The 119,321-nt window shown below is 32.2% G+C and overlaps 13 protein-coding genes, 1 long non-coding RNA gene and 1 other non-coding gene across 33 annotated transcripts; 5 read left to right on the top strand and 10 right to left on the bottom strand.

Moving 5' to 3' along the window:
- Positions 1–1,415: 1,415 nt before the first annotated feature.
- Positions 1,416–5,972, bottom strand: LOC106670939 (60S ribosomal protein L3). Its single transcript, XM_014401623.2, has 8 exons — positions 5,579–5,972; positions 3,877–4,069; positions 3,622–3,790; positions 3,067–3,202; positions 2,809–2,995; positions 2,534–2,736; positions 1,732–1,887; positions 1,416–1,656 (listed from the first exon to the last, which is right to left on the bottom strand). The coding sequence occupies exons 1-8, from the start codon at positions 5,579–5,581 to the stop codon at positions 1,489–1,491; spliced, it is 1,215 nt and encodes a 404-aa protein (XP_014257109.1). The 5' UTR covers positions 5,582–5,972; the 3' UTR covers positions 1,416–1,488.
- A 100-nt stretch (positions 5,973–6,072) lies between these two features.
- On the top strand, positions 6,073–8,915 carry LOC106670938 (5-aminolevulinate synthase, erythroid-specific, mitochondrial). Of its 2 annotated transcripts, XM_014401622.2 has the most exons (2): positions 6,073–6,235; positions 6,321–8,915. In XM_014401622.2, exon 2 carries the CDS (start codon positions 6,409–6,411, stop codon positions 7,768–7,770), a length of 1,362 nt encoding a protein of 453 aa, XP_014257108.1. In that variant the 5' UTR covers positions 6,073–6,235; positions 6,321–6,408; the 3' UTR covers positions 7,771–8,915. The 2 variants fall into 2 exon arrangements, with proteins under 2 accessions (XP_014257108.1, XP_014257107.1); XM_014401621.2 differs by having other exon boundaries at positions 6,073–8,915.
- Positions 8,916–16,661: 7,746 nt separating this feature from the next.
- LOC106670940 lies at positions 16,662–20,019 on the bottom strand. Of its 2 annotated transcripts, none has more exons than XM_014401624.1 (7): positions 19,882–20,019; positions 19,625–19,730; positions 19,289–19,415; positions 19,015–19,233; positions 18,820–18,955; positions 16,912–17,003; positions 16,662–16,821 (listed from the first exon to the last, which is right to left on the bottom strand). In XM_014401624.1, the coding sequence occupies exons 1-7, from the start codon at positions 19,899–19,901 to the stop codon at positions 16,721–16,723; spliced, it is 801 nt and encodes a 266-aa protein (XP_014257110.1). In that variant the 5' UTR covers positions 19,902–20,019; the 3' UTR covers positions 16,662–16,720. The 2 variants fall into 2 exon arrangements, with proteins under 2 accessions (XP_014257110.1, XP_014257111.1); XM_014401625.1 differs by having other exon boundaries at positions 19,289–19,379; positions 19,882–20,009.
- A 959-nt stretch (positions 20,020–20,978) lies between these two features.
- LOC106670945 lies at positions 20,979–30,598 on the bottom strand. Of its 7 annotated transcripts, none has more exons than XM_014401632.2 (31): positions 30,409–30,598; positions 30,235–30,335; positions 28,754–28,829; positions 28,622–28,692; positions 28,458–28,550; positions 28,308–28,397; positions 28,156–28,233; positions 27,604–27,672; positions 27,482–27,529; positions 27,260–27,401; positions 27,136–27,200; positions 26,864–27,042; positions 26,707–26,799; positions 26,555–26,648; positions 26,415–26,490; positions 24,220–24,331; positions 24,004–24,164; positions 23,823–23,941; positions 23,419–23,676; positions 23,186–23,340; positions 22,985–23,128; positions 22,843–22,919; positions 22,708–22,780; positions 22,528–22,648; positions 22,290–22,484; positions 21,961–22,118; positions 21,839–21,905; positions 21,663–21,767; positions 21,538–21,597; positions 21,165–21,230; positions 20,979–21,102 (listed from the first exon to the last, which is right to left on the bottom strand). In XM_014401632.2, the coding sequence occupies exons 2-31, from the start codon at positions 30,328–30,330 to the stop codon at positions 21,049–21,051; spliced, it is 3,195 nt and encodes a 1,064-aa protein (XP_014257118.1). In that variant the 5' UTR covers positions 30,331–30,335; positions 30,409–30,598; the 3' UTR covers positions 20,979–21,048. The 7 variants fall into 7 exon arrangements, 6 of the variants coding, with proteins under 6 accessions (XP_014257118.1, XP_014257121.1, XP_014257119.1 ...); XM_014401635.2 differs by having other exon boundaries at positions 26,555–26,639; XM_014401633.2 differs by having other exon boundaries at positions 28,622–28,689.
- Positions 30,599–30,634: 36 nt separating this feature from the next.
- Positions 30,635–39,380, top strand: LOC106670948. The gene is made up of 3 exons (XR_001341148.2): positions 30,635–30,702; positions 37,120–37,260; positions 39,056–39,380. It is a non-coding gene; the product is annotated as an uncharacterized LOC106670948 (long non-coding RNA).
- On the bottom strand, positions 32,640–34,757 carry LOC106670946 (xaa-Pro aminopeptidase ApepP-like). The gene has a single exon (XM_024227882.1). The coding sequence runs from the start codon at positions 34,655–34,657 to the stop codon at positions 32,714–32,716; it is 1,944 nt and encodes a 647-aa protein (XP_024083650.1). The 5' UTR covers positions 34,658–34,757; the 3' UTR covers positions 32,640–32,713.
- On the bottom strand, positions 34,799–36,306 carry LOC106670947. The gene is made up of 3 exons (XR_002910485.1): positions 36,289–36,306; positions 35,060–35,244; positions 34,799–34,999 (listed from the first exon to the last, which is right to left on the bottom strand). It is a non-coding gene; the product is annotated as an uncharacterized LOC106670947 (transcript).
- A 221-nt stretch (positions 39,381–39,601) lies between the features above and the next one.
- Positions 39,602–41,380, bottom strand: LOC106670914 (vacuolar ATPase assembly integral membrane protein VMA21 homolog). Of its 3 annotated transcripts, none has more exons than XM_014401587.2 (3): positions 41,177–41,380; positions 39,863–39,980; positions 39,602–39,799 (listed from the first exon to the last, which is right to left on the bottom strand). In XM_014401587.2, exons 1-3 carry the CDS (start codon positions 41,180–41,182, stop codon positions 39,672–39,674), a joined length of 252 nt encoding a protein of 83 aa, XP_014257073.1. In that variant the 5' UTR covers positions 41,183–41,380; the 3' UTR covers positions 39,602–39,671. The 3 variants fall into 3 exon arrangements, with proteins under 3 accessions (XP_014257073.1, XP_014257072.1, XP_024083661.1); XM_014401586.2 differs by having other exon boundaries at positions 39,602–39,802; positions 41,177–41,376; XM_024227893.1 differs by lacking the exon at positions 41,177–41,380 and adding an exon at positions 40,634–41,072 and having other exon boundaries at positions 39,602–39,802.
- A 7,070-nt stretch (positions 41,381–48,450) lies between these two features.
- Positions 48,451–54,586, top strand: LOC106670973 (synaptogyrin). The gene is made up of 5 exons (XM_014401690.2): positions 48,451–48,827; positions 52,041–52,278; positions 52,349–52,497; positions 52,564–52,723; positions 53,139–54,586. Exons 1-5 carry the CDS (start codon positions 48,723–48,725, stop codon positions 53,171–53,173), a joined length of 687 nt encoding a protein of 228 aa, XP_014257176.1. The 5' UTR covers positions 48,451–48,722; the 3' UTR covers positions 53,174–54,586.
- Positions 54,587–58,746: 4,160 nt separating this feature from the next.
- Positions 58,747–66,213, bottom strand: LOC106670959 (U4/U6.U5 small nuclear ribonucleoprotein 27 kDa protein). Its single transcript, XM_014401667.1, has 4 exons — positions 65,939–66,213; positions 65,720–65,871; positions 59,110–59,201; positions 58,747–59,035 (listed from the first exon to the last, which is right to left on the bottom strand). The coding sequence occupies exons 2-4, from the start codon at positions 65,848–65,850 to the stop codon at positions 58,839–58,841; spliced, it is 420 nt and encodes a 139-aa protein (XP_014257153.1). The 5' UTR covers positions 65,851–65,871; positions 65,939–66,213; the 3' UTR covers positions 58,747–58,838.
- Positions 66,214–68,990: 2,777 nt separating this feature from the next.
- Positions 68,991–78,579, bottom strand: LOC106670958 (alkyldihydroxyacetonephosphate synthase). 2 transcript variants are annotated; one of them, XM_014401664.2, is made up of 17 exons: positions 78,104–78,579; positions 74,557–74,643; positions 74,350–74,486; positions 74,132–74,293; positions 73,688–73,839; positions 73,405–73,541; positions 73,163–73,341; positions 72,615–72,742; positions 72,367–72,547; positions 72,175–72,305; positions 71,960–72,074; positions 71,671–71,881; positions 70,815–71,598; positions 69,849–69,959; positions 69,617–69,783; positions 69,420–69,497; positions 68,991–69,338 (listed from the first exon to the last, which is right to left on the bottom strand). In XM_014401664.2, the coding sequence occupies exons 1-13, from the start codon at positions 78,241–78,243 to the stop codon at positions 71,481–71,483; spliced, it is 1,878 nt and encodes a 625-aa protein (XP_014257150.1). In that variant the 5' UTR covers positions 78,244–78,579; the 3' UTR covers positions 68,991–69,338; positions 69,420–69,497; positions 69,617–69,783; positions 69,849–69,959; positions 70,815–71,480. The 2 variants fall into 2 exon arrangements, with proteins under 2 accessions (XP_014257150.1, XP_014257152.1); XM_014401666.2 differs by having other exon boundaries at positions 69,849–69,931.
- Positions 78,580–82,800: 4,221 nt separating this feature from the next.
- Positions 82,801–85,336, bottom strand: LOC106670915 (MRG/MORF4L-binding protein). 2 transcript variants are annotated; one of them, XM_024227887.1, is made up of 4 exons: positions 85,077–85,321; positions 84,857–84,996; positions 84,613–84,799; positions 82,801–83,145 (listed from the first exon to the last, which is right to left on the bottom strand). In XM_024227887.1, the coding sequence occupies exons 1-4, from the start codon at positions 85,159–85,161 to the stop codon at positions 83,051–83,053; spliced, it is 507 nt and encodes a 168-aa protein (XP_024083655.1). In that variant the 5' UTR covers positions 85,162–85,321; the 3' UTR covers positions 82,801–83,050. The 2 variants fall into 2 exon arrangements, with proteins under 2 accessions (XP_024083655.1, XP_014257074.1); XM_014401588.2 differs by having other exon boundaries at positions 82,807–83,145; positions 84,857–84,978; positions 85,077–85,336.
- LOC106670965 (ionotropic receptor 25a) lies at positions 83,696–97,399 on the top strand. 7 transcript variants are annotated; one of them, XM_024227885.1, is made up of 19 exons: positions 83,696–83,756; positions 91,387–91,478; positions 91,705–91,857; positions 91,918–92,077; positions 92,146–92,288; positions 92,445–92,671; positions 92,740–92,921; positions 93,362–93,476; positions 93,534–93,617; positions 94,923–95,066; positions 95,124–95,315; positions 95,371–95,570; positions 95,638–95,776; positions 95,841–96,091; positions 96,162–96,361; positions 96,534–96,666; positions 96,765–96,892; positions 96,951–97,179; positions 97,251–97,399. In XM_024227885.1, the coding sequence occupies exons 2-19, from the start codon at positions 91,403–91,405 to the stop codon at positions 97,267–97,269; spliced, it is 2,775 nt and encodes a 924-aa protein (XP_024083653.1). In that variant the 5' UTR covers positions 83,696–83,756; positions 91,387–91,402; the 3' UTR covers positions 97,270–97,399. The 7 variants fall into 7 exon arrangements, with proteins under 7 accessions (XP_024083653.1, XP_014257162.1, XP_024083654.1 ...); XM_014401676.2 differs by lacking the exon at positions 83,696–83,756 and adding an exon at positions 86,216–86,584; XM_024227886.1 differs by lacking the exon at positions 83,696–83,756 and adding an exon at positions 87,645–87,786 and having other exon boundaries at positions 94,995–95,066.
- A 4,191-nt stretch (positions 97,400–101,590) lies between these two features.
- LOC106670966 (protein farnesyltransferase/geranylgeranyltransferase type-1 subunit alpha) lies at positions 101,591–109,207 on the top strand. Its single transcript, XM_024227884.1, has 7 exons — positions 101,591–101,864; positions 106,795–106,918; positions 106,980–107,075; positions 107,133–107,267; positions 108,503–108,706; positions 108,766–108,946; positions 109,006–109,207. Exons 1-7 carry the CDS (start codon positions 101,723–101,725, stop codon positions 109,156–109,158), a joined length of 1,035 nt encoding a protein of 344 aa, XP_024083652.1. The 5' UTR covers positions 101,591–101,722; the 3' UTR covers positions 109,159–109,207.
- A 2,107-nt stretch (positions 109,208–111,314) lies between these two features.
- Positions 111,315–115,364, bottom strand: LOC106670909 (mucin-2-like; the record flags this gene model as incomplete). The annotated part of the gene is made up of 8 exons (XM_024227883.1): positions 111,315–111,593; positions 111,656–111,817; positions 111,887–112,017; positions 112,094–112,305; positions 112,368–112,438; positions 112,541–112,868; positions 112,969–113,233; positions 113,313–115,364. Coding segments are annotated over 8 exons (3,386 nt in total), but the record flags the coding sequence as incomplete, so codon positions are not given.
- Between the last annotated feature and the right edge of the window lie 3,957 nt (positions 115,365–119,321).

Here is a 119,321-nt window from a genome sequence, read left to right as displayed (position 1 = left end):
TTTGTTTTATTAGTTTTGCTTTTACATTGTTATATTTTATATATTGCACATTTCTATATTTAAACATTTTTGTAAAATGGATTCATTCTGTAAAATATATATTATTATTTAGTCTTTGTTAGTCTATGAATATAAACTTTCTTTTCTAATATCAAAAGAAAAAAAGTTTGCTTTATAATTATCTTAACAACTTAACTCTTAACTTAGTTAATCAGTTTCAATTAAAAATGGTCAAGATTTTAAATTTTGAAATTTTTTAAAAACTTTTAATTGGCAAACAACGGATAATGAGTTACAGTGATAATTGCGTTTATCCACTTACTAGCTTGGGGGAGAGGGACTCTGTATACAATTAAGGAAATAAAATTCATCCACACAAAATATATGAACAATAGAAGCCTTTTATTTTGTACTAAACATAATCTGAGTAAACTAACATTGTTCATTCCTTCCTTTAATCATTTAGCAAATAAAAAACTTACCCGGTCTGCAGTGTGTCTAGTCGATATTTTCTCTTGTGGCCATAACAATACTGCCTTCCCATCAATTTTTAGTTCTGGATAATCGTAAATCTAGTTTCAATTTAGTGAAAAAACATTTGCTTGTTTTTGGCATTTTACTTGATCGAGTGAATCTCAGCAAGAACTGACCCCCTTGGCCCTTTGTACCCACCTATTTAATCTAAACAAAGTAATTTAACTAAGAAATTTTATTTTGTTTTTAACTATGAGAAGAAATTGGTTCAATTGTGCATTAAAAAAAGTTCATGCAATTAAGCTTAAAATGTGTAAACGTGCAATTAGGCAAAAATCCAGTCTCTACTTCTAACAAAAGAACTATTAATTAACGCTTATTTTCTGTTTCAATACCATTCTGATATATATTAATTTCAAAAACATTTGAGATAAAAACCATCAATATCACAGATAGGATTTGAATCCAGTCTTCGGAACCATGTCCTGACAATAAGCATCCACTGTGACTTCAACCTTTTTATCTTAATAATTTTTTTATGCAAATCCGTTTTGTTGTCAAAGATACTCACTCAGGAATACAGTTCCGAAGACAGTACTTAAAAGCAATGCTATTTGTTATCAGATAATTTTATCATCACTGGCCTTCTGTGCTTTAAATGGAAAATTCTTCATTGATAAATTAGTATTATCAATAACTAAGGATACAACTGCCATACTAATAAAATGTTTTAAAAACAAAATTTCGCTACCAAATTTATAAATCATTGTTAACAAGTTGTGCTCATATCACAAGTCACCAGTCAGTTGTAAAAAATAAAATATAGCTGTATAACAAGCAATAATAAAATTTATCTATCAATAGACATACAGTATATCAACATTTTGAAACCTCTTGTAATCATGATTATTGACTGGATAAATAAATAACAAAGAAAAAAATTCTGTTACAAGTCAGTTTATTAAAAGCTGATGCATACAACAGTAATAAAAAATTATAATCCTATTACTACAGTTATGCTGTAGCAGCCTCTTCTTTGATACGATCTTTCTTGAGTGTTCCCATGAAAGCAGTCTTGTCGGCCGGAGTTTGGAACCTTCCATGACCGAACTTGGACGACGTATCAATAAATTTCAGGTTGATCTTCTCCAAGGCGACCCTCTTGGTGTGGACAAGTAGAGACTAAAATAATCAAATTATTTATTAAAAATCTATTTTTAATAAAAATTGCACAGATAATATGCAAGATCTCAATACCTTTCTTAGAGTAATGACCCTTTTCTTTGGACCCATACAGCATCCCTTGATCATAACAAAATCGTTGTTCACCTCACCATAGTGAGGGAAGCCTCCCATTGGTGTGATCGATTTATCGGAAAGATCATACTCAGTTGAAGCATTATTCTTAATGACCTGTTGAAAATAATTTCATTAATAACCATTTTGATGTGAAGGAGTGTCGTCCCCGGGCAACTTTAACGTGTAAAATGTGGCAACATGAAGTTCAATAAATAAATTCATTCTATTCATTAATTTCGTGGTCCGCTTGACCAATTAATACATTACAATTAATTAAGGTTTTTAGTTGAGATGAAAAAAAAGTTAATAGCACGAGCGGGATTCAAACCCACAATCTTCGGCTAGATACGCCACTGCTCTACCGCTTGAGCTATCGTGACCTCGATCCACTCGGACATCAACTTCCCATCTCAACCCCACCTTATGAGTTTTCCCTCCTTTTTGCCATTTTTCAAATGTCATGTAATCGGATTGGATTCTCGACGACAAATGAAATGGCCACGGAGAGCTTTAGTGAAGTGTACTTCATTTTAATCATTATATTCACTAATTTCATGGTCCGCTTGACCAATTAATACTTCGAATCATGCTCGTGCCATTAACTTTTTTTCATCTCAACTAAAAACCTTAATTAATTGTAGTCAATAAATAAAGTTGTAAATAAAACAAAATATCAATAAAAAGCAGAGAGAAAATGTAATAAAATAAAAAATAAGAACTGCATAAAACTTTAATTGACCACTCAAATACAACAACTTACTTTTCCATCTTTTGTGTGAAATCCTTCACCGATCCTATAGATCTTCTTGTTAATTTCAGTTCTGTGGTGATAACCTTTCTGACCAGCTCTGGCGACGGTGAACTGCACTCTACTGGGATGCCATGCTCCGATACAAGCTACCTTCCTAAGACCTTTGTGTGTTTTCCTAGGCAGTTTCTTTGTGTGCCAACGAGATGTAACACCTTTAAATTTTAACTTAACATTAATATTTCAATAGACTAATTCACCAAAAACAAACGATATAAACTGTTTACCTTTAAATCCTTTTCCTTTGGTGACTCCAATGCAGTCGATCATTTCATCAGAGGCGAACACATTAGAAACCCGGACTGGCTTTTCCAAATGGTCTTTCACCCACTGGACTTTGTCTGTAACTGTTCCTCCATTCAATTGGATTTCCATGATGTGAGCTTTCTTTTGTCGCTGTTTCATCAGTTTCATCTATTCAAAAAAATGTTGGTTAAAATTAAGACTGATAAATAAATTTAACTTAATGACAAGACAAGACTCACCTGAGTATGTGCAATGACTCTTATTACTTTGCAGTACTTGACCATTTTTGCAAAGTCCTTTTCAATCTGCTTCTTTCCTAGAGGATCAGACCATTTCTTGCTAGCTTTGGTAAAAGCGGCTTTCTTGGATTTGTACCTATTAGATCAAACAGTGAACAAAAATTGGCATTTAAGTCCCAAGTACAGGTAAATACGGTCCTCTCCCACCAGTACTTGTTCTGGTAGCTAGCAATGCAAGATCACAATACAGGAAAGTATTGAAATTCAATATGTAACCCTATTTACTGGCAACCACAATACTGTTTTTGCCTAACTTTGGTTTCAATACTCTACAGACTATTGAAGTTTATATAGAGTTTCATATGAAAGTCAAAACAGTCGAGTATTAAACAGCAATTAAGAGTTTGACGAACCCTTTAAAGCGCTACCAGTAAGACTAGCCAAGCCCTCGTGATTTATTCAGAGGAGGACTGTACGCATAAATTAACAACAAATATTTAACCGAAACGAGAATTTCAGATAAGCCTATTACATACTGTACAAGAAAATGCTTACCAGTTCTTGTAAAATCTCCTTTTGCATTCTTCACCAATGTGTTCAGCCCAGACAGTGACAAGGCCTCTGAGACCGTTGGGAGTTTCGATATAGCCAACTGCTCCAACGACCATCATCGGTGGAGTCTCAAGGATCGTTACACCCTCCACAATTTCCTTTTTATTTATCTCTACAAATGTTAAACGTAATTTTAGAACAAACGAAATAAGAATAAGGCAAATTGTAAATTACAAAAAACTTGAAAGTTACACTTACTTGAACCAGGCCGATCAGCTTCCCTCACAACGTGAGTCATACCGGCTTTGTAACCGATGAAAGCGGTTAAGTGAACCGGCTTAGAAGGGTCATCCTTAGGGAAAGCCTTAACCTTTCCTCTATGTCGAGAAGACCTCTTCTTTGGGTAGAATCCCATCGACCCATGACGAGGTGCACTAAATTTACGATGAGACTAAAACATAAAATGAAATGCTAAAGCATGTAGGGGGCTATTTCCAGCATGTTATGGTAACCATTAAAATGCAGTCTTCTATAACCCTTAGCACATTGTTATTAACCCACCTATGCCATTTGAAATGGTTCCCCCCCAATGAACTCAAAATGGAAAATATGTTAACTAACATCAGCAATGTGATTTTATTCTATCTGTTGTAGTGTTCTAATAAGAATGTGCAGTTAAAAATTCCATCTATAATAATTTTCCACTGATGGACAAATTTAATGCCTACTCAATTAATTTAACTTAATTACTTAACCTTAATTATGACCTATTGTAGTCAAAACAATAATGTTTCAATTTCTTCCAGGACTGTAAGAGGGCTAAATGAAAATAATCTCAAGGCCCGAAGGCTCAGGGACTCTTCTTACCACAGCTCAGAAAATGACCAGGCTTCGATTCGTACATAGCATGCCAATTGGATATTGGAAGAGATTGAGGATGATTCTCTTTATAGATGAGCAAAGAGTTGGCCACAAATCTTCAGATGGGCAAAATTTCATACGGAGATGCTCAGGAGAAAGTTAAGCCCCATCTGTATGGTTAGTTACTTTGGTAGCATTCCATGGTGGGTGATTGATGTTCTGGGGTGACGTTTCCATGGATGCCTATACCAAACTGGTTGTATGAGGAAGATCTCGAACATCACAGAAGTATTTGCAAAACCATAAAAAAACATATGGAGCCATTGGCCTCTCATATCTGTGAGATGTTTACTAAAGCATTATAATTTCACGCCCCATAGAGCACATATTCTGGATGATTGCCTGAATGAGGTTGGTATTGAGTGCTTGATGTGGCCAGCTCGAAGTCCATATTTCAACTCAATCGAACCCATATACTTATGCGACGAGTACGACGGAGAAACACCGGTTCTAACACCCTGGAAGTTGGAAAAGGCTGTTCTTGATGAATGGGAAAGAATACCTCAGGATTTTACAGAAAGAAATCTTTTTCCAAGAAATGCAAAGGCGTTTAACAGACGTGATACGTGTCAGAGGTGGATACACCTCATTATTAAAGAGAACAAAAACTTTTTCTTTATTTTTGTTTTTTGTGCTTTATTCGTTTTTTTTTTGTTTTTTTTTTTGAATTAGGTAATTAACATTTTCTGTTTAAGCGTCTCATTTTTACCAACAAACTTATTTTTGGTATGCAAAATATGAATGAACCTAAATTCATTAAAACTTAAGCGTGGTGGGTTTATTTTGCCCATCAGGGTATATTATACACACACAGCAAAGACTTATGCAATTCAAATTGAATTTGAATAAAACTGCATGAGACTAGAGAGAGAATGAACAACGTGGCGTTGTAGGTTATGTTCTAACTGTACTTGAATTAATTTAATTAAAGACGGTTAAATAGTTTTTCCTACTGTATTAACTAAATGCAAAATTTAAAAGTAAACAATAAAATGAAAATAAACGCTATAAACATAGATGAAGAAAGATATTGACTTACCATTGCGTCCGAAAACGGATGGCCTAAACCGAAGTACAGTCAGAGAGTCGACGAACAGATTAGAGAACAGGAGAGCGATATACGATTACGATTCTATTTCAGCCGTTCTTCGATTGAGGACTATGATCGATTAATAACACAAATGCCAATCGATAATTTGAAACTCACCATTTAGAATTTTTTAAAAATAATTTTGGATGTAGATTGTTTTATTATTTAGTTGATGTAGTTAACTAATTTTTTCTAACTTGTCTATTTAAGATAGACTGTTGTAATTATATGCATGGATATAGAATGATTTATACGTGTTTATATATTTTAAACATTTCTGTTTTTAAAAAGTTTATTTTTCATTGTTAGATTAAAGCTATTGTTGTATGGACATTTTTTGAAGAGATTTTTGAAAGAAATCGACGTGCATACGTGTTCAAAGTATTAGAATCGATATTTTTCCCTCCGTCAAGGCTATCCCCACTTTGAAAAAATGGGAAAGTACTCCTCTAGGTTTATTGCTCCTGTTGAGTGAGAAAGGCGAAAGCTCTCAGTGAAAGTTGAGAGTTCGAAAGAGTCGGGTCGTCTTGACATCTAGAAAATATTGTTGGAAAAAAAAACGAACTAGCTCTACATAACGAATAACAATGTCTTGCCCGTTTTTGAGTAAGTTTTCTGCAAATTACATAAAAACTTATTGGTTCCACTTGATGAAAATGTACGGCCAGAATTGTCCGGTCTTTTCTCACAGATCGAGTGTCACCTACTCGGGAGATGTAGCCAAGTGTCCGTTTCTGGCGAAGAGCCAGGAGTCCTTGGTCAAAGAGGCGAACCCCGCCATGCAAGAGGACGTGATAAATTTGGCCAAGGATGATAAAAAAACGGAGCCCGCCGAGCCGTTCCCGTACCAGAATTTTTTCCACGATCAGATCATGAAGAAGAAGAAGGACCATTCTTACAGGGTGTTCAAAAAGATCAATAGAAACGCCACCTGTTTCCCCAAGGCTACGGAGTCCACTTGGGGCGAGAGGCTGATCACTGTATGGTGTGCTAATGATTACTTGGGCATGTCTTGTCATCCGAGGGTGAAAGAGGCTGTTCGCAATGCGGTCGATACATTTGGTGCGGGTGCTGGTGGGACGAGGAACATCTCTGGCAATTCTGTCCTACATGAGACCTTGGAGAATAATCTTGCCGTTCTTCATAAAAAGGAACGAGCTCTTCTTTTCACTTCTTGTTTTGTCGCGAATGATTCCACATTATTCACATTAGGGAAAACTATCCCAAATCTGCATTTCTTTTCCGACGAAGGCAATCATGCATCTATGATTCAAGGCATAAGAAACAGCAGGTCTCCTAAATTCATATTCCGCCACAACGATTCATCTCATTTGAACGAACAACTGCAGAAAGTAGATAAATCCGTGCCCAAAATCGTTGCGTTTGAGACAGTTCATTCCATGACTGGTGCGATCTGCCCTTTGAAAGAATTATGCAATATCACTCACGATCATGGTGGTTTGACTTTTATCGATGAAGTTCATGCAGTTGGCTTGTATGGAGAGAACGGGGCTGGTATAGGAGAAAGGGACAATCTCCTTGATGAAATGGATATTATTTCTGGCACTCTTGGAAAAGCGTTTGGAAATATTGGAGGCTATGTTGCCTCTTCGGAAAAACTAATAGACATGATTAGAAGCTATGCCGCTGGATTTATCTTTACTACTTCTTTACCTCCTACAGTTTTGGCAGGGGCAATAGCCTCGATTTCAATTTTGTCTTCAGATGAAGGAAGGCAGCTGAGAGCGAAGCACAAGGAAAATGTTGACTACCTGAGAAATAGGCTGGTGGAGCAGGGCTTTCCAGTTGAAATGACAAGCTCTCATATTATCCCGATCCACATCGGAGACCCATACATCTGCTCAAAGCTCTCTGACACTTTGCTCAGACAGAAAGGTCACTATGTCCAAGCGATAAATTATCCCACCGTGCCGAAAGGCGAAGAGAAACTCAGGCTCGCTCCAACACCGTTCCATTCCCAAAACATGATAGACAATTTTGTCAAAGATCTAGCTGAAATATGGCACCAGCTCGGGCTGTTTCATGTGTCATGCGATCATTGCAATAGGAGCCTGAGGCGGTCTTGTAGAGAAGAAGTGTGTACTCTTCCAGACTGCCCTCAGACATTATTTGTTCAGTAAATTTACATAAGGTACAAAATAATTAATATATATAATATTATAGTATTAATTGTAATACCTGACGACTACTGTTTTTTCCTCCAAAATATTGTATAATGTGATTACATCAATTGTTACCTTGTACTAGTAATTTAGTTTTATTTTGATTTGCTGATCATTATATCCTATCTAAAGGTTTGAACTTAACCTTGTTAAACAATAATTATAAAATAATTGTTTGTATGTTTGATTTCCTGGATATCATAACTTAATAGGGCAATATATCTGCAGATATATAAATAAAATGTATAGCCCTATTAAGTTATATCCAAAAATGCAACATAATAGCCTCTTAAATGTTTTCCATTTACTACTTACTACATTATCAGTAATTAATATAATTATTATGTTCAGAGTTCTTAATTTTATCCAGTCATTTTGAATTTTAGCACAAGCAGTTCAATTTATAATAATTAATATAATATTGATTGATTTGTACTTACTTGATACACAAATTATTTACATTTATGTTCAAGTAATTTTAAAATGTGACCAGCCATTTCCATAAAAAGTTCATAAATGAGATGAGTTGAATATTGCAAATCCTTTGGTACTGTATATTTGTGTAATATGGTTAAAAAAAATCACTATTGATAATTTAACGTATTCCAAATCATTAATTAATAAATGCTTAACAATTTGATGAAATGTATAAATTTTGAGTTTTGAGATATTTGTTCTGTATTTGTGAGGCCAAAAAAATATTTATTACATTATTATTACATATATTTTTATATATATGAACTCACTAAGAAAATATTTAAACGTATTTACTTTAACATATTTAAAGTAAATATATTGTATGATTTTGATACAATATGAAGAATAATGGGTGTTTCTTCTGGCTGTTAGTTATGTTCAAGCCTTAAACTCACTGCCTTTCTGTTCCACAATGTTGTTAATATATGCCAAAATGTTTCCTCCAAGAAACTGTTGGTACTTATTTAGTTACCATTATTGTTTGATGGTTGTGGTGCATTAGTATTACGGTGATGGCCATTAAATATATTGTTGAATTCATATGGATATATTTTATTATTATTGTTGTTATTGTTGTAGTTGCTTTAAGAAAAGTTAACGTATAATAAAATAACATTACCCAACAATGTATGTAATATTCATTGTGTAATTGCCTTTTCCATGAATCAATAGTTGTGTTAATTTCTTTTTTGTTTGGATTGCAAAATCAATCTGGAACAATTGGAATATTTGAAAAACTGAGGATCCAGGTGCAATCAATCAAAAAGCTCTTAAAAATACATTTGTATTTTTGTGACCTCATAGAAAACCCAAATAGTACACCTTGGAAATAAGCCCAACAGTACTGAGATCTCTTATCTTATTATTATTAATGTTAATAAAATTGATTAATATTGAAATAATTAATTAAAATGGTTATTTAATAAATGATTGATGTTAGCAATAAAAAATAAAACTTTTTTTTAAAGTATACAATAATCGAGAAATTTTATAATAATAAGTAAAAACTGAAGATGAAAAATTTGGTTTAACAGAAGGAAGTAATTTCATCACTTATCTTTTCATGGTAAATCACTATTTATGAGATATATGTTATAATTAAACAATGATTTGATTTATTGTTTAATACAAATTGGCAAATCAGTAACAGTAAAATGTCTTCATTCTTTCAAAATTCTTGTAACTTGGTCCAAAAGCTAGGCTGCTATCAGGAGAGCATTAATTGCATTTGTAAGCAATTGCAATTTTTTCTGACATTTAAGATCTTGGTGATGGGATATTACCGTTTAGTCTTGATGTCGTATTTTTTAAACCTGCTGAGTTGCTGGCTTTGCAGAGGCTGTGCATCATACCTTTTGGTACACCTCCTCACCAAAGAGGACTGTCCGCAAAACACAAGTGTGATAGTCTTTTTCCTGGCATAAAAATTCTTATTCTTATATTTTCGTTTCAATTAAGACTTATAAATATTTTCTTCAGAATGACATTAAAAAGTGTTGGGGGTAATGGGTTTCTTTGTTTCACTCCTATTTGTATAAACAAGTTTCCCCGATTTTGTCTATTTTAATTCTATCTTTTGCATTTTTGTAATAGCCTTTATGACGTTAAGTTGTACGTTGTTTTTCAAGTGCTGCGTATAGAAGTGGTGATTCATGAGGTGCGTGTTTCACAGAGGAAATGCTTTTTTTCTCAAAATCTATAAAAGCCATGTAGATCGAGAAATCAAATTCTGACGATTTTTCTATTAGTTGATTAATCACGTGAATATGATCAATTATACAAAAACCTTTCCGGAAACGTGCTTTTTCGGGGAGTAAGATGATCCTTATGCGGTTTAGAATTAACTTGAAGAATGCCCTACTAATGGTGAAAGCTCAAACTAATTAAGATTTTTGGGTCTAAAGTTTTTTTACTTCGTTCAAATTTCTCTTTTTGTGCATTAAGACAATGAGATATGTTCCATGACTTAAGCATTTCTTAATTTTCTAAACCTTGGTTGAAAAGCTTTGCTCAGATTTTCTTCATTGGCTCCCACGTAATTTTAATAATTTCGTTCGTATTAGCGTCATTACCCAGGGTCTTAACGATTTTATGACTATGTCATCTGCTGTTGTAAATTCCGGAGTGCTTTGAATATTTATTTGTATCTTTTAACTGTTACTTTTTTTCTTGGCTGGCATAAAAATCTCTATAATATGACGTTAGAGAATTTCTCTCGTTCATTCTCTTTTCCGCCCATTTTTTTTATATGTTTTCTAGTAGAGTTAGAGTTTTCTATTGCCAGTGGTACTAATTTGTTGTTGTAGTACTCTTTATCCTTCTTGATGTGCCTTACTAACTTGCGTAGGGCATTTAACTCTTTTTTTTTAAATCTTAGTTGGTCTTATTCTAACTCTCATCAGGCTTTTTTTCTTATCAGTTCCATAGAGTATTTTGGTACAGCGGACTTGATTTTTTTGACCTTTTTGACGCCGCGTAAAGAATTTTTTATTATTCTTTCGATCTTGTCATATAAACCTTGAACCGAAGTACATTCTTCCCGGTCAATCTTCTCTATTCTTAACTTTTATGTTTTAACTTTTATTTAAATTTTGTATTTTTTAAGAAGTTTTTTCACTGTAAATAAAGAGACGGGCATTCCAGTTGCGCTTTGGTCTCGATATAGATGCCTTTCCCGACAGTTCCATTTTTATTTTTTATTGTATTTTATTGTTCATTGAATCTATGTAGAAATTGAATCCTTTTATTATAGAATGTTTAAAACGCATATTATAAATGCTTTCGTACATTTTTTTATGAATACTGGAAATTTTTCAAATTCTAGAAATATAGAAGCAAAAGAGAGAGAGAGAGAGTGCTGTGGTACTATTCCCTATAAATTTACACATATACTGTACTCCACGGAGATTGAAACTTGTCACAAAATTTATAACGTTTAATTTAACAATCAAGCAACGCCTATTGTGCATTTGTAAGAAATATTACGTACGAAAAAATAAAAATACGTTACATTCCACATAGAATTGCAAACTCGGCCACATTAATTTTTTATGAATTCGTTCATTAAAATTGAATGAGTACGGCTAAAAAGGATGTCAGGCCCATGGACAATTTGCAAGTCACTCTGCTGCTAGTTCACGTGATGTCAGTTCGCTCCCATTAATTCTTACTTTTAAAAAGAATGTTATTTGAATCAAATCTGCCTTTTAGGTACAAAAAAAAGCATTTTGCAAGTCTTAATATCTGCATTAAAATGTGACAGTCGTGTTGAAAGTCAAAACTATCATAGTTAATCAATCATAATTAACTGCAACTCTTTATATTCATTTTGATTTAATTTGATTAAATTTCTAAAAATTCTCATTAATTTCATTTAAATCGACTTAAAAATTGTCTTACGTTGAGAAATTTGGCTTTCAAAATAGTTGGTCTTTTCGAGAAAAACAGCCTTCAAAAGAAATTTCCCAAATAAAATGTCATCTTTTAAGATAACAAAATCTGATTTTGCGAAATTCATTTTCCATTTTCAACGAAGTTGTTACCAGGTTTGACTGATCTATTTAAAATCGAAGGGCACCGTTCTAATTGCCTTCATCGGATTTAGTTCAAGGTAAATTGTTAAGAAATTCCGGTGTATCCGCGAAATCCTTTAACAGGGAAAATAATTAGGTCGTGTATGAAAGGTTCTGAAGGAAGCACAGACGAATGAAGAATGCATTGTTTGACAGATATCTATCATTGTGGTCCGCCTACTCTTGCTGACCAGAACGATAGGTAACTATCAAACAATCCTGCAGGGAAGACATCTCACAAACGAAGAATTGCGGATGTAAATTTCAACATTGAAATGATACGCTTACGAACGAGATTGTTCCCTCACGTTTCGTCTCATGATTTGGTCATTTTATGTTCAAAAGGCGGAATTAAAAATAAAAATGTTTTTACAGATTGTTCGGCCCGAAAGAACAGAATGTCAAAATAAAAATGTCTTTCAAGCAGGATTTTGTTGTTAATATGTTTTAATTATTTAGAATGATCATATTTGTTAAAAACATATGAATTATATTACGTATATAATTCGGATTTAACTCAATAATTATTGCCAGAAAAATATCACTTATTAGTTACATAGGGAGTAATGTATGCCCGGATTTGTATGCAATTTTTCTTATTAGTTTTCATAACTTAGGACGTTTAATGGAGAGTCTATGTGGACTCCAGATCCCACATATTTTTATTTTATTCCATCTTTTTTCTATAAATTTGCCCCTGTATATTCGACCATATCCAGTGTTAACACACAACCATGGTGATCAGATATTTATCCGAATCATACCTATGTGGTACAATGGTTCAAATTTTATTCGACATATTTGAAGAGTACGCAAATTTGAAATATTTTTCATTACTTACAAAAATAAACTGAAGGCAACTGAAAACATGTCAGGAAAAAGGCAAGAGCCTAAAATTTGATTCGGATTTCCATTAACTATCTAAAAATAAAACTTAAACAAACCGACACAATAGAATTCTCTTGAAATGATCGGCATCTCATTTGTGGTCCCCATTTCCAAAACTTTTGGGTGCAGGTTTTTGCCTTTCCTAAAAAATTCTGGAAATAGGAGCTGTTTGAAACGAATGAAATAATCGGTCAATCCTCTTTCAACCTAGTAAACCTATAAAAATGCCGAAATTGGTAACTTTAACAGGAAAGAAATTGTGATCTATTCGACCATCGCTCGTGATGGACTGATAAGTTGTAATAGCATAGATTATCTTCAATATTCCTATTTAAAAATTTAATAACAATAATGATAATTTTTAATCTGCGACCTTTTGCTAATTTATTAAATTGTCCCATCTGAATATTTAAAAGATTATTTTATCGTCTGATAAATTTAAAATGCTGACAGCACATCGGGCCTAATCAGCATGCCTCCTACAACCCTTGCGCTTCCGTCTTGGCTTAAATCTCATTGCAATATTCATTCAAAATAATAATCCTCCGTTGAAACGGAATTTGATAATCGCCCTTTTAAGAGTTTTTGCATGCAAATTATCTGGAAAGTTGCTCACGTCCTTATGGCCGGCCGTCAGAATGCGAGAAACATTTTTAGGTCAGATAGTTGCATAACGTTTTCTTGCACAAAATCAAAAGGAGTAATAAATTATTACTAGGAAAAATACACTGATGGGCAAACTAAATGCACCACCATTAAATTTTAATGTATTATTCATATTTTCATACATACCAAAAATAAGATTGGTTGTAAAAATGAGATATTTAGAAAAAAATTAAGTAATTGTGTGTTTCTTAGTGACCTGTTGTTTCATAATTTGTTGAAGTCATGAGGAGCGGTCAAGAATGAGATAGTTTAGAAAAACACCTTTTCATTTTTTCCCAACGTTTCGACCTTTATTCGGGTCATCTTCGGGGCCTGGTAAAAAACAATTATTTCCAATCAACATATGTTTTGTAATTAACCCAGGCCCTGAAGATCACCGAATAAAGGTCGAAACGTCGGCAAAAAAATAAAAAATGTGTTTTTCTATACTACCTCATTCTTGACCGCTCCTCACGACTTCAACAAATTATTAAGTAAGAACAAAAATAAATAAATGAAAAGATAAATAAATAAATTAAATTAAAAAACAATTTGTGTCTTTTAAATCTGAGTGTTTCCACCTCTGGCACGAATAACGTCCGTTAAACGCCTTTGCATTCCTTGAAAAAGATTTCTTTCTGTAAAACCCTGAGGAATTCTTCCCCATTCATCAAGAACAGCTGTTTCCAACTTTTCTAGGGTGCTAGGGCCTGGGTTTTACAGTCATACTCGTCGTTTAAGTTGGTTCCAAATGTGTTCGATTGTTTTCAAATCCGGACTTTGAGCTGGCCACACAATACAACAAAATTCTTGCAGCAATTAAAACAAATCGAACTATACTACAAGACTTAGAGACCCCAATTAACCTTCTGAATTTTACAAAAATTACCGTAGAAAGAAAAACTAACAATATAAAAATCCATTCGAATAATAGAACAAGACGAGGATTAATTAATGGACTCGGCACTATTATAAATAACGGGTAACAGACTATGATGACGGCAAACATTTCAACACAGTTTTAAGTCACATATAGGAAAATCAACTAAATATCCAAAACCAATTAATCGCGCAATATTCCGTCAGTAACAAAATCTCCACAAGATATACCCTTGAATCCTTTAATTCCTGTAAATCCATAAGAATATTAATGAAGAAAATACAGGTTCAATTTTATATTGTATTGTATGATGATAATCATTGTATTAATTATTATTTTTATAATTATATATTGTATGCTTAAGTTTGAAATTTGTCGAAATAAAATAAATAGCATGAATTCAAAAGAGGTTAAAACAGATTCGAATATGGAAGAAATCGAATTAAATCAAATTAACGTTTTATAATCATGTATTAAATAAAATTAAATAGACTGTTTTATAATCATATATTATTGAATTATATTGTATTATGAATATGACTTGAATCATGGAATGTATGTAATGAAGGTAATATGTTAGCTTAGTGATATAGTGTATGGTAATATTGTAATAGGGAATCCAGGAGGAAGTTTATTTTTTTAAAAGGGGAGGTGTTACTCGCTTGACCCTTATCTGTTGCAACCCTTCACATTCCTCCCTTATCACACCTGCACGTGTTCACTTCCAAGAAACTCCTCCTTCATTACATCCCCAAGCCTTTGCTAATATTAATATTTTTTATTCAATCCGTCTCGGGCTTTCATCGCATATAGACCGAAGATTCCCTAATTGGAAGTGGTTTTTCCAGTTTTGTATTTCCTTGCTGTGTAATAAATAGTATTCTTTTTAAAAACTAATTTAATACACGCAAAACCATAATTGGTGGTCATCCACAATATGGGCTCTATGGGTCCTAGTATTAGCCTGTATTAGCAAAAATCTCTCACTCTTTATGAAAGGTTTTCTGGTTTTTCTCCACTTTGTATTCGGAGAATGAGTTGCCAATATTTACTACTTACTTTTGGTGTAAATGCACACAAATAGGCCATTAGATTTCTTATCTTATTTTGTGGCTATGGGGATAATATTTATGTATTGAAAATTTATTCAGTATTTTTTCTTTCCTTAGTGTGCTATTATTTTCTGTTAACGTTAAAGAGGATTAACATTAATATTATTATTTGTTTTTGAGATCACATTTGTCAGTTTGTCTAAGATTGATTTTTCGTGCAAGGTTGTATGAAAGTTAAATATGTGGCTTCAATCAACTTATTAGAAAAAAAAANATATAATGTACAAATTTATTTGCTGAGAGTACCTTTCCTATTACAATTAAGATTATTCTCAACTACATTTCCTGAGAAAAGTGAACTGGAAGATTTTGGTTAGTGCAGGTCCCAGATCAAAGGAGGTATACAACAGTCCCAGGACCTTGACTGTGATCGGTCGCTGTGGCAATGCACTAACCGTTGTTGTTGATGCCAAGGATGTAATAATATTTACAAGAGATTGAAGAATTATCAAATAATTTTTACCTTACATAAAAAATGGAAAATGTTTTCATTTTTAATCAACTTTCATGTTCTAAGAAAAGACAGAAAATTATATAAACATTTTTTATGTGCTTTGACTTTTGTTATGCAAATACACTTGGCCTTCTATTCAAGTAAACAGACTATTGTCAACTCACAATAGGACAGCTGCACACCAACTGTACAAACTTTAAGGGTGTTAATTTTATGAAATTAAAAAATATATATATTGTATCGCCACTTCATTTATTTGTTTTATGAGATTTTTCTGTTGATATTTTTTGTTCTATCATTTATTATGTCTATATGTATGTACATGTAATGCTATAGGTATTATGTATTCAGCAATGCATTTTCTGAGGCCACCTTCTGAAAGACGGAATTTTATTTATTTCTTTAAATTATTATCGTTAAATGTAATGTAATTTAATGTAATAAATAAATGTAAGCCGAAGGTCGTGGGTTCGAATCCCACTTGTGACAGTAGCTTTTTCGTCTCTACAGAGATCTTACATTAAAAAAAAATTAATTGAAAGAAGTAATTTGGTCAATTAGACCACTAAAACATAATGAATTAAATGTAATGTCCAATAAACATTATTATTATTGTAATTATATTTTCAAGTTGACAATAACTCTGTTTCGATATTAACTTTTTATAGTGGACAATCTGTCTCATTGTTTAGACAATATCTCATTCTAAAAACAATTTTAAACTTACGTGAAAAACCAGAGAGTATGTGTGAAGAGGAGGGAGAGAGTAAGTCTGTAAAGGTATCATCAAATTAAAAAGAACAGATTATTATAAATATACATATGTTAAAAATGATTGCTTTATTAATTTTATATAATGAAATTAAATGGTTAACAAGTATTATGGCTTAAGAAGATCACTGATGCATCGTTTCGCCATTAACATTCTTGACTGTTCTAATCTGTGCTCGAATGATAAAGACATTGGAAAAGTATCAAATACTGAAATAAGGTATATTATTTTTAGTAGCAGTTCAGTTTGCTATAATTAATCAAATAATATACCAATAATAAATTATATAATAAACTCACACTTTTTAAGTTCAGTTTGTGCTTTCTCTTTGACGGTTTTTCTAAGATCTTTGGTTGGCGGATGATAGGGATGGCTGAATAGTGGCTTTTCTCTGCAATAACACATAATTAAACTAAACAGAAATAAGGTTTTTATTTATTTATTTATTTATTTTTTTGAAGCATTGTGCACAAATTCCCTTTTTTTGGATTTTTTCATAAGGAAGAAGTGCTTTTTTGTATATAAAAGATGGCTCTATTCACAAATTTAAATTTGTGAACAATTTTTTTTTCATAATTTTTTGTCATTTTTTTTAATAAGTTTTTTAAATAATGCTTATTTCTTGACAACAATGAAATATTCAAGTTTTAATAATTCAGTTTATTAGATTTCAATAAATCACTTTCTAATTTCAGCTATTTATTATTATTAATTACTTAATATTAAGCTAAAACTAAAAATCATAAATTATTGGGCAATTAGTGGGCAAATATCTCATCTAGGGGAATCAATTATACTCATAGTTTAAGGAAGATTTAGTACAATATTTTAAAGACCATGCCATTGGTGGTATTGGCTTTGAGAAAAATATGCAGACAACCTAGTAATCTTTTCCACTTTGGTAAAAAAAGCTCAGCAAACTCTTGATATCCTAGCAAAGTATTGTGCTGTATACTAGAGGTCATATATACTAAATATGTGTGGTGATACTAAATATAATACTATAAAAATTAAACTTGGCAGTTACTAATTCTTTTAACAAATAGATTAAAACTCTTGGTAAGGCGAAAATATTTTAATATATTAATAGTCAAATTCAATAGGAGCTTAAAATAAAGTATTTAGTGTTTTTTAATATCTCAATTATATTCTGCATACAACCATTGTTGCCCTTCTAGCTTTTTGAATAGTTATTTATGAGCTAATGTTTTGGGATGTGAGGCTAATTTATCATGGAAAGTGAAAAATGTGGTGAGGACTAATTTATTTATAAAGGATATTGTGAGGTTGTTGTGGAGGGTGGTATTGGAGATGTAGTAGGGAATTACTATTATTCTGAGGACTTTGGATTGGAAGGATTGAATTCATTGGATATTGGTAGGTTTAGCGGTGCCCCACAGTTCTAGTCCATATGTACAAATCAGTTTCAGTAATGTTTTGTAGTGTCAGTTTGTTTTTTGTCCAACATATCTGTTCAGTTCCTGTTTTTTTATTTGTATGTGTCAGTTTCAGGTTAAGCGTATGTCAAGATAAAACTCAAGATAGTGTACACAGTCGGTTTTAGGGATAGGAATATTGTGTGAGGGGTTCTGAGGGTAAATATAACATGGATGCATTTGTTTTCATTGATTTTTATCCTCTCAAGTTTGCTCCATTTGACTATTCATTGGTCATGTGCCTGAAGCTCCTCCTACACGATTGCTGGAATCAGAGGAAAGCACAGCTGTATTGTCTGCATAGGATGCAAGGAGGGTAGAGGGCGTGAGATGTCTGACCTAGCAGAACTAGACAAATTACAGATGCATCAGTTTAAACAAATATCCCATACTGCTCAACACTAGATTAGAGTTGAACTCAGTTTGGAAGCCATTTGTGTACAGTTGCTCAAGAGAGTTTTTTATCAGTTACTAAAAATAATATGAGTTCATAAGACTGGCCATCACCAATTACTTTAATGGAGAGAGAGTCATTATATGATAATAATATGATAAGACCATATCCCTAATCTCTATCACATAAAACAAAAATAATAGACAGTAATTATTCTCTATAGAAAAATTTCTTTCCACATATTATTAATAAAGCAAATATTGAAAAAATTTGTGTTCTAATAATATTGAGACTGTAGTAAATATCGAAATATTTCTTTGTTATTATATTCTATTTTCAATTATATTTATAGTTTTTAATTTTTAGTGTAGCTTTACCCATAGTCAATTGCACGGACATCAGTATTCATATTTATCTCATCCTGAGGATCAATAATTTCTTTTTTTTCTAATCTTTCAGGTGGTGTTGGAAAACTGAGGGGGGTTCTAGAAGCATAAACTCCAACATTAATCGCTAAAATAGATTAAAAATAAAATTATTATTTTTTTTAAGAATAAAAATCTTGAAACCACCTTTTGCAAAATAATCCTCCTCCTTTGGATCAATAAAACTGTTGTCTTGTGGTTGTTGGTCTAAGCAGTTTAGATAATTTGTGATTGTGTTCTGCCTAGAGTCAAACGAGTGATCACTTTTTACTTCATGTACAGTGTTATTCCATGTGAACGGCTCAACAGATTTTTCTGATTTATCTTCTTCTGTTTCATGAGTTTGAACTGTGTTATTTACATCACCTAAAACATTTTGTCATAATGTATTGGCATAATACATAAGCAAATCTAACATTACCAAATGTGAGCCATTCATTCTCTTTAAATTCATCTGGTCCTTGTAGCAATCCTTTTTTCTGCAATTCTTCCATTAGCAACTTTTTAACCCCCTTTTTTCGTTCCATTTCATGGTCAAAGCGTAATATCTTTTTAGTACAAGGTTTTTATTTAATTACATTTTCATGTGTTATAAAATGTTTGTTAATCTAACAAATTTCAATCAGAATTTTTCCTGTTCTGCATGTGCAACTGACACATTAAACTTTAAATTAAGATTGATTGTAGAAAGTTATTAACTTTTTCACATTTTTATATCAATTATCCATCCTAAATTGTAAGCATTTAAATATCTTACCCTTTGAATGATAGCTCTCTCAGAATCTGGTATTCTTTTATCAAAATCACCATCTGGATCTTTATTTATTAGTATCTGAATTTCATCTTGGGATAGCCGATTTTTACTGATCAGAAAAACAAAATATTCAGTCTTGCAATTAGAAAAAATACTGTATGATATTAACATCCAATAAATAAACAACATGTTTAAAACATTATTAACACTAAAACATTTCATGAAACGACAAGATTTCACCTTCATGAATAAAAACATACCTTTGTCTGTAATAATCCATTTCTCAAAAACAAACTTTTAACTAAATCATTAATTTAATAGTTATTTACAAAATAAAAAATAACATAATTTTGGGGTATCAAAACAAGAAAATTTTCTGCAATACCATCTGATTGATTAAAAAAAAAGAATACAAAAGAAAAACTAAGACCAGCAACTGCAAACATTTAATCTAATTTTACAAATAAGAAAGAATAATTTCGTAATGAATTAGGCTGGCAATTATCAATAATTTTATAATCAGTAAAAGTTAATTACTTCCAGCTTTACAAGAACTGAGTCTACTGACTTCCGTTCAACTCCAGTTCAGTCACTAAAACGATCTTTTATAACAAAGAAATAAATGCTTCAAATTCAGTTTATGTACAGCATAGTGTTTAATGTATCCCAAAGTAAAAGGATAAAAAAAGACCCATTTGTAAGTACTCTCTGGTCAGTAAGTTTTGAACTTACGACTTACAATAATGTCAAACTGTCACTTAACAATAGGGAGAGAAAAACTTAAAAGTTTATTAATGTTAATTTGTTATTAATTAATAATTGTTCAATGGTAGTAGTTTATCATCTTTAATAGCATTTGTTTTATTTACCTATAAAAGTTATTATCAATTGCAACACCTCATGTTTTGAATTATCTTTTCAAAAATATTTGTCAGTTTTTATGCGATCACTATTTTACAAATGTTGATAATTTAACCAAACTTCCTTTGTCACTATTATAATTATGTAAATAATGGAATTTTTTCCTGTTGGAAACAATAACGATTGCGTCAGAAAATCAGAATTTCATATTACGATTGAAGACTATGTTCGATTTGGTTTACTACAGCTGTTTTCAGCAAAAACAATTTGAATGACAATGTTCATGCAAATTTACTGTAAACAGAAAGACAAGAAATAAAAAAGAATGGAGTACGTTTCTCTAAACTTGAATGTATTTGAGAAGTTTTAATTATGGATTAAATAAATAAAAAGTAATAATTTATGTAAATAATATAATTTATAATATACATTATATTAGATTTGAAAAGTATATACTACAAAAAGAAAATTTATAATAGAAGAAATACCACATATATATATAACAATAAGACTTTTTTATATGCTTTAAAAAAGAAATAACTGGTATTCAAATCGATGAAATGTACTTAGAGACCCTGTTCAGCAGACCAAGAATTTTGTAATGATTCGTTGTCTTCTCTCTAAAAATGATAGAAAAATAGGTTAAATTGATAAGATTTTTAATGCTGATTGCAAAGCTTACTGGAGGAAGTTCTTGATTGTCCATTTCTACTGTAGGCAAGTCAGATTCATCCTTTCCCCAAAAAGCCTGTAATAATTAAACTCTTTAAATAATATTAAGGAGTGTTATAAATTATCATTTTGCCTACACAATTTTTGGATAATGATTATAATATTTACCTTAGCAATTAAAACATATAACCCTTTTGGTACCATTCTATTCAACAATAAATAAATGAAAAAAAATAACCTAATTAGCTCATTTGGAGGTAATGGCTGTACTATAATTAAAGCAAAACAGTTCATGTTAAATTAATAACATAACAAGTAATAATGTATAAACAATAGAAATAAATAATTTACTACTACTACTCCTTTAATTATTTTAAATCTACCTCGGCATTGCTAGAAGAATTATGCTGTGGTTGATCAGCTTCAGCAAGCTCTGTATCAACCTGTAATTTACACAAGAAGTGTTTTAGAAATCATTAATTTTATAATATTCCATAAGTGAACATACATTGTCTTGAGGGCTTTGTTGATGCTGAGGAGGAGGAGGAAGTGGTATACCACCGACAGCACCTTCTTCGACTTCTTGTTCAGGATGTTCGAATTGCATATTAATCTAAAAATATTTTTTAAATAAATTTAAAATATACACATTTTATATTTCATTAACAATAAAACTTTATTTACATCTTCTTCGTGTGACAATATAATTGATGAAATATCATACAGTAGAACATGTTCGACCTCATTTAAACTGAAAGAGAAAAAAATAATAACAAATGAATGTATCGTAAATTATTCTGATTTACCTTGTTCCGTGAAACTTCGATAAAGAAGCTTGAAGCTTCTGGACAACTTGAGGATTAAGCCTTTCAGAAAGATAAATAACAAGATCTTGCAAAAGTTCAGATGTGCAAATGTCATTTTGTTTGTTTCTGTCAATAATCTTGGATGCTCCAGCTAGGATCTACAAATTGGAGAAAATAAAGAAAACAAATTTACAGCTTGGATTATTTCATTCCGCCAGCCGCATGATTATATTATTGATACAATGATTATATTGTGGTACAGTTGTTTCAATAGCAAATAAACATAACTTACTTGCTATATCTTCTCTACTTGGGATGTTGAATCATACCTGAGCCAATGATGGTTGTGGTTGTTGTTGATGTTGAGGTTGAGGTTGTGGCTGAGGTTGAGGTTGAGGCTGAGAATCTGTTATCTGACTATGCTGTGAACTGTCAACAAAATTTGGCAAATTTTGGTCCAAATCACAACTGTTGTGCCTCTGGGTTTGTGCTCCTTCTAATGGGTGCTGAAATATTTTATCAAACTAGTTAACAAAACAATTAACAGTCCCCATTCACATTTCTTACAGCTTTTGATGATCGAAGTATTTTTAAATGGGATAGAAGTTGTAAGAGAGCAGGACGGTTCCTTTCAGCCATCACTATCTCCAGTTCATTATAAATTGATTGTTCAAGTGAAAAGACGGATCTTAAAAAACTAAATCATGTAGTTACGGTCGCTTTGGAATAAATTGTTTGAACACTTACGAAGAATCTGCATTATGGCCACTTCTTTGAGCTCTTCTAGAGAAATTCCAGTTGTTAACAGGACTTGGAACTTCTAAACAGTATTATTTATTGTTTGAATTAACATTAAACAATCCATTACTTCATTCTAGTTACCTTGCTGAGGTTGTCTCTGGCTGCAATTGTCATGACTTGAATTATCAGAAACACAATTATCCTTTCTATTTGTTTGTCTGTAATAAAAACAAATATAATTCTAAGTCAATGTACTGTGTTGTTAATAATTAAAAGTACATACAAATTACTAGATGTACTTTCAGCTTGTGTTGTGGAAGGTTGAACGGGCAAAGGGAGACCAGTTGGTGCTAACAATGTGCTTGAATCAGCAATACTACCTTCGTTGCTTTTGTTTCTTCCAGACAAAAGGTTTTGCCTTGAATAACTAAAAATAATAATAATAATCATAATAATTGTCACTGGTAGATTTATTATTAAATACCTTCTAAAATTGTCCCAGTAATTGTTAGCTCTGTTCCCTGGAGGTACTTGATTGTTAAGTGTCTGTGGTGTTGACTGAGGCCAAAACAACCCAGATTCAAAATTCAAATTGTTACCATACCCACCACATTTGTACATATTACTCTCATCTTGGAGCTGAAATTAAAATTGCAAATAAAGATTTTTTACCTAAACAGACATAATACAAAAGTCAGAGTTTAATTATGTGCCCACCATTGCTAACGCTTGCCTCAATGCAGAGAGCTCTTTCTGTTGATGGCAAATCAATTGGCAACATTGATTCAAAGAGTTCACCAAGATTTGGTGTTGCTGCCACTGAGATGCAGCAGGGCTATTCAAATAGTGTAAATATCCTGGATGCGGAACTTGTGGAGGTGGAATCCACTGTTGGCCTCCCCCATTAAAGCATGGGGCTTGTTTTTCCATCATAGCTTGGCACAGAGAAAATATTTGCTCCATCTGCACTTGTAACTACAATTTAAAAAAAGAAAATAAATTAATGATAATCAAAAAATGTTAGACAACTTTTAGTAGGTACGTTGAATTTATATTGCATTTATTTTGCATTTCCCCAAAGATAAGTGAGTGAAAATAATTGTAATTTTCTTTCAACTCACTTGATTCACTTGATAGGCTAGTGATGAATTGTTCGGGCAGGAATGATTTTCATCTGGTTGTTGTATTCTCTGCTGAACCCTCGACTCAGAAACATTTTGATGTTGACTATGTTCAGGGCCTACATTGCAATGGGGAAATATTAATGAAATTGTTACTGCTGAACAAATACAAGTGTTTTACTTGGTGCAGGCTTAAAAGAAGGTGGGAGGCTGTTAGGAGCATTCGGCTGAGTAGTTCGCCTGGAAAATAAGGACCTAAATTTGCGAAAGTTCGAAGGCTGGCGAAGAGTGCTCGAACACAGTTTAACTGGACTCTCATCATATTCTACTTCTCCATCATCACTAAAAAATTTCAAGACATTACTGAGTTCAATGCAAGGAATAAATTCAAATATACCTGGAAGACTCTACAGAATTACCAGTCGGTCCTGGTCTGTTCCAAGAGGGAGCGGGCCAACTGTCTAATGCTGGATCGAACATATTATGATAGCCGACAGGAGCATCAGTAGCTAAAATACCCAACAATAATATAAAATTAAATATTGCTTTGAGGTCATGAACCTCCAGCTTGAACATCTCATTGTGATTATAAAAGCTATGATGAGTACAAAACTACACCAACCTATACTTGGGTATAATAAAATATAGCAACCAATTTATTTACAAAGGATTCAAATGATCTTATGTATCAGTGTCTGTATGATCTCACAAATTCTCTAAAGGTAAATATATATGTAAATATCAACTTGACTTTTTCTATTTTGTTACTGGAATCATCAGAGTTGCAATTTTTTCCAGTATGGAATCGCTTCTTAGCATAAATTATGCATATTATAAAATTTATCTTTAACACTTGCAATCTTCAGAACATTGGGAAAGTTCAGATCTAACAGTTGTTTTAATAAAAAATAAAATTTAAATGGCATTATCTTTAAGTTACATATTAGGTTTGTTCCAACACAATCACAAACTATTCTTATTTGTTGACTACCCATGTCTGAACATTGATTGATTTTGGATTCTTAACTGTGGGGGAATGCTTTTTTCCTACTTCAGACTCCTACAGTCAAATGGTCTATCACACTTACGACGACCATGGTGATCACATATTTATCTGAATCATACCTCCCTCTGTGGTACAATGGTTCAAATTTTATTCTTCATATTTTTGGATATTTGAAGAATATTCCAAATTTGAAATTTTTATTATTATTTTATTCTCTTTGTTGTTGTTGTTCCTCTTTTTCATTTTATATTTTAAAAATTCCCTTTTATTTTTTAGTTTGTGTTGTAGAAAGTAGTTTTTAATGAAAAATTTAAATAATCTTAAGCAATAAATAAACCTTCAACAATATGGCCTAAAAAATAAAAGAAAATTTTTCAATTATTTTACTTTATTATATTATTTTATCAATGTAAACAAACTGACACAAAAAAATTCTTTTGAAATAATCGGCGTCTTATTTGAGAGCACCTAATTTTCCTGAAGTAGACAGGTTGTGGAAAAAAAATAGTGTCAGTCCTCTTTCTAATTATTATAATTTATTAACTTATTTTTTGTGTGACTGAATTTTTTCTGTTCTATTTCTTTTCTAAATGAATAATATGATAATATGTACAAGATTGAAAAATATCAATAAAAAATAAATTATTCAATTATGAGTCGGGTGATGTCTCAGACATTCATCCTCCTTTTTCCATATCTTTAGAACAAATTCAATGCATATTTTAGAGTTTTCTAGTGCATATACAATATATGGCATGTTTGAGGATTTTTGTTGTAAAATCCAGGCTCTAGTTGTAAGAACCTTCTGATTTGAGGTGGTGAAAATCTGTGCATTTCTTTGACTGCCAGTCCATATTAAAATCCTTGAACTGTTTAGATGTCAATACCAGTCTTAAACTTGGCCTGAAGCCTTGTTGGAACGGTTTGAATTTGTGTTGGAAGCTCCACTAAACTGTGCATGTGCCCACCAGTTTGCTGATGGTTCAGACGCATGATGGAACAAATCTATTATTTACTGTGTGTAGAGATTAGTGACCGTTAATCGATAGTTATTCAGATATCGTGAGATACGGTCGGGTGTGATGTAGGTTTCAGAAAAACATTTTCTTTATCGTGCCAACGTTTCGATCTTTTATTGAGATCATCTTCAGGGCTCAAAGTGTTTGTCTTCTGTGTAATTGTGCCATCCTTGCGTGTCGTGTTGAGAATGCCAGTCTCAACACGACACGCAAGGATGGCACAATTACATAGAAGACAAACACTTTGAGCCCTGAAGATGATCTCAATAAAAGATCGAAACGTTGGCACGATAAAGAAAATGTTTTTCAGAAACCTACATCACACCCAACCGCATCTCACGATATTTGAATAACTACTGTTAATTAAAATTATGTTACATGCTCTTGTTATTTATGTAAAATATTTCGCTATTTATTTTTTGTCGCTGAGTAGCAACCTTACTTCACATGTCAGTACCAGCTTCCTGTACCATGTGAGTACTGATATACGTATAACACAAGATTAGCAATGTATTTGTTATAAGTTTAAATAAAAAATAAATTAAATTAAATTAAAAATGTACTCACATTGAGTGCTTGGAGGATAAGAGTTCATTTGCCGTGTCTCCAGACCCACATCTACTTTCTTTGAATGAAGTTTCTCCTATGTATTCAAGTTCAGTTCAGTTATTGTCATTATTAAATAAGTAAAAATAGTATATACTTACAACTGCACTGTATTGAGAACAGTTTTTGCTCTGTACCTGCTGAACTTGTAATTGTTCTGCTGGTTGAGTATCAGCAAGACCCTCACTATGCAAACTATTAATAATTTATGTGAATAAAAAAAATAAATGTATATTAAGATAGTTTTAAATACCTTCTCTGATTTAATTTAAGATCTCTTAATTTTTCCATGTGTCCCATCAAGGTCTGAAGTTGTTCAAATTTTGTCATGACTTCATCCAGTTTCCTTAACAAAAAAATTATTTGATTCCAAGCTTAAGAATTATTTTTTAAAATAAAAAGTTTGTTACATTTCTTTATTTTCAATAAAAGCAGAGATAGCAGCCATATTGTCAATCTCCCTGTTATCTTGTTTCTCTGCTTCTCTCCTCGAAGTTCCAACACTTCCATCCCACTGAAGTCCTGACTCAATATTCTGGTGATGATCTTCAACTTCACCTCCCACAGCACCAAGGGAAACATCATTTTCCTACAAAACATGAAGTTGTCGCTTAATTTAACAATTTTCTGTAAATACAATTCTGATGGAGAAAGATACCACAGGTAATAATAATGAACATACATGATAATCATTTCTTCCATTTTCACATTCTTCACTACTAGGACTAGCCGGGCCATCTAGAGTTTCTCAAAATAAATTTAATTTTATATATTTTATTATATATTAAATTATAATAAATATTCACCTTGTACAACATCAGACTCAAGACAACAAAGGATCTTATCACATTGGGCTTTCTTGGCGAGTAATTCATTAAGCTTCTTTTTTACTTGCTGATCTGTTGGTGGTTCGATTCCATTCTCCATCGCTTTTAGAAGCTGGATCATCTAAAATTACATCAATTACATTACAGAGAAGAAAGACTTTTTTATGACTGACTCCTTCTTAAAACTGCTGAAGCACTCACATGGTCATCCATTCTTTCATTCAATTTTGCAATTTTTTCGGATTCCATCTAAGTAAGAAAATTTTGTGTGTGTAATACTTTCTAGCATTTATATATTTATTTCAAAGGAAAAATTAACATACTTGAACAGGTTTGACCTGTTGAATTGCCTTACTCCTTAAAGCTATGGGCGACTGATGAATTTCTTCCATCTTAACACAAAATTTAAAAATTATTATTATATTAGTAATAATAGTTACAAAGATTACAAAAATATTTAATGTAATAATTAATGATTATAAAGACTATAGAACCAAGAATGGATTAAGGAAGACTTTAGATTAAATTAAAATATCCAAAAGCAAAAAGTACTATAAACAATATTTTTTAAATTCACTAATTTCGTGGTCCGCGTGACCAATTAATATATTACAATTAATTAAGGTTTTTAGTTGAGATAAAAAAAGGAGGGAAAATTCAAAAGGTGAGGTTGAGATGGGAAGTTTGTGTCCGAGTGGATCGAGGTCACGACTGCTCAAGTGGTAGAGCAGCGGCGTATCAAGCTGAAGATCGTGAGTTCGAATCCCGCTCTTTTCATTGACTGTTTTATCTCAACTAAAAACCTTAATTAACTGTAATATTTTTTAAGTTTAATTAGTTATTGTTAAGCATACTTTAATTAAAACAAAGCACACCTGAACCGGTTTCACCTGTTGAATGGCCTTATGGCGAAGTGTCATTAATGCCGCTTGCTGATGTTGAAGTTCTTCTATCTATAAAAAATCGACAAATTAATCATACTTACTTACTGTTCAAGTGTAAGTGTGAGAAAAGTTTTTTTTTCTACTTTTTTTTCTGACTGGTCTATTTTCATCTTTAGCCTTCCTCTTGCCATCTGAGACTTAATGTTTTCTGGAACAATCCTTTCATCAACAACCTGGAAATAAAAAAAAAAGTTAACATTTAATTTTCACAATTTGTTAAGAAATACACTTACGTGATTTTCTTGGCGCTGTTTTCTTGTTTGGTGTTGTTCCATGCCTCCTCGCTCTGGAGTAATGTTGCTGCTTTTTACACTTGACCACCTCAACTTGAAGAAAGAAAACAACAAAAATGAAATTAACCACAATGAAAGAAAAGAAAAAAAAATTGTTTAAATACTTCATCATCGTCAGTTCTATTTGAAGGACCCCAACTGGAACTCCAGCTTGAATCATATGAAAACTCATCTACTGAAAAAATTCAAAAATTAATTAATTACTTCTATTAAAGTATACTATTTTTATTGTGTACCAGTGTCTGGAAGGTGGAAAACGTAATTATTACTCTCTTTCCTGACTCGCCTTTGTCTGTCCTCTTGGTGCCACTCCTTAAATAAATTACAAAAAAAAAATTAAATAAAAATCATATTTAATTAATAATTGTAACATTTACAATTATTCATGTAGAAAGATATTTGTATGTGTAAGAAATATTGTTGGTGCAATGTTGGTGCAACATTATACAATACTTTTTTATATTTTTACATACAATATTTCTACACAAAAATTAAAATCAACTTAAGGTAAATAACACAATAACAAGGATAGGCAGATCAAAATGATTGGAAACAACTAAACTGCTATATAACAAACAAACAAATGCAAAGTTAACCAAACTAGTTTTGGGCAGGTTTTTACCACAAACGAGACAATTATACCAGTCTTCCTAGACCTCATAGGAACATATGACAAAGTTAAACTTTCCACTTTAGCTCATAAACTGAGAGAAATTGACCTCCCCATAAAAACTGTCCACAATATCATTAATTTAATATCTATTAAAAAAATATTTTTAAAAATTAGGGATTCTGTGGAAGGTCTATGCAGCTTAAGTAGGATTTCTCTAAGGTGTCATATTAAGCCCAATTTCATTTGCTGTTTATACACAAGATATTAATTTAAATATACCATGAGGTGTAAGCATCTCATTATATACATCTCGATGAAAATAAATTTTGAAGAAAATAAATGCCTTAAACAGATGGATAAGGAATTTGTAATAGCTTGGGTTAGGGTTCATGTAGGTTTAACAAACAATGAAAAAGCGGATCGATTGCTAAAAAAGGCTGTTTTATAGGGTAATAGTTCTGTTTTTACACTCTATTATACTGAACTCAATAGTAAATTAAAATTATTTACAACCCTTGGTTAAATACAGTATTTGCTGGTTTTATGCACACCAGTAAACGAGATGTGCAAAATATCTGTCTCTGGTTTATTGTATTTTGGAACCCTGCCTTCATCCCTGGGATCGATGCATATTGGGCGGTTTACACGCGAGGAGCAATGTCTCAGGTGTTTCCGAGACATTGGCTAATATAAAAGGGCTTCTATCGATTCTCTTAAAGACAAATAGGTAAGTGTAGTGTTTAGTGACCGTTATTATTTGAAGATTGTGAGATGCGGTCTGGTAAGAATATTCAAATAAACAATGGAAAAGACCAAAATTTAAACCCAGAATAACTAATGGGTGATTTACTTAAATACAACTGGACCTTACAACAGCAAAAATTATTTATTACCTAATATTTGTACAATTATTGATCACTGATTTTAAATAAAGTAAACAAAAACATTGGAAGGACAGCACGTTTTGAAATGATTAAATTTGTAAGATTTGGTTGGTTTTAATTATACTTTCTTCACTGTAACTTAGATATAATATCTTTACTAGAATACAAGTAAATAGATATTAAAGAGATTTTTTTAAAGTTTAAATAGTCGAACCCTTACTAGATTGTTTGGTATGTGGTTGACAGAATTTTCTCGCCTAGCTCGTGTGGTGTGCTTCGTTTTGGGCACAGTCCCAGTGTTCCTGCTGCCGGACATTTTTCCTGGGCCAAAATTCATGTATTAGTTATGTTATCCAAAATGTAACACAGGGATTTTCATGGCTGGGCTACGTACATAATATAAACATACAAGACGATACTACCATGCCTTTCTTTTTCATATAACGGACTAATCGGTATCGGCGTTAAGAGAAGATAAAATATTTCGATTCAGGAATTTTGTATTGTTTATCACGAGCCAACAACACAGGTCCTGTCGAAAACAGTGAGGACAAAAAGTCAAAAACGGAATTGAACTGTACTTGCACAAGTTAACAGTGGCGCAAGGCTACCTTTCTGGAGACAATTGGTACACGGGGTCTGCACCAGTTGAAAGAAGAACAAAAACATCTCCTGAACGTCACTAGAGGTAAACAATCCCAAAGAAAAGATGGTCAAACGAACAAACTAAACACTATACACGGTGAAGCAAAAAGGTGGCCACCCTCTTTTTTTATAAATACATACTTGCCGTTGTTATTATTTTTATTTTGGACATCAATTTGGTTTGTTTGATTCTATGTTGGTTTTCGATATTGACTTATCTGAATTATTTTTTTGCTTTAACAGGAATTTCATTATTGATATGAAGTAAAGGAATAATTTAATTTTATATAGGGTGCCCTTTTTACTCTGAGGCAAAAAAATTGGGCACTCTTGTTTTTGTAATAAATACTTGCAATTGTTATAATTTTTATTTTGAGACACCAATTTGGTTTGCTTGATTCTGTGTTGGTTTATTATATTGGATTATGTAATTTATTTTCTTATTTTAACAGGAATTTTATTACTGATATGGGGTAAAGAAATAATTTAATTTTTGGGCACTCTTGTGTTTTTAGTAAATACTTGCAATCAGTATAATTTTTATTTTGAGACACCAATTTGGTTTGTTTTCTATGTTGGTTTTTGGTATTGGGTTATCTAATTTTTTTTCCTTATTTTAACAGGATTTTCATTATTGGTATGAGGTAGGGAATAATTTAATTTTATACAGGGTGCCCTTTTTACACTGAGAGTCACGAAAGTGGGCACTCTTGTTTTTTTTTTGTGTTTTTAAAGTAAATATTTACTATTGTCACAATTTTCTCTTGGGTGTGATCAAAATTACTACTTTTCTAGCTAAGTGTTCAATCCTGGGTGAAATCTGTCGACTCCATTTATGATGTTTCTGTTTATATAAAATTTGATTATTTCTTGTATCGTTCAAAATACCCAAAAGAACTTATCCAATATGCCCGTCACGCCTGGAATTACAGATATGAATTAGTTCATGAATTTAATTTTTAACTTAATGCTTTTTGTTTTCTATATAAGTGAGTTATGTCTTATACTTGGCTAAATTTTTCAGTTAAGTTCATTATTCATTATAATTAATAGGGTTTAGCTTCCTACGGAAACTAACAATATTACATTTTTCTGTATTTATTAACTATTTGTACCACACCTTTTGACTAAATTTCCTAATTCTGTTTGAACAATATCATAGTCAGGTAATGATTTTAAAACCTTATATTTTTAGGTTATAGGGCTTGAAATTATTGGTATGAGGTAGGGCACTTTGAAATGTCATTTAAAAGAATTTTAAAAAGTAACGGGATAAATGGTGTCCTTGTGGCACTCCAGAACTGACATTAATGACTTTTAATAGAGCATTTCCAACATCAAAAAACTGGGATTTCAAGATTTCCAATTCAGAATCATGCTTATCTTAAGCCAATGGCTTTAAGATATTAGCGTATAAAATATAATATTCCAATTATTCTATTTTAATTATCTTTTCATTGGCTAAAACTATTACTACAGGGTAATTAGTTGGTATTATCCAATTGTGTTGTGTGGATTAACATTAACATTTTGGTCCGTCTATTTTTGCTGTCTTTGTCATATATATTTCAACATTTTAGTTAATTAGAGCAACGGCGTATTTAGCCGAAGGTTGTAGGTTCGAGTCCCGCTCGTGACACTGACTTTTTATCTCAACCAATACCTTACAGAAGGATTAATTAATTGAAAGATGTCACTTGGTCAATCGGACCACAAAATCTAATGAATTTTTAATTAAGTTTAGATCAACCTACAATTAATAATTTAGATGGAGAGGATCAGAAGGAACATTGTTACCAGTTGACCTCCTTCTGATCCTCTTCAACTTAATTTAACGTTTTAACAGTGTATCTCTGTTTGCTGCCTCTTGCATACATAAAATAAATTTATATTAGTTTCCTAAACTTTTGTATCATATTTAGTAAAACAATAGTTTAAAACTAAATCACTACTAAAACATTACATCTGATTAAATTTAAATAAATTAATAATACTCAAAATTTTATGTTTAACCACAAATGTATTTTTTGTTTTGAAAATGATTTATTTTGCCTCTATGTTTCATCCATTGGTGGCAATGTTCCGAATGGAGCTGTTTCTCTTACAAGCCATTCATAGACATGAAGAAGTCCTCGCTTTTTCAAAATTGGAGCTAGTTTATCGTGCACATCCCTGTGATAAGCATTTAGAAATAGCAACTCGTCAACAGTCAGCAATTCTTCAATTAGCATTTTTGTCTGAATTGGACATAATGTTACGGCTTGGAATGTTAAGAATGTTTTATCTTGGTAGTTATAAGGAGTTGTCGCCGCTACAATTTGAACGGTGTTTTCAATTCGCATGCCAAACTCTCCTTCACAGTAATAAGCGGGCTCGGTGGACAGGAACATGTTTTCGTCTAGGCCAGGATCGTCAGGATATGGCCTCCAAGAGATTCCCATCGGGCCTTCGTGCGCATTGAGAAAACACCCGATGCCATGACCTGTCCCATGTCCGTAATCAAGGCCGATATCCCAAAGAAATTTTCTAGCAAGACAGTCCAAAACGTTTCCTTTGATCTTCTGTGGAAAAGTACAAGTTGTCAATTGCACCAACCCTTTGAACACGCGGGTGTAGCATTCTTTCTGAAATGGAGTTGGCTCGCCATAATGAAATGTTCTAGTAACATCGGTAGTCCCATCCGCATAGTGAGCACCGGTGTCACACATGTACATTTCATCAGCTGCCAACATGCGATTACTATTTTTGTTTGCGACATAGTGTGGCATAGCTGTGTGTGGACCTGAAGAAGATGAAGTTGGAAAACTGGGTCCGACATAAAACTCTTCCAGCTTCCTGAATTTTTCCAATTTTTCTTCTGCATCAATTTCTGACACTGCCCCATGTTTTAGTTCATCTTCCAACCATTGGAAAAATTGACATAATGCTATTCCATCTCGTATGCTAGCTCTTAACATCCCCTGTGATTCGACTTCATTTTTCACAGCTTTTAATATCTGGATCGGACTACAGGCACAGATTCTTTTTTCACTTGGAATTAAGTTGTACAGATAGTAATTGGTCGAATTGGGGATCCAAACTTTTTTAATACCAGCTTTGTCTGATTCGAGTATTTTCTTTACAAAAGTGTAAAACTTATTGTAGGGGTGCAAATTGACGAGACCTTCCTTCCTTATGTGATTCATTATTTTGAGATGGGACTTTTTCTTATCAAAAAATAAGTAAGTGTTGTTGAAAGTAATGGCGACAAAAGCAAAGAAAACAGGATTGTAAGGAATATCACTTCCACGTAAATTTAATAACCATGCGATGTCATCCAATGCAGTGATAATCAACATATCAGCTTCATTTTCTCGCATCTTCAGGTGAACATCCAAGACTTTGTCAATAGAAGTCATTCCAGACATTTGTTCGGGTACTGTTTTTAATAAATTGCACGGTGGTTCAGGATGGTCTATCCATACATTGTCAACAAAATTAGTACTTATAGCTACAAGTTTTATCTTGTATTTTGCTAATCCATCTTGTAAAGAGTTCCAAAGGGGATATGGCATTAATTTTGGATTGCAGCCTACTATAGCACCAGGTGAGAGATTTTGTCCAAGCCATTCGACTTCGTTAGGCACATCAGGGTAGCCTGATTTCATGAGTTTCCACCCTCTAAAAAGCTCTACTTTAGCTTGATAAAAGTACCTGAGATCAGTCCATAGAAGAGCTTCCATTTTAGTTATAACACCGGTTCCCACGTTGCCAGAAAAACCACTTATATATTCCAACCGCTTATCGCATTCTGCGAGATATTCAGTCATGTGTTCGTTTTGATTTGGAATAATATATGCACACAGTGGATAATCAGATACACGAAAAAAACGAAACATCTGCCGGATAGAAGTTAATAGTTTCTGTTGTGCGATATGTGACTCATTAGGATACGCAAGGAGGGGAAGTGCATCCAGATCTTGCATTCTAACTGAATCAAGTTCAATATTTTGAAACATGTTCACTCGTGCAAAATAAAGTTAATGTAATGTGTGCTCTGTACTACTGTCGTTAATTTGAATTTGATTTTTTTTCTTGTTATTTTAATCATATGTTTGGTGAATGCTGTAAAAAATAAAATAAAAATAAATGCACAAATATAACTGTCTTACAGAAATTTATTTACTTTAATCATTCATACAATTTAAACTGATTTCTTGGGTTGTATTTTTGTTTTCTTCAAGTTCAGCATCCAAACTACTACTAATGAATTACATATATATGTAAATATTAATGATGTTCTCCTGAAAAACGCTTCCTTCGAATTTCCTCCCACATCTTCACATTCTCAGGACTATAACCTGAAAACAATCGACAAAAAAATCATTCATATGCCATACAACAATTTACATACCACTTACTGGCATTTCCAATTTTGTTGAAAATTGGTATTGAAACAAGAAAGCCTAAGATGTAATATTTGAAGAGCCAATTTTTATTCCAGTAAAATTTGTATGGAAATTGAGCAATTCTGGCTGTCATTGTATAAGGAAATCTCATGGGACGTCCTTTTGCAGCTGAGTCACTCATCTTGAATATGTTTTACCTGAAATTGTTATAAACAAGCATTAACTTTCTAACAAACTTACAAACTTTAGTAAACATATTTAAATTTTATATTCAACTTTTAACTGTTTTATTATGTGTTAATATTTTTTCAAAGAACTGAGTTGTTCTCAGAAAGTTGTTAGATTTGTTATAAAGCTTTGCACATTATTAAGTGATTGACAAATTGATGAATTTGAGAGTTATCTTTAGAAACAAGATGGGTACTGACCCCAATTGTCTATGGGTTCGAGTTCTGCTTGTGACACTAAGTTTGGAAATTCAACCATACTTGGCCATTAAAATAATTACTTTGGTTAATTGCACCAAATTTTATTAATATAATTATAAACAACTCTTTATGGCTGATTTGTATATCACTGAAAATTATATGATTACTCAATATTTTATTATTGGTGGAAAAGAAGGAAATGTAAAAGTTGAAGGTTGAGATGATTAGTTGGTGTCTTGAGGAGAATAGTCATGATAGTTGAAGTAGTAGAGTGCGGTGGTACTAATCTCGATGCTGCTGTTTGAACTTACAAGATTTCACTAATGACATTAATTTTTCAATTAATTATTCTTTTTACCTAAGGTCTTGGTTGAGACGAAAAAGCCATCGGTCATGGGTTTGAATCCCACTTGTGACACTTACTTTTTCATTTCAGCCGAGACCTTAGATAAAAAGAATATTTAATAGAAATAATTGATATGATCAATTATGACCACTAAACCTATATAAATTAATATATTAATTTTTCAACTCAACCATACTTTGCAAAAAAGTAACAAATCAATTAAAATGTTAATGTTGAACAATTTGGCAGCTACTATAATATTTGTGAATATATAACTAATTCGTACTAAACGCCTTGACTTTCCTCAGCACAGATAGGCCCAAAAAGTTATGAAATAGATGCTATATCGAACGGATCTTTTAGGGAACAAAATTGTTTTCATTAATAAGAAATTAAATGAATATTAATATGTGAAAGTTTTCAAAACTTTATAGCTACCGCATTTTAAGAAAAAAAATGAATCTTACTTTTAAAAAGACGTATATTCTCGACGGTAGGAGAACTCGAAAAGAGTAGAACTAAGAACACAAGTCAGCTGTAATGTGAGAAAACCTGGTGAACAAAGCGATAAACGACTAAATCTAGTTATCTTTCTTACCTTTGTGATCTACACAATTTATTATTTGAATCCTAATTTTAATTTGAACTATTAGCTGCGTATATGTGATATTAAAATAAAAACAATCCCATTTTGCTATTTTAAGTAAATTACTACTGGAATACTTGTTCTTGGCGTACCGAGTGACTATTGCCAGTACTATCAGAATTGATATAACTCCTGTAGGGGCGAATGTTAAACAAATCTTACAAACTAATTTCTACAGTTCATTAATGGGTATTTCTCATTAAATGCCAATAGATTCTGATTAATAATGAAAAAATTCAAAATCATATATGTACATCAATGTTCAATCATCTACTTATAGATAAAAAATTGGACTCCATATGCTTTACTACTCTGTCACTAAAGTGGTTTAAATTTTATCTTTCTGAAAATAAACAAAATAAACATGAAAATAAACGACTTTTTTTCAACGCTACATGTCCACAAGGCGGACATCTTTCACTCATACTATTTAATCTATGTACTAATAACTTTAGACTACTATCACTTTTTAGCATTTTCAACGTAGAATTAATGGCTACTGCACAAGCATTAAATTGAATTGTACCAAAAAACTTATATAAGATTTTGTGATAATTGGGACAATTCCTCCTCCATTCCCATACAAGATATCTGGGAGATCATGTACAATCTCTATGTGAAAAGGAATTCTGTTTCGTTCTTTGGATTCCAGGTCACATAGGGATTAAGGATAATGAATTGGCAGTTATTGGCTGCGAAGGTGGCATTAAACATGCAGGAAACAAAGGATTTAAGTGCTGCTTTAAAAAGGAAGGACTTTAAGAATGAGATTCTGCGTGGAAGAGAAAAACAGGTAATAAACTTAGAATGGTCAAGAATGACTCCAAACCATGGTCAATCTCTTCCCAAGCCAATAAATGGGATGAAGTGTCATTTGCAGATTATACTTAGGACACACCAGACTGACTCATGACAAAAACCTCTCTCCCAATGTGTGGATATTTTGAATGGAGCCCACTTTTATGTCCTCCAAATCAATGTATTTATGTCCCCAAACCTACCATTCCCTGTTCCTTGATTGAAACGTTAGGTCAGATCAAAGTAAAATCCTTGAGAAGGCTCAGAATTTTCCAAAAATATTTAAATATTCTGCACCATTGCTGGCTAAATTAGGTGTGTGTAAATGAAAGCCATAAGGGGCTGGATGTGGGAACTTGTTCCTTCCTGCTCTGGCAATGGGGAATACTTCGCCTCAGAGAAACCAAAAAAGTTCATTAGATGATGAAAACTGAGCAGTTTTTCACCTTAAAATAAATAAATAAATAAAAATAAAATAAATAAATGAAAAATAAACTTATTTAAAAAATATTAATGACTTAAAATGTTATATTAAGAATAGTAATTTCCTTCTTTATGCCGATGATTTGAAGCTTTATAAAACCATCAGAACCTTTCAACGTAGTCTTGATATCCAGTCTGACCTGAACTCTACTCATGAATGGTGTCAATGGAATTCAATGGTGCTGAATATTAAGAAATGCAATGTTGCCACATATACTTGTAAAACCTATCCTATCAATTACGATTACACTATAGATTACGAACTGAAAGATCTCAGTGTTATTTTCAATAGTAAACTGAATTTCAATTTTCACATCACCCTTATCACAAATACATCCTAATGAGCTCGCAGGGACATCATCAGGCTAACCAGTGAATTCACTGACTCGACAATCTTAAAAATTATTTACAGATCCTTTGTTAGAATGAATCTCAATTATTCATGTGTAATTTGTACCCTAAATTATGATTCACAAATCCAACAAATAGAAAGGCTTCAGAATACATTTCTAAGTTACTTAAAATTCCCTGGGCTATACATGACTACTTTAATATTTTGGATTCCTTTGATATCTTAACTTTGGAAAAGAGAAGAATTTATCTTGACCTTATCTTCGTGTATAATCGTGTGAATAATTATATCAAGTCCCCTTATTTAACATGATAAAATCAATGTAAATCGGTCCGTACATATTAATACCAATTTAAAATATTGATGTATTGTATGCAGTTTAAAATGTTTTGGAGAAAATACTAGTAAAAAAACCATATTTCTGAAATTTTACCATATCTTAATAAAAAGTGCTTGTATTACAAGACAAAATTAACCCATGTGCGATTTATGTTATTTTACACCACGAAAACTTGTTTCCTGCAAAAAAAAATATCAATTTGTGTTTATTGAACAAAGGAAATGGAAACTCAGTAGTATTAATAATGTGTGGTGTTTAGTGACCATTAATGATTATTTAGAGATCGTGAGATGCGGTCTGGTGTGACGTGAGTTTACAAAAACATTTTGTTAATTGTACCCATGTTTTGATCTTTATTGAGATCATCTTCAGGGCCTGGAATTTGTACACAATATTTAAATTATAAAATACATGTAAGATGTGAAAATGAATTTATACAATGATGTACACAATATGGAAATTTTAGGTTTAATAAAAGTATTTGTACTCACACAAATTGTTTTTTATGTAATTAGGTATTAATAATTTAAATATGTGTTGCATATGCATTATATATGAAATGAAGTACTATTACATTAAAAAAAATGTATGCTTGTAAATGCATTTTTGTTTCAGATATGTTCTTTTTCGTCGTGTCACTTTTCATTGTGGCCATCAACTGGTGAATTAAAAATCAGAAAAAAAGTCTAGATGTGACGGTGGGAATTGAACCCATGACTACGGGATCTATTTAACTACTTGACAGTCCCTGTAATATGTATTAGTAGATAATATAATTATTGTATGGAGAATAATAATGAAACCTGTGTGAAGGATTTACTATACAAACTTACAAATTACTGATCTTTCTAACGTTTTCCTGGTGTTCAGGCTAGTTTTTATGTTCAAATTTATGAATCTGAGTGTATATACTTGATGTAATTGCTAAAAGCTTGGTAATAAAAATGATATCTTTTGACTATCATTTCATCACCAGTCTTACTTATTCATAAATCTGGTTTAAATTAAAAACAATATGAAGAATAAAATAATTTATTTAAGATGTCATATACATATATTTACAATGTATTTTTTTAACTAACCAGTCATTTGATTAGCATAAATTAATAACATTTTTTGTTTTTATATATACTTTATTACCTATAGGAATTTGCACAGAGAAAGAATTCAACAAAATATATTTGAAATGAAAGTTGGAACTATATAAAATAAATCAAGCAGGGGAAAACATTTAATCCTGTTTGCTAGGTTTCCCTTCGGCTATCGCTCTATAGATGTACATCCCCAACGCCACATGAAGCACTGCAATTGCACTAATCGCTGAATATACATTGCTTGGCACATTTGAAAGACCCATCACTGCTGTAAGAAATACAAATTTTAAGCGATAATATAAAAATAACCTAAGATATTCATCAATACCTTCAAATATGAATACTTTCGAACCGAAGAACGTTACCACCGGCAACGTAATAATGACAATGCAGTAGTAAAACACCGTCCTGAATACTCTGAAATCAGTCATCTCTTGAAGCCCCGGCTAAAACAATCGGACATTCAACTTAATATAAGTAGCATAAAACATTTTAAATGAAAAATATTGCAATAATAATATTAAAAAAAGGGATATAGTTACACTATTGTTATAATGTTTCCAATATATGATTTAATTAGGCCTAATAAGAGAGCACTACAGATTTACTTAGGTCTAGGTGTAGAAGGCCTTATAGACACCTCTTTTACCCCTAGGTATAGATAGATAATCTGTAGATTGTAGGTTTTTTCCTTGTTAAAACTAGTTATAATAAAAGAGCCATAAATGAAGCAATAAAAAATTAATTTTTTTATTTTCAACCAATTATTTGTGATCATGAGAATACAGGCCACAACATTTGATACTTAAGAGCCATACAGAGGAGAAATTAATTCCGTAGCAATACAACTTAAGTTTTGATTGGAAAAATCTATTTTTAAGTCTTGCAGTTTTTCCCATTATTACTCGGAAGACATGGTAGTTTAAAAGAGCAAGATTGAGACTAAAGGATTGGTGCAGTACAGCAACTCGATTGCATAGATTTATTTATGTTTTAGTAAATTAGTGTATTACAGAGGGATGACCCCTAACCAGTAGTCGTATTACAATTTAATGACACTTGCAATTTTTTTCAAACTACAAATGTCCAAACAACTTACACATTGAGTGTACTGAAGACCAAATTTTCCTTTAATGTGGCACTATTATCGAAGTTTCATACCTCGATGTCATTTTCATTTTCAGGAATGTCACACAGAAATTATGTGCTAACAAGGCCTACTTGACTTAAAACGGGTCGTTCAGTTGTTAAAAGAAGAACAGAGATAGATTAACACGAAGTTGAAATTGATAAAAAGTTTCATCCACTGAAAATTAGTAACTTCTTTTACTTAAGTTACTGCAAACGCATTGAGACGTATTTCCATAAAGCTTTTTGTGGCATAGTACAAACTTGTGATTAAGAACAATTGTTAAACAAAAACATCCCACACGTGGCTCAGCCTTTCAAGTCGATCTAGTGAAAGCTTTAAGAGTTTAAAAATGAACAATTGGGAGATGGACTTTTTTTATAAATAAATCTTCAAAAACACATAGAATTTACAAATCTGGGGCCGTTCAATTCCTAAGTTTTTTTAAATGTGATTTTAATGTGTCAACTGCATTTATTAAGTAATTAATAAGCGTGCCGTGTTCATACTCACATCCATTATGATGTCTTTCTACACAAATACCTTTAATAAAATAACCCGCGGACAAAAATGCTTTCAGAAACAAACTAGAACTTATTTTCTAAAATTCTCCTAAATGAATATTGCATGGGTAAAAGTTAATTTGTACAATACGCCGAAGAAAAAAAGAAAGTATTTGTAAACAATCAGCGCAAGTACAAGAATACAAGTAACCTCCTTGAGGCCCCTCCCTTAAAAAATAATCCATTACGTCACTGAAGTAAACGTGTTTAAACATAATTATATAATTATAATTATCAATTATTGTCCTAATTCATCAAGGAATTTGATTAGTAGGCTTGGTTTCAGTGGTTGAATTTCTTCCACAGTTACATTGTACGTCCCAAAGCACATCCTCCTGTGGGTAAATGTAGCACCGCAGTTAGTTAATAGGTGTGTTGGTATCTCCTCTGCTACTTTGCAGAATCCGCACGTGCCGTGTTGGGTTTTGCCATCTTCTTTAAATGTCTGTTTGGTTTGCAGTGTCCTGTTAGAATTCACAGTTTTTTTCCTGCTTCCATTGATACATTCTATTACTTCTTTCCCTCCAAAATTTGTTAGGAGGTTCTTGGAGTGTTTGTGTCCAACGAGTTCCAGTTTTCCCTCATTTTCTTTTTATCCTTCTGTTTGAGGTACTCATTGATAGGGTGCCTTCCTATGCCACAGAAGGGTTCGGGTCCTATCAACTGTATAGCAGCCCCATTTCTTGCAAGGGTGTCCACTTTCTTGTTGCCTTCTACTCCCACATGTCCTGGGGCCTAGCAGAGGCGACTTTGTTCTGCATACCTAACATATTTAGTTTGGTTTTGCAGTTCAACACCATCTTGGAACTGGAATGATGTTTGAGCTTAGTGCTTTGAAGGCTGGTTAGCTTGTTTACCAGGTCACTTTTAAACAAATTTATATGGTATAGTTAGTGATTTCAAAAGTTAAAGTAATTAAACGGTTAGAGAAATACAATGTAATTACAGAATTCTGAATAGAATTTCAACAATAGCTCTACCTTATACTATATTTTTAGTTTAGAAAATTTGGTGCAGCTAAAATGAAAACAATAAAAGAAATACATCTTATCATTTTTCATAGATTTTTATGGTTACGTTTAACTCAATTCCAAGATGTCAAATTATGTTATTCCAATGTCAAGTGGTCCAATGTGTTAGTCCAATCTAAGTACGGAATCAAGTAAAACTTGTACATAAAATAAGAAATTTATATGCTAATACATGAGCACCAGTCTGGAGCAGGGAGGGTGTCAGAATCTTTTGATACATATTTTACTATGAACAGATTTTTTTACTACACTGAAATCTGGGGATTCTGTTATTTAAATAATTGGGCACTCTCAACATGACAGACAAGAATGACACATCTACATGTAAAACAAATATTTTGAGCCTTGAAGATGATCTCAATAAAGATCAACATGTTGGCACGATAAATAAAAGGTTTTTCTAAAACCTACGTTACACCAGATCGCATCTCACGACCTCCAAATAATTATGTAAATAATATTGAAAAAACCTATTTAACCTTTTAAAAAAAACTATTTAGCTTAAATAATATAATGAAATTAAAATAAAAATATTTCCCAATTAAGAGTAAATATCAAATTAAAATTAGCTATAAAAATATAATATACATAATAAACCTTTCAATTAATCAATTTTTATGTAAAGTATTGGTTGAGATAAAAAGTCAGTGTCACTAGCGGGATTTGAACCCATGACCTTTGGCTAAATACGCCGCTGCTCTACCACTTGAGCTATTGTGACTTCGATCCGATCAGACACCAACTACCATCTCAACCCAACCTTTTGAATTTTCCCTCCTTTTTGCCAATTTTAATTAATTGAAAGATGTTATTTGGTCAATCGGACCATGAAATCTAATGAATACATAATAAAGCCAAAACAAATCAGCACTATATTAAATTGTTAGAAAATCTATACTTTATTGTTATTATAGTTTATGTCATATATGAACTATCTATCTGTCTTTGATTGACAACAGTAAACCATTTATTACTAAGGACAATATGCAAAATATTAAAAACTTGTCTTTGAATTTATTAACTGTCTAAAAATAAGGTCATTTTTAATAGACAAATAAAAATTGTTCAGAAAATAAATAATACTAACTGAATAATAATTTTCTGTATTTCAATAATATCCATTAAATATAACATTAACTAAACTTAAATTTATGAATAATTATGCTGATTAAATGTTTTACCTATTATTGTCAATTTGTTCCCATCTTGCCTTTATTATCTATAAATATTAAAATAATCACTAAACACCACACATAAACAAATATTATATTGTTTATACATGCTAGGTTCTTTTTCTCAAACATAATATTTTAATTCCCTAATTTTGTGGTCCGCTTGACCAATTAAACATTACAATTAATTAAGGTTTTTAGTTGAGATGAAAAAAAGATAATGGCACGAGAGGGATTCGAACCCACGACCTTCGGCTTGATACGCCGCTGTTCTACCACCTGAGCTATCGTGACCTCGATCCACTCGGACATCAACTCCCCTTCTCAACCCCACCTTATGAGTTTTCCCTTCTTTCGCCATTTTTCAAATGTCGTGTAATCGGTTTGGATTACATCCAAATAATCCAAACCGATTACACGACATTTGAAAAATGGCAAAAGAAGGGAAAACTCATAAGGTGGGGTTGAGATGGGGAGTTGATGTCCGAGTGGATCGAGGTCACGATAGCTCAGGTGGTAGAGCAGCGGCGTATCAAGCCGAAGGTCGTGGGTTCGAATCCCTCTCGTGCCATTAACTTTTTTTCATCTCAACTAAAAACCTTAATTAATTGTAATGTATTAATTGGTCAAGCGGACCACGAAATTAGTGAATTTAATGAATTAAAATGAAGTACACTTCACTAAAGCTCTCCGTCGCCATTTCAATTGTCGTCGAGAATCCAAACCGATTACACGACATTTGAAAAATGGCAAAAGGAGGGAAAACTCATAAGGTGGGGTTGAGATGGGAAGTTGATGTCCGAGTGGATCGAGGTCACGATAGCTCAGGTGGTAGAGCAGCGGCGTATCAAGTCGAAGGTCGTGGGTTCGAATCCCTTTCGTGCCATTAGCTTTTTTTCATCTCAACTAAAAACCTTAATTAATTGTAATAATATATTAATTGTAATAATATTTTAAGTTATAGCAATTTAAACTTGTTTCCCCCCAAATAATATAGCATTCTGTGTTTATTATGGTTTATTTAATATTTTAAAATTGCTTGTTGATCTCCATGAAGAATTTAATGAGCATGAAGACAAATAAAACACTACTACTAATTCTCAACATCATGTGTCATATTGCAGGAAACTTATTTCCATGTTGAATCAGTTGTCTCAATTAGGCAACTGTTGTGAGGGTCGAATGCCGAGTTGTGTCTTTTGAGTTGAGCTGTTTGTCAGTCCACAAATAAACAAAAATATCTACTATTATTAAAACCAAAACACATTATCAATCATTCCTCAAATCGTCTTGAAATTTACGGCGACAGTCCTTCCTTGCCGGTTTGACTTGGGTGTGTTGAGGGTTTAGCATCACCCAAATGGGCAATGTAGAGATTTTGCATAACGGCCCGCTAGTTCAAGTTCACCGTTATATTTAACGTCTTTCAAATAACGTTGACGATATTTGAAGACTTTTTACATAACTAATCACTAAGTTTCCAAAAGAGTTTGTAGTTCATGTTATTGTGTCACATTCTTACGACTCGTACGAATTTTAAAATGTTAATTATAACATAAACAATTGGTTATATTTTTACATATATAATATTGGGATTTACGGAAAATAAAGCAGGTTTTATTTCAATTATCCCTGTATATAATAAACTTTTTACGATTGATGGCTTATTCTTTTGTACGAGTGTCAACACTTTAATCATCTTCTAAACAAAAATGTTTGTTTACCTCAGTTCCATTTCGTTACTTGGGAATAATTCAGTCTTTACTAAGATGTCAACGCGTGATTTTTGCGTAATTTGGTTTTACGAGTTTAAACTCGGTCGGAACGGTGCCAGAAACGTTAATGAACCCTAGGGCGATGGCAGTGTGAATTAGAACAGTTCAGAGATGGTTAAAAAATATGTGGGAGAGGGATATTTTAGCCTTGGAAGGAAGGATTTTTTCCTTAGATGGTGTGGTTCTGTGAGCTTTGGTCGAAGATAATCCCAGAACAATGGTCGAAGATAATCCCAGAACAATGTTCGAAAACTTGCAGAAAGACTTTCAGTAAGCAATTGACAGTTGCCAACCACTTAAAGACAATTGGAAAGGTGAAAAAGCTCGAAAGTTTGGTTCCTCATGCATTAAATAACCGCCAAAAATCATCCTTATTAAGTTTGTGCAACCAAAAACATAAAACATAAAATCAGTGTAATACTCAAATGTCTTAAGTTAAGAAATAAAAGACAATTCCTGTATGCAGAGTACTACTGCTGTTTGTCAGCCCACAAGTAAACAAAAATCTTTAATATTATTAAAACCAAAGTAATCAATAATCCCTAAAATCATAATAGACTTGAGATGAAACTAAAACAAAATCACTGTAACACTCAAATGACGTAAGTTGCAGTGAAAAGATATGAGAAAGAAAATAAGTAAAGACAATTTTTATGTACAGAATACTAACTGCAGCTACTTTTTATTTATTACCAGGCTATAAATAAACAAATATCCCTACTATTATTAAATCCAAAAAATCAATAATTCCTCGAATCATAATGGTTTTTGAATTGGCATTTGCTAACTAAACAGAGCTAATATTTACGGCGTCGGTCCTTCCTTGCCAGTTTGACTTGGGTGTGTTGAGGGTTTAGCATCAACGAAATTGATCAATAGAGATTTTGCATAACGTTTCCGCTGCGCAACACTTTTTTGCCGAAACGAACCTTTTTCTGCATTGAATTCTTACTTGTGATGAAATGTGGATTCTCTATAACAGACATTTTGGACAGTGGCTTGATAAAGGAGAAATAAAAAGCCCGCAACTCATCAAAAAAAGGTGATGGTGGCTCTTTGGTAGATTTCATTTGAGCTGATTTACTACAGCTTCTTGAATTTTGGCGAAACAATCGATTCCGAAATGTATTACTCTTTAATTGAAGCAATGTACCAGAAATGAGCATTATTGAAGCCATCTTTGGTGAATCGGGAAAGGTCGATTCTGTTAATTGACAACTCTTGGCCCCATGCCTCACATATGACAACACAAAAAATTAGGATCTTGGTTATTACGTTCTGCCTCACCTTACCTTTTCTCCAGACCTCTCACCTACCAACTACCATTTTTGACAATTGGACACTTAGACAATGTTTTACAGCATAAAAAAATATTAATCAAAAGTCGTTAGAAAATGCGTTAATAATAAAGAAATTCTCAAAATTCTATTCAGAGGGTGTAGAGAATGTTGCTATCATGTTAGGAGAAGTGTATTGAGAGTGATGGAGGATGATTAATAAAAACATGTTTAAAATCATGTATTTGTTTTTATTTTATAACCGTAAACCTGAATTATTTTCTGGCCAACACAATATTTTTTGTTTAAATTGGACAATATCTTCAACAAAAATCTACTTCGTTGGCTTTACTCTACACGCTAAGAAGTATCTATTCTAAGACAAATAACGTAGGACGCTATTTCATCAGATTAAATAAATCTGCGCATGCTCACTTCAATCAATTTAGCGTTACCGTTCACGCTAGAGTTATGAAAATCTTCCTAATGACGATAGTTTTCTTTAAGTGCCAGTAATTTTATTGAAGTGCGCTCTTTGAGGTAAAACGAATTTAAAGAAGAATGATGGAGTAATGCAATAACATTGTTTAGATAATTAGTCATATCGTACATAAAAATGGATTGAGAATACGGCATTCAATTGCTTGGCATCTCTTCAACCATAACTAATTTTGATTCCTGCCTGTTTTGATTTAGATTGAAAAGAGACATAGTGAAAAGCTATCCTTTTTTCATATTATATATCGATATTTATATAATGTATCGTATCGATAAGCAAAGTTTTACTGTATGTAGATATCGTGGCGGGCATACATCCATAATTAACAAAATCAGATACCCATTCTTAGAAATGGGGACTGACTATGATCCCGGAAACATTCTTTACAGCATCCTATAAAGTCTCGACGGACTATAAAGGAGGTGAAGAACACAGGAGGGCGTCATATACAATGATACGGTATATAGATGGGTCCAAACAAACGAAGTAACCGGGTCGGGCATTTTTTGCACAAGCCCAAAGCATGAGCAGTCAAACTCATTGACTGCCACTTCGGTCATTCAAGCAGAAATACATGCCATCAACGCTTGTGCCCTGGAAAATCTTAGAAGAGGTTACACTGCCAAGCAGCTATTAAAGCATTAGCATGTAAAAAAACCACATCAAAATTAGACAGTTAATGCATCCAAAATCTCCAAGACAGGGGAAAATGAACCTGATGATATCTTGGGTGCCACAGAATGGAGAAATTCTGAGTAACGAAAAAGCACATACTGACCAGAGGAGGATTAGTAGAGTAGTAGACCATACATTAGCCCCGACCCTACACTTGGGATAATAAAAACAAATTCAGAATCCTCCATCTCATACAAAACAAAAGGAGAAGTGGATGAACTCTAGCATCACTAGACACAGTAAACTTATGTTAAAACAACCCTCACCAAGACTGGTAAACTCACTCTGCAGTTGGAGAGGGCTAAACTCAGAGGACGGGTAGGACTACTAACCGGTCACTGGCATCTGAGAAAACAACTACACAACATGGGCATATACAACGATGATCCCATCTGCAGATTATGTAATGAGGAGGAGGACACAGCCACCCGTATCATCTTCAAATGCGTGGCTCAATGGAGATTTAACATAACATACAGAAAACCCTAGGGAATGAAATTGTTGCAGCAACAGTAAATGATCTAACACTTCTGAGAATAAGGAATAGTCGATTGCACTGAACTAGGGAACTGGGAAGGTACAATAAGACAAAGGCTGAAGAGCCTGGGGAGCACAAACCCCGCTTCCTAGTATTTTTATTATCATACCATACCACGTAGATATCATACTAAAAACATTTCTGCTTAGAGCAATTTCTTTCGAATCAAGCTCGGGTTATTATTTCACTTTCTCCTTACCATATGGTGCGGCCGATTTTATCTCAGAAATTAAACTAACATACGACATACATAGGCTTTTTTCAGATCGTTTATGTATGACGAAGGTAAGCCCAAATTGAACTGAGCGGGTTTCTTCGCCGTTTCTCTGAAGTGTCTCGATTTGCGGAGGGGGCGTAATTTTATGAATGGGGCGGAGAAGGGTGGAAAATGGTGAAGTATTGAATCGAGTGGGTCGGGAGGAGCGCGCGCGCCACTCTTCTCGCCCCACCATTTTCCGTACACCACCGCCCCCTCGGGCCACGGGGTCTTCACCAAGTTTATGTACAGTGGGATTTAATTGTGGTAAAGATGGACGTGACCGGAGGAGCGTACGGGGCTGGAAAGGCTGGCGCCCCCTTCGACCCGATCCTGTTCGCTAAGAGGCACCAAGTTATTGTTAAAGCTGTCTGCCTCGTAAGTTCCACCATTTCAACATGATTTTTATGTTCCAAGTCTCGATGTAACGACCTACTCTCGGCTCTCATATTGATTTTCACTTGCATGTACTCTTCCTTAGTATCTCAAAAATCTAAGGTACTAACAAACTTTAACATCTAAAAAAGCAGAACTAAAATGTTTAGTACGTAGGTTTTGAATTTTAAACCAGAGAAATATCTAAACCACTTTAAAATTACACGAAGAAGAAGAACCAAGAAAAAGTCCTTCAAGGATAAAAGGAATACATGCATTTTCTTCTATTTGACTTATTTTAATGATCTTTTAAATGACGATCGAATAACATTGACAAGAACAAGAAGTATTTCATTTCGAAACTATTCGCGCCCTAACAAAATTAGCACAGTATAATGGTAATTTCTATCTATAAAAAAGTAAATACACGACGATTTTGTCTTTACTCTCTGTAATTATTTTTAATGTGAATTTTATACAAACACGATTGGTTATACAAAAAACGTCACAAATTGTCAATTAAATCAATAATTTTGTAACATTTAATGTATGCTAATATAATTGAAATTTCCACCTCAACGTTATTTGGCATAATTACGAAAATTACATGAAAAATATTGCTTGATGGTAAAATCGATCTTTTTTGTGTAATTATTGATTAACCGGCTGCAAGCCATCGGCCCACAATTAAAAACGATAAATCACCTAGAGAAAATGCTTAAGAAGTAAGGACAAATAATAGTGGGCGTGGTTTACTACCTGTCGCTTTCTAAGGAAAACCATCATGGAAAACCTTTATTTTCGAAAAAAAACAACACAAAAACAAACTATAACTTTAATCAAATGAATAAGTAAGTATCTTTTCTACACCTGGATTTGTACAAAAGGAAAATTCAAGCTAACTCAGCCAAAACCTTGTTAATTCTTTTTTAAATATAGTTTACATTTATGGAGTAAAGTTTGACAATAATGGGTATTATTTAAAAATAGAATATTAAGACAATCAATTATACTGATTAAATTAGCCAACGTAAAGAATAGAAAAGACAGGAAGTCAGATATATTGGTGTATAGCTTCTTTATTCTATCAATTTCTATTGTTTTATGCCTAGACATCCGGCCAAATTAACTGAAAGATAAACAGAAAATATATTTATTATTTATTAAATTAATATCTTTATACATAATTGTGAACGCCCGTTCAAAATTACTGCCGAACCTCTCTACGGATTTTCATTCTTAATTGTTTAAACAAAGACCCTGAACATAAATTTATTCCGAAAATAGTAAAAAGTATAAATTATAAACGTGAGAACGGTAAATAAGTGATTAAACTATGACTGATGGAGGACCTAAGTACAGCTTAGGTTCAATGGATTTTAGATGTGTGCACTGCAATGTTAAACACTTTGAGGGCAGATTCACCGATTCATATCGGATTTGTTGCCACGGGAGGGTCCGTCATACGGTCAATTATATCTTATAGACCCCTCCAAAGCTGTGGATGTGCGTTTTGGATGCCCAGAAAATAACAAAAAACTAAGCCGCCCAATTTTGACAGCTCTTTGTGGCATTTTGACTAAAAACCCTTATGCTGAAGCGTACAGGACAAAAGTTTTAACATAATTTAGCGTTTTGTTGATAGTGTACCAATAGTTGTACTTAGATTTAACAAACCTACAGGAGAAGAAATAGCTGGAGTTTTCCATTTCTCAGAAGGAGAACCGCCAGGGTCTTTTCTTTTCTTTGCCACAACACATCATTCATTGTGCACTATTGTCAAAACAGTTCAAAGTTAATTTCTGTTTTAAGCCTTCATTGTGATCCCATGTTGTTCCCACGATTTATCCCTTTGTTGAGCCAAAATGGGACTCCGAAAAACCCATAACTGCATGAGAAAACTAGACGGTCGTGAATGACTATGTTAAAGTTTGCTTGCTATTCACTTGTGTGTCACGTTCATAAATCGTATCTTTTCATGATTCTGACTATGGAAAGAGGCTATAGCTCCAACAAGCCATTAATGATAATTTATTTGGATAAGACCTTAATTAAGTTTGACTTGAATTCCATACAACGATTACTCGATTTTATAGAAAAAACATTCACGTATTGGTTGAAATTTCAAAAGATGAAATCCCTGATGCACTAGAAAAATTAAACACACGGTATTACTCAAGTAATGCTCAATTTTCAATTACTGAAGTTTTTGGCCGGTCCCGCCGTAAATCGTCGGCCAAACTTGCCTGTCAAAAATGTTTTAAAAAAATCGTATCATAACCGTTAAAATAAACATCAAAATAGTCTTACGATTTAACTATGATTTGGCATTGTAAATGGTCGGACATTCATTGCCTCTGTCCTCCATAAAATTCGGGTCGACGTTCCAACGGGTCAAGGTCTCATTTTGCGACCAATATCGTAATTTCTTCCCCTTTTTTAGTTAACAATATTTCATAAAAATTGTCCTTTTGCCCTGTTAAAATTAGAACGATCCATTTTACGCGGTTTAACTACGTATTACTCAAAATTCGGGGTCTGCTGGTTCAAAGGGTAAACTTAGTTTGGATAGGTGCGATGTTTGCTTAGTGACAGAATCGTGCGAACATATATTTATGACTTGTTCAAAATATCGCAAAAGGACGAAGTTGTTTGATTCAATTGAGAAATACCTGGAACCTGGAAGCGTTCAATTATAATCTTAGGGGCTATGGGAAAAAAACAACAAAAAAATACGGATTAGTACAAAATACTACTCGTTTTCCCGCAATAAAATTATCTTATGCACGATTATAAAACACAAACAGTGTAAACAACTACTTTTATTCAATTAGACTATAATATCACACCAAAAGGTAAATACATGTGTAGAACGTATTCATATTAATAAAAACAAAATTACAAACAAAAAACTGCTAAAATATAGCATCAAAATCAAATATGTATTAAAGAACCATGCTCAGCCTAAGAAAATAAATAATATAAATAATTAACGAAAGTTGCATTGCCACCAACGTTTAAACTAAGTAGACTAGATTTTGTCATCAATAAAATCAGTATTCAGAAAAATAAAAATTTGATTATCAAATTAATTTTCATTCTAACGGAAAAGTTGTGTGTAAGATTGAAAGTAATACACAACCTAATTTCTTATGCTCTTACTTATCTTAGAAGAAGTTGCTACTTTTAATTTTCTGTCTTTAATGCAATTTACAGCTCTTTGGAATAATTGTTTTTGGATGCATCTCATCTGGTGGTTGGTACTATTCAAACGTCGATAAAAAAGAAATTTGTTTATACAACAAAAAAGCCTCACCTTGTCATTATGGAGAATCGATCGCCCTTCTAGCGACCTTCTCTGCTATTGGTTTCCTTGTTGGTGAATATCTTTTTGGACAATTTTCTTCTGTGAAGACAAGGAAGCACTATGTATTGTTAGATCTTGGGTTGTCAGGTATGTTCAAAGGTTTAATTAGTTGAACATTTTCTTAACAAGATTGTCTCATAACAAACATTGTTTTTAGCTTTCTGGGCCTTTATGTTTTTTGTTGGTTTTTGCTACTTGGCAAACCAATGGAGTAACATGGAACTTGATGAGGAGATGGACAATAATGCTAGTACATCACAAGTCTCTGCAGCCATTGTGTTCTCATTTTTCTCTGTATTTTCTTGGGTGAGGATTTTAATGATACCAAATGGAAAAATATATATTAAATTGTAATAAAAATCCCATTTAAAGGCTGGATCGACATGGTTTGCATATCAACGATATCTTCAAGGGAACAATGCAATGTTTGCTTCAAACTTTGAAGAAGGACAGATGGGAGGAGCAGCAGCATATTCTTCATACTCACAAGATGACCAACCTTACCAAGATCCACCTTTCTCGAATCAAGATGGTAAGTTCAAATTTATCATATTAATACAATTAAATATTGCTCATTGATCAAATTAAATTACAGCCAAAATTAAAGTTGAGTGTTTTAAGCCAATTAGTCAATTTTTCATTCACAGAATCACCACATTTTGTTTAAATGCATTTAAGTGCTAATTAGATTTCGACACAGTATTATTCTTATAAATGAAAGTAAAGTAATTCCATGAAGCAGAAGGGCATAACGTCTGACTACCCATTGGGCAGCACAGACAAGGGGTCAAACTACTTAAGAAAATACTTTTATCAAATAACGCCGAACACCCTAACCACTCGGCTCTTCTGTTAATTTTATAATTAAACAAACTGTATCTCAAATTAATTAATCTCTTAAAATCAAAATTGGCTTAAAGTAATTCCACCCTGATGTGAATTTTCAGAAGGAGGAGGTGAGTATCCAGCACCAACATACTAAATGCAAAGAACAGTTAACAATCGCCAAAACTATAATATTTAGCTAAGGAGCAGCTAACTGGAAAGGAGAAAGAAAGTTCAGGCAAAGTCCAAGTTGTTACAACGGTTCCCTTTCCCTCCTTGTAAATTAAACATTAAATAATTGTTAAAGTTCACAAGGCAAATTGACTAATAAAAAATGACGTAATAAGTTGATTTAACATTTAGTAATATATAAGTTTATTTAGGCAGTTACAGATTCATGAAAAATAAACCCTCTATTGTAATTTATACTTTTCTTTGTATTAAGCAAATAAACATAAAAACCTTAAATATGTTGTTAACTTGTTTCTAGGCACTATTTGATATGCGTATAAAGATATTTGTATTATGAATGTAAGGGCTATGCCTGAAATAAATAGATTGATTAGTGTATTGTGATATTTGTGTAAAAAAAATTGTTCTGTTAAAATTTAAACATTTTATTTTTTAAATAAACACTATTTGTAAATTTGTAATGTTCGATTGTATATTTTTCTAAATATACACAGTCATTATTTATTAGGCCATATTTACAATTGAATACAATGTGAAAAATATACTGTATTGATATTATAGACATGGACTTTATTTATAGCAAAAGGGCTCACTATTAAGATATTATTAGTATAAATAATATATGTTTAAGTGATAAACCAGTTAGTTTTAACACAATCAGATTTACCAACATATGTTAGCACAATCAGATATACAAAGTTAAGATTTCGATCTCTAAATTAATTATGTAGTAACATTTCACAGATGTAGTTCACGTTGACTGTGTTTATTGCTATATTAAACAATTTATTAATTTCAGGAAGCCCAATCGTAAAACAAAAGAGTAGTGTAAAAATAGAAAGTGACAATATTGCAAATTGGTGAAAATGTAAAATGTATAAATATAAATATATTTTGTTTGCTAAGTAGAATATAGCTGAATTGTTTACAAATTAAGAGAGGATACAAAATACGAAAAAAGTTTTGAGTCAAAATTGGTGTAAAAAAAACTTTTTTAGTATGTTTTGTTAATAAACAATTGTTGTGATGAATGATCATTACAAAAGTTAGAATCTGTTACACTTGTTAACACATTACTAAAGGTATATATTATATCTTAGCATTTAACGTACAATTGTGTATTTAATGCAAAATATGAGGCATAACGCCAATTTGTGGAGTTTGTGCAGATATTCTGTACAATAGGTCAGGTATTTTTGTTAAAAGTTTATGCATGATGAAAGAAATTGATTCAAATAAAAAATAAAAACGATATTAACTAAATGTCATGTTTTGAGTACTGTGGTATGCTATGTTCAAAATGGAATTTCATCTACAAGAATTGATTAAACAATCATTGTATGAAGCTTGTTATAATAAAAAAAAACTTTTTTTAAAATTATTTTATCAAGTAGTAATCGTAGGCATGGTTTACTACTCACAGTGGTACATATAATAAAAGAAAAGTTAGTTAAAAAATAAATATTTATTTTTAAGAATGAATGTTCCTTCTTGCAAAAACTTTTTCTCCTTGCAATTTTAGTAAAGTTAGAAGAAGACTCAGGCAAATGTCACGTCACAGTTGTTCTTTGGAGGTAGCTTTTTAATTTCAATTATGGAAAGTTGAAATTAATTAAAATGTTAGTTATATAGTTTATTATTAAAATTTTATTTATAAATATAACAACACATGGGAATAAATTACACAATAAATCCCACATTAAGCTACAAAATCTAGCGGTCAGTTAAATCCTCCTTTCCAGTTTGTGTATTGTCGATATATCCTTTAAGTATAGTTATTCAGATATCGTGAGATGCGGTCGGGAGTGATGTAGGTTTCAGAAAAACATTTTCTTTATCGTGCCAACGTTTCGATCTTTTATTGAGATCATCTTCAGGCCTGGGATTTACAAACAATGTTTACATTTAACAAATACATTTAGGATGTGGAAAAGTGAATTTATACAATGCAAAATATATTTTATATTCAAACAAAGTATTTCTACTCACTCAAAGTGTTTGTCTTCTGTGTAATTGTGCCATCCTTGTGTGTCGTGTTGAGAGTGCCAGTGAGATTTTGCTGTTTCATGTTTATATATGTTTGGTTTTGAGGGGGGTTCTACATCACTCCCGACCGCATCTCACGATATCTGAATAACTATCGATTAACGGTCACTAATCTCTACACCTTTAAGTATGTTTAACCCTCAAAACATACAGTGTTTTAAGATGAAATACACGGCACAGTCGGGTTGGACGACCCTACCTCTTTTTGATGAGGTATATGGTAGACATAAGTTCACAATAATTATTTTTATTGTAAAATAATATTTAATGATAATATTATACATGAATAAAACCTTTTTATTCTTTTTATAAAACGTTTTGTTGTCATGGTAGACGAACTTTACAGTTCCATCTAGGGCTGCCAACAACATAGGTAATGAATAGAGAGGTTCACTGTACTTGAGCATCGAGTTTTCTAATTAGTATGATAAATGATTTTTCCTTTCATTTCATTAGTCACAAAAAGTGAAAATAATGTTTTTGCATCTGTTACCCCCCCCCCGGGCATTCTCATTAGGTTCAGACAGGTGAGTAATCAAGTTTGAAGAAGACGTTTATGTATATATTGAGTGTAAAGGCTTATCAGTCCAGACTGTTTCCTCGTCCTTCCTTAATTCAAACTTTCTATCATCTTACCATCTTTATCAGACTTTGAGCATTCATCCTTCTTATCACAGTACAAAACATCTTCAATATCACTGTTCATTCCCAAGTAACGAAATGGAACTGAGGTAAGCAAACATTTTGGTTTAGAAGATGATTAAAGTGTTGACACTCGAACAAAAGAATAAGCCATCAATCGTAAAAAGTTTATTATATACAGGGATAATTGAAATAAAACCTGCTTTATTTTCCGTAAATCCCAATATTATATATGTAAAAATATAACCAATTGTTTATGTTATAATTAACATTTTAAAATTCGTACGAGTCGTAAGAATGTGACACAATAACATGAACTACAAACTCTTTTGGAAACTTAGTGATTAGTTATGTAAAAAGTCTTCAAATATCGTCAACGTTATTTGAAAGACGTTAAATATAACGGTGAACTTGAACTAGCGGGCCGTTATGCAAAATCTCTACATTGCCCATTTGGGTGATGCTAAACCCTCAACACACCCAAGTCAAACCGGCAAGGAAGGACTGTCGCCGTAAATTTCAAGACGATTTGAGGAATGATTGATAATGTGTTTTGGTTTTAATAATAGTAGATATTTTTGTTTATTTGTGGACTGACAAACAGCTCAACTCAAAAGACACAACTCGGCATTCGACCCTCACAACAGTTGCCTAATTGAGACAACTGATTCAACATGGAAATAAGTTTCCTGCAATATGGCACATGATGTTGAGAATTAGTAGTAGTGTTTTATTTGTCTTCATGCTCATTAAATTCTTCATGGAGATCAACAAGCAATTTTAAAATATTAAATAAACCATAATAAACACAGAATGCTATATTATTTGGGGGGGAAACAAGTTTAAATTGCTATAACTTAAAATATTATTACAATTAATTAAGGTTTTTAGTTGAGATGAAAAAAAGCTAATGGCACGAAAGGGATTCGAACCCACGACCTTCGACTTGATACGCCGCTGCTCTACCACCTGAGCTATCGTGACCTCGATCCACTCGGACATCAACTCCCCATCTCAACCCCACCTTATGAGTTTTCCCTCCTTTCGCCATTTTTCAAATGTCGTGTAATCGGTTTGGATTCTCGACGACAATTGAAATGGCGACGGAGAGCTTTAGTGAAGTGTACTTCAGTTAATTAATTAAGGTTTTTAGTTGAGATGAAAAAAAGGTAATGGCATGAGAGGGATTCGAACCCACGACCTTCGGCTTGATACGCCGCTGCTCTACCACCTGAGCTATCGTGACCTCGATCCACTCGGACATCAACTCCCCATCTCAACCCCACCTTATGAGTTTTCCCTTCTTTTGCCATTTTTCAAATGTCGTGTAATCGGTTTGGATTATTTGGATGTAATCCAAACCGATTACACGACATTTGAAAAATGGCGAAAGAAGGGAAAACTCATAAGGTGGGGTTGAGATGGGGAGTTGATGTCCGAGTGGATCGAGGTCACAATAGCTCAGGTGGTAGAGTAGCGGCGTACCTAGCCGAAGGTCGTGGGTTCAAATCCCGCTCGTGACACTGACTTTTTTATCTTAACTAAAAACCTTAATTAATGGAAAGTTTTTAAATAAAATTTCAAAAGTCGTGAAATCAGGATTCGATTCTCAGTGACTTTTGAAGTGGCTATGGGGAGCTATTAGTGAAGTAATTACTTCTATTAATTATTAAATTAATCTATATTTGCTTAGTGGTCATAACTGGCCATATTAATTATTCCAATTAATTATTTATCCAAGGTTTTTGGTTGAGATGAAAAATGAATTACTTAATTAACACCATCCCGTGGCCACTTCAAAAATTGCTGAGAATCAAACCCTGATTACATGACATTTGAAAATGGCAGAAAGGAGGGAAAATTTGAACGGCTATAGGTTGAGATGATAAGTTGGTACCCTAGTGGATCAAAGCCACCATAGCTCAAGTGGTTAGAGCAGCTGTGTTGTAGTTAGAGCCGAAGGTTGTGGGTTCAAATCCCACTTGTGACCCTAATTTTTCATCTCAACCAAAAACCTTAGATAAAAAAATAATTAATTGGAAACATAGTAATCTTCATATTTACTATTCTTAAGTAAATCTGTTATTAAAAATGAGGATTAACGTTTGTTTTAGGTTTGTATTTTCTATTTTCTTTTATCCAACTAACACGAATATAACGGTTAATTTAATTAAAATTAATAGAATAATAATATTTTACAAATACCCCTAGTCATTTTTGTGGTTTATTAACTGGGAACTGGAGCCTAGAGATTATTTACCAGTAATTGAGGTCCATAGTACATGGCATAAATGCAGACTTGCAATAATGTGGGATAATTTCATTTAATATATGGGTGACTAACTTAGGCAATGAAGTAAATTTTACTGCAAGATTTTAGAACAACATATACTAAGAAAATATCCCCTGAACTAGCGATTCAATATTCTGATAGAAGCTTTATTACGTGATATAAACAATTTTTATTATTATTAACATTAGACAAAAGGAAAGATTGCATTTAAAAGAGAATAAGAGTGGAGGGAGTTTGGATCTGATGACTGATAGCGTTAGGGATGAAATGACCGAGATGTTGATAACACCTGAAGCCCAACCTTGGCTCTTTGACAGACAATAGACTGCCAACACCCAAGGTGAGTGATTCTCAAGGTCTGCTGGTAATTTATTGTAAATTACAAAAGCTGGAATTTCTGGTGGTCTGCGAGAATTGATAGTTTCAGCTCCATATTCGTGTGTATGTATGTACATCCGTGTGCAGAATTGAACTTATATAAATTGGAATCAGTATCAGAATAACCTTAGAAAAATATCACTGGTTACAGTGTAAGGTTGTTAAAATAAATCGAAAAGTTGCCATAATGTAGTTTATTATTAAAATTTAATTTGACAATAGTAAGTATAACAACACGCGGGGAGAAAAAAAAATTCAGTAAAATCTCACATCAAGCTACAAAATCCAGTGGCCGGTTAAACCCTCCTTTCCGGTTCATGTATTGTCGATATTTTCTTTTAAGTATAACATGGACAGAGCCAACCTCATTGTTGTCAACTTTTCTCCCTTTGGTCGTGTCAAACCCACAAAATCCCATCAACTTCATCATTTCTTGTTCTTCAGGCGTTTTGCCTTCAAGTTCAGCCTCTATAGAAAAATCAAACATATTATCACAGTTAATTACAATTATAATTTCTATACAATCATACAGGGATAATTACCAGTTATTTGCTTTTGAGGAGGGGCTGTTGTTTCCCGGAATCGTTCGGGAGATTTAGATCTGGACCATGACCTTTTATGTCCATGGCGGTCTCTAGAAAATAAATAATAATTAATAAAATTTTATCATTTTAGAAGAATGAGATTATTTACATATTAAGATTGGTCATTTTAGCATATCAGTGGCATTCTATTTAAAATAAAACAAGAACTCTCCAAAAAGAGCATGAAAAAATATTTTCAATTTCAATATTTAAAGTACACTGCAACCTAACTGAATCAACAATTTATCCTGAGCAGCTTCTACTGCTTAAAATGGTAAGCTGAGTAATCCAACAAATATGAAATTCTGCCCTGCTAAGAAGATGTGTCATACTTACTGTTATGATAGTTTTGAGAATAGTTTTTCATGCTGAATGGCTTCAGTTGAGTTGCCATATTTTTTTAAATTTTTGGTTTTTAAGCTATGTACAATAAGTAAATATTTTAAACTGATACTTTTAATACTTCTGGATCGATTTACATCAGCTTTTAAGTTTTGTAGTAGTAGCAATTTGGAGATACAACATTTCTTCTTAGCAGGGCAGGATTGTGATGGTAAAACATCATAAATTTTTAGATTATAATCTCACAAAAAGTGGGGCCTTGTATTGCAATGCAGATTATTTTTTTCAGTTACATATATTTGCCCGGAACAAAATGTATGTTCTCCAGTTGTACCAAAAACTATCCGAATTCATCTGCTGACTATCAAGAATGAGTGAGTCATTTAAAATCCTTCATATATTGACAAAACAAGCTTTGACCATAGCACCAGGTTTCCTAGATGTAAATAACGTAACATGACTGTTGAAACAGTCTCTACTTGCAAGTGAGGATGTTTTATTAAGAAAATAAAATAAATTCTTGAATGATGGGACAAGTTAAGCATACATGGCAAGGATGATCATCATTTGAGCTAATTATTTTTTTATCATTATGCAATCAATGAAGATACTCAATAAGGCTGGGTATGGGTATGGATGGTGTAACACTGTGAGATGATTGTTTTATGAACCACTAACCAATTGTCACTACAAAGCGGACAAGGCAAAACAATAACTACAACAGGTTAGAAATGTAAATATTGGACTGTGCATGCTTGAAAAGAACTGTCAGCACTACAGACAAGACAGAACAGTTAAATTTAACAAAAATCAATCCAATTGAGAAAGAGACTGAACAACAGCATTCTGAAATATCCAAACAGCAGTTTTCAAGATCAACAACATGCTTAATAAGGCTGAAAATTTTAAGACATTATTTAAGATATAAAATGGCTGGACAATTTGAAAATATTGTCCAACTACAATTAAAACGTTGTGTTTTTTTGGGTTGACCTGAAAATAATGCAGGTTTATGGTTATGAAATAAAAATAATTAAATGATTTTAAACATTTTTTATTCATTAAAACACCCTCCATACTCTCAATACAATTCTCCCAACGTGATGTCAACAACTTCTTTTATTATTAACAAAGACTCAAAATTGTAATCAGATGTGTAGAGAAGTTGTTCTGTAAATGCAGAAAACGACTTTTGATCAATAAATTTTTCATGTTGTAAAATGTTGTCCAGTATCTGATGTAGTCTGTAGGTCAGAGGTGTGTAGAGTAGGTAAGGTGAGGCAGACCTCATAACCAAGATCCAACAGTTGTCGTTTGTCATATATAAGTGTACTTCCCTAATGAGTTTGACTGCTCATGTTTGGGCTTGTGCAAAAAATGCCCGACCCGGTTCCTTCGTTTGTTTTGGACCCATCTATATACCGTATCATTGTATTTGACGCCATCCTGTGTTCTTCACCTCCTTTATAGTCCGTCGAGACTTTGTAGGATGCTGTAAAGAATATTTCCAGGATCATATAGTCAGTCCCCATTTCTAAGAATGGGTATCTGATTTTGCTAATTATGGGTGTATGCCCGCCACGATATCTACATACAGTAAAAAAACTTTGCTTATATAAATATCGATATATAATATGAAAAAGGATAGCTTTTTACTATGTCTCTTTTCAATTTAAATCAAAACAGGCAGGAATAAAAATTAGTTATGGTTGAAGAGATGCCAAGCAATTGAATGCCGTATTCTCAATCCATTTTTATGTACGATATGACTAATTATCTAAACAATGTTATTGCATTACTCCATCATTCTTCTTTAAATTCGTTTTACCTCAAAGAGCGCACTTCAATAAAATTACTGGCACTTAAAGAAAACTATCATCATTAGGAAGATTTTTCATAACTCTAGCGTGAACGGTAACGCTAAATTGATTGAAGTGAGCATGCGCAGATTTATTTAATCTGATGAAATAGCGTCCTACGTTATTAAAAATAGAATAGATACTTCTTAGCGTGTAGAGTAAAGCCAACGAAGTAGATTTTTGTTGAAGATATTGTCCAATTTAAACAAAAAATATTGTGTTGGCCAGTAAATAATTCAGGTTTACGGTTATAAAATAAAAATAAATACATGATTTTAAACATGTTTTTATTAATCATCCTCCATCACTCTCAATACACTTCTCCTAACATGATAGCAACATTCTCTTTTAGACTAGAATTTTGAGAATTTCTTTATTATTAACGCATTTTCTAACGACTTTTGATTAATATTTTTTTATGCTGTAAAACATTGTCCAAGGGTCCAATTGTCAAAAATGGTAGTTGGTAGGTGAGAGGTCTGGAGAAAAGGTAAGGTGAGGCAGAACCTAATAACCAAGATCCTAATTTTTTGTGTTGTCATATGTGAGACATGGGGGTCGAGAGTTGTCAATTAACATTATCAACCTTTTCCGATTGACAAAACATGGCTTCAATAATGCCAATTTCTGGTACAATGTTTCAATTTGAGAGTAATACATTTCGGCATTGATTGTTTCGCCAAAATTTAAGAAGCTGTAGTAAATCAGTGAAGATGAAGCCTACCAATGAATCACCATCACCTTTTATTGATAAGTTGGGGGCTTTGGAAAATGTGGTACTGCTATAAGATTAAAAAGTGTTGACATTCGTACAAAAGAATATTTTGTATATATGTACAAATTAAAATATTTGGCTGTTTTTTTGTTTTTTTTTTCCATACAAGTAGGAATGTACAATAATAACCTGAACCACTACAAACTCTTTAGGAAACTTAGCGATCGCCGTAAAACCGATATGTAAAAAGTCTTCAAATATCGTCAATGTTATTTGAAAGAAATTAAATATAACGGTGACCTCGAAAATAGAGGAAAATGCAAAATTTCTACATTGACCCATTAGCGGTGATGCTAAACCCTCAACACCCAAGTCTAACTGGCAAGGAAGGACCGACACCGCACAGTGGGGTGAAAACGCCAAAAAGCGGAAAAAATTCAGTAACACCCATGCTATATAAGTTAGGTTCACCAAATTTTGTGTGTTTATATTTTTTAGCGTGTTGAATTCAATGAAATCATTTTCCAATCGATTAGACTACAGCAAACTGTCCAAAACCAAAAATAAAAAACATTTACATGATTGCTGTATTGCATTTCTGGAGATACTAGAGAAGCAAAAAAAAAAAATTTTTTTTCTCACCTCGCGTGGACATAACATTCCTCACAAGTTAACTCAAGTTCATTCACAATTACCAATCTCTTGATTATGGACTACTATTTAGGGGTTTTTAGTTGGGTTTCAGCCCAAATCCTTGGTGGACCAAATTAATATACTGTGAGAATCAGATTTTCGAAATCAGCACTTTCAGAAAGTCAAAATTTTTCCACCGTTGCCCCACTGTATGCCATAAATTTCAAGACTATTATGATTTGAAGAATGATTGATTATGTATTTGGCTTTAATAATAGTACAGATTTTTGTTTGTTTTGGAGTGACAAACAGCTGCAGTAGTACTCTGCATATAAGAACTGTCTTTATTTATTTTCTTTCTCATATCTTTCCGGTGCAAATTAAGACGTTTGAGTGTTACAGTGATTTTATGTTTTATGTCTTCGGTTGCACAAATTTATAACGATAATTTTTTTTTAATGTTGTTTAATGCTCGAGAAACCCAATTTTCAAGCTTTTCACCTTTCCCATTGCCTTAAGGTGGTCAGCAACAGTCAATTTGCTTAATTAAAATTTCCCAGCAAGTTTTCGAACAATGTTCTGGGATTATCTTCGACCAAACCTCAAAGAACATCATCATCTAGGGGGAAAATCCTTCACTAAGCTAAAATATCCCTCTCCCAAGTATTTTTTAACCATCTCTAAACTGTGTTCTAATTCACACTGCCATCGCCCCAGACTTCATTAACGTTTCTGGCACTGTTCCGACTGAGTTTAAACTTGTAAAACGAAATTATGCAAAAATCACGTGTTGACATCTTAGTAAAGACTGAATTATTCCCAAGAAATGAAATGCTACTGAAGTAAACAACATGTTTGTTTGGAAGAGGATTAAATTTTTTTTTTAAAGATAGTTCCTAGGAACTATCTTTTTTTAAAAAGGATTGAACACCGCACTCACTCCATCATTCACCATTTCTATGAGGATTAAAAATTGTTGACATTCATTCAAAAGAATAATCTATGAAATGTAAACAATTTATTATATAGAGGGGTAATTGAAGGAAAACCTGCATTTTTTTTCTGGAAAACCCAATCAAATCAATGCCCATGCCTAAGGCCAGTTGCAATGTAATGAGATAAAATGAATTGAGTGAAAGTGTTTCTGAGATAAATAACTTTTCTAGATTTATATTCCATATTTTACATTAAATTATTGTTCTGGAAATAGGCAATATTGAACACTTAAATCTATGCAATACATTGCAGCATACAAAGATTAGCAAACCTATGTACCACAGAAGTAATGAGAACAACCCCTACAAGTGCACTAGAAACTGCTAAACCTATCCCCATTGGAAACAAGGAGAGGCAATAAAAAGCTCATTAAAGCTTCAAAAACAATCCAATTGGATAGGAACTAAACAATTCAGGCACTCAACCACTAATAAAATCAGACACTCACTCTTAGGAATGGGGACTGATTATATGATCTCGGAAACATTCTTTACAACATCCTATAAAGTTATTTGGAGCTCATGAGATGCGGTCTGGTGTGATGTAGGTTTTAGAAAAACATTTTCTTTATCATGCGAACATTTTAAAGTCCAATGTATATAAACATAAAACATCAATATCTCACTAGCACTCTCAACCCGACACACAAAAATGACACATCTACACAGAAAACAAACACTGAGTGAGTACAAATACATTGATTGAATTTAAAATTTCTAGCATTTTATAAATTCTTTTTTTCGGCATCCTACATGTATTTGAAAAATTTAAACAATGTTTATAAATCCCAGGCCCCAAGATGATCACAATAAAGTTCGAAAAGTTGACATGATAAAGAAAATGATTTTCTTTACGTCACACCAGACCACATCTCACGATCTCCAAATAATCATTAATTAATGGTCACTAAATACCACACAATCCTACAAAGTTTCAACAGACTATATAGGAGAGAAAGAACTCAGGAAAGAATTAGATTCAATGATATGGTATACAGGTGGCTCCAAAACCAACGAAGAATCCGGAAAGGGTGTTTTTTTGTACTAGCCCAAGATATGAACAATCAAACTCATTAGGGAAGTACACTTCGGGCATTCAAACAGAAAATGCCATCAATGCTTGTGCCCTAGAAAATCTTAAAAGAGATTACACTAGCAAAAAAAGATCCGATAGCCAAGCAGCCATTAAAGCATTAGCATGTAAAAGAATCACATCAAAATTAGTGTGTGCATCCAAAATCTCCTGGGAAAAACCTGGGGAACACAACAACCTGATGATATCTTGGGTGCCAGAGAATGGAGAAATTTTGGGTAACAAAAAAGCAGACATACTGACCAGGGAGGCCAGAGGAGGATTTGTAAGACCATACATTGGCTCCAAACCTACACTTGGGATAATAAAAACAAATACAGAATCTTCCATTGAAGAATGTATCCAAACAAAACAAAATGAGAAGTGAATAAACTCTAGTATCGTTAGACAAAGCAGACTTATGTTAAAACAACCCTCACCAAGACTGGCAAACTCACTGCTGCAGTTGGAGTGGGCTAGACTTAGCGGAGTGACAGGACTGTTAATTGGTCACTGCCAAGCCAATCTGACAAAATCTACACAACATGGGCATATATAAAGACGATCCCATATGCAGATTATGCAATGAGGAGGAAACAACCACCCATATCATCAGTGGAAGTAACGGCTCAATGGAGAAAAACCTATGGAATGAAATTATAGCACAACACCAAATACTTCTGAGAAGAAGGATTGAGTCGACTGCACTGAACTAGGTAACTAAGAAGGTACAATAAGCCGAAAAGCTGAAGTGCCTGGGGAGCACACTTCCTAGTATCCTCATCACCATGCAATACATTATTCAACTTTTGTAATAAATAAGCATTTTTAATATTTATCAATAGTTAGGCATGTAACTAAAAATAAAAAAGTACGCCTGGCGAGTGATTTTCGTAATTCAAAATCAAGAATCACAACAAAAAAAAGTTATTTGGAAAAGGGGAAAAATTACCTCCGGTCCCTTCTATCGTCTCTCCTGTCCCTATCCCTGGATCTGGATCTTCTCCTCCTCCTATCCCTGTCGCGGTCCCTTTCCCTGGATTTGCTTCTTCTTCTCCTCGGCGGTGTTATTGATCTTCCCATTATTTTTCCGCTCACAACCTTCTGCAAAACAAAACCACCCAGTTATAGCTTGGAAAACATCTCGATGCATAAGAAACGTTTCACATACGTTTAGCTCGATGTCAACACTGGGATCTCGAGCCCCAAATGAATTCAACTGGAATTAATAAATTGAGGGAAGTATGAACTGAATAAATAATAACGAGCTACAGGTTTCACGATACACTTCACCTTAAACTCTGTTCTGTGTTAAATAAACAAACACGACTGACTAGAGGTTAGTCGACTGACACTGACTACTGTTGAGTTGTTACTTGTTAGTTGTTACTCTGCACAGTGCACTCTGCAGTTTGCCTTTGCACTTTGCAGTTTTCGCCTTAGCAGGTTTACCGTCAGAGCATGGATTCGTTTTACTCAATGAGGGCGCTGAAATCGTCTTTTTCGCCAAAAGCCAAACAATATTAATAATATATTTTTATTTCTTTACTAATACAATTTACAAAAATGTTTAACTATAGAAATATACGATACATAAAATATAACAATATAAAAGCTCCTTGTCTCCTTATCCAAAACTCATCATCCTTGGAATACATGGTTCTCTTCTTAAATGGTTTAGTTCCTATTTGCAAGAAAGAAATCAATTTGTGAAACTTAATTAGTAGCTTCCAAGAAAATGGTAGTCTCATATGGTGTACCTCAGGGGTCGATACTCGGTCCATTCCTTTCCAACGCATTTATTAACGATATTTCTGATTGTTTTTACTCAGTCAATTTCTCCCTCTTTGCTGATGATCTGAAGGTCTATACCACTATAACTTAAATTCATGATGCTGAGCTTCTGCAAAAATCTGTAAATAATCTTGTTGAATGGTGTTCATGCTATGGCATGGAACTAAATGTAAAAAAAAGTGTAAGGTTGTTAGTTATAGTCTTGGATGTAGTGTTGTCTTTTATAACTATTCCATTCAAGTCATTCAATTAGATAGGCAGATTACCATTAAACACCTTGGAATCACCTACTCTTACAACCTGACATTTAACTTGCATTGCATCTCAATAATTAATAAAGCAAATCAAATTTTCGGTTTGTTATATAGAACTACAAAAAGTTTTAAGGATGTAGAAACAGTGATTATACTGTTTAAGGCTATGATCCATCTCATTTTAGAATACTGTTCAGTTCTTTAATGTTAAATAATATAAAGAAATGTGTGGTGTTTAGCGACCGTTAGTCAATGATTATTCGGAGATCATGAGATGCGGTCTGGTGTGACGTAGGTTTTACAAAAACATTTTCTTTATCTTGCCAACGTTTCTATCTTTATTGAGATCATCTTCAGGGCTCGGGATTTATAAACATTGTTTAAATTTTACAAATAGATGTACGATGTGAGAAAAAAATGAATTTATACAATGCTAGAAAGTTTTAGATTAAAAAAAGATGAATTTATACAATGCTAAAAATTTTTAGATTCAATCAAATATAAAGAAATATCAAACAATTTAATAGAAAATGTGACATTTTCTGACTGAATACAGTGACAATTTATTCACACTCTCTGGTTTAAAAGTAAAGTACTAGAACATACTTGGATACACTGTACCAACTTATTACGGAATCTGCAGAACTGCAACCACTAAACATAAGATGACAAAATGAAGACCTGATATTTTCTTACAAACTCTTAAATAATAGATTGACTGTCCACAATTAATCAATTTGCTAAATTTACGTGTTCTACAGAGAACACCAGACACAAAATATTATTTTCAAAACCTGATTACAAGACAAATTATTTAAAATTTAGTCCAGTATTTAGTAAAAAAATCAATTTTATAAATTGTCCATTATAAATTGGAATTACATCCCAATATCTGGACAAGAGGGTAAAACTGTGATGTAATTCCGATATAAGTTGCTGGACAATTTATACAATTGATTTTGTAAATTACATCAGACTTATTTGCTGCAGGTGTGGGATCTTCAATTTTTGAAAAAAGAAAGTGAATAGTTTTATAGTTTTTGAAGGCTATTTTAAAGTTATCAGAAGGTACTTCCTTCCCCACTCCTTCAAAATCAAACATATATAAAAAACAACACTTATATCTCACTAACACTCCCAACACAACACACAATAATGACATCTACACAGAAAACACACACTGTGATTTAGTACAAATACTTTGAATAAACCTAAAATTTTACTTTGTGTCATCATTGTATAAATTCATTTTCACATCTTACATTTATTTGTATAATGTAAACAATGTTTGTAAATCCCAGGCCTTGAAGATGATCTAAATAAAGATCGAAACATTGGCACAATAAAGAAAATGTTTTTATAAATCTACATCACACCAGACCTCATCTCATGATCTCTAAATAATCATTACTTAATGGTCATTTAATATTACACAATTAGTCTGATTTTTGTTTTTAGTAGCCTTTTTAGTACATTAAGAGTCAAAAACCAGGGCTTGGCAACTACTGATGGTTGGATTGCCACGTATGCTTTACCAGTTTGGGGGTTGATGCAGAAGACACTTCTTTCCTCCATTTCGACCTAAACAGGTCTGTTGTGAAACCCCTATGACTCCTAGCCATACCTTGTAAGAGCTCTATTCCTTATAATTCCTTCCTGACCACTTTCTTTGGTGCCCCTTCATAATCTCCTTTGTTATGAGAAATGTCCTGCCAAAGAGGCTGTACCGTAAACGGGCTAACATTCACAAAAGATATTCTGTATGTCATTGGAATTAATTAATTTTTGGGCATATCCAGTTTTGCCCTGAGATGCAGAATTAAAATTATGTTGAGCTATTGTAATGAATTATTAAAAAGTTTGAGTCTACAAAGCATTCACAAATAATGCTTAATACAATACAACAGTACAGTAGCATTGTTATTTAGGGATATATGGAAATAGTGTAACAACTATACACAAATTCATTAGAAATTTGTTAAAATATAAAAAATCACTCATAAAACATTTTGTTGCACATTAATGAAATAAATGCAACAGATTAACAAATCTACACACCAAATGCCAAAAATTATCAGAAAAAGATGTAAGAATAATATTATCAGAAAGAGAATTATACTGAAGATAAATGTACATATAAATTTGTTCATTAAAAAATAATTTGAACAAAAGTGATAACATAATATATGATGCAACTTTATTAATTAACAATTAAAATACAACATAGCAAAAATAAATATGAGTTTAAAATTATTGTCTGGTAAGTTTTGATTGTACAACACAGAATAAAACATAAAAGTATTGTTAAACCAGTATGATGTTAAAATTACAAGCTTTGTGTTGAAAATGTTTAAACTTTTTTTTGAGTTAATATCATTATAAAAAAGGGAAAGCTACAGATTCCAATTTTTTTTTTCAATGGAAGAATTTAATATTTGCAACATGAGAAAATTATGAACTATTGTTACAATTTATTGTCCTTTACTTATTTTTCCAATATCTATCATCGAGTCTAACCTATCCCTGCAACATGAATTTTTTAAATCTATTTCTCTCTATATATATGTACATAATTTAATTTAAAAAATAGAATAATTTACTCACAGTTCATGCATTATCTCCTGATGGGCTTGTTTAAGCCTGTCAAACTGCTGGCTGTAACTTTGCAAGCGAGGATTAACTCTAAAAATATGAAATAGCAAAATTTGTAGATTAAAACTAAATAATAAAATAATAAACATACTAGTTTTATTGCAGTAGATATACCATTTAGATTGAGTGTATAAACTAGATTATCTTACATTTTGCTTGGTGTTATCAATTTTCCAAAAATAAGATAGTCATGTAGACTATTAAAAAAATAATATTCACTCTCATCATAACAAGTGAATGATATAATGTCGCCATTTTTTAATATAGTTGGTTCATATATTATTTTATCATTTACCATGGTTGTAATCAATACACTCTGTCAAACAAACAAAATTAAATTAAGAAGCACTGGATAGTGTTTAAAATAAAATAAAAAAATACTAAATCTGTGATTGTCCATTCGTTAGATGATTTTTCAAAAATGCACTGTTTCTTGGAAATGTATTGGCATTGTATGTAGAGATCTGAATCAAGACATTTTCCTATTACAAACTGAAACAAGATTTTTTAAAACCAGTTAAATAAAAATTATATAAAATTCTACTAAAAAGAACTGTCTTCGAAAAACATTAATTAATATTTTAAAAAAGTCTTAATAATTATCTTAAAAAATATTAAGAGCAAAACTAGTGAATAAAATTATTATTTAAATTTCAATCTATCATGAAATGGTGTGAACTTTCTTTCAAAGAATCTTAATTAATTTTTTTCATTAAAAATCATGAATTGTTGATCTTGGTTAATTCGTTTATATTAAAATAACTGTAGTACTTAATATTACTGTAAAAATACATTTTTTTAAAGAAACAACAAAATACATCTGGTGTCTGTTTTTCTTCTTTTTTAGTGTATAATTAATTTTGGTAGTGTAGTAGTGCTGGTTGGCTGCCTTTAATAATTATGTGGGGTTGATCTGGAGTAATTAAGTTTTTTTTGTTTCTTATTTAATTATTTTATTTGAATTCTTTGGATTCTAGCAACATTAGCAAAATTAACATCAAAAGGATTTTTTTCTTTTATTTATTCATTACCGACCTCAACTTCTCTCCAAAATAAAATGGAAAGAAAACAGAAGAAATAAAAAATTCTTTTGCATATTAATTTGGCTATTTAAATCTCTAAAAAACAGTCTTTTATTGTAAATGGATTTTGAGCCACACTATGGCTCCTCCTCAGTACTTTAAAAAAACCTTTTGAGTATTGTAGTCTACGTAAGATTCACACCTGAGTAGTAATCATCATTATTTTCTCTATTTCTTTCATTATAATGAAATGCATGTAAAAGGAAAAAAAACTTGAAGCTTCAAATAAAACCCCCACTCAGTAAAATATAATTAAATTACTAACCTTTGGTTTAAGTGTAAATGTTTTTTCTGACCTCGTGTCATAAATGATTGGACAATTTTTCTGACTTGTCATTTTTAGAATGGCAATAAAATGCAAAACAGACAATTTTGAAATTACAACTCAGCCAGTGAAAAGCTTAACCAACTCAAGAGAAGAATTAACTGACATATCCTAAAGAAGCATTGCTGGTATAGATTAGCAAATTTAAGAGAAGGGATTTAAGACATACTAGAATGATATACATAATGTACTTTGAACCTTGAGGTTTATTTTTCAAATCTGTTTTGTAAATAAAAACTGTAAAATATTCAACATATTCAAATGAAATATCTTTCTGTGACTGTAAATCCTTCAAACTTAACTACACAAACTTTGACATACACAAATTAAAATCAAATAAATACACTCAAAAAGTTATAACTAAAACTAAATGTTAACAAACAACTGAATAATTTACAAGTTTATTCAAAATAACTGTAAATTAAGGGAACACACATTAAATACAATTAAATAAACAAGTACAAATGACTAGCATATTATATTATAAATAACTGCAAACGCATTGGTAAAGTTTTTTTTTCTATTGCCACATTAAAATGATCATAAATCATTTGTAAATAAACATTTTGAGCACTTCTGGAATGTTTTCCACAAATGAAGATGAGGCTACAATTTTGCATTCACCAATAGGTTTCCAGTCGCAAAGGTATTGTTCGGATCCAGACATAGTTTAGCTTGTTTGTACATCATTTCTCCAACATCTGACACTTGACCCTTGTACCACCTGCAATTCACCAGTAGGTTATAATATTTATATAGTAACTGTAATGCCAGAGATGGAGGTATAGATACATACCTAGATCTCAATTTTCCGACTCCATGATGGTGGGACAATGATCCCCCACAAGCTAGTATTTCATCCCTTGCTGCTTCTTCTATTTGTTCATAAACTGTCACTGGTTCGCTCATTCCTCTCCAGTTAAAGCCAAAATAAAAATATACACAGCATCCACAATCATAAGTTTGTGTGACACGGTGAGAAATTAAAAAGTTTTTAATTCCAAATTCTGTAATTAACAAACAAAACGGTTGTTTTTATTTGATACTATTTTTCAATCAAGATTTGATTCAATAAAATGATATACCTTGGCATTTTTGGTCAACAACATATTTTACATTTTTACATAGATTTATAGTCTGATCCCAAGGCACTGAAGTTTCAAAAGATTCAGCTACTATGTAATATTCAAGAGCTAAGTCCTGTTATTAAAAAATATTACATGAGTAATGAAGTACATACATAAATGTTTTAAAAAAATAACTCATTTAAATTGATTTCCAAAAAAGTAAGAAAACTTACTCTAATGTACGCAATCACAAATGTGAGAGTGTAACCTCTTTCTCCATTTTTTTCGCCAGCAGGAATGCCGCCACATTCTTTTGCAATCTCGTAAATTTTCGCTTCCTGCAGTTCAACATTTTTCTTGTCACCTGTACAACAAAATTATTGATTAGAGTGGTGATTAATTCCTGATTATTGATATTACTTTACCTTCAAAAAGAAGAGTAGTCACACATATTTGATTTAGTTCAAAACCTTTGATTTTTGTCAAATAGGCTTTTTTAACAGATTCACTAAAATAGGACATGAGACCAGACGTCCGCGGTCTCAGTGCTTGTCCGAACTGGAATTGTTCATTGTCCATTAAGCGGATCGATGCCGGTTGACATTTCTACAAAGTGGAAGCACTATTAATAAATTTGTATGGCAAGATGTTTTTCTAATCTGGACGTACAAACCTGTCTGGCGACTTCCCTCATGCAAGCAACCCCAGCTTCAAAATGTGGAAAAACAACGGATCCATACTTCTTATATTTTGCAAGAGGCCTTATTTTTAAAACCACATCAGTGATCACCCCAAGAGTGCCTAGAATTTTTAGTGGATTATAAAATTATTATTATTTTTAATGTGCTTGAAAAATTAAGGTTAATTAGTTCGATTTGTAAATAAATAAATATCTGTGTTTTCACAACAAAACTTTAGACAGGATAACAATAATACAGTATAAACAAACATAGGGTTTTTATAAATGTTAATGTGTGTTTCTTAGTGACCTGTTGTTTCATAATTTGTTGAAGTCGTGAGGAGCTGTCAAGAATGAGGGGATTTAGAAAAACACCTTTTTCATTTTTTGCTGATGACCCGAATAAAGGATGAAACATTGGCAAAAAAAAATGAAAAATGTGTTTTTCTAAACTACCTCATTATTAGACCGCTCCTCATTACTTCAGCAAATTATAAAAGTTGATATTGTATTTTTAAAAATATATTTGTAAGATTATTCACCTTCAGATCCTAAAATAATATGATTGAAGTCAGGGCCTGTAGACTGTCTGGGATTTATCCCGACCCTTTGAAGGACTCCTCTTGGAGTGACCATTTTAACGCTTACAACAATATCTTCTATATTTCCATAGATGTTTTTTTTCATACCAGATGCTCTAGTCGCAACCCATCCTCCTATACTAAAGAAATACATTTATGTTCAACCTGTTAAATACCAATTAAAATGATATTTTTCTTCTTACGTGGAAAATTCATATGAATCAGGTTCATGTCCTGTTGTGTATCCTCGGGTCTTCAGATAAGATTCTAAATCTTGTCCCATTATACCGGATTGACAGCAGATTAGAAGGTTTTGTGGATCTAACCATTTTATACCATTCTAAAACAAATAAAGTATAAATTGTTGTTACATACTACAGTGTTATATGTAACAGTAAAAAAATCATTAGCATTAATTCATAAAATTTGAATATAATTTTACATGTTATTACAGGTTTTAGATTAAAATTATTCTATTGGCATTACCATGAGCAATGTATCTAGAGCACATATAGATCTGTCTTCAAATTCTGGACATGTAGAAGCACCAGACACACTAGTACCACCACCATAAGGGATTATAACAACACCAAACTTTTCAGCCAAATTTACAATTTCAATAACATCTTCATGTGTCTCTAAAATGGGAACATAGTTTAACAAAATGCTATGTATTATGAAACAAAAATTAACATTTTTAGAATATCTCATTTTTTTGTAAAACCTAATGATTTTCAATTGTAATGAACATGAAAATAAATATATATGTAGTAGTAACATTAGTAGAAGTAAGGAATTTTTATGTACCCAATAAAGATTAATATAAGCTAGTTCTAACAAAGATACGGTTCAGTTTATTAAATACTCCAGATCACAATGTGAAAAAAAAAATATATATATATAAAATAAAATATAAAAATATATATATACCTGGCCAAACTACAACATCTGGGATTTTAGGAATGATCCCTTCCTTAAGGCCTTGACGAAGACTGTAAATATCATGTAATGTTTGGCCATGACACCTAACCAATCTATCGAAACCATCTTTTGACCAAGATATTCCCTTTGAGCCCAACAGATTTGTGAATTCTGTAAAAAATAAAATAAATAAATAATAATATAAAAATGTTAGGATATTTTAATACCATCTGGGATTTTTGAATCAGGGTACGCTTCTGGTGGAGGAATTGAAGCTGGTATGTTTCTTTGGTTAAGATCAATGTCAAATACTTTTTGAACCCATTCTGTAAAATAAGGCAGTTCTACCTCACCAATAGGGTATCTTGAAAAGAAAAATAACTTAAATACTCCACACTGAAATTTATTAAAATAAAATTTAAGGAAAAAGGTACCTTTTGCCTGTAAATATAATAACGCCATTATCCACTACGAATTTAGAATCATTATAACCCCATCCATTCCATTTAATGACATCACACCTGAAACATTTTGTTGTTTAAGTTTTGAAATGATTGTTTCATTTAATTAAAACTGTATGCACATAATTTAGAACAAAATATATATTAAGCCATTAAAAATGGAACAGAGCTTTATTTACATTTCAAAATATGTTGAAATACGGGCAGCAAAATAAAAGCAACCTTTAGAAGAGAAACAAATTAAAACCATGGCATTTATTTACAGTATAAAAATTTCAAGGAAAAGAAAACTATGCATCTATGATAAATCAAGAGATTGATGTTCATATGAACTTTTGTTATAAAAGACAACATGAAAACCTGCTATAGGTGATTAATATAAAAATGAGGAAGGACGAAGAATAAAATCGAATTGGGCAACATGGCCTAGGACATTGTAATGAGACAGGTATAATAATTACAATGAGGCATAGTAAAACAAAATTCAGGAAGGGGAGATACAACCTGCTCCCTTTAGTAGCTGAAGAAAGGAACGAGCAGAGTAAATATTATAACAAATTGAGTCAATTACAATTTTGAATACAAAGAAAACATTTCAATAACCAATTAAAATAAGAGCAATTGAAAAATCAAAACATCTTAGCTGGTTTGGTATAAAAATGTGCAAAAATTGTATTACTATTTTGAATATAAACAACCATCCAATTCTAGAGGATGTTCAGGTAAGAGGTGCATATTACTTTATTTTGAAACTATTACATTCTGCTACTTTACGTTCTAAGAGGTTCATAAGCTAGAAATGTATAAATTAATAAAAAGGTATAGCATAAATAAGTTGGAGAAAATCAATATCATTTTATTGATTGGTATTAAGTGTCAGCTATCTTCGAGTTATGATGAAAATATCCTCAAGGCAATTTATTATTATTATTATTTTTTTAAAGATGGAAATACGTACTATTTCTTAAATAATTTAAATAAATTTATTAAATTCATTCATTTCTTTATTATCAATACCATATTAATGACTCTTGTAAGGTGAAATTCGACAATTAAAAAATAAGTGTTTGGTGCTTTCAATACTAATTAAAAGCAAAAATGTATAATTATTTAATTATCATTTAATTTTTGGCAATGCAGTTTTTGTAAATGATCGTTCTACTCGGAAATTTGTTGTTTATAAATGATCTGGATTTCAAGCATTAAACGCTCATCATCAGGTTGAAGAAATTGAAATGATCCTTTTTTCTATGAAGATTGATTTCTATGAAGTTGAAATGTTCTGATGAGAACCTGATTTTTAATGCCACACAATTTCGAATGTGTGAAAAAAGTGAATTACAACACAATTAATTACTATCCTAAAAAATACTGAAAAAATCCTAAAAAGAGAATAATTTTAAATTAAGGAAGTGAATCTACATACTTACCTCATTATCATCATTTCCAACTATTTACATTTTTATAGCTATTTTTGAGGACTAGATTTAATGGGAAATATGAAGGAAAAGAAAAAGAAAAAGAAACCCATAAAAAAATCCTGATTATTAATGAAATTAAATTATGGGATCTTATATAAGAATGCAACAAAGTAAATGTTTATTTGTATTTAGTCCACACTTCCTAATACTATTTGTTTTTATTACAAATAATGCAAAGTATAATAAATTTACATAATTACAAACACAAACATTTAATATGTTTGAAAATATTTTTAGTGCATTTTTGCAATTATCTATTGAGGAGATTATGTAAATATAAATAATGCATTTATTAATGTGAATGGTGGGGCTTATCCACAATAACGCCAGGAATATATTGAGTCCTTTGTAGAGTGAATGATTTGTGCTGTGTATATGTAATTTATTAGCATGAATGAAAGGGTTTATTTCCAATTACCCCGAGGAATATCAAGTAATCTAGGTATGTGAACAAATGTGTGAATGTAATTTATTAGCGTAAATGGTAGCTTATCCCCAATTTCATTGAGGAATATCAAATATTCTGGGCTAGAGTCAATGAATGTAAAAGAAGCATATCCCCAATTACCACGAGAAATATCCAGTACTGTGGGGTACAAACCAGACCATCGTATTTTTATCTAGTTTCTGTGTTTATTATTTGTCTGATTTTAACCACAATTGATGACGCCCAAGGTACCAAGAGGCTAGTAATAGAACAAAGAAATTAGAGTTGGTTACATTGTATAATAAAATATCGTAACTCAACTGGAGAAACAGAAAAATAAATTATTAGGATTAAAACATGAGAAAGGTAAGAAAAGAAATGTAAAAAACTAATAATAATAATAAAAGAAATAAATAAATTCTGCAATCAAATGATCAAATTGCAATTATTTTTAAGTACTTCAGGTATTAATAATAAATTTAAGTTTTACAGATTTTTTTTTAAAGAAGCAAATTCTATTCTAGAGAACTAGAAAACAGAGCCACAGAATTGTATATTTTTTCCAGAAATTAGAAAATTGTTTTGACAGATTGAGAGAATAGTACCGGCAAAAATGGGAAATTCCACAATAAACTATGTATCCGTCATTTTTTTTTTTTTTTAATCTACCCAGATTTAATGACAGCAAGAATTGAATGTATTCACATCAATATTTGTCAAGTCAAGATGGAATAAAATGGGAAATTAATTTTAAAATAAAATTCAAAAATATCTGTCATTATAGATTTTTCCCTGTCGTTAGTTTTATCACTTTTTCGTAGCATGTCAATCGCCTATTTTGGTACACGGACACTCATTAACAACAAGGACAATACATTCAAAGTTGAGGAAGTTGAAATAAACTATGTAGTAGAAAAAAATTACTTCATATTTACAAATCTAAAATGTATTTTATAAATTTATTTATATATAAAGCATAATATATAAAATTATATTTTAATAATGTATGTACATACAAATATGGATAAAAAAGATCAAATATGAAAGTTCAAATTAAAATTTTTGTTAATCAAGTACCCTAAGCAAACCAATAAATAATGTAAATTAATACTAAATAAATATAACATTATATAAAATAATGAAAAAATAATAAATAATTCTCAACCAAAGAAAATATTTGTACTTAAATAACATTAATAAACATAAATTATAAAACTTGGCAAAAGGTTGCCTTTGCATTTTAATAGTTTGTTTTAATGGTAACAGATAAATATAAATTTATAATATATTTTGGTGTATGTATTAGTATTTTTTCTGTTATGCTTCTGAAAAATAAGACCCTTTACTCATGCATTCATTGTTTTAATGTATACAGGGGAAGTGGAGAAAATGTATTGTAAGTATAAGTAATATTAAAAGGAAAAAATATTTGAAAAAGTTTGAACTATCATGCAATAGTAAAGTACAGTTTTTTTAATTTTTAGTATTTTTAGTGTTCCAGCCTATGAGGGATATCAAACTAGTCATGCAATTTTTTAGTCACATTTAAAAAAATGCAATTTTGTAGTCATTAAACAATAAGTAAAGTTTTTATTAGATATCAGAAACCAACCTTTTTTTTGAGACTATGGTGTTAATCCTTTCTATTTGGTTTTGGCTCTTGAACTTGGAGTAGTCCATAAGGCTTTGTTTAAAGCATTTGGACATTTTCGGACCATCTGCAGAGTCGGCGGGGGTGCCGTTTTTGGTCATATCGAAAATTTTTGAACCCGGCGCGTTTAGGACAGAAATAAAACAAAGTTTCAAAAACCGGTTTTTTCCCCTCGGTCCGATAGCGCGCCGTTTTTATTTTATATTCAATAAAGGCTAGGGCAAGTGGTACTCGAATGGAAGGCGTTAATTACATTCGACACTGCGGCAGATAAGACGGCCTTTCTTCTCCAATAGACGCAGACACCGCCGGCAGTAAAAACGGATTAACAGGGTTGTCACTTGTCAGCCGTCAGGGTTCTTCACCAAGATTAGAAGTTAGAACTGTCAAACGATAGCGCACTCGCCCGCTCGCTCACTTCGTTATTGGGGGCTGAGGAGGGATTTCAAAAACCGGATAGCTCGCTGACTCGTCATCGTTCCCACAAATTGCGTCATTCATGTACACAGTTTCACTTTTGGACTTGTGTTCTTTTTATGTTTGCTTTAATAATTTACAAAACCTTGTCATACAATCAAAAATAATGGAATTGTGAGAACAAGCATTTTTCCACGTCTGATAAACAATTGCTCAACATAACATTATATTTTTTGATAAATTACTTTATCTTAGAAATATGGGAAATGTTTAAATTATGGAACAACAATTTGAAATTCTAATTAAAAAACAGGAATAAATTTTATATGTAATTTAAAATGGGTTCTTTTGCATACATTTGGCCTTCCAAATTAAGAATTTTAAAAGGATAAATTAAAGCTTTGGATGGCAATAGGATAAATTAGTTTATGAGTGAATGTTTGGAGTCAGAGCTGTTTAGCAATCAGAAGGGATATAGCTAACCTAAGATAGAAGGTTTGGATGTTAGGGCGTGAAATGAATGACCTTAGCCATTAAAACGCCCTTAAAAATAATAATAATAATAATATACTTTTATTGCAAAAAAAAGAAAAGTTATAAACATTACATAATATATAATTTAAAGTAAATTTACGGCATGGAGGGTTCGTCTGCTGGAGGGCGATTTACATCGAATTTGACTTAAAATTTTGATCGACACAGACAAAAAAGAACAAAATAAAAAAAGATCATTAAATAAATATTACAATTGATAATTTAATTTTTAATAATTACATTAATACTAACAAACATTATAAACCATAATTTTTGTTCTTCGTTTAATTTACAATAAGTATAGATTTATAAATTCTTTGGGCCAGCACTTTAGAATGAAAAATCTTTAAAATATTCAAAAAATAAATTCTAATATAAACTCTTGGCGATAGTGCCGCGCATATTTGATTAAATTTTTATAATCGTTAAGCAACAAATCAATAAGTTGTGTCTTATTCAATTTAACAAAATTTAGATGCAGAAGCCGAATCTCCAATAGAATAGTGCATTTTGCAATAAAATGTACTATGTTTTCCTTATCCTGGTTAATACGTAATTATTGCACCTCAATAATTAATAAGGCAAATCAATTTTTTTCTTACATAGAACTACAAAAAAATTTAAGGAAACAAATATAAAGGAAGTGACAAATAATAATAAGCATTTAATGAAAACAACAAAAATATATTTAAAAAATATAAAGAAAATGAGAACAAACGATAAAAATTTAATTAAACAGCAGAAATATAAACAAATGTAAAGGAAGTGACAAGGGAATGATAAACATTTAATATAAACAACAGAAATATATAAACAAATTAGATGTAATTGCCATGATCAATATATATTTTTAATTATTCCATATATATTTAGCGATCATAATTGACCGTATTAATAATTTCAATTAATTATTCATTTTAGCTAAGTTCTAAGTTGAGATGAAAAAGTTAGTGTCACAAATGAGATTCCAACCCACGACCTTCTGCCCAATACTGCTTCTGCTCTAACCACTTGAGCTCAAAGTCACGATAGCCCAAGTGGTTGAGCAGCAATGTATTGAGTCGAAGTTTGTGGGTTCGAATCCCACTTGTGACACTAACTTTTTCATCTTAACTTAGACCTTAGATAAAAGAATAATTGATTGAAATAATTAATATGACCAAATGTGTAGAGATTAGTGACCGTTAATCGATAGTTATTCAGGTATCCCGACCGCATCTCACGATATCTGAATAAATATGACCAATGTATGTTGTATTAATTAGTACTGTTTAAGGCTACGATCCGTCCCATTTTATAATACTGTTCAGATGTTTAGTCACTAAATCAGAAAATACTATGCACTTCAATAGAAAATTACAATTTATTCGCATTTTCTGGTTTAAAATTACTAAAACATACTTGGATACACCGTATGAGCTCATTATGGTCCGCAAAACTATATCCACTAAACATAAAGCCTCAAAATAATGACATGATATTTTCTTACAAACTCTTAACTATGATCGACTGTCCATAAATAATCAATCTACAAAATTTTCATATTTCACAGTGCAATAGCAGACAAAACATATTATTTTCAAAATCTAATTATAATTCAAATCACTTAAAATTTTAGGCCGATTTCTCAACTCATAGAAATGAGTAATAAACTTGCTTTACATTAGGATACGTTTTACCTTTATTTAAGCCTATTTAAACAAACACAAAAAATTCAATTAAAGTATTTGAATGATTTTGATATTGCTCTGTTTGGTATAACCCATAGTTGAATACCATATATCCACGTAGGTTTTAGGACTTGTTTGTATTATTTTATTTTGTATAGTAAGGTTGGAGCCAAGTGCTATTAACCAGTATAGTTGCCTGTATCTTAAACCTATTTTTGTCCTTTTTTTTTCATGTGCAGTATCCATCTCAGCTTGGCATCTAAGGTCATTCCCATATAATTAGATATATCACCATTGTATGGTATAACAGTTCCATTGATTGTGAGTGACGGAACATGGTCTACTATTTTGTTTGTTAAGTTTATATGTGCTGATTTAAACTCATTGACCTTGATTTTCCTTTTGTTTGTCCATGTGTTTATCATATTACAAGCATTTTGAAGGATTTGTGCTGAATGATTGACAGTCGGTCCTACTGATATCATTGCTGTGACATCTGCAAATATGGCAATTTTTATTCCATCTAATTTCGGAAAATCACTGGTGTATAACAAATAAAGAAATGGACCTAATATGCTACCTTGTGGCACTCCTGTATTTTTGTTTTTAATTTTGCATATTGATCTTCTTGTGACTCTAAATTCTTGACTCTAAACAGTCTGTCAGGTAGGAATTGATAATATCAACATAATGCTTTGGTAGCATCCCTTTTAATTTATTGATGAGTCCTTCATGTCACCTTGTCAAAGCTTGTGACATCAAGGAAGAGAGCAGAACAAATTTGTTTTTCTTCAAAAGATTTTCCTATTAGGTCTGCTACTCGGTGAATTTGGTCTATTATTAAATGTCTTGTTCAGAATTGACAATTGTAAGTCAGGGATGATTTTCTTTTTTTCCACTTGAGCTATCATGAAGTGGTTAGGGCAGCAGCTAAGTTGAAGGTCGTGGGTTCGAATCTCTCTCGTGACACTAACTTTTTCATCTCAACTAAGAACTTAGATAAAAAGAATAATCAATGGAAATAATTAATACGATCAATTTGCTAAGCATATATGGATTAATTTAAAAAATATATGAATCATGGCAATTATGTTTAATTTATGTTTATTTATATATTTCTGTTGTTTATATTAAATGTTTATCATACCTTGTCACTTCCTTTACATTTGTTTATATATTTCTATTGTTTAACACTGCTGTCTTCTCGCACTCCACCGGCAATTCCAGCTTTTGTAAATTACAATAAATTACTGGCAGGCCTAGAGAATCACTCACCACCTGGGGTCAGACCTTGGCCTTATCCGTCATGCCTCTATTGTTGGGCCTCAGGGGCTATTAACACCTTGGCAATTTCAGCTCCTCAATCAAAACATTCACACTTTTTCACTCTTTAAATCTGTTATTCCCTATTTATGTACCATTCACTCAGGGTGGTGGAGATGCCGAAATGCGTTTGAATAATAACTCAAAAACACATTAGTGGAGACAGACCCAGTAAGTGACCCTGTGCCAGTTTAACATGAACAATAATTTTGGTCTATCAGTTATATTTTGGCATATGACAGACCAAAATGATTAGTAATGACCAAATTACAGGTTTATCACCCAACAGATGACATGGAGAAATCTCACCACTCGTTTGTATTTATAGAAATAATCAATGTATAAATTAATTCAATAATAACTTTAATAAAATGTTCAATCATTTTTTAAATATACCCAACCTATTCATATTAAAAAAATTTAAATGTATTATTTACAACCAGAGATTTCAGAATATATTTATTTACTGTTTATACAATTTAAAACAAAAAAGTATCAACATTTGCAAGGAGTGGTGTGTGCCATCTCCACTTTTCACATTTTGTAGTCAATTGAACAACATCCGTCAACATGGTCAACATGTTTGTTTGTTTTACCTTTACTCAGTTGCAGTGTACTAGCTTCGTTGGATTATCTGTGAGCAGTAGAACTTTAGGTGAAAACAAAGTCATAATTAAGAGTAAAAAAAAAGATAAATGTTTTATTAAATATTAACATTGGAGTAAAAATACAAAAACATGATTTATAAAATCAAAATTTCAATTCATCCATTTTTACACATTACATATAGTACAAATAAATGTAAGTTTAACCTTTGAGCAATAAGAAAATATATTTTCATCCTAAATAGCTGTTTGTTTATGTTTATTTTTAACATGTATTGTCACATGTATATGAGTCCAATATAACTATTAAACTCATACAATGTTAAATATATTATTTAAACAAATATTATTTGATAGTCCTATCTTCTTCTCTTCCCACTTAATGTTTCATTTTTCTCAATTCTAGTCTTCCTTTTGCTTTGGCTTAGCGGTGTCTTCTTTTCATCCTTTACATCTACAAAGAAAATAATACAATTGAGTAAGAAAAGTAAGACATTTTGAGAGTATGAGTAAGAGTTTCGTGTTATTTTTATATATTTTTTTTACTACAGTTCAGGTCAAATGACTCAAAACTTAACTGTCATGAAAACATACATAATAAACAATTAAAAATATAAAAACAACATTAGATAAAAATAATTAATTGATTAAATAAATAATAAAACTGCAATGAAAAAAAATCTTTTTGAAAACCAGCAAGTGTCTGTGACATCTACATACTGATTAATGTGCTAAATTATTTGAGAAAGACAAGGTTCCAACCCATAATTTGTACCATGTTGGAGAACATAAACTGCTCACAAATGAATAGAAATATTTGTAATTTATTCTTATTCTATTAATTTTAATTATATTAACAGATTTATTCTTGGAAGTTGGATAAAACAAAATAGAAAACACAAAGCAAAAACAAACAAACGTTAATCCTCATTTTTAATAATGGATTCATTTAAGAAGAGTAAACATGAAGATTATTCATTTTGCAAAAAACACCTTCTCTTGTCTTTTCTCCATTTTAATCCAGATGTATTCTCTTTAACAATGGAAAGACATCCATCATGAACCGTAAGTTTGCAATATCATTGTGAGAATGCGTCATCGAAGTCACTGGGAAGTGGATATCGCAGAAGCAGTTGCCTTTCCCAGAGCGCAATTTCTTGAGCTTTAGCCCGTTTCCGAGAGACACTGAAGTGCCAATAGGAGGCCTATCAGTATATCTCAATGCATTATGACGCTAAGAGAGGACAGAATTATTGTCATTGCTGCAAGTTGGAACCCTTTCCATAGTACCCGCCAGATACAACACAATGCCAGACCTCATAGAATCAGAGTTGTTCATCAATGTTTAGAAAACATTATGCACGATATTAGCTGTTTAAAAAATTTATTGTGTCCATAAACAAAATTATGGAATTAAAACCTTTTATTTTGTTACTTTTCAGACTCCCTTGATTAAATTCAAACTTCAAGGAAAAACAACAATTTTTAATAAATTTAAATTCAATTTATAATAAAAATAATACAAAAATGCGAGGGAAAGTTAATACTACAATATTGGCAATATCTCCCATTCATTTTTGAGCAGTTTAGAATAGCTCACGGGAGCAGACTGGGGGACCCTATATGAATGTAGAACTAGATTTCTAGGGAATCCAGTTAAGTATCTTTCATAATAACAAGGCCAAAGCCATTCTTCTGCCTTCCAAAGAGTCGTCTGACCAAATTCAGTCGTTCAGTATAAGGAAGTGCAGTACTGTCATTTAAATTCATTTTGAATAGAAAATATTTAGATACCCTCTCAATCATGAGCGATCCACTGTTTGAACCGGTTACCCAAATAATACTTGCATACTCCAAATGGCAATGAAAAAGTTTTATGTAGAAGATTTTTATATATATTATATTGTACTGTGTACAGCACCTGATCTTTTTGGTGTTTTTGTATTTTTAACTACAGGTACAACTTTGGGCGCATTGCTATTTCGCTTCGGTTTGTTGTTTGACATTTCAAATGCTGCTTTCTTCGCCTCGATCTTTTCTTTGTACTCAGAAGGTAGTGTAAACGGGCGCACTTCATTTGGAAAAAGTACCTCTCCTGACAGTTTTTCCTGTGGAGACCTTCATTATAAACACTGTACAACATTAGTAAATTATTTAATTCTTACTGCAGCTTCAAAATCATAAAAATTGCTCAGCCTTTCTCTGAGCTTGCTGGTGACTAATTTCACATGCATCGCCATGGAAAATCTGTGTGTGACAAGTGCCATGCAAAAGTTATGGTTGATCCCTGCAACAAAAGGACCGACTGTATATTTTTATACAACTTTATTCATAATGACTATTTCTAAAATTTGAATTATACGAAATAAATACACGGCATCTTACCTACGGCCCTTAGACCCGCCAGGGAGTTGATGAGATGTAAATCCGAGTATGCTGTCCATTCGACAGCTTCTTCTTCCAGTGTCATTCGGTTAAAAATGAGTTTTTTCCAACGATAAAACTTGTAAACTCTCCTTAAATTTTTGTTATGTTTGTTGATTGGTGGGAGCTTGGTACTTGACGGTTTATAACCTCCAACATGACCAAGGAGTGGGCTCAAGGCTCAAGTGAGTGACGGAGCTAAATGGATAACTAACTTCGACCATCGACCGATAACCCCATCACCATCGATACAAATATCACAATTATAACTAACTTCCTTTAATTTTTCCAAGACCTGGATGTTTGAATGTTCAAAAAATACCTATACTTCTCGGAATAAATACAAAATTAAAAAAATCGTAAATAATAAAATTATCTAAATTATTTTGTAAACACTCTTTAATTTAAATTTGGTTTTAAGTCCCTTACATATCTTAGAAAAAAAATAGTTTTAGCTAAATGGATAACTAACTTCCTTTAATTTTTCTAAGACCTGGCTGTTTGAATGTTCAAAAAATACCTATACTTCTTAAAATAAATAATTTTAAAAAAAGTTTTAAAAAATATTTAAATTATTTTGTAAACATTCTTTGATTTAAATTTGGTTTTAAGCCTCTTACATATTTTTGAAAAAAAGTTTTATAAACAGAGTCAAATAATATTATTTATAATCGAATGATGAAACCACATTAAGAAAGAAAGAGAAAGAAGATAAAAGGACATGGAGAAAGAAAAGGAAGAGGGAAGAAAAGGGGATGATTCATGTCGTTTTTAAAAACAAGCAAATTCCTTAATCTTGACCTTAGCTTATCACTGAACCCTGAGGGACTCCGTTCTCTTAAACAAATCCCTTGGAGAGCACAGACCCTAATCTGGCATGAAATCTTTGATTCCTCAAGAAAGCCTCAAAGAACCAGGGTAATTTGCCTCTAAACATTTCCGAAGTATCGCAAATCTCCGCGTCATTGTATATATATATAAAATACAAAAATCAATTTAATCTGCAATTATTTCCACTTACTCTTAAGAGTTGCTAGCGTAAATGAACGAATATCAAACAAATAAGAAATTTAAAAAAAAAAGAAAAACATTTAATTAGATAGTCGTCAAACCGATATGCAGGATGATGAAGAAGTACCCAATTTCATTTTTCTTAAATTCTAACCTTTTTCCAGAACGATAGAAGACGAAATTAATTAAAGACTTTTGGCGATCATTTGTCCGAGGCTAACCCGCTGAACAACGCGAACAAAGTTATGAAAAGTAACAGGTTCAATAGGGTAAAAGTCATGTAAAAGTCACATATATTTCTTTATAAACAAAACAAAGAAAGAGTTCCCAGCCTTAAGAGAAAAATTAATTTTTCGTTAAAAACTTTACAAAGAATCGACAGCAAGTAATAACTTGAGAACGGGGTAATCCCTCTACAATGGACAACATTCTAATTTCCAACTGCTCAACAACAACAGGTAATAATGAAATATACTTTAAAAAAAGGAATTCTTACACGCTAACGTGATCTGGAAAAACATGTAATTACTATCATTTACATCTGAAAAACTGCATGAGATAATTATTACTTAATATTGCAAGGAGTAATGGTTAAATTATGCCATTGTCCCAACTTCAAACAATCACGATATATTTTCAACCACAAATTGTTGACAAACATGATTTTTCAAACAACGAAAGGTAAACTCTTGATAGCCGATAGATTAATTGTCTGCGAACACCTTAGTATGTCTAACAAAACCGACGATATAGTTTATGTTCTGTCTAAATCAATGTAACGCCTACCAAATAATTTTTGTGATATGTTTATAAAGGATTTGTTTTTGTCTAACGGTTCAAAAAATAATGATGAGTAAAAGAGAAAAGAAAAATTACAAAACCGACCATAATAAAGCCTGGACAATTGGAAAACTATTCATGAACTTATATGCTCTATTACAAAATAAATCCGAAAAGTTAATCTTTTGATGAAAAATCTTTATATACGGGGGTCAAAAATGTATTGGCACACCACAAATTTTTCTTCAATCTCAAAAATATAAAGGTTAATGGTTTGATACTATTTGTTTAATTAATTAAAATTAACGATAACGTTTTACATAGGATAATTCAAAATTAAACCAAAAAGAACTGTTCCAATAATTGTTTGACCCTTGAAATTCATACTCTTATTTATTATTTGTTTCTTGTTTTTTAATTCGCTCAATTTATTGCCATCAAAAATTAATAGTTGGATGCTATTTTATATATATATACATTTAGTTAATTAACCTTTATATTTTTGATATTTAAGAAATACATTGAGTGTGTCAATACGTTTTGAAAGAACATAATAACGCACGCATCACGAGAAAATCGCAATGATATTATGATGTTAATTTGTAATATTTATTTAATCTTGCTCAAATTATTTTTTAAACCTTCTTATCTGGTAAATAGGCGGTATTCATAGCTTGAATTAATAATGAAGCAAGCACTCATGCTCATCCGACGAAGTTTGTCCGGTGTGATCGATTCGTAAGCCAAACGGTCGGTGGAAGGAGTTCAGGAAAGAGCTTGGTACGCGATTAGCACAGCATGCTTATCTTCGAAGCATAAAAGCTTAACACTTTTTTTTCGTTGTTGCTGTAAACGCCTTCTTGCCGCATTGCCCTTAGGCGTAAGTTACGAGAGCAATATTTTTTCAATAAAAAAAAATAAAATAAAATAAAAAATAAAAAGTAACATTATTGCCAAAATATATTTGCACGATAGAACGCTTACGGATGCTTTGTTTATTAAAAAAGAAAAAAAAAGAGTAAAACTACTCGTTTGATATTTAATTTCGATAAAAATTTAAGATTGACGTTTTCATAAGTTGAATAAATAATATTTTGAATTGTATCTGATAATTTATTTTCGAAACTGAAGCTGATTTCACCCAGTTAACACTTTATAATGAAACTTAAGAAACTGGTTTCATTGTTTGAAAGAAGATTTTTGGAAAAGTAAAAAAAATGATAAAAATTATGTATTCATTTTTATACAACCGTACTATTTCTTTTTATGTTTATCTTTTCACGATCTTATAAAGAAAATTTTAAATGAAACTTCTTTTTTTTCAACTAGTTTCAATTTATTAAATCATCATCAGGGCTACACAAATAACTGAATATTACGTAGGTACATACAAGGTAATTTATATAATATTTTACTTCAATTCACAAGAGTATCAATAGATTTCCGAACCGTTTTAAACAAAAACCTGCGAGTTTTTAAATTACATTGCATTCAGTTTTTTTAGTAGCCGTGATGATTAATAAGACGAAACTAGTTGGCAAAAAAATCATTTAAAATTTTCTTTTTAATAAATCGTATAAAGAAAATAAATTGACTACATTCCACATCATCAAATACTTCAAAGATGACTATAGTATTACTTCAATTTGTTCAATTTTTAATTTAAAATAAAAAAATGTACTATTATTTGTTATACTGGCAACTACTTCAAAAAATAAAATAAGGTAAAATAAATGTAGGTTAAACATGACTGCACGTGTGATTGTATCTATTGTGGTGGATCTGTAAATTTTCCGATATCACCTTTTTATGGGTACACTTGATGATGGCTGAAATACTGAAACGTCTGACAAGATAAACCAGTGAGCATTAGCTGCAGTTTTATGCAGTTCAAAATGGTCGGTAACGACCATACCATGACGTCAACCTAGTTCAAAACTTTTAGTTATTAATTAACCTTTAATATGTGTACTACTTGTACAACTTATAAATGCATCGAAATGTACATATTGTGTTAATAATCGATCGAAGAAACGTAGTTGCTACTTATTTTACACTAAAAAAACAAAACCACAGATTTATCATCTCGGCATGAAAGTATTCTTATTTAAGATATAGTCAATATACGTAGTTGCACCATTCTCAGTTTACTAAAACGTCTGCCCTTAAACTGTTCGTGTTCCATAAAAGGATATTTTGGTTTAACACCTGGTTTAAGAATATTTCTTAAGTGACTTGAGTATGTAACGAAAACTTGGCAAATTCAAAATTGTTTAGAACTATTTTAATAGATTGGATAGCGTAGACCGACCATTGAAGTTCCATAACGAGTATTTGCGTCTGACAGACAACACCAGCGACATTAGAAGGACCACGATAATTGGAAACGACAAGCTCCCAATCTTCCCATCCTTCCTTGCTAGTATCCGTCATCATCATCATTCCCACTTAAGTGCAATTTCGCGATTCGTAACACTTTATAAATTTATTAAATACAGATAATAATCGATCGACAAGATGGACAGAGTACAACAAGAATTAAATTTTTGGTTTAACCTTTGTTATTATACTTAGGATATTTCAGTATCATCTTGTGAGAATTATCACTCCCATACATTAAACATAATTTATCAAGTACATAAGTTATAATATACAGATTAACGTAGGATGGCATTTTACGTTTTTGTTTTTGTTGTTGCACCATTCTCAGTGTTTGCTAAAACGTCTGCACTTAAAAAATGGGGTCTGTTCGTGTTCCAATTGTTATCTTTTGGTTTTGTACTTAAAAATAATGAAGTTGTTAAGGGGAAGCATGCCATTTGATTGACATGTCGGTCGATACTCGATACTTTCGATCCAAAATGAGCAAACACAATTCTTCTCTACCGCGAAAAAGCTCGACTTCTTTTATAAAAACACTCAATCAAAGGCCAATTCTATCTCCTTTCATGTCCATATGAATAGTTTATTGTAATGTTTGTAAACAAATTAAGAAATTTAAATTTGTTTTCGTTTATTTCTCTTTGCTGCTGTCGTTACAAATGATTATACATTGCCGGCATGCAGTTTTGTCATTTAAAAATCCGTATTTTATGGAAATATAGGAAGAAAAAACGTTAATTATTTTCTAAAACGTATTACAAGGTTTTAATTCTGTGTATAAAAATGTATTATTATCTTAAATAAGTATTCCCCCAGTAGGTTTTGCCAACAAAATATTGCACCTTTTAGCATTGTCACGTAAAATGTTTTTAGAACGTATCTATCTAAAAAAATTCAAATTTTATTTTGGCAAGTTCGAAAAATCAAAACGGTCATACAAATCTCTGCTTTATCCATAATGGTTCGTTAGACAAATTTCAAACGGACCTTTTGTGAGTCCTTAAATGTCCAAACTCACTTTTTAATGAGGTTTTCAATTATCTAAAACACAATTTAGGCATTTATTTGTTGTGCGATATTAATAATAATAAATTTATTGATTGGTAAATATGGTGTGAAGTTTGGAACTGAATTATATCTTGTAAAATGAGCTTTTTTAAATTCTTCATAATCTGAATTCATGTTACTTCCCTTTGTTGCTTTGTTTAAACAATCAACAATTAATTATTGATTAAATTAATTTATAGATAATTGTTGCTAACAGAAAATTAATGCATAGAAAAGTAAAATGTTCAGAGCATATTAAGTTATGTCATTTTTGGGTATCAATGGAAAATCTACACACCTCACCATACAAAAGCACCACATGCCCTCAATACACCCACCCAAAAAGTCAAAACATGTTTGACAGGCTAAAACAGGATGAAACTACCAAGTTACTGGTTCATCTCCCTACAGGCCTCAAGAAATCTCACAATTTAAAAATATTCATTAACATTTTAAAGACAAGCTATCAATATAGATTAGATTAAAGTTTAAGAGCAGCCCTGTAGGTTGATCAACTTGGAACATTTCTCATTGGTTTTGTCAACGCATTTCGATATTTGTGGGTCTGACACTGACTGAACCAATGAGAATAGATAGCCAAGGATGAAAAGAAACAATCTCAGACTTCACATCACACACGATGGGGCATAACAATTTAAAAAAGAATAATGTAATTTAAGTCTTGCATGTAGGAGACTTAAATACCTTGGCATAAAATGCCTTCTAATGTGGCTTGAATTAAAAAGAAAAAAAAGACATTAATCCAAAGTATAAGGCAAAATATATTAGTAACAATTTTTACCATCATTGGTTGAAAATAATGATTCTACTCACAAACCGAATTTACAGTTTCCAGATTTTGAGCCCTCAAATGCACATTATCAAACTGAACAAAAATCTGCAAGTACATTTTCCAATATAAATTGTACAAAGTTATTAGAAAAGTAACATTTTACCAAATGTTTTAACTTTTTAATGTGATGGTGTATAGTTGATTACATTGAAAAATTTATAGAGTTAAAGTATTTTAATGGTTCTTTTGTCATTTCAGGTAGTATGCTAAAAATATGTTGAAATTAGCAGTTCAAGTTCTTCTACTCTATGTCCCTAGTGTTGTTCCTCAGACCAGGTCAATTAATGTCAGTAAGTTACTTTAAAAACACATATAATTTTTGTACAAGTTTTCTTGTTTGCTCTCTTGCTCTGCTACTTACTTATGCTTGAAAATCAGTGGACGGGATTATTGAGAATAATGTAGCTTCAGATAAATAACAGATAAAGAAATAGCCTTCTAAAATCTACCTTTTTATTAAATTTAATAATTTTTTAAAATATATTTTTTTAAATAGCAAAACTTTGTTTGTTGTAGTGTTTGTAAATGATGTTAGAAATGAACTAGCTGATCTATCATTCCAAGTGGCCTTAGAATATGTAAAAAGAAACCGAAAACTAGGTGTGCACGTTGAAGGCATTACAAAAGTTGTTACAGAAGGCTCAGATGCAAAGGCGATTCTTGAAGATTGTATGTTATTTTATTTCATTACATACTTACGCACTAATAAAAATTCATAACTTATTTTAGTATGTCACAAATTAAATGAATCGTCCGCAGAGGGTAAATTCCCCCATCTTATACTCGACACGACAATGACTGGTGTTACTTCGGAATCTGTGAAAACATTCACAGCAGCTTTGAATTTACCAACAATTAGTGGTTCTTTTGGGCAAGCAGGAGATTTAAGGTTTTTGTCTATTAATAATAAATTTAAAATGTAATGTTATGATTGTATATCATTTTGATTTTTTCCAGGCAATGGAGACATTTGGAAAGCGAGCAGTTAAAGAACCTAATACAAATTAATCCCCCAGCAGACATTATACCAGAGATAATCAGAAATATCATTCAGATCCAGAATATCACTAATGCAGGGATTTTGTATGATGACAGCTTTAGTATGGTCAAAATTTAATTCCTTTTATTAACATATATGTATATATTAACAAATCTTAAAACATAATAGTGCTGAGTATTTTTTTTTATACAAAAGTTAGACATGGATTGCCTAGATTTTAAACTTTAATGTAAAATTAAGGTACAACTTTTTTCAGCAATGGAACATAAGTACAAGTCGCTTTTATTAAATATGCCAACAAGGCACATAATAGCTGATATTAGTGATGCGCGATCTGTCAGACAACAATTGAATAGATTTCGTGAATTAGATATTATGAATTTCTTCATTCTTGGCAGACTGGCAATGGTAAAATCTGTTTTGGAAATTGCTAACATTCTAAAAGTTTTTGGAAAGAAATATGCATGGCATGCCATTACACAAGTGAGTTTAAAGTCCTTTGAATATGTTTTGTTCATTAATTTGAATGTAAACGTAAATTGAAATTTTAGGATAAAGGGAATTTAATTTGTGCCTGCAATAACGCAACAATCCTCCATGTTAAGCCTGAGCCTGACCCAGAGAGTAAAGAAAGGCTTGATAACTTGAGAACTTCCTTTAATTTGGTCGCTGAACCTGAAATTACTTCTGTTTTTTACTTTGATTTATTTTTACATGCTTTTCTTGCAATCAGGTAAGTCTACAATCACTAATAGACAGAAAAACAAATTTAAAAGTGGCTCACTTAAGTACATACTTGTCAGATTATTTCCTAATTATAGTTATCATTAAAATTTTTTAAAATATTTTCATAATAAATATAATGTTTAAAAACCCTGGGATGCTGATGTTTTTGAAAAAAAGCCCATTTGTAAATATTTCAAGTTTGAATTCAGAATTTAATTTACAAGTATAAATATTAATCTACTTATATATTTAGTAGTTATAATTGACCATATTAATTATTTTAAATATTTATACTTTTTATTTAAGGTCTTGGTTAAAATGAAAAAGCCGATGGTCGTGGGTTCAAATCCCATTCGTGACACTAGCTTTTTCATCTCAACCAACACCTTAGATAAAAAGTATAATTAATTAAAATAAATTACTTAATTTAGTTATAATAATTTTCAGTACAGAGGTCGACAGAAACTGGCCTAAAGACTATAATAAAACAAGTTGTGAAAATTACAGAGAAGAGGCCTTGAGTGGTTGGAAAACTATTGATTTGAGAACAGCTTTGAAATCGGTTGAAATATAATTTTTATTTCAACATTACTAGATATTCATTATTTGGATTTTTTAGGTCCAAGAACCATATACATATGCTCCATTTGTAGTAGAATCCAATGGATTGAGCTATCCAGAATTTAACATGAGACTGGAAAAGGTATCATAACTTTTGATGCATCAATGCTTTCACCGGTTTTTTTTATTTTTTTTTAAATTTTTTTTTTTTAATTTTATTTTTTTTTATTTTTATTTTTTTTTATAAAGGCTAATAATTTAATATTCAGCTACAAATATATATATATATATATTATTCTAAAATCAAAAGAACAGCTTGCCTGCAGGCTAGTGTGTGGAAGTTTTTTTGTCCTTAATAACTAATGACCTAATAAAACCTAATTTAATAAACCTAATAACTGATTAAGCAGATTTTCGGAGAGCAGAAATATAGATTTTTATGTATCTCAGTATGACTTGTTTATTTTAGCTTTAATATGTTGTCGCACTTATCTTCTTTTGAAGACACAATAAAAAAATCAAACAAAATTAAGTCAAAACAGTTTTTTTGATCATTCATGACAGATTGATAAAGTAAATGTTGCCAAACAAAATCAATAGATTTGATTGTTACTGTGGATGTACAACTTAGCTATTCCTGAATGAACATGCAATCCAAAAATTTCATTTGTAGTGTTAAACTTAAGCTGATAGGGACTTATGGACTGGGTTCAGTCAAACATTCCATCTGCTGTATTCCAATTGCTCCATCCTTAAATTTACAAAAAAATCCTTGATGTTCCATATTATATACACAAATACAAATTTAAATATTCCTTTTGTTTAGATAAAATCTGTTTCGTTTCCACAAATTTCACCTCTCAAAACCCTCCCAACCACCTTAAATCAGCACATCAAATCCAAATGAATTCCCTCAAACCACCTTCACCAACTGAAAATTCATTGCCTGCAAGATCTCCTACACGGTGGCAGAGAAGGTGGTATTGATACAAGCTGATTGAGCTCAGCTAACATTGATTAAACAGGCAACGTTTTAGCATCATTAGAGTCCTACCAAATGGTATTTTCTCCTCTTATGTTGACTAATTGTATTTATGACCTTACACAGCAGAGCTGAATTTCTTAATTATATTCTAAAAAAATCTAACAAATAAAACAATACCTGTTTAGTAGGTATATGTAGTTTTTATAAGAGGGTTCACAACAGCGGAGGTCATACCAACCTTTGGGTGTTTGTGATTTGGAAAAAATGAGCACTGTACTGTTGTGGCCACCAACGCCCAAACATATATAGTTTTTAATTTAAAAAAAAGGTTTGTCTTGGAAGGTAGTTTTTCAAAATGTCACCATTTTAATACCATTTCAATACATTCAGCAACAATTTCATTGTAATAAATATAGCTTAGCGGTATAGTAATGAAAATAGAATGTTACTTCAATTTTATAGGTAAGTATTGTGCATTCACTTTCTGAGAGTGCGGAGTCAATTGGAACCTGGAAAGCTGGATTTAATTCACAGATACAACTAAAAGACAGTAATGGCATGATCAACATTTCGGCTATTACAGTCTACAGAATTGTAACAGTGAAGGTTAGAGGATTGCATGTATTCCAGTATTTATTTTCATTAAAAAAAGGTATTTTTCAGCAAAAACCTTTCATTATCGAATACTTTGAAGATGGAAAGACTAAGTACAAGGGATACTGTATTGACTTAATTGAAGAGATAAGATCTATGATCCCATTTGAGTATGACATATACGTCGCTCCTGATAATTCTTTTGGCAACATGGATGAAAATGGAAACTGGAATGGAATGATAAAAGAACTCATTGAAAAAGTAATTGTTATTTTCAATGTTATAATATGTAAATTATTTTGTTTTATTATTTCAGAGAGCTGAAATAGCCCTTGGTTCATTGTCAGTTATGGCAGAGAGAGAAAACGTTGTTGATTTCACCGTTCCATACTATGATTTAGTGGGAATAACGATTCTCATGAAAAAACCAACCACAACCACTTCACTGTTTAAATTTTTAACTGTTCTGGAAAATGAAGTATGGCTTTGCATATTAGCAGCATATTTCTTTACCAGGTGAGTTACATATTTTTTGATTTCCAAGTTAATTATAAAAATTATTTATTATATACCTTCCTTGTAGTTTCTTGATGTGGGTGTTTGACCGATGGTCACCTTACAGTTACCAGAACAATAGAGAGAAATATAAAGATGATGAGGAAAAAAGAGAATTCAATCTTAAAGAATGTTTATGGTTTTGTATGACTTCTCTCACCCCACAGGTAAACTAATAGAACAATGTCAAAGAAAAGTTTCAGATCGAGTGACCATCAAATTTATTAATAGGGTGGTGGTGAAGCACCAAAAAACCTTTCTGGACGATTAGTCGCCGCCACATGGTGGTTATTTGGTTTCATCATAATCGCTTCATACACTGCAAACCTAGCCGCTTTTTTAACTGTATCAAGATTGGATACTCCAATTGAATCACTTGATGATCTGGCAAAACAATACAAAATCAGATATGCGCCTGTAAATGGTTCAGCTGCAATGACTTACTTTGAGAGGATGGCAAGCATTGAAGAAAAATTTTATGAGTCAGTTTATTAAGAAAGTAGGATAAATAACTGGTAGGATATAATCATATATTTATGCGACTGTTAACAGGATTTGGAAAGATATGTCTTTAAATGATTCATTAAACGAAGTAGAAAGGGCAAAGCTTGCTGTCTGGGACTATCCTGTAAGTGATAAATACACTAAGATGTGGCAAGCTATGAAAGAAGCTGTTCTTCCAACATCACTGGATGATGCTGTACAGAGAGTTATGGATTCAAGCTCTTCCGGCGAGGGATTTGCCTTTCTTGGTCAGAATTTGAATAAATAAAATAAATAAATATTCTTTGTTATTAAATAAAAAAAATGTTTTAAAATGTTCTTATTAAAAAAGTCAATTTACAAATTTATTATGTAAATGTATACAGTTAACTTCATTATAAAGAAATATTAATTAGTTATTTTAATTTATAATGGATTCAGGTGATGCTACAGACATTAAGTACAAAGTAATGACAAGCTGTGATTTTCAAGTTGTTGGGGATGAGTTTTCAAGGAAGCCATATGCCATTGCAGTTCAACAAGGGTCACCGCTAAAAGATCAATTTAATAATGCGTAAGAATAACAATAATAATGATTAATAATGCAATAATAACTGAAATTCATGTACATTTTCAAAAATTGTATGTTGGCAAATTATTATTTTTATTTAGTATACTTCAACTTTTAAACAAGAGAAAATTAGAAAAACTGAAAGAAAAATGGTGGACTGACAATCCAGAACGTGTAGAATGTGAAAAACAAGAAGAACAAAGTGATGGCATCAGTATTCACAATATAGGTTAATCATCTAACAGCCTTAAGACATTTTATATCATACTCTATATAATTTTTTTCAGGTGGAGTATTTATTGTAATTTTTGTTGGGATCGCATTAGCTTGCATAACTCTGGGATTTGAATATTGGTGGTACAAGTTCAAAAAGCCTGCTGTTGATGTGCAGCAAGGTGCTGTAATGGTGGGAAAACAAACAAAAACTGGTGCTGGTGGTGGAATTGACAAACTCAGCATTACAGGGCTGGCTGACTACACTTCTCAGCCTTATTACAGACCAAAATTTCATGCAAGGTGCTAATGTTTAGTTATAACATGTTCCCATTTGTTACTTTTCCTATTACTATGATTCCTTTTTATTTCAGAAGAACACAATATCGATAACTCCAAAAATTGAGGTGAAAACTTAGAATGGAAATGCTAACTTGATAGTCTACAATAACTATCACAAATTTTGGAAGTAGACCTTGTGAATTTCGTCATAATAAAGAGCACTTGTTTTTTCAGTATTTTATTTTCCTGGTAATTTTATTTATTACTTTATATTACCAAACCCTCTGCAAATACCATACCAGTTGATATATAATATATATAGGTATGTAATTATATCAGTTGATCAAACAATTTATATTTTCTATGGAAATAGTTTGACATAGTATTTTAACCTGCAGTGCATCAACGTGCAGACCTAGTAGTACAAACAGACAGATAAATATATTTTTAGATGTAGTCATACCCTGTCCTTTACAAAACTGTATTTAGTTCTTCAAACATTTTTGATACTCTGCAGTCAGATGTAACATCGTTTCTTTACAAAATCTACATTTACTGTGTTTAAAATATCAACTTTTTTCAATTTACCATTATGCCTGAAAAACTGTCTCAAGAAACCTCTTATTTTTCTAAGTTTCCTCCTACTTTCTATTTCCATTCTGAGCCCTAATTAAAAATTATCTGTATGACCTTCCTCTGAACAGCAAAGGTATATTTCAAAGATGGTGAATGACCCTAAATCAAGATTCCATGTGACATTATAGAATACCAGTAATAGCAACTAATTAAACTTCAGAAAGTATACAATGGTGCTAAGTTTTTTTCCCTATTTTTACACAACGCACATTCCTATATAATTTTGGTTTATATAGAGACTTAAGAAAATAACATATTCACAATATTCACTGTCAAAGCCATCCATTTCTCTGAGTATTAATAGTTTCGTTTTTTGTTTATTTAATGATAATTTATTTGAATTTAACCATTGAGACACCTCTGACTTAATCTTTTGACTGTTTTTAATAGTCTTAATTAGATGTTCTCCTTTGTTAACTGCTTCTGTGACATTAGTAAAGAGTGGCCAGAACTCAATTAAAGGTAAATCTTTTATGAAAATGATGAACAGTTGGGATCTCAACTTAAGGACCTAAGGAACATCAATCGTAATTACAATTAATTAAGGTTTTTAGCTGAGATGAAAAAAAGTTAATGGCACGAGAGGGATTCGAACCCACGACATTCGGCTAGATACGCCGCTGCTCTACCACTTGAGCTATCGTCACCTCGATCCGCTCGGACATCAACTCCCCATCTCAACCCCACCTTATGAGTTTTCCCTCCTTTTGCCATTTTTCAAATGTCGTGTAATCGGTTTGGATTCTCGACGACATTGAAATGGCGACGGAGAGCTTTAGTGAAGTGTACTTCATTTTAATTCATTATATTCACTAATTTCATGGCCCACGACCAATTAAATCATTACAATTAATTAAGGTTTTTAGCTGAGATGAAAAAAAGTTAATGGCACAAGAGGGATTCGAACCCACGACCTTCGGCTAGATACACCGCTGCTCTACCATCTGAGCTATCGTGACCTCGATCCGCTCGGACATCAAAACTCATAAGGTGGGGTTGAGATGGGGAGTTGATGTCCGAGCAGATCAAGGTCACGATAGCTCAGGTGGTAGAGCAGCAGCGTATCTAGCCGAAGGGTGTGGGTTCGAATCCCTCTCGTGCCATTAACTTTTTTTCATCTCCGCTAAAAACCTTAATTAATTGTAATGATTTAATTAGTCAAGCGGGCCACGAAATTAGTGAATATAAATTAATAGTAATTTCATCAAGCTGGGAGAATTTGTTGTCTAATTTTCTTCTTGCTTTCTATTGTCTAGATAGGAAGATGTCAGGTTTTATCAGAAAATCTTTATTTTGATAATTTCCAAAAATAGTATCTCGTAAATAATGCAATCAAATGCTTTTCTTATATTGAAAAAAGTCACCAAAATATATTCAAACCCAGCATGGACTTTTGTAAATTTTTTACAACCTCTGTAAAGTTTTTTCTTAATATACTTTTTACATTAATGGGATTGCTTAGAGGGTAAGCTATTAATTGTGACATATTTTGCTAAATATAGGTTTTCAAGCCAAAATAATGCATGAAACTTTTTTTTCTAAGACAAAATTGCTTTATACACAGTTCTCCTGAAAGAAGAATGTGTTTTCTAACTAATGTTTTCTCAAAATCCAAAGGGTTTTGGTACATTACTGATAACTTCATTTACTGCTTGCAATGATAATTGAGCTCCTCAGCAGAGAGTTGGTTTGATGACACTTCATTATTAAGTGTTACTCATTTCTTTATAATAGACCATATGATCTTCTGAGGGGTTGAAGAGTCTTATTGTCTTATCATTGTTTTCACCTTTAGCATTTTTTACAGCATCTCGATGTTGGTGTCTTTTATTTTTAATCTATGATTCTGGGATCAATATCTGAAAGATTTTTATGAAATATATGTCTTAAATTAATATAAACTCATTCATGTTATTTAACTCAGACCAATGTCCATTATGTTGAACTTTTGATTTATTAGCCAGTACACCATGTGGGAAATGAGTGGCTCTAAAGTCTGAAATAAACATGTAAAAGAAAAAAAAAGCAAGACAAAGGGAACAAATGAAATACAAACAATTGTTAAGAATGAGAGAATGCAAATTTAATGAGTGGTCAGCAATAGGAGTTGTCATTATTCATCCTATACTAAAAAAATCAAATTTTTATCGGTATATTAACTACAACATACTTATGTTAATGTAAATCTAACTAAATGAAATAAAAAAATAATGAGTTTTAATAAAAATGATTTAATTATTTTAATTAATTATACTTTTAATCTAAGGCCTTGGTTGGGTTGAAAAAGGAAGTGTCACTAGTAGGATTTGAACCCATGACCTTTGGCTCAATATGCCACTGCTCTATTGACTTGATCTACCATGACTTCATCAACTTGAGTCCAAGGTCCTGCTCATGACACTAGCTTTTTCATCTCAACCAAAACCTTTGTTTAAAAGTATAATTAATTAAAATAATTAATGCAGTCAATTAAGACTACCAAATAAATATACGGATTAATTATTTAATTTGTTGGTTTGCAAACAATTCACTAAGACATTGGAAAATCATTTAGTGATAGTACAAATTTTAATCTATCACTAAATGATTTTCTGGTGGTTTTGTTAAATTTTCTAGCAAACCATCATAATAAATAATTTTTATTAAAACAACAAATATGAGTTTTTTTTAACTACTATATAGTTCAGACTTTCATTTTCGAGTGGATCTGTTTCTGTAGTTGTTAAATCAGTATTAAAAATTATTTATTTGATACATGGATGTGATGTATAACAATGTTGTTAACATTGTACTTTTGTAAAACATATTTTCACCGACTGTCACACTTTGGAACACTTCAGGCAAAGGCTCAACCTTTCAAGAGTTTTAAATGAGTTACTAGGTCCTCAGTGTTTGTTTTGAAGAGCACTTTTCAGCTTTTTTATATTTATTGTAATTTGAATGAGATTTAGGCCTTTTCTCAAATTCTTATATCTTTGCCTGCTAGTGTTCCAATGAGAGTTCTGTGTGCAAGATTTCTTTATTTTTTCAGGAATTTTTGAGGCTGCCAAAGCGAAAATATGAAATAAAACGAAATAAAAGAAAATACAAATTGTGGGATAATAAACTACACTATTTTAAATAAGGGAAGTAGCTCCCTACAATAAAAAAAAGAAAACCTCATGCTGAGATTGTTGCTAGTCTGACTCCATTATTGTTATTATTATTATTGGCCATACAAGCCTGTGGGAAATGTTTAAATTATGGAACAAAAATTCCAAATTGTAATGAAAGAACACGAATACATTTTATAATTTAAAATGGGTTCTTTTGCATACATTTGGCTTTCCAAATTAGGTATTTTAAAAGGATAAATTAAAGCTTTGGATGGCAATAGGATAGATTAGTTTATGAGTGAATGTTTGGAGTCAGAGCTTTATGGCACTCAGAAGGGATATAGCGAACCTAAGATAGAAATGTTAGAGCTTGAAATGACCTTAGCCATTAAAATGCCCTTAAAATTTAATAATAATAATAACAATTTGTATTTATTAAACGCAAAGGTGTACAAGTTAAAGCAGTTTAAAAAAATCTAAAGTTGAGTCATGTATGTCTAATAGTTCTGTATGAATTATGAATAAGTCGAATTTTTGGTAAAATTGAATGAGCATGCAGAAATCCTTTGGTATTAGCATTCAATGTCTATTATGTAAAGAATACAATTTGGAAAAAAATATCTTTTCACCAATTTTAGCTCATAACAAAAGCTTCTACCTTGAGGGCGTAAGTGGTTACTGAGTCAACACGTGGAAAGAGGTAACATTTGTAAGTTGTAACATTAACCAATAAAATAAACATTGCAATTTTCCAGTGTCCGTGATCAATCGTTCGACGTTTTGAATAAAACAATTTTTTTAACACAAGTTAATCAAATTGTTAAAACATTGACATGACAGATTCAAGCGGTGATGACTTGGATACGTCAAACGAATGGGTGTTTTACAAAGACAGACCAGAATGGGCGGATGTTGTACCTATTCAGCAGGAGGAAGGACCCTCGCCGGTTGTCAGCATACGATATTCCGATAAATGCAAGTTACCTTTATTTATGCCAGCAATTTAGTTTTAAGAGTATTTTAGTAAATATAATTAAACAATTACAAACTGAGAGGAAACTGACATTTATGTTCTCTTCTGTTGCTATGTTGATCATGATTTTGATGTATAAACTTACTTTCCTTCAACATTTTTCCAATTTTTAAATTCCTTTTAAAATCAATTTGAATTAAACTGCTCCAAAATGAAGAGGGATATTTGTAATTTATTCTTATTCTATTGAGTTTAATTAAATGAACCAATATATTCTTGTTAATTGGATATAACAAAAACAAACAAATGTTAATCCTTATTTTTAATAACGGATTTACTTAAAACTAGTAAATATGAAGATTAACCATTTTGCCAACTAGCACCTTTTCTCCATTTTAATCCAGTTGCATTCTATTTAACCATGGAAAGACATCATCTTAAACCAGAAGTTGGCAATATTATTGTAAGAATGAGCCATTGAGGTCACTGGCATGCGGATACCACACAGGCAGTTAGCGTTTCTCAGAGTGAAAACTCCTGGGCTTTAGCCTGATTCCGAGAGACTGGAAGTGCCAATAGGAGGCCTGGTAGTGGATCTCAGAGTATTAGAACCAACAGGAAGGACATAAATTTTTCATTGCCGCAAGTTGGAACCCTTTCCATAGTGCCCGCCAGATCCTAAATGAAATACAAGATGTTTTGGCAAGGACTTTATCACGTGGGAAGTTGTCCTCGCATCATATGCCCCCAATTACTGTAGTGCTATTTTTTCACTTTCCTTAAGCCTAGTACGCACTGAGATTCTTTGAATCGATTCATGTTGCGGGGCAGAGTCAGGGCTGCGTAAATTCATTGTTGCAATGCAGCCCCGACTCTGCTCTGCGACAAAGAACCATGTTCAGACCAAGATTCAGTTCACATTCATCAGTGCCTGCGAAAATGACGGAAGAATTAGCTCTCTCAGGAATTTCCCTTGCTCTTTTTTGCATTGTATGTAGTGAATCCAATTGGAGGTGCATTAAAAAACCACAAAAAGATGGTGGGTTCGATAATAGAATCAGCACGGGAAAAATCTTTTGGACATGTTGAGATTAAATGATGGCGCAGGATACAGAAATTTTTTTTTTATTTCAGAAACACTCACTACAATATCAACTAAACAAATGAAGCAAGTGCGCTTGTTCCGATTCATGTCCGCACTGGCAAATGTTGCACAACATTGAGTCAAAGAATCCCACATCGGATGGGATTCAAAAGAGTCCGACAATGCTAGCCTGCAACACACCAGATTCATTGCAACAATGAGTCGGGGCAGCCCGGACTCAGGCTAGATGCAGCCGAGACTCTCTGGATATTCAAAGAGCCGACTCAAAGAATCCCAGTGCATACTAAGCCTAAGTCTCCCAACCTGCTTATCGCCTTCAAATTGCTTATCATTCNTTTTTTTTTTTTTAAACGAGGGTTCGCAACAGCACAGGTCATATAAACCCTCAGGGTGCCGGTGTTTTTGAAAAAAAAAAACCCATTTGTAAGTATGTCGGGTTCGAATGCAGGGCCACTGGATTCGAATCCGGGACCTTTACCTTACAGTGATGAGCGCCGTGTCAAAGACTAAACCTTGCGGCCACCGACGCCCCTCATCTGAATTTTTAAAAACGACATGAATCATCTTTTCTTCCCTCTTCCTTTTGTTTTCATATTTCCTTTTTCTCTTTCTTCTTTTCTTTCATAATGTGGTTTCAACATTCGATTATAAATAATTAATATTTTAAAGAATATATTATTGTAGTAGTAAAACAGGTCTGGAAGACACTTCGGACAAGGTGCTACAAAAACAGGTAATAGTGTAGTTAAACTGTTTCAGATCAATTTGATCTGCCTATCTTTGTAGTTTTGGCTTGTTAGATCCATTTTGGCTTCTCCCCATCTTCAGTTTTTAAGAATAATTTTGGTTGAAACCCACCACTGAAGATGAAGAAAAAGAAAAACTGCCTGTCAGACCAAAAATTGATGATAGATAGTCTAAAATGTTTGGAAAGGACCAAACTAAAGATCCATCACCACACATAGACCGCACAAGCACAATTTTAGATTGAATGTGTGGCAAAAAATCAGCGATACAGTTAGGAGCAGGAAAACTCACAATAACTGATCCTTAATGCCATTGAAATTTAACTGATATATAGAAAAAACTTTATTTTTCAGATTATAAAATTTCTTTCCCATTGACAGAAATGTATTCAAATTAAATGGACATTTGGAATGGGACTTCATTGCGTACCAACATCGATTTTGGGTTCAAGGAAAAATTATGTAAAAATCATTTTTATTACAATACAAAACATTTAAAATATGCTTTCAGTGGAATTTAAAAGAAGTATTTCAAAATGTTTACAAAATTATGCAGACTACATCACTTTTGCCCCAGATCAGGTGTCAATCAGTAGATCATCCTTCTATGTATCCATTTCCACTTTCTTTGGGTTCGAAGATGTAAGCTAATCTTTTATGAAAGTCTAAATCTTTGGCCTCTGGTCTTTCGAGGCAAGTTGTTATTTCTTGAAGATGGTCCCATTTGGCCTCCTGATGGGTGGTCATCTAGAGTACAATTTTTTAAAATAGTTTTTCTCACAAATAGTAGATCATTGGTACAACGATTTTGTGGAAAACCTTATTAGGGCGCTTGTTTGCAAATTTAAGCATCCCGCCGGGTAGGGAAGGGGAGACAGGTGGGCAAGGCTGAAGCTGTTCTTCCAAAGGTGCACCCTAACTCACTAATATAGTGAATCTTCTATATTTGAAATCAGACACCAACAACATCAAACAGAAATGGGGGCTGACTACATGAATCCCGTAAACATTCTTTACATATTTCAACAGACTATAAAGAAGAGGAATAACTCAGTAGAACATTAGATAAGATGGCTCTAAAATATATGAAGGAACTGGATCAGGTGTTTTTTGTACAAGCCCAAAAAATGAACAGTCAAGTCAAATTCATTAGGGAAGTACACTTCGGTCTTTCAAGCAGAAATACATGTCATTAATGCTAGTTCCTAAAAAATCTTAAAATCTTCATAAGTTCGGATAACCAAACAGCTATTAAAGCATTAGTGCATAAAAAACACATCAAAACTAGTATGAAGCATTCGAAATATCCAAAACCTGGGGAAACACCTGTTGATATCTTGGTGCTGTGACGTTGTACTTTCAACTGCACAACAAATAAGAGTAATACACTTCCAAAACTCAGGGATAGGAAAGGAATCGGAAGTGGACCAATAAGTTAAAAGGAAAGGATACAGGGAAGGGTAAAATAAAACAATTAACAGCACACTGTTGAAACCAAATTAGCTGAACACATAAAATATATTTACAAAACATATATACAAGGCAAACCCAAAATTGGGTTGGGATGGGGAGTTGATGTCCGAGTGGATCGAGGTCACGATAGCTCAGGTGGTAGAGCAGCGGCGTATCTAGCCGAAGGTCGTGGGTTCGAACCCCTCTCGTGCCATTAACTTTTTTCATCTCAACTAAAAACCTTAATTAATTGTCATGTATTAATTGGTCAAGCGGACCATGAAAGTAGTGAATTATTGTAACATAGGATGAATAAAATCTTTTATTCCACTCTTTAACTTCCACCTGTAGCCATACAACCACACAACATAATCGTTCAACTCACCCTCGTGAGAACTAAATTATCATACAATTTAATTCTAATGATTGGCACTTGCTCAAGTAATAGGTTTCGAATATGGAACACACCTGATCTGTGTTTTCTAGTTCAAATTGAAAATCTCCTCTCCTCTGACCTTCCCCACTCAGCATTCCAATATGTTCCCCATTCACTTTTCAGAATATCTCTGAAAGTGTCATCCCCAGTGAGGGTGACAGTGCTAGGATACAAGGGAACTTTGGGTAATGAAAAGGCAGACACACTGGCCAGAGGAGGTGCATGACCAAATGTAGCCCTAAATCTACACTTGGGATAACAAAAACAAATACAGAACCCTGGTGATACCGAGCCAAATCTAAATAGGAATGAATTACTACTCCTCTTCCCTTTTGTTGGTTGTCTTTTCTTCGATGATAGATTCAGACACATAAGTAGTGAACTTCATTCAACCAGTTTTGCGAAAAGGCATCAATTATGGCTTCAATAAAAATTGGTTGAACAAACATTATTTATTTGTCCGAATTTATCATCGAATAGCAATAAGGTTTTGTTTCCAAAAGACTACTCCCAGCTGAACACTTTCCAACATACAAAACTTCCCGTTTTCCAAACTGATTGGAATCAATTTTCTAACACATTCACCTGTGGAACCTTGCTCCTTCAGAATATCACCTTTTACAAGTAATGACCCACTTTCTAAACAGAAAATTAATGTTTTACACATTGGAAGATTTAAAATTATAATAGAAGATTTTGTTTTTCAAATAGAATCCAAGGAATTGAGCTGCCCTCAGGTAGCAACTAAGCACCTCACATGATGGAAACAGTACATGATTGACCATATAAAGCAAATCTAATTTTTTCTTTTGAAACTTTTTATTCACTTTGATACCATAGGGCGTCACCACAAATTTCAACACTTTTCTTTAACCAGAAAAGTGATTATTTTTTTTTTCTTTAGGTTGTACAACCATGTTGAGCTTTTAATGAAGAAAAAACGACCAATATCATATATATATATATAAATGGATGTTTAATGTATGTATATATGTACTTAAGGGTGTACTCTTCAGTCGTTTTGAGTCCTGAAATGAATTGGAGTAAAGCTTTAAAAATGCATTACACATTTGTTGAAATAAATGTATAAACGTAAAGAAAAAATATATAGTCAAGTTTATTTGTTTTGATCACAAGAAATTTTCAATTATATAAAATGTACAGTAAATATTTTTTGTTTTTTTATTTTGCAGTTAAGGATATTTACGATTATGTCAGGGCTATAATGAAAAAAAATGAATATTCCGAAAGAGCTTTCAACCTAACAACAGATGCTCTAAAAATGAATCCAGCCAACTATTCCGTGTGGCAGTACAGGTGAGACAGCTGAGTTAAACACTATTGTCCCAGTATACTTATTAACTGTTATTTACTACAGGAGAATCCTCTTAAAAGAGTTAGAAAAAGATCTGTACAAAGAGTTAGAGTATTTAGAAGATGTGATAATGCGCAATCCAAAAAATTACCAAGTTTGGTAAGCCCTTCGACACGTTTTAATAAAGAATAAAAATTGATTATAACTTTTTGTCAGGCATCATAGGATGATTATTGTTGAATGGTTATCAGACCCTTCACAAGAATTTGAGTTTTTAAAACGTGCCATGTCTCAGGATGCAAAGAATTATCATGCTTGGAAGCATAGACAGTGGCTCCTTAAAACATTTAAGTGAGTGGAGTTATTTAAATTAAACATAATTAATTCATTTGAAGCATTTTTTAATAGAGCAAACTTATTAAAATATTCATATATATACAGGGTGAATTGCTACTCGTGCTACAAACTTCTCCAGTAGATTCTTCACCCTAAAATGAACAAAAAAGTTCATATTGTCCATGGTCCGATTCTCAACCATTTCAGAGTAATTTCGCTTTTTATCGATTTTGAAAGATATCACGTCCTGGCGTCGGAAAATCGTGATATCTTTTAATCTAAACATTTCTCTTAAAATCTATAAGCACCGTTGAAATCCCCGTTAATTTTTAGAGAGAATCAAAATCATAATTCCATTGAAATTTTTTAATTTAATTTAATGCCCATTTAGTATGTAATGCTTAAGAAGTTTACAAACAGCTAGAAGGTCAAGGAAGAAAGACCCAAACGTTTTGCCACCTTCATCTTCTTATTGAAAAATTAACGGGGATTTCAACGGTGCTTATAGATTTTAAGAGAAATGTTTAGATTAAAAGATATCACGATTTTCCGACGCCAGGACGTGATATCTTTCAAAATCGATAAAAAGCGAAATTACTCTGAAATGGTTGAGAATCGGACCATGGTCAATATGAACTTTTTTGTTCATTTTAGGGTCAAGAATCTACTGGTGAAGTTTGTAGCACGAGTAGCAAGTCACTCTCAAACATTAGCAATCCTTGAACCACCATTTTTTCTCTTTTTGTCATCAACATCTTGGTCTCACAACCACTAAATAAGAAAATGACGAGTGCGTTGGAAGCGTTATTAAATCAGGTAGTTTTCCTCAAATTTGCTGCCTTCTGAGACTAAAATTAGAAACTCTGGATTACTTTATACACTTTCCGATTTACACAATTTTCCACTCTTTTTGTAGTTCTGGCTGAAATAAAACACAAAAAATTAGCCCAAACATTTTGCCACCGTCATCTTCTTATTGAAAAATTAACGGGAATTTCAACGGTGCTATTAGATTTTCAGAGAAATGTTTAGATTAAAAGATATCACGATTTTCCGACGCCAGGACGTGATATCTTTCAAAATCGATAAAAAGCGAAATTACTCTGAAATGGTTGAGAATCGGACCATGGACAATATGAACTTTTTTGTTCATTTTAGGGTGAAGAATCTACTGGAGAAGTTTGTAGCACGAGTAGCAATTCACCCTGTATATATATATATAATCTCCAAAATTTGGTCTTTTGTTTAAGCTTATTTGATAATGAATTGGAATATACAGAGCAACTTATTGAAAAGGACATTAGAAACAATTCAGCATGGAATCAGAGATATTTTGTCTTAAATTATACTTCAAAATTAAATGACCGGGATGCGCTTTTAAAAGAAATTAAGTTTACCATGGATGCTATTTTGCAAGCTACTCTCAATGAAAGTTCCTGGAATTTTCTAAGAGGGTAAGTCATAATAAATTCAAATAAAGCTTTTGCCTTTAAATAAACTTCGTAATTTCCAGTGTTTTAATACATATGGAAAAGGGTCTCCTGGAGCCAGAGGTATTAAAGTTTTGTTGGAGCCTGTATGATAGAGGAAATAGATCGCCTCATCTTCTTGGTTATTTGGTCGATGCATGCGCTGAAGCTGTAGATGTTAAATTCAGCTCTGATCCTAGATGTAGTATTGAAAAAGGAGTAGAGGTATTGTATTCCTTTTTTTTAAATTTTAAATAAATAAAACAAAGTAATTGTATTTTTAGCTTTGCAAAGAATTAGGCGAGAAGCAGGATACAATTAGAGTCAAGTATTGGAATTATATGATTGATGTGCTGGACGCTAAAAGAAAAAACAAACTTATATCTGACGATATTGATACTGAGAAGCAAGAAGAAATGCAAGAGACATCTGTTTAAAATAATAAGATACTTGTAATAATTAACTATTGTAAAATTTGTAAACAATAATTGTAATAAATATTTGTTATATAGCTTTTATTTTTTTATTTTTACATGAAATGGCTATTTAGAGGTTAACTTTTTTTATGAAAGGATGTTCTTTGGAGTATTGGGAATGTGGCCAATGATGTACTGTAATGTAATTGCCAACCTTTCTACCTCTTTCTTTGGCCTTCTTCAGGACTGTTGTCTAAACCTAATACTGATCATGAGGTAAGTACTCTGTTTAAACTATTTATTTTGAAATATATATTCTTTATACAACTTAGTTAAATAATGATTGATGATTCATCAAACTCATGATTTTGTCTATTATCTAACTAGATCTAAAGAATATTCATTTTAAATAGATAGTTTTCATAATCAGTATTCAGATTTAGACAATATATGATAGCCCTCTTATGAAGGCCATAAAATATTGAAAGCTTGGCAATTATAGTATACATTTACCAACATTCCCAATATGCCAAAGAAAATTAAATTTGTTGGTTGATAGTTCCATACACACAAAAAAAAGGAAGGAAAACATAAAAATAAAAATAAAAAAATGGGTTGAAAGCATTTTTTGTGTAATATTTACACATACATAAAAACAACAAATAATTGATAATACATTTATTTACTAGAAACTATTCTGTACATAAATTTATTATATCGGTACTTATATACATTTATAATTATGCATGTAATATGTATAATCCCAGATGTTTTGCTTTTACTACTGTGCTTGCTGCTGGGATTTTTCTTTTCTTTTATTTTGTTTAATAGTATAATTACACTTTACATAATAAAGCTTAAGGTCCAATATTTGAAAACAATGAAAGTTCTACTTTTTTTTTTGTAAATTTGGAAATCACCATTTGTTTTATCACATTCTCTCTCCCTCTATAAATTTTAAGTCAATATAAACAGATTAATACTTATATGTCTCTTAAGTGCTCTTAAATATCTGACTAGACCACCTTACATTAGGTGCGTTTAACTTATAAAACATATCAAAACTTATATATAATTAAACTGTTTTGTTTTTATATTATAATATGAGAATGTATGGATTATATGAAAAATAATATGCTTATACAGTGAAATGATGGAACCATTCTTTAGGCAGATTGCATTATTATCATTTTTGAGCGAAAATCTATTCTATACACTACGACTACGAATGGTTGTAAGAGCTTTTTGTTAGAATACAGAGGGAGAGAGAGAAAGACAGAGGGAGGGAGAGAGAGAGAGAGTAAATTATAAGCACAGAAACACAAACCTAATTTCTATAAATATAAATTTGAATATTGAGCTTTGAGCAATGCTCCTATTTTTAGTCCCTTAAACCAACTTTTTTTTATCAAATAAACTAAGTACAACAATGATAAGGTTTGGTGATTTTTGTTCGATAAATTTTTCATTCTTTATATACTTAATAAAAATAATTGGTATTAACAATATATACACAATAATATGAAAAAAACAATGACTTTATAAAAGTTATAAATAAAGTCCAATGGTAACACAGATTGGCACCTGGAAATTTAATTGTTTTATTTTTATTCCTGACAATTTGGGAATGTATAAACAAAAACCTAATTTTTTTGTACAAACAGTTTACACACAACTGTAAGTCATGGAGAAGTATTAATAAATTTTTAAAATTATTTTGGTATTAGTGACATTTAGTATTATTGAATAGATTTAAACCATGATATATCTCCATTAAGAATGGATTGTTGTTTTTGTATTATTATTATTATTATTACTATTATTATTATTAGGTATCTTGTGGTTCAAGGTAAAGGATAAATATAAAATTAATGTTACATGTTGAATGTCTATCACAATAGTGACAATTCCATCAGTGAAATGCGATTTTAGTTTGTAATAGGGACTAAAATAGTAATAATAATAATAGTAACAAAAAATTAAATAATATCAAAGACATGGGGGATGCAGAGTTCATGGATTGATACTTTGTCCACATTTTTTCTCCTAATCAAGACTGATTATAAAAAAGATAAAATGCATTTGTTTTTGAAAAGTAAATAAAAATGAAGAAAAACTATAATAGTTATGTTACCAAATATAAACTAATCTGCTAATTCTCCTTGACATTTTTTTACTTTGGCTTCAAGCATAGTTTCAATAGTGAACAACCAACATTTTCCAATAATTGATTCTAAAGACATTTTTAAAACACTTATGTAAGATATTTACAACATTTTAACTAAAATCCTTTAAAAGTTTGTATCATAATCAGATCTCCTCCTTCCTCCGTAGCCAGAAGCGCTGGAGCCTCCATTTCCACCGTAGTAAGCGTTGTAGTAATATCCATTCCACTCTGATCTCCAAGAGTCATACAGATTAGCCATGCTGTTTTCCTGGATAGATCCAGCCGATCTCTGTATTACATTTAAAAATTAGAAAACACACCATAAGGGCGATTGTACCTTTTAGGAAATACCTTTTTTATTGGTTTGTCATTCCAAACATCTTCCATGTTGTAAAGGTCATCTGCACCAAAATTATCAAGACCACCCATGTGGTTTTTGTTCAATTCATGAAGCATATCTTCGGTAAGAGCAGTTGGCTGTTTCTTCTTTGCCGATTTGTGTCGATTAACAAGCTATAAAGGAATATTATATTGTGGACAACTACAAATTAATAAATTCATTGCAAGTAGTAAATTACATACCACAGTTACTCCAAAAATAATGACAAACAATAAAGATGCAAGCCCGATGACTATAACAGCAATCGCCCATTGTGGTAACAGCTCTTCTTCTTCAGCATATCCAACTGTTGGTGTTACTTGCCTTTGTAAAACTAAAAAAAAAAAAAAAAAAAAAAAAATATATATATTTGACAAATTATAGTTAATTTAATTGTTATTTTATTTTACCAATAAAATCAGTGTAATTAGGATCGATAGTAAATTTTCCAAGTTTATATTCAGTTGTGTTTGATGTTTTACTTTCTTTTTCACCAAGGGCAGCTTGATTGGAAGTGTATTTTGCAAGACTTTCATGGAAAAGGCGTTTCATGTCAGCTGTGTTAACTGTTCTCCCCAGGTCAGTCAATTCAACAAAATAGTCAACAAGGACACTACCCTCACTAAAATGACAAGACAGCATTATTTCAGATGCCAATAAGACTTTGGAATCCTGTAGTCATACCTAAAAGCATCGATTGTTATTTTTTTGTACCATTTGCTTAGGGAGTCAGAACTGCTGTACACAGCTTCAAGCTAAAAATAAATAAGTTTTAACAAATGAGACATCAAAAATAAATACCAAATTTCACACCCAGCCTCATGCTAAGTTCAATCCTGAGACACAATTGAAATTACCTGGGTCTCAACTTCATTTGCAAGGTCTTGCCATTCTTTAGTGTTGTGATCTAGAAGTTCTGGCATCCATTTAGCACCTCCAACTAACCTTACAGTGGCAGCCATGTCACAATCTTTTTCACATATTCCAGGTGTTGTCGGTTTAGGTGTTGTAGTTGTTGTTGTTGTAGAAGTAGTTGTTGTTGTAATCTCTTCAGCTTCAGTTGATGTTCTCAGTACTTCAGCCGCTTGTATCTTGGCACTGTTCTTTCTTGCTTCTTCCAGGATCTTTTCAATTGAGATTGGTGTAGTTGAAGGTGTTGGCCAACCCGTGAATTCAGTTGAAGCCCTATAAATATATAATTTTAAAGTTTTATTAATAATATTCTCTTATACACCATGTCCTCATCGATAATTTTTTTTTTTACGTTGTGAAATTATTATCATACCTCACTGGCCATCCTTTTTGAATTTTAGGTAGAGTGGGTGATAAACCACCAGCAGATTTGGTTCTTGATGGAGGTGGTTTCCTTCCTCCTGGTCTTGTGGGAAAGACAACTTTCACACTTTCAGTTGTTGACGAAATTTCTTTGTTCTGTACGGTTGAGTTCACTTTATATCCAGGAGGCAGAAGTGACGCATCTTTAACTTCTGCCTTCTTCAGTATGGAGGCCAACAGGTCATCTTTTTTAGATTCCTCTTTTTCTACATTGTCTGTATAAACATTCAAATAGTGAAATATTAAAATAAAATTCAATGCATAAGAGGTAGAATGAAGCTGCTTATACATTACCTAATTTAAATCCCGGTGGGAGTAGATTAGCAGGAACATCCACAATAACAGGCACTGGTGTGGTGTCTTTTGGTGGCTTATACCCTGCTGGAAGAAGGCTAGGCGGTATTGACTTTGTCTTTGCATTTGAAGTGGTATTTTTGTTTTCAGTTGAGTAACCGGGAGGAAGAAGGGATGATACATCATCAAAAGTAATTTTTCCCAACGCGCTTTCCAAGGGGCTCTTTGACTCTTTCGATTCGTCTTTATTATTTACACGATTTTTATATGTCGGTCCAGCACTTCTGGCAGAACTTTCCCGATTTGACTCTTTTGGAGAATCTCGGACCTTGAATCCAGGAGGGAGGAGCCCGCTCAGATTGTCAAAGTGAATATTTTCAAGCAATGACTTTTTAGGTTTTATCGTTGTCCTCTTTGCAGCAGGGATATATCGTCGTGGCGCTTTCGTGGTTGTCGTTGTCGAAGGCTTCGAAGTCGTAGTGCTAGTAGGTGCTTTTGAGGTGGTTTCTGTAAGCGGCGGCAATGTTGAAATAATAGTCATTACCGTTTTATTTTCTGGCATATCAGGCAATTCTAAATTAGAATCTCCAGGTCTGAGTCCGCTCAGTATTCCAGCAGACAATTCGCTCTGGACTCTATCCAATTTATCGATTATGCTTTCTGTGGATGGCTTCACAGATGGTTCTTTAACAGTTTCTTCTGTTTTTTCCTCATTGACAACATTTGGAAGTTCCTTTTCTACAGTTCCATTGGATGTTAAGATTTTCGGAACTTCTTCTTGGTTTATATGGCCCGGCAAAAAGCGAGCTCCAGACACGCTCCTTGAAGTCTGCACAGATGCTACAATGACCCACGATTCAGTAGGTGTCTCTTGTTCGTCAGACGAAGATTGGGTTGTAGACGAAGGTACCAGAGTTGTCGCTTTTGGAGTAGTTGTAGGCGGTGGAGTCGGTGTTGTGGTCGTAGTTGTAGTGGTTGTTGTTGTTGTAGGCGTTGTAGTCGGCGGAGGAGTCGTGGTGGTTGTTGTAGTCGGCGGAGGAGTCGAGGTGGTAGTTGTTGTAGGTGGTGGTCTGCTTGTCGTTTGGATGCTCACAGGACGACTAGTCGTAGGAGCTCTTGTTGTAACAATTGGTGAAACTTCAAAAGTTTTTAAATTGAATTTTTCTTTGTATCCAGGAGGCAAGAAAGCGCTCACATCCTCGTATTTAATTCTACTCGGGTCAAATTTAGTCGCATTCAATTTGAAATTAGGTTTTATAATGGGTGAAGCAGAATCTTCGAATGTATCTTCGGTGTCCCCAGGCTCTTCCGAAAGAATGTATTCGAGTTCGTAATCTTCGTTAGTGGGATCGATGGGTTCTGGTGTTGTTGTCGTAGTCGTAGTCGTCGTTACGATCCTCTTGATCTCTGGTTTTCGCGTTCTCGGTCTTGTAGTCGTATCTTCTCCTCTAACGTTTTTATAACGTGTGCTACCCCTAGTAATTTTCGAATATTCCACGTTCCTATTCGATTCTCTAGAAGGTGTCCTTACCGGTTCTACATGTTGGTCCCTTAAAGGATTACGATCCTGCACAGCTTGGAAATACCCGACTGTACTGGAGATAGGGTTTAAAGTAGTTTCTTCGTATGGTTTTCTCTTCGGCGAGTTTCTCCACCTGTTTGAATCCAGCTGGTCGACGATGCCTTGGGGATGCCTCACGTTAAAATAGTTGGCTGTGGTTTTAATCTTGTCAGGTTCAAAGTCTTGGAAGCTCTGCAAGTCGAGCTGGGGGCTTTCGAAAGGAAATCGCCTGGTTTGAGGATGGAACGGCTGCGGGAGGTGTTGGTTCGTTTGGAAAGCCGTCTGCGTCCTGGAATACGGATCGTATTGAGGTGGAATCTGGTACGGAGAGGGCTGCGATGGCACGTATTCATCCTGTTGCTGATAACTAGGCGGAGGTGTCCCACGAAACGCAGCGCTCGTTGGGAAGTAGTTGATATGCGTCGGCCTTACATTCTGCCCTTGTGTAAAACCGACATAATGATTTCCATTGCTGTAGAAGTAGTCTTGGCCTGGAAAATAAATCAACAAATCAAAAATTCATTACTTTAGACAGTAATAAATTATTCAAATGGCCAAATTATTTTTTAAAAACTTTTTTTATGAATCCATGAAAAAAATTACGGGGAAAAGTGGACTATGAAAAATAAAAACGCTTGAGTTCTAAAGTTTCTCAAATTTGTTGAATCATATTAAGATGTTCGGAAGACTCCTTTGAAAATTTGCTTTTTGGAGAGAGTATATCACTTTTTCTCTTCCACTTTTAAAAATTCAAATATTTAACAAAGATTTAATTTTAAACAAGAAACGTAAATGGTGTCTTTTTTGAGGAAAATTTCGGTTTTCGAGTCTTTTCTATTTCAAATAAATCTTTGGCTGGGGGACATTGAAACCCTGGGGCCCGTATGCATTACTCTTAACATGCACCCCAGTAGCTATGCGGCTGTTACATATTTTGTTAATAACAGGAATTATAAAAAAAACCTTGGGTATCATCATAGTCATAATACACAAAATTAAAACAGGGTGAAAATAAAGTAAGTATAAGTTCTTGAGAACAGGTTCTTTCTTCCTTTTCCTTATAGCAGTATAACAAGGTGTGTAATAATATTTTTCAAGCACTGTTTCTTTGCTATTTCGACGTCTGAAAGAAACCTCATGTATAACTCATTTGACAGTTCAGTCCTTAATCATGGCCTTACTTGCACAATAATAGAAGGGCCAAAGAAAATAATTAACAATAACAAAAGTTGGCCCTGACGAAGCTTCTCTCACGACTATCTCTTTTTCTCTCCCGGGCCCGTCATTCCTTGGCTCTTTTTCTCCTTTCAACGAAGGGCTCTTTTCCCAGTAAAGAAGAAACTCAAATAAAGGGAAAGTCAATAGAAGGCTTAGCAGTAATAAATGGAGGAGGAAAACCTGTTGACGGACTGCGAACAACCTATCCCGATGCTTCGACAAAACTCATTTTAGCTTAACACGATATATACATTTAAGGCTCTTATCGAAATAGTCTTGAAATGAGGGAGGAAATTGAATTAGGCTTACATTCAAAATCGAACGACGTTTGGAGGAGGGAAAACAGGAATAAAAAGGAAAAAGAAGCATATTGTAAATAGAAACGATCCTCTAGTCTGGCTGAAACTTTTTTGTTGAATTCAACATAGATTCAAAAAGAAGTTTAATTCAGAACTGGCAAAAACATAATACTTGAGTCGTATTACCCACAACGCAGCTGTGCAGTTTAAACCATATTAAAAAAATGAGTACTAATATTTTGTAGTAATAGTATATGTAAAAGTATTTTGGATTTAACGAGTTTTTCTACATCAAATCATCAGATTTCTTCTTATTTTTGCTTCCACATCATGCGCATTTTCAACTAAAGTTTAAAATGAAAATAAAACATCAGGATAAAACAATGTACATCTGATATGCCAATCTTACCCTATCAATGAGTTTTACAATCCTGGACTAATGAACTCTTCTTTCGAGATGAAGGGCTACGCTTTAGATTTAGGTTGGTGTTTAGGGCCCGAAGGCTGATTGATGATTTACAAAAACATTCAGAACTTTCAATAATGCGTTAATTAATGTAACGTGAGTCTGAAAAAAACCCATGCATTATTGCTAATGCAACGATCGCTTTGACCCTTGTACCACCCGTTTAACGCCGACCCGACCCTTCCAGGACTATTCCCGTTCATGCCCAAATCTACATATAAATTGTTCATTTACACAAATGACGGCTCGTCTTTAGATTTTAATTACATTTTTACACTTGCCGCACACTTCAAAAAGGCCAGTGTTCGAATTACATTCGGAAGCCGTTGTATTGAATTAAATAGGAAATTCGTAGCCGTTTAAATTTATTACTAATGTTTTTTCTTTTTTTAATTTTTCACAATTAGGCGGTAGAAGGAAGTTATTTAATGTGTGAATAATATGTTAGTAAAATTTTTAAAATTCTTTAGTAATATTTTTTAAATCCTTTATCAGGTAATTTGTAGAACATGGTTGATTCAACGTCTTGTCAGTTTTATTGATGACTGCTAAAGCAATAGTATCGCGAGATTTCTTCCTGGGGTCTGCGGGTGATGAACCTATAGTTTCATTGAGTTCAACGACCAAACTAGTATTTCATTATTGCCACCCAGATTCCAATAAAACAATACAAACTTGGGAATACCTCCTATGACTAGAAATCAGTACTTAGACCATATTTTGTTAAAATTTCCGATTAATTTTTTTTAGATTATATTATATAAATAGCTCATAGGGTATTGGCCTATTTTGGTATGCTAACTATATATTCAATTGTAAGAAGAAAGTATTCTATCCCATCAACTTTCAGTCGATTTCAATAAAACAACGTAATACTTGGACCCAATTAAAAAAAAAAAACTTCATGTATTTATCTCTACAACTGTATATGTATTGTAAACAATCCGCAGATTTGATTTAATTTTGACATGTGTCAATAATTGGCATGTAGAGAAAGCTACCTAGAGTGCTACCTAGCTACCTAGCTAAAGGCAGCTGCTCTTGATATACAATATACTATTTAAGAGGTCTCTTATCCGTATTATTTTCAGTCGTAAACGGGATAATTGAAGAAAATGGAAACAGTTGGCGTATGAAGATCTCTATGAAGTGCGTTATTGTTTACGTAAGAAGGGGAAGAAACAATTAATCTTAAAATCCTTGATTAAAAACTTTGTAATATTTGAATATTGGAATATTTGGCCGAACCGTTAACTTGGTACCAGTACATCCTTGTTGTTGTGAGCAAGTACGCTTTGAATGTATTATTTTTTAAAATTAATTTTGTATTATTTAGTTTGAAATGTATGTAAGTTTGTGATTTTATTTTTATATCGTTTCATAAGTCTGTGTTTTTTCGCAGTAAACAAAGGATCGGAGACTTCTGATATGAAAGAAGTGCTTGCAGGTGTGCCCCAGGGGTCAATACTCGCTCTGCTGTTGTACATACGTTTTACTTCTGACTTGCCAACATATGAGAATGCGGATGTCAGCGCCATATTAACAAGCCACCCCTCTTCTACACTCTATGTTACAACAAAACATCACGTTAACAAATGAAAAATGGAGCAATCTTTGGAGAATAAAGTTTTCTACCTGAAAGTCACAAACATATCAACTTTACACTAAGTCGTCAGACTTGTCCTAGCATATATATTCATACAACGAACCTGTTCCTCAATCGGACAAAGTTAACTATTTAAGGCTTACATTTGATAAGCGACTAACTTGGAATTACACGATTAAAAATTAACAATAATTAATTATATACAGTATGATACAAATTGAATGCTTCCCACTTCCTAGTACAAACACAACAATTGCTGCCCCCTGTTCAGCTCAATTTTAAATATAAAAAGCCCAAAGATATCATTGCAAATAGCATTACTTTACACAAACTTGTTAAATTGCGTAGATCCATAAAAAATAAATAGTTTTCTTTAATTTTTATGAAAAGATCAATATTTTTCTCCCTCAAATGGTTCCTTTTATACTTTTATTTGGTGTTGTCTGTCTTAACAATTTTTTAGTTGAAATTCCATTTTGTGTCTTAAGACTTCATAAAACAAAGGTATTAAATTTAAGCGAGATTGGGTTATAAATTCGAGTTGTCAAGGCAAAACAGAAGACCGGATTTGTATTAAATTATAAATAAGTTAAAGTATCAAATTAATTACGCGCCGCAGGGATTTGGGTGATGTAGTTGGGGGCTTTGTGATTCTGAAAATCCCCTCGGTTTAGCCCGAAACGGCAAAGGCAATGCCGGAATATGGCTATGACCTCTCTGGCCTTGGATGACGTTTAATCTCCTCCTACAGCCGCCCACCCTTTTCTTGTCAAACATTTCTCCTTTCTTCATTGCACCCACTAAACTAAATAGCCTCGCCATGGAGAGAGGGGGTGAGAGGGAGTAGTGAGTATATATA

Source organism: Cimex lectularius, unplaced genomic scaffold (assembly GCF_000648675.2).
Source record: "Cimex lectularius strain Harlan isolate CLEC.00 unplaced genomic scaffold, Clec_2.1 scaffold243, whole genome shotgun sequence".
NCBI lineage: Eukaryota > Metazoa > Arthropoda > Insecta > Hemiptera > Cimicidae > Cimex > Cimex lectularius.
This window is presented reverse-complemented; position numbering and strand designations above follow the sequence as displayed.

Bases quoted from the DNA above. Each gene is read 5' to 3' on its own strand.
- LOC106670939 (XM_014401623.2), bottom strand. The intron at 3,791-3,876 runs GTAAGTGTAACT...TAACATTTGTAG, and splicing joins AGCTGATCGGCCTGGTTCAA to AGATAAATAAAAAGGAAATT. The intron at 1,657-1,731 runs GTATTGAGATCT...TGATTATTTTAG, and splicing joins GGGTCATTACTCTAAGAAAG to TCTCTACTTGTCCACACCAA.
- LOC106670946 (XM_024227882.1), bottom strand. From the start codon at position 34,657: ATGTTTCAAAATATTGAACTTGATTCAGTTAGAATGCAAGATCTGGAT.
- LOC106670959 (XM_014401667.1), bottom strand. From the start codon at position 65,850: ATGGGAAGATCAATAACACCGCCGAGGAGAAGAAGAAGCAAATCCAGG. The intron at 59,202-65,719 runs GTAATTTTTCCC...TTTATTTTCTAG, and splicing joins GACGATAGAAGGGACCGGAG to AGACCGCCATGGACATAAAA. The intron at 59,036-59,109 runs GTAATTATCCCT...ATTTTTCTATAG, and splicing joins TCCTCAAAAGCAAATAACTG to AGGCTGAACTTGAAGGCAAA.
- LOC106670914 (XM_014401586.2), bottom strand. The intron at 39,803-39,862 runs GTATTGATGAAT...TATTTCTTACAG, and splicing joins GAAAGTATTCATATTTGAAG to CAGTGATGGGTCTTTCAAAT.
- LOC106670940 (XM_014401624.1), bottom strand. From the start codon at position 19,901: ATGGATTATTACAGACAAAG. The intron at 19,234-19,288 runs GTAATGTTAGAT...AAAATGTTTTAG, and splicing joins GAATGAATGGCTCACATTTG to GTGATGTAAATAACACAGTT. The intron at 16,822-16,911 runs GTGAGTTTATTA...ACCTTATTTCAG, and splicing joins ACAAACTGAACTTAAAAAGT to TATTTGATACTTTTCCAATG.
- LOC106670973 (XM_014401690.2), top strand. From the start codon at position 48,723: ATGGACGTGACCGGAGGAGCGTACGGGGCTGGAAAGGCTGGCGCCCCC. The intron at 48,828-52,040 runs GTAAGTTCCACC...TGCAATTTACAG, and splicing joins TTGTTAAAGCTGTCTGCCTC to CTCTTTGGAATAATTGTTTT. The intron at 52,279-52,348 runs GTATGTTCAAAG...CATTGTTTTTAG, and splicing joins GTTAGATCTTGGGTTGTCAG to CTTTCTGGGCCTTTATGTTT.
- LOC106670958 (XM_014401664.2), bottom strand. From the start codon at position 78,243: ATGACCAAAAACGGCACCCCCGCCGACTCTGCAGATGGTCCGAAAATG. The intron at 73,840-74,131 runs GTATATATATAT...TTCCCATTTTAG, and splicing joins AGATGTTGTAGTTTGGCCAG to AGACACATGAAGATGTTATT. The intron at 73,542-73,687 runs GTAATGCCAATA...TATTTGTTTTAG, and splicing joins CTCTAGATACATTGCTCATG to AATGGTATAAAATGGTTAGA.
- LOC106670945 (XM_014401632.2), bottom strand. From the start codon at position 30,330: ATGTCCGGCAGCAGGAACACTGGGACTGTGCCCAAAACGAAGCACACC. The intron at 26,649-26,706 runs GTATTTAAAACT...AATTATTAATAG, and splicing joins CTTAAATTAAATCAGAGAAG to TTTGCATAGTGAGGGTCTTG. The intron at 26,491-26,554 runs GTAAGTATATAC...TTGAATACATAG, and splicing joins GTTCTCAATACAGTGCAGTT to GAGAAACTTCATTCAAAGAA.
- LOC106670938 (XM_014401621.2), top strand. From the start codon at position 6,217: ATGTCTTGCCCGTTTTTGAGTAAGTTTTCTGCAAATTACATAAAAACT.
- LOC106670915 (XM_024227887.1), bottom strand. From the start codon at position 85,161: ATGACACTGGAAGAAGAAGCTGTCGAATGGACAGCATACTCGGATTTA. The intron at 84,997-85,076 runs GTAAGATGCCGT...AAAAATATACAG, and splicing joins GGCGGGTCTAAGGGCCGTAG to TCGGTCCTTTTGTTGCAGGG. The intron at 84,800-84,856 runs GTAAGAATTAAA...AGGTCTCCACAG, and splicing joins TTTATGATTTTGAAGCTGCA to GAAAAACTGTCAGGAGAGGT.
- LOC106670966 (XM_024227884.1), top strand. From the start codon at position 101,723: ATGACAGATTCAAGCGGTGATGACTTGGATACGTCAAACGAATGGGTG. The intron at 106,919-106,979 runs GTGAGACAGCTG...TATTTACTACAG, and splicing joins TATTCCGTGTGGCAGTACAG to GAGAATCCTCTTAAAAGAGT. The intron at 108,947-109,005 runs GTATTGTATTCC...TTGTATTTTTAG, and splicing joins GTATTGAAAAAGGAGTAGAG to CTTTGCAAAGAATTAGGCGA.
- LOC106670965 (XM_024227885.1), top strand. From the start codon at position 91,403: ATGTTGAAATTAGCAGTTCAAGTTCTTCTACTCTATGTCCCTAGTGTT. The intron at 92,922-93,361 runs GTAAGTCTACAA...AATAATTTTCAG, and splicing joins CATGCTTTTCTTGCAATCAG to TACAGAGGTCGACAGAAACT. The intron at 93,477-93,533 runs GTTGAAATATAA...TGGATTTTTTAG, and splicing joins TGAGAACAGCTTTGAAATCG to GTCCAAGAACCATATACATA.